General features: G+C 40.3%; 3 protein-coding genes across 7 annotated transcripts; all 3 read left to right on the top strand.

The window, feature by feature from the left end:
* The first annotated feature begins 4066 nt into the window (after window positions 1-4066).
* ldhd (lactate dehydrogenase D) lies at window positions 4067-27873 on the top strand. 4 transcript variants are annotated; one of them, XR_003841828.1, is made up of 11 exons: window positions 4068-4168; window positions 14555-14664; window positions 14748-14889; window positions 15062-15203; window positions 19202-19361; window positions 19486-19685; window positions 20541-20669; window positions 21247-21374; window positions 21748-21838; window positions 22382-22512; window positions 25827-25938. XR_003841828.1 is itself a non-coding variant. In XM_029523593.1 (11 exons), the coding sequence occupies exons 1-11, from the start codon at window positions 4085-4087 to the stop codon at window positions 27028-27030; spliced, it is 1467 nt and encodes a 488-aa protein (XP_029379453.1). In that variant the 5' UTR covers window positions 4068-4084; the 3' UTR covers window positions 27031-27873. The 4 variants fall into 4 exon arrangements, 3 of the variants coding, with proteins under 3 accessions (XP_029379455.1, XP_029379453.1, XP_029379454.1); XM_029523593.1 differs by lacking the exon at window positions 22382-22512 and adding an exon at window positions 26862-27873; XM_029523594.1 differs by lacking the exons at window positions 4068-4168; window positions 22382-22512 and adding exons at window positions 12034-12940; window positions 26862-27872 and having other exon boundaries at window positions 14555-14889.
* Window positions 27874-32891: 5018 nt separating this feature from the next.
* znrf1 (zinc and ring finger 1) lies at window positions 32892-79334 on the top strand. The gene is made up of 5 exons (XM_029523146.1): window positions 32892-33795; window positions 69789-69884; window positions 73873-73978; window positions 75876-75967; window positions 77268-79334. The coding sequence occupies exons 1-4, from the start codon at window positions 33402-33404 to the stop codon at window positions 75931-75933; spliced, it is 654 nt and encodes a 217-aa protein (XP_029379006.1). The 5' UTR covers window positions 32892-33401; the 3' UTR covers window positions 75934-75967; window positions 77268-79334.
* A 3801-nt stretch (window positions 79335-83135) lies between these two features.
* Window positions 83136-86185, top strand: gins3 (GINS complex subunit 3). 2 transcript variants are annotated; one of them, XM_029523542.1, is made up of 3 exons: window positions 83136-83382; window positions 83863-84096; window positions 85353-86185. In XM_029523542.1, the coding sequence occupies exons 1-3, from the start codon at window positions 83212-83214 to the stop codon at window positions 85581-85583; spliced, it is 636 nt and encodes a 211-aa protein (XP_029379402.1). In that variant the 5' UTR covers window positions 83136-83211; the 3' UTR covers window positions 85584-86185. The 2 variants fall into 2 exon arrangements, with proteins under 2 accessions (XP_029379402.1, XP_029379404.1); XM_029523544.1 differs by lacking the exon at window positions 83863-84096.
* Window positions 86186-102450: the final 16265 nt, after the last annotated feature.

The raw sequence follows: 102450 nt of genomic DNA, 5'->3' as shown, positions 1-102450 counted from the left end.
ATAGGAATGTTAGGACTGGTCAGTTGCCTTAATACACATGCTATGTAGGAACTGCCTTAACACTCTGACCACATGATGCCGAGCATTGACCTGCACCAGAAGGAACCCAGGACTGACAATCACAAGGTCTCTGTGATCCTCCAAAGATATCCCTCATTTCACCATCACTGGCCCACTGCCTAACTGCTCCATCAGTTCCTCTGATGGTTCTGTTGTTCTTTGGTAAATGGCAACTGAGCTGCACAGTGTTGGATTGTGAACAGAGACCTGACTCTCAGAAGGTATTGTTGAGTGAGGAGCATCTGAGCCCAGGCGTTTCCTCCTCTCAGCTGCCCAAAAACAGGCAGCAGATCACAGGGACTGATCCGCAGATATCCCACAAGCTAACTGAATATAACAGATGGAAATATAAAGAGGGACAAAATAATAATTCATGTCTCTGAAAATAAAAATGGCAATATGAATTATCAAATTAAATAAAAAAAATATCTTTAACATAAAAGCAATACTTTTTATGGCTATCTATTAAAAAAAATTATATAATCATATTTATTTTGATATTTCTACATTTATTACACTGGGTTTTGTTCCAAAGCTGCATTTATAATGTGTGAATTTATTTTTTCAGTTTAAATTTAGATCAGATTAGTTACTTTCCACTCTAATCCTCCAGGTAGCAAAGAGAAGCTGCCTCCTCCTTGCTGAGTCATCTCAGAAGTTTGCAACTCTGCAGGAATACAGCGGGAGCAGCACCTCCTCTAGTCAATAACAACATGCTCACTTACAAAGTTCTTCAACTTAGATAAAGACAGTAGTCTATCCCCTAAAATTTTGGTAACTCGATTGTGGATCATGTTGATAATTGGTATATCAGGCCTCTTATGTGTACAGCAGAGGTAACCTGAACAAGCAATGCTAATCGCTGTTGCACTGTGCCACCATTTTACACTGTAAATCACAATTTGAAAGTGTGCATCTTACCATTGGAAGTTACCATTGAGAGTTTAATCAGACCACCTTCAGTATAACCACCTATGAAGAAAAGTGAAACAGGCCAATCTAGCCTTTTGTCCCAATATATCAGCGCTCTGATCTATTTATTACTATGTTGTAGTGATGCACACCAAGCCACATCTCGCTTTGCTGGCTATTGGATGTTATATGTTGTAGTGATGCTGACCTATAAAGAGATGTGCAAACAAACAGTTACCAACACCAAGCCACATCTGGATTTGCTGGATGTTCGATGTGGTCCACACAACACGACTGTTTAATGCTAGCTTAACCCTAATTCTATAAAGAATTTGGCCAAGCCTGCTTGATGTCTAATGTGAGTGGTGAGTGCATGTATGTGTGTAACCTTGTGTTTGGAACATAAGGAGCACCACTCATAAAAAGGAGTTATGGTACCTTTGATGTCTGTGATAATTCCAACAAATCATTTTTGTCACTAGGTCTTGGCTCTGAAGCAGAGCGTGACTTTCAGATGTAAATGTCAGAGCACTGTCATCCATGTCTGGAAAGTCTACATGGTACAGGGCCTCTCACAGCTTTTTAAGGAGTAGTTACACATTTACAAACATTCAATACATCAATGAAGACCAAATCATATTCTTGACTCTATGGATTTGATGTTTGTAGTGCTCCACATGGGACTGGCTGAAATTCAAGTTGATTTTATATTCTTTGACCTATAGCGCTATCTTGTGGTAGAAAAGAGGTGCAATTGCCTCCTGTCCTGTCAGATCTGTCAAATTCATCAGAATAGTCGGAAGGGTTAGGAGGAAAGCATGCACTTCATAATAAAAGCATTGGCTTGGCCATTAGAAATAATCCAGCCATCTTTATCCATTTATCTGGGGTCGGGTCTCAGGGTTAGAAATAATCAACTATACAAAAATCCCAACATACTAAGGTTGTACGTTCAAATTGTTTGGTAAAATAAAGAATAAATACAGGACAGGATGCTGTGAAATCCGAAATCAGTTCTATAATAGAAACGTGAAGGAAGCCATATTGTGGCTTTTAATTTTGCCAAAAACTACAATCGAATCAAAGTGAAAATTAAATAATGTTCATGCCATTACCATACAAATAATGTCTTAACCTTTCACAGTGTCCCTCTACACTTCCTGGATAACATGCCTGAAAGATTTGGGGCACTGAACACTAAGCAAATGCCACATGTGAGTGAGCCCAGAACTGGTTTGCCTTCACGGGCTTCCTTTAGGATTTTCTATGGGCAATCTGCATCAGTCCCACCCATAAAAGCCCACATACGTTCGCCAGACACTTTTTTAGGTACACCAATTCAACTGCTCCTTCACATAAATATCTAATTAGCCAGTCACATGGCAGCCACTCAGTGGATTTAGCTATGATATGGTCAGGATGTTCTGCTAAAGATCAAACCAAGCACAATAATTGGAAGAAAGGTGGGTTGAGGGATTCTGAATGTGGCATGGTTGTTGGGGTACATCACCTCGACAGAAAATAATCTGAGAAAGATAAAATTTCCAGTGAGCAGGCGCTCTCTGGGTGGAAATGCCTTATTGGTAGAGAGGCTAAAGGAGAATGGCCACATTGGTTTGAAATAATAGAAAGGCAGTTGAATGACCACTCAGTGTGACCAGGGTATGCAGAAGAGTTTCTCTGAATGGACAACGTATTATTCAGCCTTCAGGCAGATGGGCTAAGAGCAGGAAACTGAAAAACCCTAACCCACTGAACGATTGAACACTGGAAAAATTTTGCCTGGTCTTTTAAGTCTTGATTTCTGCTGTAGATTTTAGGCCTGAATTTTACCCAGACTCCTAAAACATAAAAACACTGAACCAAACAAGCATAGATTAAAGGCCATAGCTCACGTAAGTATTTTTGCAGACAATGTGTTTCCCCTTTGTGGCCACAGTATGCCCATTTTCTGATGGCAAGAGGATAATACACAATGTATGCTCAAATAATCACTGTGATGAAACAGAGATGCTACCATATCAACATAAATTAAAATCTTTGTAGAATGTTTCCAAGACCTTGTAGAAACTGTACCACAAAGAATGAAGGTAGCTCTATCAGTCAAAAGGGGTCTAACCAGGTACTAGCACGGTGAGTATCCTTACTGTGAACAGGGTTACCACGTGTCAGGGTATCATAGTTATGTATAGAAAGCTGAAATGCCATACGTTTCAGCTCTGAACTGAAACTGTCACTAAGTGTCTCAGTTTCCAGAGCACTGGACGCACTGTAGATGTTATATTAAACCCCACCACACATTTTTACAATGTGCATTAAAAAATGCATAAAATATAAAAGTACATAAATAATAGAATAACATCAGGGTCCATGTTTGGGATTCCCCGGGCTTGATTTACGTGGTTGGCCCTTATTCTTCACTGCTTCAATGCTAACTATTCAAATGTATTGGCTGTGAAAATCACAGTGTGGAGTTGATGCCAATATCTCTGATGACACCCAGAGACGTGTGATGAATTGACGCTAGATACCATCTGGTGATTATTCACATCATGTAGCGCCAGTCGCTTATTTAATACAACATCTACAGTAATAGCAGTAACAATAATATAGTGAATGAGGCTTGAAACTAAAACCCATGAACTCATCTGGAAAAAAAATTACGAGTCAATAAATAGAGTAAGAACTTCCACCCTAACTTCTTACATCCAGTGCAGTTGCCTCATGATGGTCATTAGATAGATGCAGATTTAAGGCTCTTTGGCACTGACGTGTCTTTATAGCCTGTAGCCTTTTTATATACAGACCATGATGGGACTATATACAGTTAACCTGCTCATATCCACACTATTAATCTGACAGGTGAGTCTCACCCCTCATGTCAGCTCCCACAGACACTGAAAATCTTCACGTTTTTGAGCATAGCTGAAAAATGAACTAGAAAGAAAATGCTTAATAATAAACAGCTGTCGCAATGTAGCAATCTTGAATTACCACTTGTGGTTATTCTTTAACGTCTTCAGTTTAATCTTTTATTGTGAAAATAGCTCAGCGGAAGTATTTTGGTCCGGTACAGCCCTTCTTTCTGGTTTCAGCGTGTTTGGACTTGGCTATGATTATGAATCTTTTGCTGAGAGGCCGGTCGGCCGTGCACTCCCACCGTCTCCTACAGCGTAGCAGCAGTCATTCAGCCAGAGTAAGTGTATTTATTATTACTATTAGCCTATTCAATCTTGTTATGAAACGTCACGTGTTGAGCCAACGTCATATGAAAATGTCGCAGATTGAAGATTTGCATGTGTCGGCTGGTTAATGTTGAGTTCCCAAAGTGAACTCGTGCATTTGTTCGATGAAGGATACAGGAGACGTCCAAATCAATTTCATATATGTATTTTTTTTTTTAACACAAACTGTAAAATATACTATAAAAAATAGATCGTTTGCAGAGCTCTGGACCAGACTATGCTCTCAAAGAGGCTAATACACGTCCACCATTTCTCCCTCATTGAAATAAAAAATAAATAAAAAAAAAAGAAAATCCTGGTTTTATGAATATTCATGAGTATGCAAATGCGTCAGCCTTGCGCCCGCCCACCGCCGTTACTCGGTAATAGTGGTGCGCTGTCCAACCCCAGAAAAAAGGCTGGAAAAGCATCATGCTTTTCATGCATCATGCGGAGCTTCGTGGCTCCAGGTTCAAGAAGCAGCTGTCCTCAAAATGCTTGCTGCAGACCAGCGTTTTAGCTGGAATGTTTTCGGGGACATTATCGTTCCAAATAAATTGCAACCATTTCTCCCGTGTGGTACGATCCTTTGGTAAAAGATGAAGGCTGGTATCAGGGTCAAGATGGCGCGGAAGGACGCTGTGAGTTGCTTATAAAATAACACCTAAAAACACACAAGAATTGGAAATTAAAAAGAAACAAACGCCAAACACAATGGCACATGGTGAGGAGGGAAAAGGCCTTGATAGTCTCATGTTGAGCGTTAAAGCAGATCTCTCTGATCAAGCAAATCAAGGAAATTTAGAGCGGAGTTTCAACAACGGCACGACGAAACAAAATATTTCTAAACTGCGATCGGAAGTGAGAGGATGCATGGAAAAATAACGGGCACAAAAGAGAAAGTTTCGGCCACACAACAACAAATTAATGAGTTGGAAGATAAGGAATCAACTAATGCCGAAGCACTGATTCACCTGTTGCAGCAACCCCAAATAAAATCTGATAAACTGGAATATTTGGAAATCAAATCAAGGCAAAACAATGTCAGGATTTATCAGTGGAAGGGCACAATATGGCGAGCTTTATAAAGTGATTTCTGTCAGAGAAATTAGAGATACCAGAAGAGGAAATTGTTATTGTGGCTGCACATCGATCACCTCAGAAGAAATCTACACGGAGTAGAGCAACACCATGTTCAATTGTTGTTCGTTTACTAACTTGGGAAATTCACCAAAAAGTGCTCCACGCTGCATCCTAAGAGAAAAATAAAATATGGTGACAGACGGAAACAAAAACAAACTTTGACCAAGACGATTCCTTTAAAGTGCAAAAAGAGAGAAGCCAATATGTTCAACTGCGAAAGGAGCTCCGCGAGAAAGGAGTGAAATCACATTTGATCCATCCAGCCAAGTTACTTGGTGCCGGTGGATGGCAGGTGGATGGCAGGTAGCAGCAGTGCAGCTCTACACCCGCCGGAACGCTTACATATATTCCTGGTGTATTTAATTATTTATTTACTGACTCACTTATGTATTTATTTTCTTCTCTCTTGGTGCATGTTTAACTAAGAACTGATGAATTTTATATTACAAAGTAAATTGCTAATAGCACATAATGTTAATTGTTAATTGTTCAGGTGAGTTTGGTTGCTGAATCTGCTGGTGTGCTAGCGTAGCTTGTAGTGCCTCCACTTCCTGCACACTCTATACTCTCATGCCCCCTACCCGAACCAGGGTCTGAATCCCATCCCTACTTTTCTCTCTCTTCTATTTCTCCCCCCTACCCAAACCAGGGTCTGTATCCCCACCCCGCTTTCACTGGTGCAATTGGTGAGAGGTTAGAGTAGTTGACAGTGGTGTTTGAGATTTGTGTTTGTGCCTCTTTGACATCATGCAGTTAGTACAGGTGAGCTGGCCTGTGTTGGAGTGTTGTTTGAGTATAAGACCATTTAGGTGAGTTTAGTTGCTGAATCTATTAATGCAGCTTGTATTGCCTCCACCTCCTGCGCCCTCTATACTTTCATGCCCCCTACCCGAACCAGGGTCTGTATCCCATCCCTACTTTTATCTCCACCTCTTCTATTTCTCCCCCCTACCCGAACCAGGGTCTGTATCCCATCCCTACTTTTATCTCCACCTCTTCTATTTCTCCCCCCTACCCGAACCAGGGTCTGTATCCCCACCCCGCTTTCACTGGTGCAGTTGGTGAGAGGTCAGAGTAGGTGATAGCAGTGCTGTTTGAGATAGTTGTCTTTGTGTGAGGAGCGGTGATGGCTGGCATTAGGGGGGTGACGCTGGGACGCCAGTGTTCACTGTCTAGCCTTCTGGAGGTGTTGTGGGCCTAACTAGACGAAACACCGGTGAAAGGAGGTTCCCACCTGATGACCCCGAAGACATGATAGCTACCACCGCTCACTGGCCTAGTTGGATATCATCTCTAGGTAGCATAGAGCAGTGTGAAAATTTGTTGGTAGGAGGGTGTTCACTGAGTCTGGTCCATTTTTTTGTCGCACAAGTTTCTTGTGTTTCTCTAAAAAGTGAATAGAGGAATAATGAATTAGGTTATCGTGGCGAGATGGGGAGAGGGACTATAAATTAAAAAAAAAAAAAAAGGTTCACAAAAAAAAGGCTGGTATCACAATTAGCCTCTCCACATCCAGACACAGAGCAAGCGTTCGCCATCGCTGTCTGTTTTAGGTTGCTCCCGCATTCCATTCTTTGCATATATTATGTAAGTGAACTGGGAAAGAAAATCCACGGGATTGGTTGCTAGGATTTGTGATGTATGAAATCCAACTGAGGAGCTGAAAAACTGAATCCAACTTTTTCAGATCTGGTTTTGAAACTGCATTTTCAAATCTAAAATGCTCAGTTACAGCGTGCACTAGAGACTTCGCAGCTGAAATGTCTTGTAGCAGAACACAAACACTACATAGACATGTTAATAATTTGAAAAACTACATTTTTGGGTTAGGGGGTCTTTAAGAAATCAGTGAATGAAACTGGGACATGAGCTTTGGAATAGTTTTTCTGTACCAAGCACTCATCATGTGAGCACCAGGAAATGTCTGAGTTTTCTCGGGTTACTGTCCAGTGAACAGCCAACACTTCATGACGCACAGCATGCAACACCTGAGCTGAAAATATAACCTAATGACGTGGGTTAGTTTCTATGAACGACAAAGGACACTCATTCCTTGTCTTTCCTATTCATAACAGTTGTGTTATCTTCACCATAGCGGAGGAGCTGCAGCTGTCCAACCAGCTAAATTCTTACTTGAGTCGTAATACGTTTCCAGTAGCATGTTGTTATGTAGTCTGAATCAGGAAAGACCACTTTGGGTGGAGCTGCCTCAGACTGGAGGAGCTCCCCACTGTGGTCAGTGTGCCCCGCAGGGGGTGAGAGTTGTTCAGCAACATGGATGAAAGGTTGGTTCTCATCCTCCTCTCACCCACCACTCCAGGGTGAGACCATCACCAAGGCCCAAAGTTGGGTCACAGTGGCCGCCAGGGAGCCGCCATGGACCCATCACCACACAGCGTTAGGAGACAAAGCCTAGCCATGGGGCCCCAGAAGAGCCTGGGCACCCAACCAAACTGTCTGTCGTAGGGCCCCCAGCTTTGTCCAGGTGGCCCAATGCGCCACTCAACCACAGAGTTTGCATGTTCTCCCCGTGCCTGCATTGGGTTTCCTCCCACCGTCTAAAGACACGTGTGCTTAGGTTGACTGGTGACTCTAAATTGTCCGTAGGTCTGAGTGGTTGTTCGTTTCTGTGACCCTGTGATAGACTTGTGACCCCGCAATCACCCAATGTGAGCTGGAATTGGCTCCAGCCAAAAAACGGCCTCAGACAAAACATCGTCAGGAAAAAAACAGGCAGAAATTGCCCAACAGAGGGGGCTTGTGGGGCTCGCAAATGATCAAGCGTGTTAGGAAGAACTTCGAGGACAATCAACAGGTACTGTGTAAATTTGAACTTTTTCTTACTTTAATAAGCAGTTTGATAGTAATGTGTGCACATGACTAGTGCTAACCATTTTAAGTTCCAGCCTGGTAGTAAAGGGCTGGCTTCATGGTTCATTCAGTTTCCTCTCTCCACATTAGTATTGCTGTATAAACTGGTGACCTGACATCCCTGATTAGGGTGCCCTGTCCCTGGTTAAATCTGTCTCCAAAAATGTCCCCAATTTGAATGGGAGAGAAAAAAATCTCCAGATTTTATGGTAACCACGTAGCGATATCCAGAAACAGAATGCGTAGCAGAATTGTTTACTTTGTGTCTTCAGATATCTGAGTTGTTAGCATGGAGGCCTCTCATGTGGTAGATCCTGGTTCAAATCCAGATTGGAGGTCTTTTGCTGCAAGTCTCCTCTCCTCTTTCTCCCTATTTCCCTTTCTTTTAACTGTCAAATAAAGGTGCATGAAAAAAAAAAAACATCTGGATGCACGGAGTTTTGATAGATAGCCTTGAAAGAGCTTTTGCATTTAAAAAGTGCAAATATTCCCAAGATATAGTCATAAAATCATCATAAAATCAGCTAAATAATGCATGAGTTAAAAAAGGTAAGGCTCTGTTTTGTTATTTTTATTTTTCACAGCTCTAATGTTAAACGCTGGAGACATATGAATAAACAGCTCATGCAGCTAACAGAGGTGGCTTTTGACTACCATGCTGAAAATGTCCCCAATTTTCATTTCAGAAATCTGGTCCACATTTATATGCATATATGTTGAACATTGCTGAGGGTTTGCCTTTAAGCCCAGGGTACAACAACAAATAAGTAGGCTAACAGATATTTGTAAATGTACCGACAGAATTGTGAGACCTATTACCCACAAAGCATTTCCCAGGGGCAGTTGACTTGTTATTGTGCCATCGGAGCTCTAAAACCTCTGCACCAGTATGTTGTTGTCATGCAAGTTGGAATTTACCTAAACAATATTAAAATATTGTTTGTTGTCAAGAGTGCATACCTGTCATCCACTCTAATACAGTCACATTTAGTCTTTGTGTTTTTATCAAGACCCCAGAATGGTTTGTAATATTATGTATTAAGTTTATTTTGTTTTTCAGAGGTATTGTCAAGATGCCACTAAATCTGGATGAAAGAAGTATCCTTACCCAACAAAAAAATTGCATTTCTTATGACCAAATAGAGTTGTTCAAAGACAACTACTGTATAGCCCAGATCTTTTAACTATGTTAATGCTGTGTATCAGTTTTCATCCAGGGCTGAATATATGCCATCATCAAGCTACATTTCTCTGAAACTGTAAATTAAGGAAGATGGTTTTCAATTAGTGGCCTATTCACACTCTGGGAATATACATCGGGGTATTGAGCGTCAGTGCCAAGGAGGTTTGTGGATCAGTCATCTTGTGTTTTCCTTAAGTTGTATAGATGAACTGATAAAGTTACTCTTAGGCAATGGCTTCAAGCAGAGGGAAATCTGCTCCACACTCTCTTCATTTGGATGCAAAATAACGTGTGTGTGTGTTTGTGTGTGGGTGTTGTTTCCTCAGATCCTAAAGTATTTTTCTGCCGTTACACAGGAATATTTGCGCTTATGAAATATTTTGTTTGGATAGTGAAAGGCACCTCAGAAGACTGCTAAGTCTACTTGGGTTGAGGCGGAGAAGTCAGCAGAGGCCATTGGCAGAAGTCTGTGAAGCTTAAAAGTCTTAAAAGTACTTTAAATCAAACATTGCCATTAGAGACGGGATTCAACAGGAAGCACGATCTTGGCTAACTATCACAGTAGCTATACAAATAGGCTACAGTGCGTTATCATCTGGCAGTAGTCATATTGCATTCATGATTGTACGGCGACTGTTATATACACTGCTTAACATTTGGCTTTCCCAAACATGCAGAACAGTTTGAAATAAGAATCTCATCAGGGAGGATTAAATAACATGTTGCCAGCTGAAACCAAATCATCCGTGCAATCTATATACAGTATTTTTCTTTTCTCAATTCAAACACTCTATATCTCTGAGAAGATTGTATACAATATGTTGCATGTTGACTTAGAGAGTGAGCTGAGACACTGGTCTCCTGAACAAGGAGAAACAACTGTTATGTGGGGCCATTCTTGGAAATGACAGGTTTCCACAAACAGTTGATGGCTGCCTACATCAACTTGGTGGAGGAGCTGATGCAGTGGATTCAAATGCATGATGTGCCAACACCTACAACATTTTCTGAAGCAAATGCAATGTACGAAGCAATGCTTCGGAAAAGACAGTAGGGCTAGAGACTATACCGAAACCGACATTTAGATCCTCTAATCCTCTAATCTTACTCATGTCAATTATTTCAATTATTCCTTTCAAGTTGTTGCTTTGTACTTTTTTGTAATTTGCTTTTTAAAAATTACCTCACAAGGCGTTTTCATGTCAAGTTTTTGATTTCATTGTTGGAAATGTTCAATAAATATCCATAAATTGTTAATCCGTGTGTATCCTTAAATTATTTTAAAATCACATAACCATGCCAGCTTTAATAGTTGAGCATAAAAAAAGAATCATTAATCATAATCAAGGTAAAAGCTTCAATTAATCGTGACATTGTTGTTAAGTAATATTGGCCAGTCCTAAAAGACAGTGAATATATTATTTTCTGAACTATTCATTGTTAAATAAAATGATTGACTTAATGTATACTGCAATCAAGCACTAAAACACAACATTTAACACATTTAAAGTTACATGAAATCAAAATTAAAAGATATGCATACATTTGTAAACAAAAAACAAAAAACAGCATTCACCATTTGTATCTATACCGGCCCTCTAAATCAAGCGCCAGTCCCGACTTCAGGAAATGGACAACATCCAATAGGAGGCTTCCTCAAAGTGCAGGATGCACTCAGGTGCCATGTACAGGTAAGTTCCTCCTATTGTGCTTGCAGTCTGCTTCCTTGACGAAGCTGGACTGTCTCCGATGTTTGCCAGACGCCAGTCTGTGAAGACTGCCCTCTTTGCTCGCAAGTGGAGCTGACAATTACAGAAACAAAGATATTCATGTTGATAGCAACAACAGTAAAACCGTGTAAGGAATATTTAAACAGTGTTCTATTACCAAGGGTGAAGAATCATGCACTTTCATAAAAGTGCCAAGCTTCCCCCAATTTTTGCTTTAAATCAGCTTAAAGTTTGATTATGTAGAATAGCTATAATTTTTAAAAAAATACATCCACAGTGCTTTTAGAGGGGTGCTGAATAAGAGTGTAACATTTCCATGAAAAATTCTATTTTGTTTGAATTAAATCATTTTCTAAATTTTGACGGGTTCGACAATGATGTCATGTTTACATCGTACTGGCCAAACAGCGGCCCGTATTGCGGGCTGCCAAATACACGTATGTGAGCAGGGGGGCAGCATTTCGATTTCATAATTATGCTAACATTATTAAGCCTGGAAAAATATGTCTAAGGCAGTGTTATCCAAGTTGGTTTGGCTAAAAGTTATGCGCGATACAATGAAAGGAAATCATACTTTGTTTTCAAATTGTAATCCTGCTAAATAATCACAATTTTTTCTAAATGTACCTGTAATCCAAGTATGTCTTCTTTCCTTGTACGTACCTTTTCTTTTTTGTATCTTTTTACATAATGCTGTTCCATATATTTCCTTATTCCCCAAGCCATATCTAATTGAAAATGAAGACCTCTACAACTTACCACTTTCAAGCTGTCCCTTGAGACGATCATATTCTTTCACTTGGTCCATTGCCTGGGAATACATGTGGAAAAAAAAAACAAACAAATAGGTGAATTATTGTTTTTTATCTTTTAACCACTAGCTGCCCCAAAGCTCCAAAAACAGGATGCCTCTGGATCATACTTTAGGCTGGAAGACTTATAGATATGTTTAAATTTACCCTCCATCAGACTTGAGATACCCATCATATGAGCATACCTCATTGTTATACACTAGACCATCAACATTACATAAGTGTACACCAATGTCATGTTTTTAAATGTCAACACGAATCAAATTTCTACCCTCCAAAACAACAACATCGCTGACAATCAGTGCTGATTTAGAAAGTTAATCGAAGCATACTTAAATAAAATTCACCGTATTCCTACAGGAACAATACATGGAACTGGCTCAATCTTCAGTTTTAACTACGACTGAGCCACGAAGTCAACCCTCTGATTGTATGATGCATTTAAAAACACAAAACTTTAACTGGTTAGCGTTTGAAAGCATTCAAATGTACACGTTACCTGTTACACGTGGCAGAGCAGGTCTCCCACGTGCATACAGCAATACTAACGTGGACAGAGGAAACTGAATGGATTTTCCTGAAATGTGATGCATTTTTTGTCAGACTTGACGACTTTTCGCCTGACGTCTGAGGATGTCCTAAAATGAACACCGTAATACGGGCGCTCCGGAAAGCGCTGTCTGATCACGTGCCTCAATGAGCCAATCAGAGCTGTTCCCTGCACCCCCGCGAAGCTTCGTTTCCAGACAGAGCCGGAGCCACAGCGAACATGGGGGAGCTCCACAGGAGATGGCAGTCACCGGCCAGAGGGCGATAAACTATCTTAACAAAGAAAATCTCTGTCTAACAAATGTCTAACGTAGCAGACGGCGATAAACTATCTTAACAAAGAAGATCTCTGTCTAGCAAATGTCTAACGTAGCAGAGGGCGAAGGAGGAGAGGCGAGCTGGATTAGCAGGGACGCCGGTTAGCAATTTAGCTCCAAGAGTCAGCAGACAGAAGCGGTAATTTCCACACAGCAGTTTTTCTGCAATATTCAATATCGACCCTACAAAGCCAGGCCTCCACGGCGCTACATTCACTAACCATGCATGGGTTGTAAGACGACAGCACAACCATCACCAACTTGTTACTGATATTTGGAAGAGACCATGCGATTGTCCACAGTGCAGGAAAGTGGCGATATTCGGTATTGCAGTAATAACAAAAAAGTGACACAAAACAAGAACAAGTGCAGTTTTCTATGTTTTTATTAATCCTTAAGGAGAAGCGCTGAATTTTGATTAATAAGAAGACCCATTTTATTTTGATGCCCATATTTGTACATTAGCAGTAATGTAGCACCATATGGATGTGAAAGCAGTTATAACAAGCATACTGTATGTGACAATAACATTTGTTTTGGTTAAAACTAAACAAATAATTGTGATTAATTAATTGTGATCTCGATAGTGATGAAAATAATCGTGAGTATCATTTTGGTCATAATCATGCAGCCCTACCAGACTCCCATTTCTCCAGTGTTCTACACAGAAACCCTCTGGACTCTGTTAATCCTGAGTGAGGTGGCAGGAAAAGCACCGGATCCTTCCCTCCACCTGCCTCCCTTCCCCTGTCCATCCTTCTGCACCTTTTCCGTCCTTTGTTCCCCCCTGCATTCACTGAGGTGTACCACTGCCGTCCCTGCCACAGAGGTCATTCACTCAATAAAGATCCACAGACTAGCTTCCCGAGAGGGCTGGTGATGGTCACACACACACTGAAATAATCAATTATTTAGCTGCAACATTTTAAGTGCATCAGTCTTGTAAAAAGTTTACACAGCCTGTGGTGTTAAACTATTCAGACAAAAAAATTGTATTCTCTCTTTCAATTAATATTTATAAAAATGTAAAACATGATTAGTTTTAGTCTGTTTAACAAATGTTCATCCTCTTTCATGACCTAAAGTGATTGAGTGTGATTGAGTCAACACCCCTGCTGTAATAGAGAGATGGTTAGCCCTGCTTTTTTTGTTCACTGTATGGAACTGTTGAAGTCTAGAGGGCTTTCTGTCTTTCAACTGTTGAGCATTTGGGGCTTCAAATTAGGAAAGTACAGCAACATCTGGTGGTTTACAAAATCAACAGCAGTCCCTCGTGACTGGAATTGAAGCCATTGAACAACAACACTGATGATTTTAGTTTAAAAAAAATAAAAAACCCACGCGTGCGCGCACACACACACATATATATATATGGTTATAATACAATTGTTACACTAAAATAATTAATACATTGTCCACACAGCTAAGATTCAGAATATTTTTCAACAGTTCATTTATATAATTTTTGCTCAGTAGCATCATGGTCTGTGTTTTAACATCATGGTTGATGTTTATATGATATCTATTATGCCTGGAGAAAGATAGTTGTCCAGTTTCCTTTTACATTTACCACTGATGTCCATCATATTGGATACATGTTGAACTGAGGTTCACATGTTGTTCTCTCTAAATTGGAGAACAGAACATTTCAGGGCCAGTATTCACGTCAAGTGCAGAATTTTATATTTTATTATGATCACCCACTTGCTTGTGATGACTCACTGTCCTTCACTGTGTGTGTGTGTTCCAAAAGAGTGCTGTGGACAGTGTGCTCTCTACATTCAGGTCTATATGTGGCGAGGATGGCATCTCATTGGGTGAAGCTGTCAGAGAGCAACACGGAAAAGATGAGTCTGTGCATCGGTTAGTCTATTTCATTACATGACACAGACAGATGACAAATATACAACAATGGTGCGGGAGAGCATTGTATTGCTGCTGTCCAGGTGTTGTCCTCCAGATGTGGTGGTATTTCCACGTTGTGTGGAGGAGGTTAGTGCCCTGGCCAAGGTTTGCCACCAACATCACCTTCCCATCATCCCTTTTGGAACTGGTACTGGCCTAGAAGGAGGGGTCTGTGCAGTGAAGGTGAGAAAAAGCAGGCTTGTGCATATGTTTGAACGTACTTTGAACTAAAGGCATTAAAATAGTCAGAGAAGTCAATACAAGTAGAAAATTAGGATTTGCAATTGACAATGTCCACAGTATAAAATACATTTCAGTCACCCTGTGTCTTCATGGTTCTTCCCTCTGCTCTTAGGGCGGTGTGTGCTTCAGTCTGAGGAACATGGACCAGGTCCTCGATCTCCACCAGGAGGACTTTGACGTGACAGTGGAACCTGGTGTGACTCGGAAGGCCTTGAATGCCTACCTGCGAGACACAGGCCTGTGGTTTCCAGTAGGTCAGTCTTCCTGTCCCCCAGATTTTTCTTTAGCTCAGTGGGAAAATTGATCATTGTTTTTATTGACATAAAATAAATCTTTCTCAATACTTGCTGTTAAAAGTCATTTTTATTGTCATCATGTTCTGTAGTGGAATACCACTCCTTCCATTTTATATGTATTTTACAATGAAAAATATTACATAGTAGGTAGTGCTGCAGCTACCGATTATTTTATAATAAGAATTTTATCAATTATTTAATTGATTACTGCAGTAATCAAAGAAATTCTCTTGCATTCTCTTGGTCGGAAAGAAAATATAATTAAGATGTTTAAATTATGTTTCATTGAATTTGAAATGATCCTGCACCTTTGACATTTTCTGTCTTTTGTGTCATTTCTTGACTTTGCGCCATCTCACCACCATTGCAACACTGAATTAGGAAACATTGTGCATCGATAACTATCACATAACTAACACATAACTATGTGAAATGCAAGCATTGTATAGTGTATATTGTATAATGCGAATGCAAATTACTAAATGAAGCTTTGATGCACGACACATTGTCTCAGTCGTAATAGCAGGCTCACTGCTGCAAGCTGCTATGTTCTCTGCAACTATGCTTGTCTGTATATCAATGAGGCTTGGATGCTGGGTAGGTCCAGTGACCACTCATTGGAAACAGCTTGTGAGCAGCTATCCTGAGGCTCGAGAATTAATTTGCTTAAGTATTCCATTCTATTCAGATGATGGATTGAAACTCAGTCGGTTCTTCCTTCAGGTTTTTGTTGGACTCAGTCACTTCTTCTTTGTGGATGAATATGAAAGTGCATTTCCAGGCTTGAAGCTAAGGTCCTGATTTAAAGCCCTTTAAAGCAATTTGATACAGAAAAACAAAACGTAGAGCAAAATAGTCATGGCTATAAAATGTTCAGCTGAGTCAGATTCCTCAATTGACTTGAACAGTTTTTGATATAAAAACATATATAATTATTTCACTATTTAATTAATTATTAACGAGTCCGGCAATCTATAAACTGTAAGCTCATGAATTTAGTGTAAATACCTCAGACCGCTTTATTGCATGCACCTCCTGATAGCCTTTGTTGAAACTCTGAATAGCTGGTTTCTGGTTTAACAGAAAGAAGTCAGTGCTCCAGAGCTGCAGTCGGTATGTTAAACGCAAAATGTCCCGGTCCTTGTGTGTGTTGTTGTGTCTGAAGCAGTAGAGTACTTCTTCTAAATTTGCAGTCATTATCTTGGTCAGAAAGTGCAGAAATAGCGGCAACAACTTCAGTAAATTCCTCTGCTCTGGGTCAGCAGGTCCCGCTTCCTAAAATGTCTTTCACCAACTCCAGAGAACGTTGAAGCACATCCTGTGTAACTTCAATGTTTTGAAAGACTTCAGGCCTCAGTCCAAAGTAATCAATTAGACTAGATTTGCGTTAGCCCCGCCCACTGACTTTGATGGGTGAGTTTGGCAGATTAAATAAATTCATGAAGCACTTCACAAGGTTCTCAGTTGGCTTTCTGGGGGACAGCCTGGGGGAAGAAACTGTCTGGTGGTTTTGCTGAACAGAGCTATGTAAGCACCTACCAGGAAGCAGTCTGAACAGTTCGTGTCCAGGGTTTGAGGGGTCTGCAGCGATGTTACCACCTTGTAAAGGCCCAGGATGGAGGGCAGGTCGGCCCCAGTGATCTTCTCTGCAGACATTATAGTCTGTTTCAGTCTGTTCCTGTGCTGCTTGGTGGCTGATCCAAACCAGACAGTGACGGAAGCGCAGAGAACAGACTGTATGACGGCAGTGTAGAAGATGACAGGCAGCTCCCGAGGCAGGCAGAACTTTTCTCAGCTGACGCAGAAAGCACAAACTCTATGGAGATTATAAAGCGAGATGATAGATGAGGTTAAGAAAGGCAAGGAAGAGTTAGTTCTAGGTTTGAAGGGGGCTGAAATATGAAAATGGCATAATGCAAGGAGTGACTTGATGCCAGTGGGCTTCCAGAAGCAGGCAGATGATGGTACACTGAGGCTGCTGTAGGAAGAACATATTTCTAAGCTCTTTTCTCATGTGGACTGGTAGTCGAGTACATGATATGTTCAGTGGCATGGATGTGGGCTGCTTTTTATGACTAACAACTAACCAGACTGTGGGACAACTAAGCAGACAGCCTCAAAAACTAAAGTAATTGCCAAACATAGTTCCAATAAACCATCAAACTCATATTTTGTGTGGCTTGTTTTAGTGTGTTTCGTTTGCTTTGATCTGGTGTGCAATACAGTAATGGACTCATTATTGTTTCCTAATAGGTTTGATTTTGAAAGAAAAAACACTCAGAGTGGACAACTGTTTCTGTTTCTGTATTTTAACTGAGCAGGGGGTGACATGTCAAGGATCCATAAATGGACACAAACCAGAGCATAGACCTCCACTTGATGCAATTTGTGTCCCATTTCCCTTCATATCTGATATGTCTGTGGTGAATCAATCAACTTCCAGGCTTCCCTCACTAAAACTGCACAAGAACATGTGTCTAGTGCAGCTGTTGAAATGTGTGTACATCCATGTCTTGTATGTGCTGAGGGAACTGTCTGCAGGAGGACTTTGATACAAATGTCAGCCAAGTTTTTGATAAACACCACAGAGAGAAGTTCAAAGTCTAATGCTTATCTGTAGTCCCACTGGACTTGTGGGTTGCATGTTGACTTAAATTGCTTAGTTTCCAGACATTCAGTTGAATGGTGTCTCTGAACTCAGGCTTACCAGTAAATAATCATAACTGCTGTCACCCAAAGCTTAATATTTTCTGAGAGAACAGACTCTGCCAAACACAGTGATGTTTAAAGAATCTCCTGCTTCCTATTTTCTTCTTGATTTTAAGATTTCTTTTAACTTATATTTGAATGAATGCGATGGTATACTTTTTTCTATGCAGTGGAGAAAAAAACTGCATGCTATAAGAAAAGTTTGTCCATAAAGACAGCACCTTGTCTTGCTCTACATGTTATGACATCCTCCTACCACAGACACCTGTTAAAAACTCAATAATGGTCACACAATCAGAAATAATAGGATAAATGAACTTGGATGGCTTTAAACTGAACTTTCAGACAATTAGACAGAGGCATTAATTTAAGGTAACCATGTTATCACAGATTTGAGGATAAAATTATGATGATGATTTCTGGTACCAAACTATTTCTGCTAGACCAGAATTGCTGACTTGGAAACAGCTATAAGAGTTGGTGTCTGTTGCATACTTACCTGTCAACCCAATGATATGGAAAGCTGGGATCTAAATTTAAAATTATAGCATTGATGTTCCATTTTTGTAAAAAAAAAAAAAAAAAAACCGACACAAGAAATCAGCTGATAAGAAATGTAAGGCTGAGAGTGAAAGGAGTTTCATCTCAGTTTGATTATCAGTTTGACATATAGTTGCAGCCAGCTTGTTAATCCACTGATGTCCAGCTGTGAACTGCAGTTTTTCATCTAAGCCTGCTCAGTCATGTTTAAAGGCATCATAATTCCTTGTGGATATCTTTCACTTGTCAATTTCACTGTTGGTCAATCACATAAAAAGTATTTTACAGGATGAATCTGTTATGATGCAACAAAATTTTGTCATCTTGCAGAGCTGTCCAGTAATGCCAGTTTGTTGCCAGCTAGTTTGAGTTGTTGTATGTATATATATGTTGTGCATATATATGTATACGTATACATATACATATGTAAAGGGACTGTCAGTGTTAACACGTGTTAGCAGAATGCATATTGAGCAACACTGAATTCCTACTTCCAGAGGAACCCCGACCCCCCTACCGCAATTAGAATTTAAAGTTTAGTAGTTATCAGCTTAATTACTGTTTAGAAAATGCTTTGCTAATGTCAGTGTTACAGGATGACATTTCGATTCCCAATGGTTCTTAATGTTATTAAATATTATTATACAAATGTTATTGAAGTTTATCATATAACTGAGGAAACAAGTGATCTGCTGTTTACATTTTAGATCCTGGAGCTGATGCATCTCTGTGTGGTATGGCTGCCACCAATGCGTCTGGTACCAATGCAGTGCGTTACGGAACTATGAGAGAAAATGTCATAAACCTTGAAGTGGTTCTGGCTAATGGGACCATCATGCACACAGCTGGGAAAGGAAGACGGCCCAGGTAACTTCGGTACAGTACCTTTGTCACCTTTACTACATGTTTTCATAACAAGTACAAATATGCACCAGCTTAAAGCGTCTTATTCGTGTCGTCCTTTGTGGTCTCCGTTATTATCAATGATCAGGAAGACTTCAGCAGGTTACAATCTGACAAACCTGTTTGTGGGGTCGGAGGGGCACTTGGGAATTATCACCAAGGCTACATTGAGACTCTACGGAATCCCAGAGGCCATGGTGTCAGCCGTTTGCTCTTTCCCCTCCGTCCAGGATGCTGTGGACAGCACCGTGCAAATACTCCAAGCTGGAGTAGCGATCGCTCGCATTGGTAAGAAGATGATGCATACCATGCATATAATCCATGACGACACTTGACAGTCAATATATCATATCTGAGAGCATTTGTTAATCTGCTGCCCCCCTATAAAAGATATCTGATAAATCTGTATGTATGTTGTAGAGGAGAGGCAGAAGCAGCAATGTGTAGTGAGATGCACAAAACAGGGCTAAAAAATGATGTTAGAAAGTGAAAAACAGAAAGAAAAGCAAATTTAATTGAAGGGAAGTGTGGAGCATGGAAACACATCTTTACCTCCAGGTTCAAGTGGAGCATCACTTCAGCATGTACTGTCAGGGTTTTAAACAAGCCCAGGGTGATTTACCTGGAGGTAAAATCTATCAGCAATCAAAGAAAATTAATTGACTGAAAAAAGGAAACATCATGGGAATTAGTTTGTTTAGGAATGCACGATTTGAACAGCTATGGTGCATGGAAGCTCCAGGGAGGGAGGGCTGGCAACTGGGGGTATATTTAGGAAAACAGCTCACAGCCCCCCAGAAAATAGATCCCAATAATCTTAGACCAAATCTCTTCTAGTGGAGGTGGGTAGCAGCAGTTCTACAGACAGAAAGGCTACCATGCTCAGATGACCAGTCAGTGATGCAGATCATGCTCACATTGAGAATCTTGGCTCATAGTGACTCTCCAGACGCCAACTTACTTTCCTGCAGCAGATGGATAATAATATCTAGCAGAGAGAAATGTATATTAATATATATAATATTAGTTTTTAATCAGTTGGAAAAATATGTTTATAGCCATCAACCAAAAAATGGCAGAAGAATAACCTATTTAGAAGCATCACACTAATGTTGGTCCTTTTGGTGACTTTGTTTTCTCCAGAGTTTCTGGATGACGTCATGATTGATGCGTGCAACAGGTTCAGCTGTCTGTCCTATCCTGTGAGCCCGACACTGTTCCTGGAGTTCCATGGTTCCGAGCAAAGCCTCAAGGAACAAGTCAACACAACGGGTGTGTGAATATATTAATTACAAACACATTTGCCACACATTTCTGACCATGGACGCACATGTCATTAGATGAAAAACAAAATACAGCAACCTCAATATTATATCAGTAATTAATTTTGACAAAACACATTTTAGAAATCTTTGCCAGAGATTGTTATTCATTTTATGATCCCAGTTGATTAAGTGTAGATTGATCCAAAAATGGTTACTGGAAGTTGGTTTCATGGCTGTGATGTATGCATGCAAGTGAGCAACCTTAATAGGAATAAACAAGATGCCATCTGTGAGCATGGTCTTCTGCTTTCCTCAATACATCCATGATGACCATGCTAAGGTTCTAACTGTATATAAAAACTGTATATAAAATCTGAATAATATATAAAATCTATAAAATCAACTTCACTCCTGACATTATTTACTATTACTATTATGTCACTATCTCATGAAAAATCCTCAATGGTCACCCGCTGACCAACATCTATTCTTTAGTCAATGAAGACATGTTTAACAATGAAATCATGAAAGGGCACCAGGAAAAAATCATTCAAAACATCTTTGGTCTGTGCATGTCTCTGCAGAGGACATCACCAAAAGTAACAGAGGGTCAGATTTTCAGTGGGCTCAAGATGCAGAAACAAGGAACCAGCTGTGGAAAGCACGTCATGATGCCTGGTACGCTGCTTTGGCTCTAAGACCTGGTTGCAAGGTAAAAAAAAAAAAAACGAGATTTGCCACTTCTCCCTCGCTCATTATGTATTAGGGTAATTGCTGTCCCTCCCCTCACATTACAATCTACATGGTACAGCTGGAAGCATCTTATATTAAATACCTACCACAGTATAATTTTCCACTTTGTCCATTGTCACTATAGCCTAAGGTACTGGGCTGCTAATGAACAAGGGATAGTTAATTACTCGTCTGACCAAAAGACCAAGGATTTGAGCCTCGTACTATGACAGGCATTAGTGTGAGGCACTTGTATCGCTCACTTTATTGACTGTTTCAATCCAAGTTGCTGTAAATGACACACACTTGATCCAACTCCAAATCTGTCAACACTATGTGCGTGATGTGTGCAGGCCTATGCTACAGATGTGTGTGTCCCTCTATCTCGACTGCCTGATATCATCGTTGAGACAAAAAAGGACCTGATTGAAAACAGACTTACAGGTGAGTACTTTGTGTTTTACTGAAGTGGGCGGTGTTATTGATGTTAATAAGGATCAGTGTGATTCATTATAAGTCCAATGTCAGCACCTACATTGTAGCCAACCCATGAATGTGTCTTGATTCTTACAGTCAAAACATTTACATAAAGTGCAGGAAAATAAAAGAACATGATCTAGTGCTGTGATTGCAGACTGATCACAGTAATTCAAACATATTCCTAGAGGTTCAAAATCAAATCAAGCACAATGCGAGATGAATGCTGCCAGTTTTGATAGGTTTTGATAAACACTGTGTACATATTTCTGGATTAATTATATATTCATTTTTTGAACCCTCTCCTCAAGTACCTTTTCATTTCTGTGTATGTATTGGTACATGTACAGTACAGGCCAAAAGTTTGGACACACTTTCCTATTCATTTGAATGAGAAGGTGTGTCCAACAACAAAACAAAAACAACTAAAGTAGATACTACTCATAAGTCCATTGGCAATTTCCAGCTTTTCCACAGATTGAGTAATTGTATAAAAGCCCTGTTTTACAGGCTGGCCCTGAGGGCTCAACACACTGCATCTTTGGAAAATGCAGACAAACACCTTAATTTCTGGATTTTACGACATCTCACCATCAGAGTAAGCTTCAGTGAACGGCTGGTGAACGTCCTGTCTGCACCAGGTAGTGCGACCGACCATAAATATTGTGTGCAGATGGCACTTCATTATTCAAAAATGTCTTCATTTTGCATCAAGGTTACCTATCTTAACTTTCACAGACAAGTCTTACTCAGTGTCTCTCACCAGGCGCTTGCTTACTTTTGGCTTTTCTGCTGTCCAATTATACCAGATCAAATGTAGCTATTTTTGTCTTTGCTACTGCATCCAAATCAAATCAAATCAAATCAGATTTATATGTATAGCGCCAAATCATAACAAAGTTGCATCGAGGCAATTCACATACAGACACGCATCACGCTACCTCTCCTTGAGGTAGCCTGCAGAGCTGACAGTTAGCATTGCAGCAATTGCAATTCATAAGCATAGCTCCTTCCACACCAGTCTCCCCACAAGGAATGGAAACAAAAACCTATCATACTAGACTCCAGGGTTTGTCTCTGTCACTATTGAAATAAACTTTTGAGCACATAGACACATCAGGTCTACAGGTTCGGGATACTTATGGCACCGGGACATTGGTACATGACATCTCGCTAACATGCTGTTGAGCCCACAGATGAGGAGTAAGTCATGGTTAAAGGAGTACCAATGTGGGCTTCAGCTAGGGCTTCCAGGCTGAGCTACTGCTGGGCTCCTTGTGCAGTGTGGTGGAGAAGCTCGACATTTCCTAGACTGCTGTCAAAATGGAGACCGCTAAGCCCACTTGTGAGGAAAAGAAATTACCCCCCAGCTAAGAACCTGACCGAACAACACTGCCTTCCAAGTCTGATCGGTTTCAGGCCAGAGCACTTAACACCCTAACATTCCTCACCACATAACAAACGGAGTCAGACAGCGAAAAAAGATAGTATCATTCCTGTCCCAGTCATCCCACAGGGTATGTGCCTCTCTGCATTGGCCAATGCAGGGATTATGTGAGGCCAAAAGGAGAGAAGAGTAAGCACTCCAGCTGTTTTCCCTCGTACAGTTGTGGTTCTTGTGAAACTTTTAATGTGGGAAACTTTCACCTAGGCTGCTTTAGGTGCAACAATTTTAAATGTGCCAAAACATTACTCAGCGCTGCCCCCTATCTGCAAGCAGGGAAATGCACACAACTGGCTGGGGTAAAATTTGGCCTGACTCAGTTGTGGCAAATTGCCCTTGAGAGTGGGAGGTTAAAGAACAGGTGGTAATGCCTGATCGCCAAAGATTGTGCAAGGATAAGCCTGTCACATGCTGTGGGGCCAGGCCATGAGTGGCTTAATTTTGCCTGCTGCAGAGCTTCCATGGAGCGTAATTGCCAATCTCCAAAACACCAGCGTGTCCTAACTGGAAAGTCATACAACTGTAAGTGGAGTTGGTTTGAGGAATCGTACCATACAGGCGGACACATCCCTATCAGTGTCCAGTGACGGTAGCTTTGTCATTCTTGCAGGACCATGGAAAGCATTTTCTACAATTATGGCTGTGCCAGTGTGTGTTTGTGTGTGGCTGCTGTGCTCTCTCTCTCCCTCTGTCTCCCAAGGTGGATGGCTCCACCCTGTATACAGGTGAAGTAGCGTGGGGAGTATAAAGAGGGAAGAGCAGCCAGTGTGCCACTGTGTGTCAGTGTGTGTTTCCCCTAGGTGGGTGTGTGTTGGTGCTTCTGTGGAAAGGTGGCTTTCATAGTTACCTGCATTTGTTGTTGTCCCGGTCGTTTTTAGGTTGTACATGGATCAGTGTTTTCAGCTTTTCCTACTTATAGAGAATCCTGGTGAGACCAGTGAGTTTTGGTTTATTTGGTTCCTGTTTTCATAGTAAAACTTGAACAGCTGCACTCAGCTCCACCGCTTTTCTATTGTGGTGTTTGGTATTTCTCTTAAATCTCGATTTCTTATCTTTTGTTACCCTCCCTCCATACCCCTGGACAAATTTGGGAGGTGACAAAGGTGTATGGTTGAATAAGCCATATGCCCATTTTCTTTTGAAGAAAAAATCAGCAGCGCCTGCTGGTGTGTTGTTTTATTAAGGGGGCTTCTAGGCTTTTCACTGACTACAGACTGCGCACCCGTGCAATTTGGCTGTTGTCCTCCATTTCAGCCAATGGAGGCACTGGATTTGACTCACAAGACAGCTTTGGTTAAATTGGTAAGCATTATGTATGCACTTCAACGAGCCTGTCAAAAAGCGACGCCTTTTTCCAAAGGCTGGTGGAAGCTATTGCTTTAGTAGGTTTGCATGTACACACCATGTGTTCTCAATCTTGGACCCTGTTCAGGGGTGTTTTATTGCAGCAGTCTGTTGGACACCTCCGCCCTGCTTGGCTCACATGGTCTTTGGTGGAAACAGTAATGTTACCCCACAAGTTGGTGGACACAAGATGATCTTGACTGGCAACATTGAAGCTAGCACCTCCCATAATAACACATTGAATGGAATATAACTTGAGCTTTTACAAGGCTATTGGAGCATAGTGAAACATAACTCCTAAAAAAAACAAAAACTATTATGTACATGTTAGGGTTAGTTTTAATTAGACTTTATTTGAATGTGTTTTCGTCATTTGCATTGTGTTTAGTTCTCAAGGCCACAGTTCTCGTACCTATGTGGAACCTACCTATGTGGTTGTAAAGAATGTATTTGCATCCATAACAGTATAAATGCAATATTTTACAGAATATTACATTTTCAAATATTAGATTTTTCTTAAACTGTATTTTATTAAAAAATTTAAAGGAAAAACAATCCTTATGGGCTGCAGCTTTGCTAAGTCATTTTATTTTTCAATCAATTTTTATGGCTGTGAAATATAATTTCTCTGGGCCACATACATATATACACATTTCGATAACTTGTCATGCTAGCATATATGCAAAAAGAATAGAGGGTAAAGAATCAACTCTAACCACTTCAGCTGTGTCTATGTTCTTAGACTAATTGTATTAATGGATGATTCTTTGTTAGAAGACAACTTATGGACATGAACTGGGTCAAGAAATTAAAGGAATAAAACGGAAGAGACAAGATCATATCAAGCAATAACAAGTTAAAGCTAATCCATTTTAGACAAAGTCAACATAGTCACACAAGCACAAGTTTCTTGTGTTTACTTTGAAGGAATGAAAGAACAGTGCAGAACAGTGAAGCTGCACCACTAAAAGTAAAGCTGTAGCTTTACAGGAAATCTTGCATTGCAGAAATTGTAGTATTTCCATTTGTTCCTAAGAGAGTGGATTCTATTTGTTATTTATTATATTTATTAACAGGAAAATCTCATTAACTATTATATCCTTATTACAATCCTGTATGTTTCAATGTAAAATTAAGCAAATGAATGAGAGCACTATCTCCCTTCAGGGCCCATAGCCGGTCATGTAGGTGACGGCAACTTTCATTGTCTGATCGTGGTGGACCCCAAGGACCCAGAGGAGCTCCACCGGGTCCACCTGTTCACTGAGAGACTGGGCAGGTAAACCTCTCCTTCTCCTCCAATGTCCCTTACTTTTGGACAAATACACACAACAAAACACTTTTCTCACTGCAGACGAAAGACAAAGTCATGCTTTGTACTGAGTATTGTCATCGATATATGACACATTGACTTACCATAAAATCACAGCTGACAATAACAGGATCAGCACAAAAACTCAAATTTTTGTAGTGAATGTTCAGTTCTGAGATCAAATAGATAGCCCTAACTTCTAATATTGGAACTTGAAATGTTTGAAATTACTGCCTTGCTAATATTTTGATTATTATTTTTGGGTGTTAGATTAGGGCTGGATAGAGTTGCATACAAATTCTATATATTGCATTATATTACATGTAAATAAAAACCCCCTGCTGCAAACAAACATTAACAATCATCCTTTAAGCAACTTTCAAACTTCCTTCCAGACATGTTTTCAGCAGTGTTAAGAGCTTTTGCTCGGTTCATCTTTGATTGGAGAATGGTATTCAGGATAATATATAAGTTTATTTGCTCATTCTGTTTGCATTACCTGGCTTCATTTACTTCCACTACTCCAGTAAAATTGGAAGTTTTCCAATTTCTCAGTTGCTTCATCCCTGTAAAAGACCTGTTCTCTATATTTACGTTTTGTTGAACTAAACATTGTTATTAAAAGTTAAATTGGTTGCATTTTGCATGATTTTGCAGTTAAGGTCAAATACACATTGTTATAGTTCATATTAGCCACAGACATACAGAAACAAACACTCAAGTCAACTTAATGTCATCAATTAATCTAACCTGCATGTGTGGGAGGAAACTACCAGAGGGATAATATACAAACTCTGCATTTTTAAGAAAAATCAGTGGCGGTTGGATCAATGAGTGCACAACTTGTGCACTGTGCCTTAAGGAAAAACTTTTTTTTTTTTTCCCTGCAGACGAGCTCTGGCCATGGACGGCACCTGTACTGGGGAACATGGAGTGGGCTTAGGGAAGAAAGTTCTGCTGCATGACGAGCTGGGACCCAAGGCTGTCCAGGTCATGTGGGACATTAAGAATGCCCTTGACCCAAATAACCTGATGAATCCTGGGAAAATTCTACAATAAAACTGTAGCTATAAGCAGTATTTTAGTCATTAAACTTGCAAAATGTGATTTTGATCTGCTCACTACTTCATCAGAGGCTTTCACAATGACATAGAATTTTTTTCAGCCACATTTAAATGCTCCTGTTACAACAGGACATCTAGATATAACTCAGCATAGAAGGATCAGTCAAAAGTGTAAAGCAATGGGATATCAGTGGGAAGACACTGTTATTTAATGAGGGGGATGTGAGATTGTACTTGAACCTGTGTTGATTTTAATAACGATGGTATTTCTGCTGTCAGGTCGAGTGTTGCTCAATAAGATGATGTAAAATTATTCATATTATCGAATAAAGAAAATGAAAAAATAGGTTTATTTGGAATTTGAAGTAGATCTTGGCATCACCACATGGGATTATGAAGCAATGCATTAAAAGTATAACACTTAAAATGATATTTGGCTCTGAGATTTGTTTTGTTTTGTTTATTTTTCACCAACAATAACAGCAATTTCTTACCTTCATACTGAAAGTCACTGTGACACATGTAGCAATCGGAGATCTAAAATATGCCTTATTTCCCATTTGAATTGAACAGAGTAACACCCTTTGAACCACAACAGACCCCTGCATTTAATCTGCCACGTGGTGTAAATCAGGTATGCTGCTTGTATTCCAGACTAGTTGTTTCTTCTCATGATTAAAAGGTAACTGTGACTAACGAGCTGTTCTCACAGCAGTTTGGTTAATGATTCAATTTCATCCATTTAAAGACAATTTTTCATCTACTGACCGATTGTGTGGGTAGATCCTGAGCAAGTTAATCCCCTGCTATCCACAATTATTAATATTTAATATTTAATGAAAGTGTAAAGCATGCAGTAATTTTTAGTTACTCTGGCATCAGTGCAATCCCAATAAATGTTATATTTTTATTTAATAAATGTTTGTAAGTGAACTTTGTTTCTTTTCTCTTTTTTTAGGTCATCTTCATAGAGAACTTACACAGCATCTTGAACAGCTCTAATAGTGTTCTTGGCATCTATTCCGCCACAGCCCAGACAGTTGAAGGTGACACAGCGGTGTATTGTGACACTTGATTAATATGAGAGACTATCTTGGCATTAGAGGGCAATGGCACTACATTATGTGGATTTTCACCACTACAAAGAAGTTAAAATATAGAGCTGCTGGTGGGGCATTTATTTATTCATTTATTTATTTAGTGTGTGTGAAGTACATTAGAAGGCAAAATAAAACACTTTTAACTAATTTCTGCCTCACTGGACCCATAAATACTGTCGTCTCAGCCCATAGCCCTTACCTGAACATTAAGAATGAAATAAACTATCTATGCATGGCTGATGTGGTACGATAAAGAGTCCATTTCTTTCCCAGGCACAGTTAGTAACTGGTTTATTTCATTTTAAATGAGCTGACATCTCTTTATTCATCACTTGAAAGGGGCTTTGAGCTGTTCGCAGACAACCTGAAGTAAGAATAGAATTTCAAATAATTTTCATCTGTTGGTTTTAGCTCAATCCTTCAACATTTTCCTCAAACTCTTCAATGTGGTTTGATTGACTCAGTTCAACTTCCCAGTCAGTGTCAATGAGTTGACTTAATTACACATAAAAAGAAACATTTACGGTGAGTTTCTGAACCTTAATTGATGTCATGTCAATACAATTATGACTTGAGGCCAAACCTAAACAAAAGAAAATACCAGAACAAACTAATAAATGTGGTATTTTTGCCTTTCTTAAATATAAAAACAAATAAAAATTTAGCTTTTTTTTCCAACACCTTTAAGAGTTAGCCAGTATCTTCATTAAAGTGAATCATGATCCATTAATAAGTGTGTATATGCTTAATTAAGTTTATAGAAGCTGTTATAGCACAGTGTTTTTGCACTGGAAATGCTCTTTAGACCAACTGAACAAATAAAGCAGTGTTAAGCTTACCAACGATTTATCAACCTTGACTGAAGGCTGACTTATTGGTTTTCTTCAGGCTGAATTAAGAACCCGATGTTGCTGCTCTGCTTTGTTGTGGGCTCAATTGTGGATGAATTACCATTGAAAAATGTGAAAAAGTGTCCAGTTCCTTTTGAAGCCAGAGCCTTTTGGGCACTTTTAGATAAAGTGACTTAAACTCCCACACATTGGGTGATGAACATGCTCAAAATGAAGTGCCAAAATGACTTGGCACTTTAATGTAGTATCTGTTCTTTTGTCCTTTTATCTATTCTTCTTTAGCCCAGAGAGAAGAACAAATGCGTATGAATGTACCTTGAAATATTCCTAGGATAGCCTAGAGACAGTTCTAACATGGGAAAATTGGAACACATTGATTGTCTTCTTGCTAACAAAAAAAAGGAGCCACATTTGAAGCTACCTGAGATAGTTAAAATATTTTTTTTTTATATTGTCCTGAAATCAAATGTCTCAGAATTAAAAACAATTATTATCAGAATCACTGTTCTGTGGGCTGAAATTACAAGTCCCAAGCTGGCAGTCAAGCTAGTTCTCATGTGGTGAAAACATGGTTATACAAGTCCATCTAGTCAATTACTTTCATTTTAATCCTCAATCGCTGAATCATCTTCTACTGCTGGAGCCAATCCCAGCTCACACTGGATGAGGGCGGGCCACACCCTGGACAGGTCGCCAGTCCATCACAGGGCCAACACACAGACCAACAACCACTCATACTCACGCTCAGACCTACGGACAATGACTTTGGACTGTGGAAACCGGAGGACCGGGAAGAAGCCCATGCAGGCAAAGGGGGGGGACCTTCAATCTCCATACAGAAAGGCCCCAGGCCAGGAACCGAATCCACAACCTTTTTGTTGTGGGGCAAAAGCACTAACCACTATTCCACTGCGCTGCCCTTCTTTCAATCTTTCTTCAAAAATGTTATTCCCTTGCTTGATCACCTATGAATGTGAGTGGTTGTTGGTCTCTGTTCTCAGTTCTTCTTCACTATTATATGAAAAAAACAAACATAAAAACAATTAGGACAATGTTAGATAATAAAATCATGTAAAATAATGTTTTGTATTAGGTCTCCTAGATTAGATATGAAGTTAATGATAATCAGTTGCATCCGAATAGTCAGTGGAAACGTGTGCCAAATGTCAGAAAGGGGAAGACAGACAGGGGAGCTGGACAGAGCTTCAGATGAAATAAAATAGAGCAAATCAGTCAGGGCGGGGCCAAATCATATGTCAACAGTCGCAATAACATGAGTGATGAATAATCTGTTTAATTGTGAGTATTTGATTTATAAATAATGTGTATTTCAGATATGTTCCACTAATATTGTAGTAAATTTTTAAATCAATTTTGCAACCTGTAGATATCTCACAAAACTGCAGAAATATATTGCTTCAGTAGTTGGCATACTGAGGTTTATAGTATAGCAAATTGGCCATTCTGCCATAAATAGTTTATCCTCTTTTGGAAAAATCCCAGAAAGTGTTACATCTGCTCCTGGTCTGGTAAACCTTCAGAATCTCTTTATTTTGTGATCACCACATTTCTCCTGTGCAATGCAGGCTTATGTATAGAATGTTCTCCCTGTGGTCTAATATTTATAGATGTTAAAACTCAAGCAACAACTGCATCTTACAGGACAACTAACGACACGTTTAGGATTGGGGCCTTCAACAGAGTCATCGAGTCTTATATTAATATACTGACTTTATTTGCTACAATTATATTTGTATTTTAGAACCAGTTTATTTGTGTGTGAATGCCTGAGGAGTTGAGAGGGGACCATTTATAGACCTGCTGTCATAATAGCAGGATAGATGAATACCTATTGAAGTGAGAGTTTACCTTATTGGGCAGTAAGGCTTCGGAGAATATACAAGGAGACTGACTGTTTGTTGTTATGAAGAAACAAAGGACCAAAGACAATAAAACCAGCCTAATGACACACAAATGCACACACAGGATTAGACCAAGTAATCCTAAACTAAATATGTGAGTGCTTGTAATCCCAACATTAGCACATATGGTTGAAAAGTCTGTGCATAGCTCACTAATGGCAATAATATGATATCTGGGCTGACAGCCAGAAACCCAAAATAAACAAGTTACTGTTCATAACTGCTCTCCTCTGACAGGTAAGTTTAAATTTTATAAGAAACTCAAAGGGTAGTATAGTAGATACTGCACTCAGGCACAACCATGGGAGAACTATTTTTTATTGCCCATCTTTGATTTACTTCTTTTTGAAGAAAAAAGGGAATATAAGGACTTTATGTGTTTATTGAAGCCTCGTATGAAAGCATGGCTTTGTTTATCTTGATGCCCATATGTTTAGATGTCTAAGTAAAACTAGAAAAGCCACAGCAGTGTTTTGAGAGTTAGCTGGAGTCCTAAGCAAGAAACAATCAGCATTCACCACAGTATGACAATATTAATAATAACGACAAAGTTCATTTGTATAGTAAAAATATAGTTACAGAGTGCTTCACAGGTCAAAGATATGACACATAAAATTATCAGAAAAACAAGCCAAAGAAATTAACAAAATACTTAAAACAAGAAAACCTGGAAAATATGACACAATTACAAAAATGCCAACCTATACAATGTTTTGGAGAGATTTAAAAGACGGACGAGACTTTGCAGATCTTAGTACAGACATAGTTTTCCAAAGCTGTAGAGCTCCTGCCTTTTACGTGCTGATGGAACAGTAATACGAGTCTGCTAAGCCAAGGCAGCAACAAGATCTAAGTAAATCTCTAATGTAGGCAGGGCCAAGGCCATGTAAAGCTTTAAAAATAATCATGAAAGTTTAAAATTAAGTTGCAAGTATGAGGCTAATATGATCGTTTCTACAAATTAAGAGCCTTGCAGCTGAAGACAAGACATGGCCTTGTGACTGAGTCCTGAACAATAATTTAGACGTGACGTGATAGATGCACGAATCACACACGGGAAGGGGAAACATTTTAGAAATATTGCTCTAGAGTTTGTTGGTTTATGGGGACCCCTTAACAGTCCTGAGCCCCAAGCAGCTGCCAGCCTGAGAGACAGACCCTGTTCCCTTTATTGTTTGTGCACTGTTCAAGAAATGTGAGTCGCATGCCCATGGTGAATATTCAGGTCAATTCACTTATCCCCAAAGGACAATTTAAGGCAAATGGAACAGCTGGTGGTGAATGCGTGAACACAAAACACAAAACACACAATAGCTAGGCACCCAATAAAGGCAAAGTATTTATGTCATTAAAAATCCTGTCCAGTTATTATAACAGTGAAGACTGTTTATCTTCTGTTCTGTGGTGGCTTGCTGTGCTGCTCTTGCAAGCATTTTGTCCTTTCCCTTCTGGTGCCATGGAGGACCGTGCCCTGCATCATTTTCCTGATGACTAGCTGTTTGAGGGATGCCTGTTCTTGTTCCTCCTGACCAGCTGGTACAGGTCAACAGCCTGCTGACACTCAGTCGTCTTCTAACCTTGTTGAAGGTGTAATGAGTCTTAATCTGCGCTCACCCGGGTGGTCAGACAGTACTCCATTTGGGGGCCTCAAGCTCTGTTTTTATTTACAACACCAAAAAAAGAAAAAGATAATCAATCTTGAAATATGAGCGATATCGCAGAGGGGTCCATTCAGTTTTGTGGTGTACTGTAGGTGTCTCCTCCCAGCACCGTTTCCCGTCTGAGCTTGCGCATTGAGCCTCTCCATTGTCTGGCCCGGAGCGGCAGCAGCACCAGCGGCGGCGGCGAAGCGGAGAGGATCGGCGCGCCAATGTGAGCGCAGGGGAGCGGCATCACTGTGACCCCAACGTCCGGGGAAACCCGCCGGCTGGAGAGCATCACCTCAGACATACAGTGACGTCATCACCTGTTTTTTTTTTCTCCTCTCTCTTTTTTTAAATCAAAGACAGACCGTCGTTTTGGCGGTCAGACAGACAGCAACAGTTGTCACGATGTCCGAGATCAGATGAGGCCAGAGCGGCTGAGCGAACATTGCGGCGCTGCTGTGATCCGGCCCCGGCGGCTTGAACGTGTTGCTGCCGCGTCCCGCCTGCGATGATAGCACCGTGTTGATCACCTGGGACGGCCAAAGGGAGCGTACATCTGTCTGTCAGTCTGCTCGTCAGCCGCCCCCTCCCCCTCGGTTGTGTCTGAGAGTGAGGTGAATCCAGACGTCAGGGGAGGCTCATGTTACGCTCAGCGGGGAAACGGGCTGTTGCATCTGCGGAGAGTCAGAGCTGACGAGCCAGCGGAGCCACACGGACGGACAGGCGGGCAGGAAGGCCGAGAGACAGACAGGAGCGAGGGGAGGGGGCGACAGCCTGCTTCGGCTCTCTCGACCGAGCCCCCTCCTGATACCACCCAGAGCCCCCACCCGTTTGTCTCCATCTTTGGATGGGTGGAAAGCAGAGCACGGCGGGGCGGCCCCGGGGTACTTTTCCCGGTGTCTCTACTGATGACAGCGCGGTGCCTCCCTCGGCCCACTTCGGCCACTACCGGCCGAGCGGCACCATGGGCCTGCGGAGCCGCTCGGTGAGCTCTGTTGCCGGAATGGGCATCGATCACAGTCCCGCCATGCCCTTCGGCTTCTATACCCCCAGAGGGACGGACCCGGATCGCGCTGGAGGTGGGTCAGGGGGAACACCAGCCGCCCCCCACGGTACCGGTTACCAGGACACAGGGGGCGGAGCGCACCACACGGACGGGGTGCTGTATCTGGGGTCCCGGGGGTCGCTGGCTGACACCTTGCCCCTGCACATCGCACCCCGCTGGTTCAGCTCGCACAGCGGTAAGGGCGATCTACAAGCGCACGTGCGCGTGCACACACACACGCACAAACACACACACGCCTCAGGCATAAACAGAAGGATTAATCATCAGAGAAAACCACATACAAATCCGTTCCCACGGACAACCGACAAAGAGACACCTACCGTCACGCACACCTTGTTTACCTGCAGGGAGGGATGACACCAATGCGGTGCCATTAAATTTCACCGCTGCGAAGGGACCTTCAGCCTTACCCGAGGATGCACTGAGGAAGAATCAGACAGAATTCACAAAAAGGCAGCTTTGGACATCAGACAAACGCAGTGTGTAAAACTACATGTTTTCTCAGGTTCTTGCCCTGTGTTGGCTGAGGTGGGTATGATGCACAGCAGCAGCAGAAAACAGCAGGGCCTTGGGCAAATGTCAGCTCCTACACAGTTAATACTTGAAATTTCCCTGAAGGAAAATGTCTTAAATTGAAAACACTGATCTCTGCAGCACCACTTTGATAAAATCCGAGCACTTTAAAACGTTCATTTGTTCAAAGACTCACATGAAATTGTTGTTCACAAGCTATTTTCTCAATGAGATAAAATACTTTGGAGTGTGTGTGTGTGTGTGTGTGTGTGTGTGAATTTGGGTTGGTGGATAATGGGTTGCGAGACGTGCTCTGTCTGGACTGTCGCTGCTGTGCTGTTTGGATAGGTCACTCCTTGTGTGACATGACAGTAATAAGCCTGTTGCCAAATCTGGCTGAGTCAATTAGCTCTGCGATTAGAAAGGGAGGAAGGGGGGGGGGGGGGGGGGGCGAAGAAAGGAAATAAGAGAAATGGTGGAAAATGAGGGAGGAATCATGAGAAAAAGGCATGGAGCAGGGTAGATTCAAGGAACTGCTGAGGGAGGTGTCTGTGGGATGATGATGGTGATGATGATTCTGAGAGTGACTGATAATCAGAGATGTGCTTCACTTGGCCCAGAGGAAAATTTGGGACACCGTCATGCACACTAGAGCTGCACACTCACATGGACGCACATATGCAAACCAATAACCCCATGGCTACAGTTGGTTCCATTCCAACTGCATTCACAGAAACACTCAGCAACAAAGTCATGGCACCAGATTCAGGACACTCCCCCCTCTCTCTCTTTCCCTCTCTCAGCCTTAGCTAGATCCCCAAGGTATCATTACCAAAGCCCTGACCGGCTCACAGCAGAATAGTTGGACATCAACATCTCGGCTGTTTTTCCTTGCCTACATTGCCTTGTATTTTCATATCAGAGGGAGGAGATAACAGGATGGGGGGAAGGACACGTCTCAGAAATACAAACAGAACATCTTCAGTCAAAGTACTGGTGATGGAAACAGCAGTAAGTTTATTGGTGCAGTGAAGTTCAAGAGAGTTCTTGTTCTCGGTTGCTGTGTGGTTGTCATGTGGGTGTGTCAGGCGTATAGCTTTCTGTGCCTAAAAAAGTGATCCTAAGTTAAGAAAAGAAAAGAGACCCTCCCCCCACCGCCCCCCAAAAAGAATCAGAAACAGCCAATACCGTGCTTAAGAGGTTCAAGTGGTCAATGTTGCACATCTCAGCCTCAGGCAGGATCACATTAAAATGACCCACAAGCCCATCAAGATGACTGGTAAGAGCTCGGGTGAGTTGGACTTTCTGAGGAAAGGGCACGCTTGACAATAATCTTGTCCATGTGAGAGAACTTATATTTTCAAACTCTTCTTCTCTTTGTCAGTGTATAGCTGAAGGTATGACAGACAACCTTACAAAATATGGCCTCAAGTATTTGATGAACTTGGCCAACATATCATAGCTTTAATATTGTAATTGTGGGGATTCATTCCCTCTTTTATCCATCCACTTGCTTAGCATGACCTTTTATTTAACTTGTACCTGCAGCAGAAATGTTCCTGTCACTGGAGTGTTCTGGCGGTGGATTTTTTTGATGCCTTAGGCTATGTTCAGAATGACAACAGTATTGGGAGAAAAAAAATGTCAGGGTCCCCATATGCTTATTTCTTCGAGACCACTGCTTCCACTGCTGCAAGGGGCTTTTGTGAAAAATGCTTAGCATTTTGTCAAAATAGTTTATTGTGGTTTAAATCAGTCTGTTGGTCAATCCAGTGAATAAAAGGGTACAATTTACATTTATGTAAAAAGATTTTTTTGAACTGTATGCAGCCAGCCTCTGCTCTCACTAGCAGTAGTAGATACTGGGTGATAGAGCCATGTACATCTCCAACAATAAGTCAATTAATTAAATAAACTAAACTAAATGCATGTACTGCATGTAAACGAATGTACATACATGTAAATTACAAGATTGCTACTTTATAATCATATACATAGCTAATACTCACTGTTTACAAATGAACTCATTTATAACATATTCATCAACATTAACATGAAACAAAATGGCTGAACCATTACCTCCTTTTAGGAAGTGTGTGAAGTGTGGGTAACACAACCTAAAATCTTCAGACAAACAATTTGTTTTAGTACAATATATAGGAATTAATGGCTCGCTAATCTGTAGTTACTACTGCAATTATGACACTTAAGTTTACCCACCAGAGAATCAACTTTCATACACTCATACACTCCCACATCAAGAAGAACACACTAAGACCCCGGTCAGTGTAGGTTTTGATTTCTTTTTGAAGACATGGGGACATGGGAGTTTAGCAACATCTAATTTAGCACAGCTCACATGGCTAACACTGCAGCTTAAGCTAGCTGAATGGCTGCTAAGTAACTCGACTCACGTTTTCTCTCGTCTGTGTTGTGGCTGAAACCCCGGCAAAAAACAAACAAACAAACAAAAACAACCCCAAAACAACTTGTCCTATCTGCTCCGCCAATAACAGTGAAGGTAAAACCAAAGATGTTTTGTTCTCTCGCGCACAACTAACAATATTTCCAGTGAAAGTTTAGCCTGCAACAACAGCATGCAGCCTGCCGGGTCAGATGGGCTGTGCTACATTATATCACGCCAACTGCCACCTGAACCTTCAGTGCATCTTGTGAAATTAGTCCCACTTACAGTGAAATAAAATACACATTTTTATAGAAATATTAATTAACTATTAACTATTCCGCATTAAAATTGTAATCATAAACCCTATTTATTGCTCTGTCAAATCAAAATGTGAATTTCTTTTTTATTTTTTTCCCAAATTGGTAAACTGAACTAATAATAAAGACCATACTATCCAGGGTTACATGTACCTCTTCCAAAGTTATGTTGGTGATCATTCAGGTGTAGTCCAACTGTAAGCATGCTACAGTAAGTTTGGGCCTTACATAACAATTGTTTCAATTCATCATTGGTTTCTCGGAAGCAGCATCATTTTACTCCTCTCATTCATTCATCTTCTACCGATTATCTGTTTCCGACTTGCAGGGGGAATCCCAGCTCACACTGGGTGAAGGCAAGGTACACCCTGGACAGGTCGCCAGTCCATCACAGGGCCAACACACAGAGACAGACAGAGACCAACAACCACTCACACTCACACTCAGGCCTACAGACAATGGTGTCTTTGGACGGTGGGAGGAAACTGGAATACCTGGAGAAAACCCATTCAGGGGGCAACAGCACCTACCACTATGCTGCTGTGCTACTGACTTTACTTCAGTAATAGATAAATGAATAACAACAGAAAATCTAAAAAAAAAAAAAAAAAAAGGTTTTTACCTCTGAGAAATTTAGTTTTATTGTCCCTCTCCATGCCTTTTTTAGCACCAACCTATACAGCAGTGACAGTGGGGAAAATCTTTAGACTCACTTTTTGAATCATTGACTGTACATAAAAATGAAAATAAAATACAGGGGCTCCAAAATGGTCTGTCTAATGAACAACAAGGGGTGAATCCATTGGTAGCAAGAAACAACTCTAGGACAACTCTGATAGATACAAGTTCTCTTTAATACACCACAAGGTCAATTATTTAAATTATAGTCCCATTCAGGAGAGAGCAGAGTATAAAGCAGGGTATGCATTAGGGTGTGGCCACCATATGATTGACAGACTGTAACACAGGGTCACCTACCAGAGAAAGCGGTTTAAATTCACAAAATTTACATGGCAACAGCCAATTTACAAACCGGAGTGTTCAAAAGTTCACAAACTGGTGGGTGACACTGGTTTGATTTATAATAGGTTATAATTTTAATCATAATTAGGTATAACCATTAAGTTCCCTTAACTCCCATACCTCAACTGACTGCTGATCAACAGCTTAAAAACGAATCAAAAATTAAACTTAAAGTGGGATAGTGTTTCCTGCATTTACTTTTTGTGAGATGAGTCTTCAGATGCTTTATAAGAGCTACTGTTGACAACGCTAGTTCCAGTTTCTAATTTTGCATATTATACCTTCAGTGGGACCTTCCACAATGAAGAACTGTCAGGTTAATGATGTTTTTGTTGACAGCTAAGCTTTTGTCTGTCCACAATGGATTTAGGGGCCCCCGATAGCCCCTTACATTGGCAGATATGGCAATGAAACCCCAACGGTGCATCCTGTGGCTAGCGTCTGCCAATCACAAGTGGTGCAGTGGTTTCCGTCTTCGATGGGCTTTCACCCAGAGTTTAGATTTACTTTGAAAACTACACACACGCACTTCTCAACAAAGACTGCAGACTCCTCTGTAAAATGGAGATTAATCAGCCAGCCTTCAAGTGACTTGCCTCCTGTATGCCCTTGGGAGGATTGTGTATGTGTGTGTACAGTATGTGTGTATGTGTGTTTTAAGGAAAGACTAAAGGCTAAAGTTGATTATGACATGGAACAGCAAGCAACTGTTTATATTGTAAAGCAACCACATGTAGTGCATTCTGCACACTGTGCACACACACACACACACACACACATACAAAACCAACAGGTCTCAGGTATGTGTATATGTTTGAAGACTTACCTTGCATTTAAGTTGTTGCAACAGCTTCATTTTGTTTCCCATCTCCCTTTGCTCTGCTACTGCTCACAGAACACACGATGGTCTGCATGTGTGTCAATCAGACATTACAGCAAGCAACCGTTGTGCAGTGTTGTGTCTGGAGTATTCATTCATTAGTAGTATAGTTGGGATTCAATTAACCTTTTGTTATTGAAGTTTCCTGACAACATTTAGCAAGTTCTAACATTCATGGGTTTATTTACATGTGTTGTGGTGCAGACAGTATATATAATGCTTTCTTCACTGGTTTTGGTAGTTTTTATATATTTTTCCACAATATTATGAAACATTTTTGCTCATACTACAACTTTTTTTTTTTTTAAGAAATTACATTTTTGCGTGACATATTGTATACACATTATAAAACACATGTATATAACACCCTGATGTAAACACAAGTGTCATATGATAGTTGTTTACTATTGGTATGACCATGTTGTACCATGTACCATGTGTTAAACGGGTATTTTGTGTTTTAATTTAAGAGTATTATTGTGGTGGCATGGAAACTAGCCAGTAGATGAATATCAGTAGGAACATGACAGTATTGGAAAATTATTAAAAATTGTATTTTGCATATTACTTTTTTTTACTGAGTTGGCAGTTGAATACTAGCTACAGTGTTAATGTTGCCACAGCTAGGTGCTAATGAAGAAGCATCAATAAGCATCTTTAAGCTGCATGAGCTGATTGAGCTGATTGTTGCTATTGCTATTAAATTTTCATGGCAGACTTTATATATTCATAACACATATATATATACGTTATAAAAGTTTTAGATATACGTTAGTTTTGGGGACTTTTTGCTTTTATTATAGTGTCTGTGAGAGTCATATATGAGTGAGAGAGCCTGGATCATAGTTATTAAACTGCAACAGTTCAGACTTGAGCATGTATTTGCTTTCCAGTCCTGCAACACAATAGCCACATGCAATGAGAGCAGCATCTTCAATAATTTTTTTATGGCCTGTGTTTGGACACTGAGACAAGACCAGCGTCTGGTTAAACAAAGGAGAAGTTCACAGTGACTTTGTACACAATGTGCCTTTTTACATGAAGACAGGATCTTTCATAAACATTATCACCTGAAGATTCTGCGTCTAAATCCCACCACAGTGAACGTCTGGATATGAGCCCCATTTTCTACTGAAATCCATAAATTTAGTGCTTCATCTTCAAAAACAAATTCAAACAAGCAACATTTAGCAAAATTAATTTTAATCTGTTTTGACATGACTGTTTATCTGATGTATGAGATGGATGTTTCCAGAAGAAAGAAAACAGGGAGAGTTTGTGACAAGTTTTCACCGTTCGATCGTCAGTTTCACATCAAAGCTGAAGTAACACTTTTATTGATCCCTGTCAGGATCGGCAAAGCAATGCTTATGCTTGGTAGAGTTCCCCTATCTCAGGAATTAGCAGCATGGATGAATTGTACATTTAGCAAATCTTTGCTTGGCACATAAATCATACAGTTGTGCAGAAGTTTTACCTTAGAAGGCAATTCTTGTTTTTTAACTTAGCTTTTCACTTCCTCTGGTATTGCATTCTCAAGTTTTTGGAATTCTAAATTGCTTTGATTTGTCACAATACTACAGTAGAGCCATGAGGAATTTTGAAAAGTTGAACAATATGTCAAAAAATAGGCAGGCATCATAGATTTAAGAAGCTGGAAAAAAGATGAGAAAGAAAGACAGACAGGAAGGTTGATTCATTAAAGGAAAGAGAAAACAATAATTCTACTCATTTTGTCTGAAGGGCAACAGATGACCCTAATGCTAACCCTGTGACATTCATTAAAAAGTTAGATAAAAAAGCCAAATCTCTTGGCATTTATAAAATTAATCATTTATTTCACAGAGCTATTATATTTTAAAAAGACTAAACAGGCATGTCTAAAGTCATAGTCATAGAATATGACGACTTGTACTTGTCAGAGTTGCCACAATGGTCTTTGTCATGTGGGTTAGGCTAGGGCTGATTGTGAAGTGTGAATGAATAGGACAGTAACATGAAAATTGGTGCTGACCTATCCAAAAAATGAGAGTGGATTTCAAAGCAGAACGTAATGATGGAGAGACGATTAATGGGCAGGATTTGAAGAGGAATTTTTTTTTACCTGTTTCCACAGTTGACTGACCCTTATTTCAACACATAATGGAAAAACTATCTGTGAAGACCATTGTTAAGCTGCCACACATGCAGGCATTAGTTGGTTAGCTTTAGAAAGGGTGATGGAATCTCATGTGAAGGCCACAGACAGAGAGGTAAACTTTGTTTTTCCAGCACAGGTGATTCAGACTACCAAATGCACAAGCCTTCAAGATGCAACCAACCAGTGAACCAGCAGTACACATTTGATGTCAGAGCGATACAACACATTTGTCGATCATACGGTTTCATATGGCGTCAAAAGTGGAGTCACTGTGACAGACAATACATCAGATTTAGCCAAATCTTTTTTAAAAGAGATCACCCCCTCAATTCTGAGTCTGCCTCAGAAAGGGAAGAAGACAATAAAGAGGATGTCATCTTTACAGCAGTCAGTTTACTTTTCTTTAATTAACCTCATTTCCACCAGTGGTGATGAGCAACAGTTGACTTCCAATGCAGACCCAAGCCTGTGTAAATGGGTTGTATTGTGAAAGTGCACAGTACAAACCAAGTCGATCTACAGCTTACACAGACTAATTCCTACTCACTGATGAAAGACAAACCTTAAAGGCTAACACCTGGCCTACATCATTACATTGACTACAATCATCATATTGATTTTGTATAATGATATTCATCACAGCAACAAGATATTAAAAGATATTAAATAGTATACAGAAGTAGAGAAGTAAGGTGATTTGGGTTTACAACTCATGTTCAGTTTAAATGGGTTTCAATTACATTTTAAATATTAGTAGTGATTTGCAAAGATGCATTTCTTGCAGCCACTACGTGTCTGTTTAAACTGAGAAATGACAAAAAGAGAGAGCTTGTCCTCCTGCAGGGTGATGAAATAGACTTTTTTGAATTTGTGACAGAGCCTGAGGATGGCTCCTTGGCAGAACAAGAAGTAATGGACTGTCTGAGGTCATGAGTTGTATCAGGTTGAGACTCCAAACCAGTGCTCAAATGTCACAAACATTTAGATGAAATCAAATTCCTTATAGGCAAGTTTCAAAACTTGGCAGCCATCTGCTCTGAGGCAGTTATTTCAGACTTACAATATCAGGCCCAGTACTAAATGAAGAGGGAGCGAGCCATAACAGCACTCTGCATGGTCAGTGGGAAAAACAGAAGGTGCATGTAAAGATTCATGGTTCAGTCTCTTTGCCTTAAAATAAAGTTTAAGGTTTCATGACCCCAGCTTTTGTCTGTAGTTGGACATGTGTCATACAACTGTAACCTTTTCTTTCTGCCGAATGTCTCTGATAAAGTAAAAACACTGCAACCCAATCTCTAATAGGTCTCTGACCTGTCTGTGCTCAAAGTTATGTCACAGGAATTCAGAACTTTGCTAACTATGTTCAAGAGTCCAGCCAGATAGTAATCAGCATGCTTAACTGGCGAGCACAGTCAAAGTACAGAGCTTAACAGGACTCTCCAGAAAGGGAGTCCAGGCAGGTGGCAGGCAGCGGACAGGAAGCGGATAAATGCAAAGTCCAAAGGCAGAACCAGGAGATCCATCCAGAAAAAAGTGCTGGGGAGTAGTGCATGACGCAACGACAGTCTGGCAAACAGTGAGTGTGGAGGAGCTGGTTAAGGGGACCATCAGAATCAGCTGGGAGGAACATCTAAGTCTGATGATCTTCATTAGGAGAGGTAGACAGGCAGGCAGGTAGAGCAGGTTAAGCTAATGGCAGCTTTTTGTGTAGCTGTGTGAAATAGCATTGTTCACATTTAGGCTCAAACTTATAATGCGTTATGATGCGTTATTGCTTGGTTCATTTCTGGGGATACATCACACTTCACATTAGAATGTCTGTTTTGCACAATTTTATTGTGTTTTTTGAACTTGCTGAATGTGGAAGAAACTGAAATTTCTGGCAAAAATTCCGAGAATTGCCACATTTGTGTTTAACTGATGTAACTGAATCACGAAAAACTGCATCAAAATGGAATGAAATGAAATCAGTCGTCTAGCCCCCTTACGCAGAATTTGAAAGAGCATGCCTTAGTCACAGTCACATCTCTCTCCCCATGCAAATGTGACAGACTTTTCTTTCAGATTTCATTCTCGCCAGCAGCAAGAAAATAACACAATTATCATTGCAGTGTAAAGGTAGCAGTGCCCCTTTAGTGTTAAACCTGTAAACTGGTGAGAATTCACAGAGCACAAAAACTTCTTTTTTCAGTCCTTCAACATGACTTTCTACCTGTGTAATGTTTATTCACTTATCAGAATCTTTTGTTTGTTGCAGCGAGACAGTCCAAGTTGGCCAACTAAATAATGATTATAATTCATCTCAATAATAAGTGGCTTAAAAAATATCGGTATGAAGCACTAGTCTAATGAAGCCTAATAACAGTTACTGCAACTGTCCCACTGTCATAGCTCTAATATTGCTCATATTGACTGTAGACTTGGGTGACATCCAATATGTAAGATCTCACTCCAGCTTAGCCCAAATATTGCAATTCATAATACTTTCACAGATGGGGATCTAACATATATAATTATTGTAACTTTTAATAGCACACAATACCATTATTGCATTTTAGGTTTCTCTTCAGGCATTATTTTTATTATTATATTATGGTCAGAGGTCAGAGGGTGAGTCAGACGCTTTTTCACTACACTGCATGGAATCTCCTGTCTCTGAGTTCCCTCACCTGATCTCCTGATCTAATGGACAAAACAATTCCTCAGCTCATTACCCTTTTCTCATGTCCCCCACCTCATACTTTCTCAGTCAGATGTTTCGATGCTAGTTTTCTCATATTCAGAAAAATAGAAACCTCCATATTATCTCCATTTGCATGTAAATGGTCATAAGAAACATCATGCTGTCACACACACTCAACATACCCAAAACATTGACTCTTAAATTGATATGACAAGTATTGAGAGATGTGCCAATATTTGCATGCATAACATGAAGGGTACAGTGAAGAATCATCAGATTGTTCCTTTGTAGTTTCTATCAGTTTGAGCAAAGTCTGACAAACAATGTCTAAGGGGAAAAATTGCTGCCTTAATTTATATTTAGTGAAGTATCCTGTCACAGCAAATTCCTAAACAATGATGCCATTGAAAAATTGTCCTCACAGTCATTCCCTTCCAATTCAGGCATCTAACTGTGAAGAATTTTATACAGTTGTATATATGTCTTCTATGTTTTTTCTGACTTCTTGCTGAGAAAGATTGACAGACAGATATCTCAATATGCAAGCAAATAAAGCCAAAATGGTTGAGATAAATCAGATGTGAAGTGGGTTAGAAGTAGAACTGACACTTTTCAGAAAGGCATTTTTGTCTGATTTTGAAGTAACACATAATTCAGTGCATTCTATACATTTTCCCATGCGCTGTTAAAAACTGCACTGATATTGGGGTATGAATTGTCATTTATATTTTATGTTTCGGCTCCAGTTCTCTCTTATTATGAAGCCCACCTAGTTGTCACACACAGTAGCCTTCCATCTTGGAGTAAAGACCTTTCTATGGAGGTAGATAGAAAGCAACATTAGAACAAGGCAACTTGTGTACATACAAGAAGTCTCACTTTAGTATAAACTGTGTTGGTGTGTCTGTGTCTGGTATGTAAGGACAGGGCTGTTCATCCACTTCAGCTTCAACAATGAAGACAGTTGCTTTTGCCAATATTCATTTCTTTCGCATTCCCATTCTACTGCATGTGAGTATGCGTCGCAATGCCGCTACAGTTTGTGTGTGGCTTAGGGCTACGTCTGATTTGCCAAATGGGCTCATGTGATTGTTGTCACTATGTCCGACATGTGGTTGATCCACTGGCCGCATCTGTTGAAATTGAAGCATAGCTAATGTGTGGAATAAAAGTAAAAAAAAAATAAAAATAAAAAATAAGGAGTTGAGTGTAGCCCATTTTAGGAGCAGCATTTCTTTTCCACAAATCTATTTAAAAAAGCATGGTGCAGTAGAACTACTCTTAGAAGTAGTTTTTCTTTTTTTCATAAAGTTACTCAAGTAAATGTTATGGAGTGAATTTAGCTTGTTTCCACCCACCTCTCTCAGGTATCATCTGCATCATAAAGGATCCCTACTTTTCCTCCAGCACTCTTTATGTTTCAGTTTATGAAAGTTTAGACAGAAAATGAACAGGACTAAAAAAAAAAACAGTCTCCTAGTTCAGTATGGTGCAGAGAATGATTCGAGGTCTGAGGCCCAAAGTAGATAGATAGATGGATAGATAAATACTTTATTCATCCCAGAGGGACATTTTAGACATCCAGTAGCTTATATATCCAGATACACACGTATGTCACACGCATAAAAAGTAATCTAAACACTCACAGGTACATACAATTAAAGGTAAGGAGTACAGAGCATGTGGAGGGATTAGGACTGCTAAAGACTGCTTCTTTGATACACTGGCCATGATAAGTGGCTATGGTAGAGAAGTATGTGCAGTGGTCGTAGTGCATATGAATGCAAATGCGGTGAGAACAGGAGTAGGAACATGAGTTGCTTGACAGAATTATACTTTAGGAACTATGATAATATAAGTAAGTCTTCGTCGCTGCTGCTCCGCCTGTGCTTACGTCTTCAGCTTTGGGATAAAAGAAGTCTCCCTACCAGATACAGATTATTGACAATTGTGTAATAATGTGCATAGGCAGGTTAAAATTAGTGAGGAAATTCTTATAGCACAAATAATTCTGGGCTGATCCTCCCACATGAACTTCACCAGTGCAAACAACATAATATTGATGCATAGCACGTGGGACATTCAGGAACACCCAGGCATAATTACAGCAAGTTCCGTCCACGCACTCGGGTGCTGTGGCTGGATTTAACAGGCGAAGGTTTCAGGAGAGTGGGGATTGGGGGGAACATCTGTGCTGCTGAACTGTCTGGTTGCAGGATTCGAGAATATAGGTCAGCTCTGCAATTTATTTCTGTTTCCTCTGCCTCTCGATCTGTCTCTGTCTCTCCTCCTCGCTCTCTCTCTCTCTTTCTCACACACACACACACACATCTACATACGCATTCTTCCCTTCTTTCCTTGTCTCATACTTGCCTGCTGCTGTAACTCAGTGCAACAAATACGCACAGGATCATGTAAGGTCAACCACAGACATATCTACATTCTGCAGGGGGGCAGTGAGATGATGGAGAATGATGGAGAGATTCAAGGTTTGAAAATGTGTTTTTGTTGCTGTGGCAACCACATAGCTTCCTATCACTGCTAAGTTTTTTTTTTTTTTTTTGTTTTTTTTTACATGCACAGGCCCCAGTGTGCATGCTCTCACACAAAGACAGGCATACACACCCATACGCACAAACCCACAGATATATTCGCACACACAGATGCACATACACACCCCGTCACTTTTGCAGTTCTCACCACTTAATTCCCATCCTGGCAGGCTTACTTCTGGTGCACACACACACACCTATGGGTGGAAAAAGAAGCAAAGCTTGGTATCAGTAGATAATTCACTTCTTATATGACCTTCTTTGAAATTGCAATGAGCTTTCGTAACTGAAGAGTAAAACTTGGAGGTTGCATCAGTCCCGTGGCTGAATGTCGAAAACATACAGTAAAGTGTAATTGCCAGCGGCCAGTGGTTACTGGGCTATGGCCAGCACATAAATGGCATCAAGACCGAGCAGACAGGCCTAATTACTGTTCTATATCTGACATCTGTCTGTAGAGGAAAATACTCTCATGACTCCTCATTATTTTCTGATTGAATTTTTCTTTTCTGTCTTGTTGTTCCCACTCTTCCTTTGTTTCTAAAAATGATTCACCTGAATTCACCGGAATGTCCAAAAGAGAGGAAACATCCATTCAATCATTCATTCAATTCATGATTCTTTATTTGACTTGAATTGACTGCCAAATCAATAAGTCATTTTCTATCTCCAGCTTTTTCAATGAATGGAGTCGCTTCTCACGTTATGAAACAGGATTTCCCAATTACTTGGTTACTTTATGGTCCAGCTTCTATTCTTCATACTGACTGTAGACATCACTTGTAATTTTTCATTATTTTCTGACATTTCATCAGTCAAATGATTCCCTAAGAAGATAATACATTGTCAACAATGGAATGAGCATGAGAATAATGGTGAGTTTTAACCTTGGGCCAGACATTTTGTTGTTTGTTTTGAGAATTACTGCAATATGATGATATATTCTTCTTGTGAAGATAAATGTTTTGTTTCCTAACAGTGCGCTGTTTGGGTGATTTACAGACTACTGCAGAGCATGTGAGATCGACCCCTCACTCCTCTTCAGCTCCACCTTTTTCTCCAATTGTGGTTTTTTTTTTTTTTCTGGCTAAAAAAAAGAAGTAAATAAGTAAATAAAAATCAAAGTGGTGATGTCCAAATCACAAAGTCAAGGCAGTTCACCAACCAATGGGTGAGTTAATTGTGGGTCCCAAGCCTGAACATATGGTTTAGCATATCACCTTAAAGAGCAGAGTAAACAAGGGCGATTCTGTTCAATTCTGTGGTGAGTTTATATGTTTTCCCCGTGCCTGCGTGGGTTTCCTCCCACCATCCAAAGACATCATGTTTTGGTTAACTGGTGAATCTAAACTGTCCGTAGGTCTGAGTGTGAGTCTGAGTGGTTGTTTGCCTCTGTATGTTGGCCCAGCGATGGACAGGTGACCTGTCCAGGGTGTCCCCGCCCTCGCCTGGAGCATTGGCTGTGATTGGCTCCAGTCCCCCCGCTGACCCTGTTGGATAAGCGGTAGAAAATGAGTGAGAGAGGGAGTGAGCAGGGTAAACAAGTCCCCTGGCTCTGCCCAAAGATAAAATAAAAGCAAAAAACAGCAATCTAGCAGCACCTATAAAGTTCACTAACATTAAATCTTGGGTTTTGTAGGGATCAAACAGACATGACACCGTTTTTCTGATAATTTTGCACATTTTAGAGATGCAATATGCAACAGCTCCTCCGGCCAGAACAACCATCCTGGGAAAGGAGTCTATCGGACGGTCTCCTGAAACAGTGCCTCTATGATGAGAGCTACACAACTTTCGTTATCATGGTACCAATGGTAAATATGTGGACTGTACCTAGAACAGTGCACCTTAATTGTCTTTTCCAGCTTTGACATGGGAATCAAACACAACTCTCCTGTCTCATCCATCCTACTTATGATTTTTTTGCTTTTTAGACATATCCTCTGTCACAATTATGATGAGTTAGCAATAAAATATAGCAGGTGCCAGAGGAAAAGTTTTGAACGTATGATGTCATTACCTAATGGGCGCTGAGAGACGACCATGCTGTGTGTGACATTGTACTGTGCTGTTCAGACTGAGTTATAATGGCAATGTTGTTCACTAATTCCTGTCAGGCCCTTTGTGCTCTCTGGAGAGAAGGGCTCTGAGGGGTTGACACAGCATATAGAGACATTCTCCATGGCAAACACACTAATTTAATCCCCGGTGTTGCTTTGAGGCAGAGCCCTCACTGACTTCAAGCGGTATCTCTGTGCCTTCTTTTCCTCTCTAAGTAGTCATACATTTCTCTTCCCTACCCATCCTGGTTTATCTCCCTCCAACTTTCATCAAAGGTCACATTAACTTTCCATGTGACAAATGAAGCAAAAGACAATTTTCTGTTCTGCTTCTGTATGTTCTCTTCTCTCTACACCCCCAGTATCCCTCCTCTTGTCAGTCTCTTGTCTGTTTTCCTCCCTCTCTTGTTCTGTCCTGTTCCCATGGAAACTGCTGGTCCTTCCAGTAAGGTAAGGAGTTTGTTGGCGAGTTGCCTTAGTTGTAAGTTGTGATGTAATTGAACCAACAGTTCCCAGGGCTGCTGTTTATGAGGTGTTGATGATGATCAGGCTTCCTCCTGCATGACTGTGGCACAGAGGCTCTCTGAGGTGGAAGGTGTGTGTGTGTCTTTGTGAGAGAAGGGTGTACTACAAATACTGAAATCACAGTAGAGGTATTGCTGCATTTGTAGAGCTCTGAGAAACAAGACAAGTACAACAAAACACTGGCTTCATGAGAATAAACCAAGTGGCAGCCCACCTTGAAATCAAATTTTTTTGCGAAATGCTGTTGAAGCCACTGGTATGTAATCTGGACGTTGGCATGTTGACTGGTTTTTCCTTGCCACTGTCGCCAAGTGCTTGCTCATCGGGGATCTGTTGGGTCTCCTTAAAACATTTTATAAAGAGTTTGGTCTAGACCTGCTCTATATGTAAAGTGCCTTGATATAACTTTGTTATGATTTAGTGAACTCATGCCATGTTCAAGATTCCAGTTTTAGACAAATGGAGCTTTATGACATGGCATCTTACCTCCCACAATAGCCATCAGAAAATGGGTATATGTGGCCGTAAAGGGATGTATATGGTCAGCAACAATACTCAGGTGGTATGTAGAGTTTTAATGATTCTCTAATGTGCCAACGGTTTGCCTAGAAAATATGCCCCACACCATAACACCACTGATACCTGACACCTGCTATCCAGTCCTTTACTCTCCTAAGACCCAAACTCTTGCATGGCACGCATTTTTAATTTCTCTTTCTGGTGTGTTGTTGGTCATCTTGAATGTAACCTGTAATGTATTATATTCTTCTGCCATCACTTAGTGGAAGTATAATGGCCTCAAAAGTGGACACCAGGCCTTTTAGAGAAAATTTTCGTATTGTGGTCTAGACGCCAGGTCCAAAGAGGGTAACCTCCAATTTGACCCTACTATCCAAATGGCACAGTGACACTCATCAGACCAGACAATGTTTTTCCTCGTTCTATTATCCAATTTTAAAGACCACGTTTGTAGCCTCAGTTTTCTTTTCTTAGCTAACAGGAGTGGCACCTGGCTATAGCCACATCAAGCTTGGACATGCTGTTGTGTGTTCAGAGATGCTCTTCCACATTAAAGCAACCACTGCTTGGTGAGTGGTTATTTGAGATACAGTTGCCTCTCTATGAGCTTTAGCCAGTGTGGAATTTTTCATTTTTGGGCCTCTCTGTTAACCTTTGAGATGGTTGTGGATCCCAGAAGAGCACCAAAAACCGTGGCATGTTAAAAGCCACCTAAATCACCTTGCTTACCCATTCAGAACTTCAGCAGGTAATTTTGACCACACCTGGATGACTAAATGAGTTGCTGTCATCTGATTGTTTGATTAGATATTTGTGTAAATGATCAGTTGAACAAATAAGTCTATATACATTTTTGCCATCATTCAAGTTTAAGTACACACCAAATTCTCTGAAGACTATATTGTGTATTTGGATAAACAAAAATGTAAGGGACTGAAATCTAGCTTAATGTAGACAACAATAACATTCTATATCATTTTTATATCTGCTGTACAGTTGTCATCATAGTTCCTCTGCTTTTTGTGACACAAGTTTCACTACTAAACATCAGGAATTCAGCTTTCACCCTCTTTGCTTCCTATACTCCTATCCATCCCTGAGCCTGGCTGGCTGTGCACGGCGACTGGAGTTTGTCTCAGACTTTCCATCTGTAGTAATTAATTATGTCTTCACTTTTCTCCTTCCCGATCTGTCGGGGGTGCCTGTGTGTGCTAAATCTCCTCCTTCAGTCCATCATGCCACAGAACTAAACTCCTAGTGTGGCTTTGTTGTGTTTCTGCAGCAGAATCTTTGCCTTTCAGCCTGTCTGCCATTGAACTAAATCGAATGATGGCTTTGTGTGCATGTGTGAGTGTGTGTGTCTGTGTGTGTTGCATCAGTTTTCAGCTTCCATGCCTTAAATACCTGAGTTCTGGTTCTCCCTGAATTAGAACAAAATATACAAAGACACGTGGAGCATGCGGCGCTGATTGAGCCTCTAGCTCACCTTGAGTGGAGTTAAATGACACTGCATTTGCTGCTCAGCTATTCTTGTTCTTGCACTTAAAAGTTGCGCTTTAATTATAGACATAAATACTCAGACAGTCGTGATTTTGATTTGTTACATACGTCGATTGACAAATAATAGATCCAATCTATTTTGCTCTTCTATTGGTTCACCTGAATTTCACTAAATAGTCTTTTTTTTTTGTTTGGTCTTCATGGTAATATGTTCTGCCCACTTATACGATGAACCCCTCTAATAGGGGGAACATTTTGAAATTAAAGTAGATTTTCTCTTTCTGTCAAATTTAACAGTTTATACTGACTGGACAGTTGTTAGCTTAAGAACGTGAGGACTTTATGTGCTTGTGTTTAACTAAAGCTAAATTCCACAAGTCTGTAAACATGTTAACAGGAAATTGCACTTTGTTTTTAATAAGTAAATTAATTAATTGTTAGTAAAAAATATTATAATAAATGAAGAAAATTTTTCATATTTTTGAAAACATTATTTAGTTAGCACTTTTGGCTGGTATAATGTTTACCACCTTCAACAGTTAGAGTGTTAGCATTTGATTGTCTGAGCTCATGGGAATGCCACTGACTTTCATGATGATTATCCGTCCATCCATCCATCTTCTACCGCTTTTCCGTTTCCAGGTCATGGGGCTGCTGGGCTACTTAAAAAAGCCAAAGTCAGCCATGTTATTGAGGTTCACTTCTTAAAGATGAAGCCTTTACTGACACCGCCATCTCCCTTGTTTGAAATCTGTTAGTGTGGCTACAAAAAGGTTTATTTGAAACTGGAGAACAGCTGGACTTTTGCTTATTCTTTTTAGACGCGTTAAGAAGTCATAAATACATATAAGCGAATTAAGCAGTGGATAAAAGCGGATGAAGATGAGTGAGTGAGTGAGTGAGTGGTAAGCTTAGCTTAGTTGGAAACAGTGGAAACAGCTAGCTTGACTTTGTCCAAAGGTATGAAAATCATAAAAAAATCACAAAGTCATATTACTCTCGGCAGCTTCCTGTAATCCCAGATTCATGACTATGCCCTTCTGTGGATATGATGTTCAAAGAGGGCAGTCAGTTAACCCAGCAGTTGTTTGGGCCAAATGCCAAGAGGAAGCAAACGCTCCGAGTAAGGTATGTCACCATCCCGAGTCCTGGCCAGATCGTCTGTTCCTGCTTCATTTCCTGTTTTCCCACATCGTCCTATCAAATTCCAAAGGCATAAAATGGTAAAAGAACAAGTTAAAACAAAAGATGTCAGCCCACGCTTCTACAGTCTTCCTTACGCTTTTAGATGCTGCAGCCCTTCTTCAGGTGAACTGCTTTAGGGCGAAACACACAAACACACACAGGAAGCAATTGTTCATAGACAATATGTTCTTTTAAAAACTTCTCGCTTTGTTTCAGTGATACAAAGGTGCACTCAGGAGCCCTTGACATTACTGTGAGCTCTGATTACAGGCGGAATGAAAAACACACACATCAGAGATGAAACGTTAAATCAGACAGAGCAGTGATAAGCTCAATGTACAGTAGGATCCTCTGCTGTCAAATGTAACGCCGTCACAGTGGTACTACGCAGCTCAGGAGATAAGAGTCGCTTATAGCTGCTCTCATCATTATGAAACATACTCACTTCGCTGCTCCGCGACTATGAAAGTCAGGAACTGTTTATAAACTAAACCACGTTTGATTATTTTCTTTCCCTACATTTATACTCTCATTTTCTTTGTTTCCATTTTCTTATTTCTCTCCTCTCACCTCTTAATCCCTCCCCACTCAATCCCATGATTCAGCTTCATACCTTCTATTTATTCTTCCTTTTAGTATTCTCATTTCTTCCTGTTTATTGCACCCTTGAGAACTCCCTTTTTCACCAATTCCCCCTTCGACTTTATATATCGTTGCCTTCTTCTATCTGCTTTACTGCCCCCTTTATTTCCCTCCCCCTGCCCTCTCCTCCTCCTCACTTCTGCACCATAAAGTAGATGGCTGGGTGATTCATCTCTTGCTCTGCCCCCAGACTGTTGTGATCCTTATTTTACTGCACAGTTAAACCAGACTGCCCTTTCATCCTCCTCCGATGTCTGTCTGTCCTCTGCAGCTTTTGACACTTATCAACTACACCGCCGATACAGGTAACAGCCTGGACTGAAAACAATAACTGAGCCTTCATCTTCTCAGTAACTGACATTTTGCGGCTACTTTATGTGAGGTTTGAACATAGTCAGGATTTTACAGTGCTATTGATGGGATCTTGGAGAGTTGTTTGTGCAGCCATTATACTCAGAGGCATGGGTTTGATTGAAACTGGCTCCTCTTGATTACTGTGGCTATCTACAGTCCAGCCGTCCCTTCCTAGATATAATTCATCATTATGAGACAGGCTGATCCATGTTTTAATTATATTGTCTGCTGCGGTATTGCTATGTCTCACAGTCTTTCATTGGTCACAGGCTCCCTTTGCTCAACAGTGGTTGAGGTGTTGCTCCATATCACTGGTGATGTGAAATCAGTCAATGAGAACTTTAATGAATGAACCAGCATATGCTGACTGATGGCTTTCCTGCTGATTTGAAACTATGCTGTATCTGTGCCAGAAGACATTGATGCAGAGTTCAGGTTCCACTTGAACTATAGCAGCATAATTCTGGTTGAGTCGACTCCTCTGTTTACTCTGACGGGGGATAAGTGCCAGCAAAGTGACTTGAGATTGTCTTTATAATCCCCTACAGGATATTCTGCCATTGGATTTGAGTTTTTTCAGTTTCCCTCAGAGATATTGGGCTGATCTTGAAAGTTGGGGCACAAAACATAGTGCTGCTCAGTGGTGTCCTGCCAGAGGCTGGGAGTTAAAAGATCCATTAATATTGTGATGACCACTGAGTACTCATGGAGTGTACACCATGGTTGCTGTGTTCCCATTGTGAATTGAACTGATCGAAAAACAAGGACTCATCATCTTGTGCTCCACCGTGTGATTTACTAGCTCCGGCGCCCCTTGTACTCTGGGTTTTGACCTTTAGGTAATTAAAAATTGTTAAGTAAGGAAAGAAGCACAGTGAGCCAACAGAACATGCCCCGACAAGGTGAGCCTAGACCTGTGACGGGATTTGTTACATGCCATAGCAACCAAAAACCTACTACAACTACAGACGCTAACCTTTCTCTTCATGAAATGTCAGAGGCTGATTCCAAATATATTTTCTATGACTATAACTTAATTTACCTTACTTCACAACTAACTCGGCAATATGTCTTTGATGAAAATTTGTGCTCATTCTATGGCAATTCAGTTAACTGGTTGCCATAGAATGAGCAAAATTTTTATATTTTTTTTAATTATTAAGTCCCATGTTTCAAACATGGGAGTTAATACATTTTCTTATATCAATATTAACTCCAACTGACAAATTTGAAAGAGCACTATCTGTTTAATTTTTTTTTTACTTTTTTCAGGACTTTACATCAATATTACCAACATAGCAACATAGCAACCAACATATATTACCAATATTACATCCTATTTTTTTTTCTTTGTCTGCTGAACGAGAAAAATTCCATTGAATACTGTGCTGTTGATCGTAACAATATTACTCATTCACTCATTCATTCATCTTCTACCATTTGTGGGGAGAGCTGGAGCCAATCCCAGCTCACACCAGGTGAGAGGCGGGGTACACTCTGGACAGGTCACCAGTCCATCACAGGGCCAACACACAGAGACAGCGACAAACAACCACTCAAACTCACACTTATGCACAATTTGGAGTCACCAGTTAACCGAAACATGATGTCTTTGGACAGTTGTAGGAAACCGGAGTACCAGGAGGAAACCCACGCAGACACAGGGAGAAAATGCAAACTCCACACAAAAAGTGAAAACCATGTGCGCTACACACTATGCTGCTGTGCTGCCTGCTTGACAGGCAGCATATGTTAAAAGATGTTAAAATGTTTCTGGCTTTACAGAACGTAAATTTGGCCATGTGCTATATAGCATTTGCTCTGTTTTGGTGTAGCTTGCGTAAATCAAGAAACAATGCTGTGTTGGTGTCCCAGACAGATCATCTTTCACTGTTAGGCCCAGCTAACTTGTGACTGAAGATGGGCAGCACATCCTAACCGTTGATGCAGAGTGGGTTAGGGTCAGGCTCTGCTCCTCATGCAAGGTTGTCTGTCCCCACTGTACACAGACTTGTTGTTGTTTGCCACGAGGCACTGTGGAGGGAGGGACAGCCATGATGTGTTTAGAGTGTGTGGTGTTGGCCAGTGCTAACTCTAATCCTGACCCTGGGTGGAGAGAGCATTTTGTGTTTTCACTTAGCCCCCTTTTTTTATATATATATCTTGATGGTCATTGGATATCTTTTTTATCTAACATACACATTGTTTGCTTGCACTCTGTATACGTGCAGCAGGTCTATAACTAGATTCCTTCTTTGGCCTGCTTATTTTTGGAAGCATGTTGTGGCCACAAATGTTTTGGAAGAATAATAATAATAATAATAGTCAAAAATAGTCAAAAATTTAGGGTGGAAACATACAGAGAAAACTGTTGGTGTGTTGGTCTGTGTAATGATCTCTTGCTTTTCCCTCTCCATAGTCCTTTATAGTCCATGTGTGCCGATAAAGGTTGATTACAGCATGTCTCCACAGTCTGGTCTCTTTTCATGCAATCAAAATGCACCACTCTCACAAAATATGTTTACATTCATTTATTCCTTAACCAGTCAGATGGCAAATGTGGGTTCATTTAAAGAATGGTACCAAAGTATGTCTGACTAAACCATTAGCCTAGCCACTGTTAACTATACATCAGAGATGGGATTATTTCTTGATGTATAGACTGCAGGTCCTACTGTAATTGTACTAACTAACATGTTGAAACACCATATACAATATCTTTTACAACATATTTATTTTACTCTATTTTATATAGATTTTTTTGGTTTATATAAATATTTTTTCTCTATTCTATTGTATTTATCACAATATACATAGAATGAGAAGTGTTGCTCCCAGATGAAAATTGGTTGCATGGCATATAATGATAATAAAGGATCTTATCTCTTATCATTAGAACTGTTGGAAGGTGTTTTTTTTATTTAAGCTTTTGTATTGAACGAAAGCATCTGCTAGATGCATCCAGGAGATTAAATTCATAAGAGACGTCCTCTGACTTTGATAAAAGTCAGTGAACAACAAATTGGAATTGAATCTCTCAAAACAAACATAAACAGCTTTTAGCTGGAAAGGCACGTTCACAAAGTCTCCGCAGCCACAGTGTCTCTGCAAATGTTTCATAGCTGGTGTAAGTGTTGTGTTTATCTGTGGCTCAGACCCGTCATGATGTTGCCCTGGCTCAGCTGTCTTTGCTAGACAGGGGTTATTTGGGAGCTGAGTCAGGGTCCTGGGCTCAGCCAGACTGCCCGCTGCTGAAATATGCATTGGCCAGAGACTGAGTTGTGTGACCTCACCTGTAACGTGTACATCTGTGCAGAGGTTGACAAGAATAAGTTACCATGGGACAATTTAATAGCACTTGAGCTCAGAGTGTGCAACAGCCTCTTTCACAGTTTTTTATTATTATTTTGTTTTTGCATAGTCACGCAAGGTGTGTAATCAGGAAAACAAAATGTTGTGCAGTGTTTCTGGTGGGCTTTTACAGCCATTTTACCAGGAAAATAACACAAACAACACCGCAACAACTTCAGTGCTCAGTGGGCTAACTTCTTGACGATTATGACATCCATTTTAAAGCCGAGTCTAGCTTGAGCTGGTGCAAGCACAAACATAAATCTAAAAGTGAAAGTATTTTTTCGAATACAATCATTTAACACTACAGAGAGGGCAGAAAGAGAGGGATCACTCAGGGTTGGTCAATAAATGTTTCAAATCAGCTAGAACAAGCTAAGAGATGAATCGAGTGAAAACATTTACTGCAAAACATGCAGTGTTACCATGCTCCATAAATAAACGGCTCTTTTGTGAGGCATATTGTGTCAAAAACAACCAAAAAGAGAATTGGAATGCACTTCAAATTTAGCTATTAAGGCCATAAATTTGCTGACTCTGTTTGGCTTGAAAACTCCAGGGTGGTGATGTAGTTTTGACCAGCAGAACTTTAGGAAAGATGATCCAGACAACTATTTGCCTCATGATTTGTTCATATCGTCATGACAACAAGTGGCAAATGGAACATGGATAGTAAAGTGCTGCTGACCTTGTTGTCTTTTTTAGCAGCTGCTGTACAGTTTAAGTCTACATTTTAATGCTCCAGCCTGAACAGAACTTCGAATGGAAATGAATTCATGCTTGACTAAATTAATGAAAGAAAAGTGTATGTATAGTCATGTATAGATTCATGCAGACATTCCAAATATTTTTTCCCCAATATGTATATCCGTGATGAGGTGTGAGGGCTAATGGTCTTTCTCTGGCCCAGCAATCCTCAGAACTTCTTTGTATTCATCCGGTATTGTATTATATAATCGCTCATATGATTTCAATTTGATTATTATCAGTGCCTCTCTCTTCTTTTGTTCATTGGGCATCATGATGCTTGTTGTAAACTGTAACAATTTTTTCTCTTCCTCCCAGTTAGATCCGTCTGTTGTGAAATGAATAGAAGTTTATTTGAGGCTGATCTATTAATATCTATCAGTCAGTTATCATGGCCATGGTTTCAAACAATTTTAACAGGATTGTGACTAATACAATTATGTGATAATGAATCGTTGTCAGTCACAAATCAGTTTTAATGATTTTAGCCATAATTGTCTGTATGTGCTGTTATAATTAATGGGCAGCTTTAGTTAACAGTAAAGTGTAGCATTTCTGAACTTGTTTTTGATGAATTTAAGAGTCTGATGGTTCCAACCTAAAAGAGAAGTTCTCAAAAATCCTACCTGCGCTTGGACCAATCCAAGAGCAAATGATAAAAATAAATGCAAAATTTTTATTATGCAATTGCTTTTTGCTTATTTCCTTTGGTGCCTATAGAGCCAGTTTGGTGATAAAATATATATATATATATATATATATATATATATATATATATATTAAATTAAAAATAAATGAGCTGCAAAACTATACTATATGTTTTATAAGCTGTTATTTACATTTCACTTGAAACATCAATATATTTTTATATTTTAGCATCAGATAAATTCAAAATTGAACAATATTAAAAGAAACAAAAATATCGACAACTATTTTCCCATCATAAAACTGTAGGTATCCAGTCCAGTTATCTGTTACTAAATGCAGCCTGTTAGGTGCAGGCACTTACCTCACGATGGTTCCGCCTGACAAATGATTTGATTTAGAGAGACTCCCTCCTCCCAGTGATGAGCCAGCTGGAGGAAAATCCAGACAGGAAGCCTCATGACTGATTTAGCATTTGAATTATTATCCAGCTTTGATCCCCACCACTCACTGAATGTTAATTATCGCATCACAGCATAGCACTGCCCGTTTCTGCAACTTTGATTTGCTGATGTGTTTCATCACTAAAACATCACAGTGTCGAACGACAATATTCAGTTTAGTTTGAGTGTCTGCTGAAATAAATGGAGCACCTGCAGCTGCTACTATGGCGAGAAAGAATGAAATAAATGTCATTTTCCATTGAAAATGTAAAAACAGTTACGTAGGAGTTTCACGATTGTTTGATGTGTTTGGTGCATACCTTTGCCTTTTTTTCTTAATTTAATGTATGATTATGTTACAGTTTTAGTAAATTGGCCCAAAAGTGTACTTAAACCAGAGATGTGAAGCAGTTTAAAGGGATTTATTGAAGCTTCACTTGGGACTTGGAAGATTTTTGTGGTGTGGTCTAGCAGGGTTTGCTGAAAGTCTTGAATGAATTGGATCCAGAGCAGACTGGGAACTGAGTGAGGCCGTCGAGTGAACTGGGGAGATACCTGAGCAGAGGGAACTGGATTAAAGACAAAAGGACTTTAAAGATGGACAGCCTAGTTGTGTAACCGCTCTGTGAAACGGATGGTCTGGCAGTGAGTATAGAGCAGAGCTGCTAGATGTAATGCTGGAGGTGATTAGTGGAAGGCAATCAGCTGAGCTGGAGAGGGAAGGCAGCCGACCTGCTGATCTGCAAGTAGGCACACCAACGCAGACAAACCAGGAACACAAGGGAAGGAGAAAATATGAGCTAATAGAAGGGGAGATAGGGGAAAAAGGTAGCATCCTGACTGATTATTATTTACAGTACACAACATATCCGTAACATCAAAAGTTATGACATCTCATCTTCATTTTAATAGGTTCATTTAAATTCAACAAAAGCAGATGCTTCATTACTGAGATTCCATTGTTCCATTGATACTCTAGGAACAGTTTATTTTTGATGGCAGATCAACCTGAGCATGATAGCAGTCTGACACAAATCTGTGCAAGGATGTTCTGCAATTTGTTGCTATAAAACACTGCAAAGGTTTTACATTGGGCTAAGACCAGACCAAGTCTTACGGTTTATTTTTAAAAAGCTGTTTAGTGACTTTTCACTGTACTGTCACATTTATCCCTTACAGAGTTTGGTCAAACTGTGGCTGATCTTTGCATACAGAGCACTGTCTTTAAATCCCATCTTCTGTGCTCCTTTTGCTCTCCTCCATGTGTCACAGCTGACATGGAGTCACCGGAGTGGTCCTGTCATGGTCCGCATAACATAACATGCTGAACAACATCTGATCCAAACAAATTTATTTTTGGTTTTCTGTGACCAATGAACATTCAACAGGCCTCTCATCACGGTTTTCGGCAAAGTTCAATCTTGCACTGGTGTGTAACTTTGTGAGCAAAGGTTTTCCCCCAGGAAGCCGTCGGTTTCATCCAGCTTCCTTCAAACTGTATGGTCAGGCACTGAAATAGTGAAACAAGTTAGAGGCACCTAACTGTTTGTTTTTCAGTGCATGGTTCCATAAATGAGAAATTGTGTCCGGCACAATCTCTTGAGAGGCTGCTATGCCTCATGTTAATGCTCAGCTCTTCCTATGTCTTCATTCTTCTTAAAGCAGCTGCTCGCCATGTGGAGCCTTTTTGCATTAGACACAACTCATATCAAGGCGCTGTAGTTTTCACATTTCATCAAATTTTTGTTTATGCAAGGTTAATTATTAATTAATGAAGGATGGCATTGGTTGCTGTGGTCACAGGTTAGGTTACTTGATTGTTGTTCAGTTATTTTCAGTGTTAATTCAATCTGTTGTTATGCAGGTTATCAAAAGTTCCGGCTGACGTAATGTGAGCCTGAATGGATTTCACTGATGCTGCAGCTGCAGTTCTGCTAATGGGCTGCTGATGATGCGCCTCCTGTGGATACACCATATAAGGCCTGAATATCCCCTGAAGGTCTTTATGACATAAAATTTCCATCACATTCCAGATGGAAATGTGATGCAGATAACAAAATTTTGTGAGAAAGGGATTAAATCAGAGTTGCAGGGGTTTTTTTTGGTCCTTCTCGCTGATGCAGAAAATGTCAGTTTGGGGATTTTAGTTTCAGTCAGAATTAAGAGCTCAATAGAGACTTAGACTAAGAGACTTACATAATGAGTATAGAACAATACTTGCATGACACATACATTATCATCAACACTCACAAGTTAAAGACTATTGTGCTGAATAGGCACATGAATCTGTTTCTGAGGGAAGATCTGGACCATCCCATAATGATTTGAAATATACATTTAATTTATTTCAAAGCATTGCAGTCATCTGAACTGTGGTCTGTGGTTAGTTTTCTGTAGCTTGAACTAAATACCTGTCAAAGAAGTTTATCGATACCTGGTTGTGACTGAAGGTTTGCTTGGCTACATGAAGAATGTTATTGTACTGTAGCACAACGGGTTTAAACTGTCTGCTGTTCAATAGAGAAATTAACATAGCACTGTTCGGAGAGGCAACAGTTTGCTTATTTGAAATTCCCTGCTGTTGCGTTTTGGGATCTTTCTTTGATTGATACTGCTTATCCGTTCATACTGGGTAAGGGCAGAGTACACCTTGGACAGGTCAGTCCATCGCAGGGCCAACACACAGAGACACACAACCACTCACACCTACGGACAACTTAGTCATCAATTAACCCAAACATGATGTACCCGGAGGAAACCCACACAGGCACAGGGAGGCAGCAGAGAGAATCAGGGAAGTCGCCAATGTGGAGTCGTCATTTGTACATGCTAACTCTGCACAGAAAGGCCCCAGGCCAACCCATGACCTTCCTGTTGTGAGACAACAGCCCTAACCACTATACCGCCATGCTGCTGGATCAATTTTTGTTTAGCCAAAAGATTTAGGAATCACCCACTGTTACCTGTTAGCTGACTGTTCTTCAAATACCTGCACGGGTGGCTGCAGGCTTCTCGTCTGTTCTACTTGTCCTCAGTTAAGCTGTTCATTCTATAGTTACTTTTCATATTAACAGCTTAAATTAAAAAACACAGACTCTTTCTCTACCAATAAATCTGTACTGTCAAAGCATTTAAGCTTGGGACCCTTTAGAAAATAGTTTAATTCACAGAAGTCCAAAGAGCCCCAAAAAAAGCACAAAAACAAGATTCCAATCTACCATCCATTTCCAAATTTAACTTTACAATCTGTCTCCTCAGCAGCCGTCAGTAAGAGCTGGGCCCACAGTCCCCTCAGTGTCAGTCGGTTTAAAGTGTCCCATGGCCATGAGGGTAAAAGTGCTGTGTGGCATATACTGACATCACCTGCAGGCCACAGTTAAGAGTGCTAAGAAAAATATCTGAGCGAAATGTAGCAATTTCACATAAAGCAACCTCAGAGTACCGTTGCTCACACATACCTGCCTGCTCGATCTAACATCACACACATCCAAATATACACGGCCTCTCACATCGGCACATAATTCATTTATGATCTAGTCCTGTGATTTATTTTTGTTCCTATTTGACCTCATGTGCTCCTTGAATATGAAATGTCCTTAAGGATTTGTGGTGCTTGGCTGAGCCAAAGGCAAACACACATATACACCGTTAGAGTCCTGGTGAACCACGAATCATAAACCTTCATTTCTCCTCAAATGGCTGAACCACCTCAACTTCCTCCTGCACATCTTTTTCACTCATTTCCTTCCCCTTGCTCTCTCTCTCTCTCTCTCTCTCACTCGTCCCTGTGGAGCATCTGAAAATAGCAGCCCAGGGAAAAGTGGGTCAGCTGCCATGCGGAAAGAGGAGGGGGGTCTGTGTGTTGTTGTTGAGTTTGTTTCTAACCAAACAACTTTACCTCTATATCTCAACCGGCAAGGCTTCCTCGAATGGCATGTTAACATTTGTGTAAACAGCTGGTTGTTTACAGTCACACACACTTGAATCATGATGCTTGTATAGAATGTGGAAATTTGTAGCATTTTCATTCATCTGTAATTTTTTCCATTTAACATGGAGAGTAGCAACAGACACAGCTTCAGAGTCAAAAACAGGGATAACAATTTTTACTTCTTATTAACTCTGTCTCCAACTTAACACTTGCCTGCCACTGAACTGACTATTCTAGAGTGGAATAAGTTCCCACACATACGCATGTTTTTACATCTTTACTTCACTTTACTTATCTCAAACTTATGTTTATTTTGCTTCTACTGGATGCCTGAATTTCCCTTGAGATCAACAAAGATTTTATTAGACCTATCTGGTTTAATAAATGCATTTTATTTTTTATGGTATCTAAAGGATCCATCAATGCATATTTGCCAAGTTTGCCAAGTGTATTTGCCAAGGTACAGTCAAGTGATGCTTAATCATTGCAGTTTTCTAGTAGGGAGGTCATGACCATTTCTTGATATAACATAAAAAAAATAAATAAAACAGCACAGACCATACAGATGTTTGACTGAAAAATTTAAGGGGAAAAAAAAAAAGAAATCGCAGAAAACCTGCCCACAAAAAAAAAAAAAAAAGTCTAGGAACAAAACTTCACAAGTTAAAGAAAACAGTGAAGAAATGCTATTGGACTATTGGCCTCCTTATACAACCATATATACATACTAATACACTCTTCTTTCTGTTCACAATCACAACCACCCTACCTTATACATAAGTATAAGTAAATATCTGCTGTTAAAGCAGCGTTAGCCTTCCTATCAGCCTGCCAGTTCCAATGACCTGAAGAACACAATTAACTTTGAAAAATGTCACAATAGCTGACTATAGTTACTTTCAGCACTGTCACCAAGTAGCATTCAAGGATGAACATAAATTCCAAATTGTTCAATTAATGGTTAGAACAAGAACAAAGAAAGATGATATATCTGGCAGCCTGGCATTTCATCATATTTTTGAATGCACGCCGACTCTCTGTAAAGACAGAACTGGCAGACATATTAGTTTTACCATTCACCAAATTTAATAACGCCATGTCTCAAAACACGTGCTTTTGTGCCTCACTCTCAAGTTTCCATGGAAAAATTGGATCACAATTGTGCTGCAAGCTATTTGCATTTGTCTATTGGAAATTGAGTGCTTTCAACTCTCAGGGCCACAATAATTAACCGCTCCCAAATCATCTTCAGTTTTACAATTTAAAACCAAAATGGCAAGTCTAAATGGACAATCGGAAGATAGAAGTTTAAAAACAAAGCTTGCACATTTTTTCCTTGTCTTAAAACTTGATTTGCATAATGAATGAACATTCAATTAGTTTGATAAACTCACAGCAACTGGGGCACTCAACCAAAATTAGTCAAAAATGCTGAAACATCAGGGTGGTCTGTTAAAGGTAAAGAATGAGGGCCGCTGTCCGTCACAGAGGAGTAAGGCCTGTTTCCAAACTCACTCGTGTGAGCTTGGTCCATGAGGCCCACTGGTTGATCTAACTATCTGTAATATATGTGTTAAATGAATAGATAGGCCTGTTGGGCTCATTGCAACCAATGGCTACCACATCATGAAACAACCATGAGACCAGATGTGAATGACAGTGTGTGAGGATAGAAGTGGGCAAACATGCACTCATGAATGAACAGGTTAATCCAAATACAGAAGTTATGGGCCATAAAATATGTGGATTTGCAAATATACGTACAATACATGAATATTTATGCATTGGAAAAAATGTATCACGGTCGTTTGATGTTAAATCTTTGTAGGCACTATGAAGAACGGGGACATTTTCTTTACAGTTATTGCTTGTTGAAAACAGGAAAGCAAAAGAATGAGATTGATGCTGCTGTACAATGCTGTGAGCTGTTACCTGCTTTTAGCACTTTCACTAACTTAACACAATAACCTGTCCAACATCAACATGTCCAGCTGAATGACTGATTCCAGCACAAGCTCATTTCTCTTTCATGTCTCTGTATTTTGGAATAAAATTAACAGTCTATTCCTTTGGAGATGGGTCTTAAAATTCATCCCACATGCATGACATATTAGCATTTCTTCACTGTTTGAATATTTACCTAACACAAACATGCCTTCTCTACAACTGATGTGTGGCCAGCGGCTGTATGCCTGTCCATTTGGACATCTGTCCAGCCCATTCTCATACACATCTCAGGAACACCTTGAGTCAACATTCACTCAATTTATCACCTGGCCTCATAATGTTCAGTAAACACTCCTAGCCATCCATCATTCAGTGCTGAAACTGGGGAAGGTAGGATTGTATTAACATTTCCTAAAACTGGAATGGCCAGCAGAGGCTTGCAATTCTCTTGAGGCTGAATGGCCCTTAGTGATCAGAGATATTTAAACACTTTAGCGGGTAAACTCAATTAAGTGCAACAAATCCTTGTGCAATTACCAGGACAGATTAATAACAACAGGAGTGAAATGAAGACAAAAAGTTTCGGGGGGAAAAAGGTCATTTATGGAAGAGGGCCAACTTCCAAACACAAACTAACACAAAAAGCAGAAGTAAGAAATAATCCAGAATCTGTGAACTGGTCATGGCCCTGATGTGACCCACATGTACAGAAGAACAACATGACCCCACATGCAGCATGGACATGGAGGCTACAGACTACATACTTCACTGCCTGTCCTCTGACAACTTCTGACGCTGTTGGCTGCCATTTTTGTTTTGTGACTCCCTCCTGTGCACAATTATGACGATTGTTGATCTAGAGTCCCATTGAAGTCCAATACGGGTCAGATGGCTGCTAGGACTGGAGGTTCAATTATAAAATCTGGGGCCTCATTTATAAAACTGTGCATAGGATTGTTACTAAAAGTGTACATATGCATGCAGTGCATGTAGTCATTCCGACGGCATGCACACATTCTCCCGTCAAGTCTGTTTTTTTTTTTAGAACACAACCTTTTCGTGGAAAGTGACATACGGCACATTTATAAATAAGGGCCCTGATATGTATCTGATTTACAACCACATATGAAAGTTGCCTAAATGACTCAAAGTCCAAATAAAGCCAAAAGCCATGAGAAAGACATAAACCACAGCTTTGGCTCAACAAGGACACACTGTCCATGAAAAAAAAAACAAACAAAAAAAAAAAAACAAAACAAAAAACAAAACACAAGAGACTACTAAATCACTGAGTCTCCACTGCACAACCAACAAAGTAGCCGCAAAAAAGATGTGACCGCCGTGAAGAGCAGTTATTTCCGCTCAAAAAGGAAGAACTTGTCACAGCTGCCTTATACAGTGTTTACATTATATCCCTAATGTTCATCTCAAATCACTGTGCTGACTTTTAGTTGAATGAAACCCTTTACTCCGTGTCAACTTTTATTAAATTGTTCATACTGGTTTTAATGTCTTTTCTTAGACAAATGAGTAGAGGTATAAAAATTATTTTATACATCAACGCACATTGGGCAAAGTATTTTTCTACAGACTGCAAGTTGATATCGTGGATTTTTCAAAAACATGTGAAGACAAAGGTGGACCTGTTTTTAAAGTCAGAGACATAATGAGGCAATGTTAAGCATTATATAGCTTTGAATCTCTGCACCTAAAATGAACATATATTGTGACGTAACGTAGGCGGGACCCAAGAGCAGCTGGCATGTACAGAACCAGGAGACACACAGGCAGAACTCAGTCAGAGGCAGAAGGCAGGTCAGATTTCCAGGGCAGAGACAAGGAGACGTGGTCAAGGCTAGGCAGAGTCGATATGAGGAGATTAGTCCGGAAAAGAGTTCCAGAAAGTAGTGCATGACGGAGGCAGGACCACCGGTGTAAGAGGACTCTGGTGGACTAGCTTGATCTTGGAGATGTGGAAGGTAGGGTGGATGCGCATGGTACCAGGGAGCTTCATTTTCACTGCTGTCAGGCTGATGATCTGCTGGATGGGATATGAGCCAATAAATCTGGGAGCCAGCTTCTTAGACTGTTTGAAGAGGCAGGTCCTGAGCAGAGGTCCACGCCCTCTGGCCAACCTGGTATTCAGGAGTGGGAGAATGCTGCTGGTTGGCTGAAATGGTGTAGCGCCCCACGGATTGTTGGAGTGGATCAAGCTTGGTCTCAGGTTTGACGACAGTGGCAGACGAAGGCTTGGGCAGTCATGCAGGCTGCCTCTCTCTTGGGTTGAGAAAAGTGGCAGCCGGTAACCATAGACACACTGGAATGGAGAGAGGCCTGTGGCAGAACTGGTAAGGGAGTTGTGAGTGTATTCCACCCGTAGAAGCTGCTGGGACGAGGAGTATGGATTCTTGGATGCCACACAGCGCAGGGTAGTCACTATCTGGACAGGCACTGGACCCTGGCTGACCGCAGTGGTGGTGCTCACTCTTTCCTTAAAAACCCAGAGCTGTGTGGCGATAACACATGAAGGAGGAAGGATGGTGGCCGGCTCTTCAGGGGGAGTCTCCCCCTTCTGGAGCTGCCGGGACAGGACATCTGGCTTGGCGTTGTAAAATTCTGGGTAGTAAGAGGGGATGAAGAGAGATTGGGTGAAGAATAGGAACTAGTGGGCTCAACAGAAGTTCAGTCTCTTAGCACAGCGGAGGTATTCGAGGTTCTTGTGGTCTGTCCAAACCAAGAATAGCTCCTTGGTGCCCTCCAACCAGTGCCACATCTCCTCCAAGGCCAACTTTGCTGCCAACTCTTTTCTATTGCTGATGTCTGCTGAGCTTGAAAGAGGTGCAGGATTGGAGCTTCTGATCTGCAGCAGACTTTTGAGACAGGACAACTCCAACCCCCACATCTGAATCATTGACCATGACCTGGTGGTTGAGATCAGGCACATGAAGGATGGGTGCAGAGGTGAACTGGGACTTGAGGGTTTTGCGGGCCCTGTTGGTAGTGGGATTCCAGTGGAAGAGTACCTTGGAAGCGACGAGAGGAGAAGCCACAGAGCTGTAGTTGTGGATGAATGTTGGCAAATCCCAGGAAACATTGCTGCTCTTTATGGGACTCAGGAACAGACCAGGAAATAACAGTTGAAATTTTAGATGGGTCCATCTGGAGGCTGCCCTTGTACCCCCAAATGACACAGGCAGCCATTGAACTAAAACTTCTCTGCCTTGACATACAAGGAGTTCTCAAGGAGGCACTGAAACACAGACTGGACAAGACAGACATGCTCATCTCAGTTCTTGGAGAAGATGAGGACATCGTCAAGATTACCAAAAACATAGTTGAGCATGTCCCGGAGTACATCGTTGACCATAGCTTCGAACACAGCAGGGGCTTTGGATGGTCCAAAGGGCATCACCAGGCATTTGTTGTGCCCAGATGTTTTGTTGAAGGCCGTCTTCCATTTGTCCCCCTCTCTAAAGAAGACCAAATGGTAACCGTGGTGAAGGTCCACTTTGGTAATTATGGTAGCCCCTGGATCACTCCTCCAAGGCAGTGGAGATGAGAGGCAAAGGATACTGATTCTGAGAAGTACCAGACAGGAGGTCAATGTCCAGCCATAAGACCAATGAGGGGGCAATGATGTGGCTTTGGCCTTGCTGAAGATTTGACGGAGGTCATGGTATTCTGGGGGTACCTCAGAGATGGCCAGAGAAAAGCGGGGAGGTGGTGAGTGGAGTGGCAGGGATGCTAGCTTCAGGCAGTGGAGGTGACAGGAAGGACCCACTCATGGATGGACCCGGTCTCACAGTTGTTGGTGGGGTTGTGTTGATGGAGCCTGGGGCATCCCAGGACAAGGGGCTGACACAGGGAGTTCAAGATGTGGAACTTCTCATGTTTATTGCCAGACATGAGCATGGGAACCAGGGCTGTCTGGTGCATGACAATACTCAGGACATCTCCATCAAAACTTTGAGCAGGAACTGAATTGGACAGAGGAAATCACTTGAGCCTCAGCTGCTGAACCAACTCCTCATCCTGATCATGATGCAAGGATCAGCACTAGAGTCTATAAGGGTAACCAGGGACCAGGGCCCAGCAGGATGACGAAACCGTGCTTGAAGCAGAGGTCTCTGAAGACGGGAGTTTTGTATCGTGGTTGGGCTCACTAGTATTCCCCAGACTACCAATGACCCTTGGCTTTTGGCTCAACAGGCGAAGTTGAAGTGGCCAACGTCCTACTCTGCAATACATACAGAGGTTGTTTCATCTGCAGTGCTCTCGTTCCTCTGCAGAAAGGGAAGCTCAGCCTAACTGCATCAGTTCAGGTTCCCCTGGCTGGTGTCTTGGTGTAGGAGTTGAGCTGCCAACACCCCATTTGGACTGGACAGTGGGCTGGCGATGAAAGGACACATGACTTGAAGGGACATCAGGACATCATGGGAATCCAGCTCATCCATGATGTAGTCAGCAAAACCATAGAGGAAAGGGTCCACCAGAATTCCACTTGCAGAGGCTGGATTCTGTGCATAAGTCTATTGAATAACCTGCCACGATTCAGTCCCCCTGCTGCTACCCCAGGAGCTCCTGAGGAGTCTCTGGTCTGAAGGAGCCTATGCAAAAACTTTGAGCAGCTCCTCTGCAAACATTTCAAAAGAAGACCATGCTGGAGACTATTGCTTACCTCTGCCTGTGAGGTGGTGTATGGTAAAGGCTACCTTTGCCTGCTCAGAAACAAAAGGAGAAAAACAAGGAAGAGTTTGTTAGAAAGCAGCCACAAGTCCTTGGGTCTCCATCAGAGCATTAAGGGGTTCAGGGGCATCACAGGACTGGGGGATAGGCAGAGCAGGTGCTTGAGGAGCTGACACGGCCAGAGTATGACGATTAAGAGATGATGGCTGTTAACTGCTGCATCTGATTAGCTAGTATACCCAACACCTGTCCGTTGCAGGAAGCTGCTTGCCTGGCTTCAGCAGCAGTTGCTGACATAACGGCCTCATGCTGTTGGAGGACCTTCTCAATCTGCTCCAGTTGGCTCAAGGGTGGTGGATTGTGTGCTGGGTCCATTACTGGCCAGATTGTACTGTCACGGGTTTAGGCAGAACCCAAGAGCAGCACAACAGCTGGTGTGTCCAGCGCCAGGAGACACGCAGGCAGGGGCAGAAGACAGGTCAGATTTCCAGGGCTGAGATGAGGTAGACAGAGGCAGGCAGTCAATACCAGGACATCAGTCTGGAGAGTAGTGCATGACACAACAGCAACCAGGCAGTGTCTGTGAGGATCTGGGCTGTTAAAATACTGGCTGGCTGATGAGTGGAGAGGAGCTTCAGCTGGGGAGACCAGGTGAAGGAGATTGTGAGTGATGAGGTGGTGAGGCAGGAGGTGAGTGAGTGTGGGCTGAGTGTGACAAGTCTGACTTTATGTCACAGAGAGATGTCATTAGACAGGAACCAGGGACCATGGAGAAAAACAACATTTTAGTGCTGATGGGTAATTTACCATCAAGGCTCCTACCATTTATCTTTATCTTTCTGCTATTATTGCACATATTAACTTCATTCCCTCAGAACATAAACGTGTGTCACCATTAAAAGTGATACATATTTTCACCTTTACTTTTACTGAAAGGCAACTTTCCATTAAAAAATAACACCTTCCTACCTTGAGAATATGCTTTCTAAATGTGACTGTCCAAAGGGCTAAAAGTGCTGCACAGATAAGATCATGGCCAAGTGCTACCTGTATGTATGTATATGTATGTATATTTCAATTTTCCACTCTCATGTTATCTACTGCTCTTCCTACTTTAGGATTCAAATGTCCGGTCTGCTCCAAGTCTGTGGCGTCCAACGAGATGGAAGTTCACTTCATCATGTGTCTAAGCAAACCTCGCCTCTCCTACAATGGTAAGCAGCACTGCAGCTATCTTTTTCTTTGGCTTGCAGAAGGCCTGGTCTGGTATATGTAAGGAAAGGCAAGCCCACTGGTGTGCTATAAATATTGAATTGAATTTGGCTCTGGCCCTGGTTATATTTATTGGTTTTCCCAATATTGTGCCAAGTCTCCTGTGTCTGCTGATAAATATTCATGACAAGATAGGTGGCTGTACAGAATGACGTGTGTTGTTGCACTAGTCCTTCCAAAACATGATAAATATGAATGAGTGGAATGAGAAAAATCATGAAAATGCATTGAATGAGCTGGTAAAACCCGACATGTGCATTCTGAATATACAAACACAGTTGAGGCTGCTATGATCGCTAATGGCGACCAACACTTGATATAACATATACCGTCTTTTTTCTTTTTTTTTTTTAAAGACATCACTGATTCCATCTCTCACCATTTCATGCCGTTCTGCAGCAGTAATGAATACAGACTGAACTCTGAAAGTAGCCAGCGGGACAGTAGAAAGAACAGTGTCTCAAATAGGGACAGAAGCAGCTTCATTTACTTAGGGAGCTTTTGCCCTTTTGAAATTTGAACCGTTTATCAAAATTCATATGAACTCTGATGAGAATCTCCATATGGTGTGGCCCTCTTGAGGTGGTGTGAAAGTTGTCAGTTAACTCTTGTGCACTATAGGTTAAAATTTTGTTAAGCTCTAAGTGGAGGATGGGTAAAACTGATTAAATGTACTATTCACTCAGGAATTAAGGAACTACTGTTCAATTAAACAGCAGTGAACTTTACAAAGCCAGAGCGCTGGATATACTAACTAGCTACAAAGATAGCGCTCCAAGAACAATTTTTGATCATCACCAGTAACTTCCATAATGCAAATTTGAAAATATTCAGGACCTTTTTTTACATCAAGTAAGATTTAGTTTTTTGAAGATGAAAACCAACAATTTGTTTTCTTGTATGAAAATTAAAGTTATAATGCTAGTTTAACAGGAAGTTCTCTTCTGAAAGCACTGCTACAACATTGCATTGTTGTGTATTCCAGATGAGAAGTCATTGTATGTTGCATTTTTCCAACATAATCACTTTAATTCGGAGAACTTTAAAAAAAAAAAAAAAGAAAAACTAATTTGCTGACCTTTCTCCTTCTGAACATTTTTCTTGTCAGAAAAATGCCAAGCCAGATAAAAATGTGTATAGCTCCAATTAAGGAAACCTGACCAAAACAGGGAACCACAATCTCTGTGCCACTTTGAAAACAATGATTACTTAGGAAATGTACAGATTCCATAATAACCCCAGTTTTTTCTTTTAGCCTTCTACCTGACTTGTGTAGCTACAATACATTGGAACGCATTCATTTGCAGAATCCTGATAATAATAATATTAATAATATAGTGCAGTCGCTTATGGACATTATTTGATCCATTATTTACATCAAGTTAGTAATTTGGGCAGCCCCATTTACATTTTTGAAACCCAAGAAAACATATTTGAAGGAGAAGGTAGAGCATAGGAGCAGTAGGAGTGTTCTGATTGTCAACCATCCCCTTTGATAGATGGTCTAAGACTCCTCCACACAATATGAGGTTACCTGTGAGGTAGCAGGCCCCCCCTACTGAATGAGGAACAGTTGCAGGAATCCTACTTTTAAATTTGTACATGCTGGGCAATAAAGTAAACCCAAGAAATCTTTTTGATTTCAATCTGATTTGTGTCAGTGTCACAAAAACAGCATACATCACCTGAAGTGACCAACGTTACCACAGTCATCTCCACTCTTCCAATGTTCAGATCATCTCCCTGAGCAACATAGATAGACCAATGCATGCTTTTATAATCAACAGGCCAGAATATTATGACACTATCCTTTGCAACAAAGACAAAGACACGATAAAGACAGAGACAACTTTTCACACTCAGATCTGCAGGAAATTTACAGGTTCCAGTAACTTATCCTGACTACTGTACCTACACACCACCAAACCATCACATTTATCAAGTTTGGAAATGCTGGAAGACATACCCATAACAAATAGGTCAAATAACTAAACTATGACACAGCTTGCTCAGAGTTACAGATCACAGCTTTCAGTACTTGCATAAATCTAACTTTACTAAATGAATGGAAGAACAGAAAGCAAATATCCTTTTTGTGTTTATGTGCTTCCCTGCTTTTCTGTGCATGCGCTGTGCATGGAGTTGGTCTAATACAGGTGAGGGTAGCACAAGAAGTCCAAATAGGCTGACTAAGGGAATTTTTTCTGTGCTTTGACATTTCACGATGATGTTTAAATAGCATTAATTCCGGCCCCTTGCACAGAAGGAGTGAGAGACACAGAGTGAAGAGTCCAGATACAGACAGAAGTTAGTAGGGCGGGTTAGAGACACAACAGTACGGTTTACTTCCTGCAGCTCAGGTCATTGAATGATATAAAAAGAGACAAAAAAGCAAAAACATCTTGACATCTTGGAGTTCCTGGCTATTTCTGTCGGTAAATTCTAGTTTAAGCCAGTATTTGCTACTATTGCCTCCTTTTCCAAGCTAATGCAAATATTTGTCAGAAACATGTAATATTTCCCATTCAAGTTTCAAATATTTTTTGATACATCAAGAGGACAAATCCATTAAGCTGATTTTGCTAATATTTAAAAGGTCATATAAAGGTGAACATTTTATTTCTTTCCCACGTGCAAATAAAAGTTTGAGTAAAAAGTCACAACCATGCATTAAACTGCTCTTGTTGAATTGAGGTGATTTTTAGCACAATGTTGACGCAAAACAAGGGGATTTGCAGTCAAAGGGAAACTGAGGTATTAATGTTATACTCAGTGCAGTTCACCATTTACTTGCTATGCTAGCAGCCTAAGGATGGCTGTGGTCATGGTCAACAGAAGACAAACTCTAATGTCAAACTCTTCTGTTTGATTCTGGTGTGACTCATTCAAGTCTGACAGAAGGTGAAACTTTTTCATGTTTCCTGATCCCTATGCACATTTACAGATTTGAATTCTAGCTTTTCAATTCACTTCTGTTGACTCTCACTAAAGCTGGAATAGGATTTTATTTTTAAATTGTGGCTCCATGACAGGACATGCAGGTTTAGTCTGTTCTGGAGTGTAGGGCAGTATGTTACTATCTTCTGAACTGCAGTGACCTTGTTTCAACTTTGGCAAACTGAATTCCAGATCATATGAACTTCTGCAATGTATGTGATAAATCATGAAAGGTCTTTTAAAATTAACAGTTAAATCTTAAAAGATTAACTGGATGACCTCATCTTTTTAAATATATTACAGGTGAATAGAATAAGATTGAACAACCCTCTTCACTTGATTATTAAAGCTTGGATCAGCTGGAGACAGCTGGGCAAATGATGCAGACTTTTTTAGGCTAAGGCTAAACGCTAAGGAGCGACAGAGAATGGGTGCATTGGATGTTCTACGGTGAACATTAAAAATAGAAAGGAAGAGCAGGTCAGGAGAAGAGGATGTATCTATCTCTCAGCCAATCTATCTATCTATCTATCTGTCCAGCTGTCCCAACGTACTTTCCAAAGATCACTGTATCTCCTCCGTCTGTGTGAGACTGTGTGTCGGCTGTTAAACCCTAAACCCAACCCTAACTCTAACCCTTACGTAAAAAGGAAAGAAAGAAAGAGTGCACATTCATTTCTAGTGTGGAAATAAGGCCAGAAATAAAAATATTCAGCATTCAATTTCCATTTGATAGAGGTGGTTGTTTTTTTATGCTGGAAACACACTCTAACAGACCTGCAATTCTTGAAACTCTTTCGTGTGTCTTTCCCTTGGTGCAAGTAGGAACTAACCATTTTATCCATGTGTAATGGATCTAACCACTCTCCCTCCTGCCCTCTGCTACGTTTCACATGCTGTCAGTTTAAAGTTGCCTCTGTTCTTCATACATTCTGAAACATGTTCTGTTGTGTGTGTGCCTGTGTGTGTGCGTGCATGTGCCTGCCACCATAGACGATGTGTTGGCGAGGGATGCTGGTGAGTGTGTGATCTGTCTCGAGGAACTGCAGCAAGGGGACACCATAGCCAGACTGCCGTGCCTCTGCATCTACCACAAAAGGTGACACACAGACACATGCACTTTCACACACAAACTTGAATCACTGCCTGTTATATAATTTTGCACCTCTTCAAATCAAACCCACTTACTAAATGAAGAGATAAGATGAACAAAGCTTGTTAGCGTAAAGAAACATGCATAGAGATTCTATACAGCTGCTGGTGTTTTTCTTCGATATTTTCTACATTAACCAACCCCAGTTGTTATCCTAGTACTAGTGTTGTCACCCATTAGACTTAAACTTAAACCGTTTGGTTCACGGGGAAAAGTCTTGGAAAATATGAAATAGCAGGACGAGATGTCAACCAGTCAAACCACTGCCAAGTACAGCTCAACAAATTAAAAATCACACTCTCCAAAAAATTATATTATTCTAAAGTGGCTCAGTGTGAATACACAACATGCTGTATTTCTAACTGTCAATTAAAGGAAGTAGATCCTGCAGAAACTGGTGAATCCATTTACACTCAGTGAGCACATTTATAGGAACACCACAGAAATACTAGGTCGTTCAAACCCCTTTTCTCAAACAGCTTTTATATCCTGGATGCACCAGATATTGGAGACTTTCCTTTTACATTCTAAGTCATGTTGACATCACACACGTTCTCTAGGTTTATCAGACACACTTTTAATACCGTCAATCACCTGTTCTAACACAGCTCAAAGTTGTCATGTTGGACCTGCTGTATCTCATTCACATCAAGGTTGCTTACCATAATATTCAATGGTGAACATCTCATTCACTGTATCTTTTCAGTCAGATACAGTGAAGAATCAAACCAGCCTATCTGACACAAGAAACAGTGATCCTCATTCAATCCTCATTCAGGTGTTTAATGTGAACAATAGCTGAAGCTCCTGGCCTATGTCTGTAGGATTTTATAAACCGTATATTTGCGGCATCATTGGCCCTGCATGATATAAGATGGTCTACAGGTATTCCTCATAAAGTGCTAAGTGAGTGTATGATGGCATCAGTCCTTCAATCACTGCTTTTACTTCTGCCTCATGTTTTAAATTGTCTTAATGAGCTGCAAAATGTGATGTAATATTATTTCTATTGCAAGGCATTTGAAGAAAAAAAAATGTTAACTGCTAAAAACATACCTGAACTTGGAAAAAAAAAGGGAAACAATACAAATAATAAATGTCTGCCATACAGTAATATCAAAGTGAAACAGATTGAATAGTTAGGGCTCAGCGCTTCCCATTACAGTGGCTGTAGATCTATCGACATATTCATTGTGCTGCCTTCAAAGGGCTGCATGGATTTAATAAAATAAACTACAAGCTTTGCATATCCAGAATTATACGGCTCTCAAAAACATATGCTGGCACACTTTATCAATATTTCATTTATAAATTGGCCCTACTTTAAAACCGAACACAATTTCTAATGTCAATTTAAGTGCTGAAACTGATTGGAAAGTATTTGATGAAATTTTTTTTTTTGCATAATTCTATTAGTCATTCTGTATAATTTATTATTTCAAAACATTTAGTGTTTTACATAAAACCAGCAGTACACAATAATAACAGTTCTTCAAAAACTCAACAACAACATAATAATAATATTAATAATAATAAGAAAAAAAATTAAGTTACAATTTTAAAGTAATGCGGTGAGCTGTGTGAATGTCATCTATATGTTAGGGGGTCTTCCAGCATACCTATATTGTTACTTCGACAACCATCCGACAATATAAATCTGTTGTTCCTTGAATAATTATTGTGCTGACTTTTGATCTTATCTTTAAATTAATCATTACTCTCAGCTTGAACTATTTCAAATATTTGAAAAATGTGTTCTAATATTTTTTCTAAGTGAAATATAATGTTAATATATAAATAATATACAAATCCAAAGTATTTGTGTGTCTGTGTGTCTCTGCAGCTGTATAGACTCATGGTTTGAGATTAATCGGTCCTGCCCTGAACATCCCTCTGACTGATTTACCACCAGGCCCACTACGAATACTGTTGAAGGTGAGAATGCCTATTTTTCACCAGTAAGAATGTGCATGTGAATTAATTAGTCTTTTTTTCAAAACTATTGATTATTGTTATTATTATTTGAATTACCCTCAGGATCTATCTATCTATCTATTTTCTTCAATTGATGTGGTGGATTTGATGGAATTTGACTGATTTACCTGGGCTTCATTTTAAAAAACCGGCATTGAATAAGAAGCCTTTAAAATCAAAAAGTTATTTGGTCAGATTTTGTGAATGTTTATATTTGACTTAATGACTTTACTATTATCATTACTATTAGAATTATTTTTACCAGCCATGCAGAGATAGACAAATTTCTGCTCTGACATAAATGCTAATATTAAACTGCTACTTGTGACAAGAGAGATTAATATGATCTCATTACCATTAAAAGGAAAGTGCACATGCAGTCAATGGTAATGCAATTAGTTGTAAAGATGAAAGTTGATAATCTGGACAAATGTTATTTTTGACTTGATAGTGGCACTAGATGAGGATTTATCCTGAGGGGAGTAAATGTCCGTACAAATTCTCATTGCAATCCATCTAATAGCTGTTAAGACAAACAAAAAATAAAAAGCTCTTGACGGTTTCAAGCTGACAAACAGGAATTTTGTTGTTCAGGAATGTGCAAAGACAGTAAGGAATCGATTTATTTATCGGTGGGCACAAGTCAGGGGACTGTAGTAACAAAGATAGAACATCTAGCAACCATAAGTAGTTACAAAATCTGGTAAACCAGTTAGTGCATGTTCACATACTAAGCTGGTTAGGAGAAAATTTTGACATAGAAAAAAGTCAGAGATAAATCAAAGTCGTGAAGATTGTCTAGGCGTCATGAATGAATTTAGAAAGTTAGATTGTAATCCATCCAGTGGCTGCTCAGTGGGATTTAGTGCCCATTATGCTAAAACCTATTAAAGTAAATCTCATGGGGTCTGTAGATAAAAGGTCAGGGGATCGAATCAGCAAACTTCATTAGTCTGACCCGAATTTCATGATAATCTGCTAATCTTTATCTCAGTTTGTGCCCATGTGGTGGCTGAACAATGCACATTGACAATGAGTTATGATACTAACATTGCTCTTAATATCAGGATTTATGATACTAAAAACGCAGGTAAAATATTTGATAGCATTTTCTTAACACCAAGTCAGTCTGTGCAAGCCCTCTGATTTTCTATGTATACTTATGTACAAGACAAATACTCCCCCATTTATACGTTAAACCATGTTGAACTAAAAGACCCCCTGTCTTTCTCTCTGTCTCCATCCTCCTCTATGTCTCCAGAACATCTTGTGGTCCTGCCATGGATATCTGGACACAGACGCAACCAAATCCAAGGAAACAATCAAAGAGTTCAACACATACCTATCCTGACAGAATCCAGCATCCTAAGAAAGATTATTATTGACTGAACCAAAAAAGAAAAAGTGACTGTCAAACCATTGTACATTACAGGGCCCCTCCCATGCCCACCATTTTAGATCTGCTGAGATGACTGCTCACAAAGTCCCTGTTCCTTCCTTCCCTTCTCACATGTCCAGGCTAACAGAGTCCCTGAAAGGGCTTCATCAGGCCTCAAATCCCTTCCCAAATAAGCTGTGGCCAGTTGCTACTCTGAAGTGCTCAGGTCCTTACAGGTCTCTAGCAAACTGGCCTTCCATCTTGTATCTGGATCTTCTATCTGTCAGTCATTTGTGTCCAACTCCCATGGCCTTAACGGGGAGAGGCGAGGAAACAGAGCAGAGGGGCAGGAGGGGAGAAGATGCAAAGGAAGACAAAGATCAAGAAGCAAGACATTGACAAATGGAGGATTGTTGAGTTGCAGAAACTTGCTATGAGAAGCAGTCTTGTACAATATTCAGTGGGCCTCTCATTTCACAACAGGACTCCAACTCGGTAACATCTGCACATAAAAGACTCTGTCCCGGTGTGCTTCTCTCTTAGTTTCTGCCTCAGTTCTGGGCCCTTCTGCGCAATTTGACTCATGAAATAATGTCAAATATTAGATCTGGTTTATGCACACCTGAGCACGCATGGGAGGTTAGCGTAAAAACACAAAAATAAAAAACAACTGGGATGTCAGCTTGCCTTGTAAGTATAAAATAGAGGGAGGGACCTGAAGATGTACAGGGTGTAGAAGAGTAGTACCTTGGTTCTGACTGGGAGGAATGAAGAATCCAGCAATGTTGTTTACGGTCCTGCTATGGAACATGTACATTTGGGATGCTCCAGTGTCAGGCTTCATCCTGTTTGTATATGTGTGGCCGAAAGCTCGGAATGGTGATAAAATAGCTTTTGCAGAAACCCTAATGATTGTGTGTGTGTGCTTGTGTGTGTGTGAGATAGCATGGAAGGTCAGTGTAGAGGCCCATCTGGGACAGTGCTGTATGTCTATGTATTGAAATGTTTACAGACTAGATGTCCATGTTACCTGTGTGTGTGACTGGCAGTCCTCCCTTTACTTTGCTGATGTTTACAGCTACAGAGAAGCAACATGACATATTGTAAATTATACATGTAACCTCTCTCAGTTCTTTCTTTTTAGATCTGCCAGATTTTCCATGTGACCATCACTGGTTATTTTCTAGTGAGAGCCTTCACTAAGAGCATATGTGTGTGTGTGTGTGTGTGTGTGTGTGTGTGTGTGTGTGTGTGTGCGTGTGCGTGCGCGCTTATGTGTGTGCACATCACTGTGCATTTGTGTTTGGGTTTGAGACTCTGCAACTGTTGTCAGTTCCCCAAATTGTGTTTCTGCTAGAGTAGGTCTGGTTAACTTCAACTGGAGATGTGAGCCACTCAGACCTGAAAATTGAAAATTGTACTCCAACTGTGGATCCACTGAACGGGGCTTTATTTATTCATTTGTTCATATTTAAAAATATTTGTTTATTATTCCAGTCATGTGCGGTGTTTCGCACTTTTCAGAATGCCAGAGCTGATTTATGAAGACTACCACAAACCAAATCATACAAACTGCATTTACAAAAAGCTACTGTAAACAAATGGTGGAATAAATTGTGCTAGATGACACTCTAGTTTGAATTTTCATTCTGTGATCCAGATACAGCTTACACAACAAAGCAGGACTGGGCTTCCTATCTTAGTCCTGAGGTCACTGTTGGCCTATAACGTACAGTTACCTGTATATTAATGGGACATAAAGCTCAGGTTGGTTTTTACCAAAAAAGAAAAAAAAAAAAACAAAAAAAACAACCCCTGAATTATTCATACATCATTCAAAAATGATGAGTTACTTAAGGATCAAGAGTGATTTATCCACTTTTTCAAAACTTTGCTTTATCCTGTTTCATTCAGTCCGACACTTTAGAGAAGTGTAATGAGCTGCCAGGTCTCCCAGGACTTTTTGAACTGTCCATTGCTGTCATTTTGGCATTGTGGATCCAAACACTACAGTACCCACAGCTCTTCGTTACCGATGCCTTGTCGGAGAACCCAGAGGAAGTTAAAATAAGAGCTGCAGTCAATTCAAAATGTTTTGTTACAAAAGTACACATTTGCTCATATAATCTCAATTCAACCTGAATTTGGACTTTGAGCTGCTGAATGTTTTATGCATTCCTTCTAAAGCCAAACTTCACCTGTTGATACTCACTGCGTTGCACATCACAGGTCTGAATATATGATTTAAGATACCTCAAGAGTCATGACTTGTTATTGAAGATTTCTATGCCCTAACAAATCTTTCCACATTGTAACACTTACTCAGGCTATTATAGTTTTTTGTGGCTGCTGAATATTCTGGTTTTTGGGGCTACCAACGCTGGTAAAAACTAATCATTTACTGACCAATGATTAATGACTGAATATTAATAGATGTCAAGGTACATGTCTGCGCTTACTTGCTGAAACATTCAAGTGCAATAGCTTTTTTCCTGAAATACTTCCTCTTTGCACTCTTTGACAGACTAAAAACAGATGATAACATCAACTCATACACCTTTTGCTCATGTTCCACTACTGAAAGTTGCATAACAGTTGGACTTACCTCTACAAGGAAACCCAGCCTTCAGGAACATTTTTAGACCATTAACTGATGAATGTCAGCGGGAAATATTCGATCAAAGCTTCTAATAGTTTCAGAACCCTATAAGATGTTATTTATGATATGTTTGGGGTGAATCTTCCAAATGTAATAGCTGATACACTTTGAAGTGGGTAATTTTATTTTCATAATTTTCATCTATCATCTAATTTTTGAAGTATAACTTTGCACTAAACTATAATGTCAATGGGGGCTGCAGTTGTAACCCCTTGTTTTTGTTCCTGGGATTTATTGCTCCGTAAATACCTTCATAGATTTTCATAACAGAACATGAAATTGAACACAACTGATTACACTGCATTCACAAAGGCACCTGCATTGCTCAAAGGCCACAGGAAAACTGCCTAAAATGTGCTAAGTAGGGAAAGTAACCATTTCGACAATATGATCTGCTTTGCACTCTCGTCTTAGGAGGTCAATTCCTGTAAAATCTCAATGTTGAAGTCAGCACAGTCCATTTTTAGGACCTTTGTTTTAGGAGTTGTTTTTTTTTTTTTTTTCAGTGTATACATCGCTGTTAGCTTAAAGCTGCACTAGTCCAAATTACCCAATTAACAATTAAATAAATCACAAAGTGACATGGAAGGGGTCGCTCATTGTATCACATCGAGAGCAAAGCAATACAAAACTTTGCTTTTCTCCTCAGCTCTACACTGTTTTAGCCGCTTAACGCTTTCCTTGTAAGACTTTCAGTCTAGAGAGCTTTGATAAAATAGCTGCACAATGTCTGCCTCACTTCACACAACAGCCCTGCTGAGTTAGTAAGAAACTTGTGATCATGTAATAGTATTCAGTGACTAAGGAGCCAGGCATTTAATCTGCAACTTATATTTAAATTTTTACTATTGAAAATTTGTCAAATGACAGCATGTAATATGAAAAGTATCAGTTTTAGTTTTAACTGTCAATTTTCTTTCTACTCTACATCACTTTAAAGGTTCTTTCAGCTCAATGTGTTCAGTTCACTTCTAACATCATCCTTGTCTGCAGTGGCAGCAGGCTCCTGCTTTTGAGCAGAAATCATTGTAAACCTGCTGTTCAAAGTGGCCCAAGACTTAAAGAAAAGTAATTTTAGACTGCAGAGATATTTCAATCTAAATTAAGTGGAAAACTGACAACTGTTGTCAAAAACAAACAAAATGGCTCTAATGAAGGCTACTGTTACATTGCTGTGTAAATAGAAAACTTGCTTGTTAACAATTTAACTATAAAAACTTTCCAGTGGCATTAAGAGGTCAAAGCAGTGATTAATAGTTCCATGTAGAAAGCAATTGATATATAATATATGAGACCATACTCAAAAATAAAGTTTTATTTTGCATGTTAAAATACTACTTTTTATGCGGCAAAATTGTGCATTGGGTGAAAATTTGAGAAAAATGTTCAGTCAACAGTGATGACAAAAAACTAATTCAATTCCTGTGTCAGTAAATAATTACATCTCTGCACAAAGTGCACTAATAAGCTGACTGAAGGATTAAAAGTAAACATTATTGAGTGTGTTTTAAGTGTGTTTCCTGCTTTTGTTTTGCCATCCTTCATGAGGCATTGGAAACTGTTTTTGGCAAACATCAGCATAATTTTTGATGTGACTTAGAGAAATTGCAGGATTTCAATTTCTGTTTTGCCTTGCTGCCATTTGGAGCAGTGACCATGTGACTATGTCTAATGTAGCTTCAGTGAAGTTTGAATGTGGTATGAAACTGTTTCCTGTTGTAAATATTCACTCCCAGTAGAGTGTTTTCCTTATCATGTCACATCTAATAATCAAAAACGTGTGCTCATTATATGGTTATGATACCACATGAGCACTGTTTCAAATGAGGTATAACAATCCTCTTAGTGCTGAGGTTAGCCCTGTTCCTTATTAAGGCTGTGACTTAAGGAGGGTTTGTGATTAGAGAGCAGAGTTAACTTCAGCAGGGCTGGGGTCAGTATCATGGTGCACAATAGGAGGCCATAAGAAGCCAAATAACAATGGTAACTGCTTACCTCATTACCTGTTTGTGTGGCACACAATGTTCTAAGGGTATCATGGCCGAGAACTAACACAAAGGGTTTCCTCTTCAGGAAACAGTGTATGCTTTAGTTTATATCTTTTCAGCCTTCTACAGTTGACAGTAAGTCCACTGTACTGTTGTTTTGCTTGCCTTTTTTTCCCCTGGAAAATTTAGATTTAGTATGGCTTTATTTCATTTCACCACTTTTAGTTGAGGACTTACTTTACTTTCTGAGACTGTGAATGGCTGCCTACTTTTTCGTGGCTCTGACAAAGATATCTGATGACCTTTGTGTGCAACCTTTGTGACCGGTAACAATAATGACATACAATAATCTATTATATTAAAAATCTATAATAAGAAAGATGACTACTCTCTTCTTCCTGTTTTCTAGATTTATAAACTGACAGGTTGCAATTTTTCATTCATCAACTGATTAATGAGAGAAAGGGAGCAAGAGAGTGAGACTGATGGAGCAAAAGGGAAGCATACAGGGTTCTAATTAACTTCCACTTTTCCATTTTAAATTAAAGGGTATTCAAGGTTGACTTTGAAGTGCTGGAGTACTTCACATTATTAACTAATCACTCAATACTACGACTTCTTCTGATTATGATGATAATAATAATAATAATAATAATAATAATAATAATAATAAATGACTGTTTAACACTCTCTAATGACCTCTAATGGCTAAATTCATAATTGCGAATCACATTTAATGGGTAAAGGGAATTAAGATGAATTTTAACTAATTCACTATTGCTTAATTGATTGTAATATAGTTTAAGTATTGTCTGTAATACAGGTGTGTTTCATATTAATTTCAACACCATGTTTTTGCCTAAAAAATAAGAGATCAGTCAATCCAGAACATTTCATTCACAATGTAATAAGTAACAATGAAGTAATAAATAGAATAGGAAGATAAATAAATAAATAAATAAATAAATAAAGCAACGTCACGCGTGAGACCAGTGGATTGAATCGATTGCTTTGGCCTGGACGGAAAAGCTCCCAGCGGTGTTGTGATTGGTCCACAGGTCCTGGCGCCAAAAGCGGATATAGGCGGAGAAAGACAGCAGGGAGACTTTTCTTCCCGGCAGTAGAACTCGTCTTTTTTGTTGTATTAATGCTGTTGGTCTAATTTTTTTTTTTAGCAGAAATGAATATGCAGTCTTATTTTCCCGTGCCGCCCGGAGTCGGGATGGAGGAGAACTTCCTGTCTCTTGACGATATTTTACTTTCTCACGAGAGACTTCCTGTCCGGTCGGATTGCGCTTTCCCCCGGCTGGGATTCCTGGAGAAGTCCGCTGACACGCAGGATATAGCGGAGGTCGGTCACCGTACTGAGGAGACACAGTGACGGTTAAAATGTTATAAACGTGTTTGTCTGCCAGACTTCCGCCATCCAGATATCGATGTTTTCCTTTGAAAACATCGATATCCTCCTACGAGCAGGTTTCTTTCCAAACACTGCTCCCTGTTTCTGCTTGTACCGCACCGCAGATTAACAGAGGCTTTCCTTGTTAATCTCATTTGAAATAATTAATATTCAAATACACTGAATGAAAACAGCAAGTCTACATTAAAGGTAAACACTTCACAATATTTTAGATATGATTAAACAGACTCAGACAACTTTATTTACCCCAAAAGGGAAATTCAGTTTAGCAGTGTAGGCGTATCATGATATGGCAGAGAAGTAGTCAGTACATGGACTCATACGTCGTGGCACAGTCACTGTCAGGATCCTGGTATTGTACATGCTGGCTAAGCACACCTGCAATTCTTAAATATTCTTCCTTCACATCAGGGCACAAAGATGGAGCTTCCTCTGTGGCTAACCAAAGGTCTATATGAGAAGAAGAGGAAAGTGGTGTCTGTGGAACTTCCTAAGGTGTATAGAGAAGGCTGGAGGACTGTGTTCAACGCCGACCCCAATGTAGTGGACTTGCATAAGATGGGACCGTACTACTACAGCCTTGGATCCCAGTTGCTGCACTTTGACAGTCCAGAGAACCCGGATATTGCACAAACACTGCTGCAGGTGAACACCACAGCATATGCAAAACAAAAACACAAAGGGGTTATTTACATGTGAGACGATACAAAAAGAAAAAACAGTGACTCAGTGTGTGCATACATGTACATACGTGTCCATATGCACCCACGAGCCATCTATTCATCAAGGAGCATCCCTCCACAAATACCTCAATGGAGTTACAAAAACAGCGTGTACTGTACTTGCTACCTCTTAAAGGTGAGGCACACCCACAGGAGAATTATTGAGTGAGCTTTGACTGTATGTGAAAGACAATGCATGTTAAAATGAACAAAGCAGGGTAATTTTACAGGGTAATACAACTGTCCAAGACAGCTGAATCCATTTGTAACAGTCAGATGATGATTTGAGAGAGACCCCAGACAGTCCGATTTGTTTCTTTGAACGCTATCATACATGAGTTAAACCTTATAAATAAATAGATAAGAATTCTCAAATTCTTAACCACACATGTTCATTGATCAACAGATATCAATGTTGTAAGAATTACAGATGTGCCATTGCATATATTACAACTAGGGGGTGCACTCTGATCAGGGAATGTTTAAGAGTACCGTTTGTTTTTTCACAACTTACACACCAAAGGATTCTCACACATGCACAAACACTTCAAGAGGTACATTTCTTCGATTTTGTTGGCATCATTAGAAAATCTTTGATTATGGGTGTCATCCATACAACTAGTGTGTCTATTTAGTTTTAACTGTAGCAAGGATCAAGAGTGAAAACTGGAGTGTGGCTGTATGCTGCCTGTGTTTATCATGTGGGCAGTGTTTCCTACTGAGTTAGAATCTATTTGTGGCTGTGCCACAGACAAGTCTGCTGTCACTGTGTTGATGAAAACGAGAGTGGTTGAGTGAATCACTGGGCTGCGCAATGAAATAGGCCTTAACCACTTTCTAATCTAAAAATAAATTAGAATGCCAATATTGATATCATGTCTAAGTTTACACTGCATGTTAACAATGCTCAGACTAAAGACCAAACATTCTAATCTTTAGGTAACCTGAAATGTGACATAAAAACTGTATTAGTTAAATTTAGAAAGTTCTGTCAAATGACATGAAATTATACATATGTCAAGTTTAACACATTTCATATCTATGGACAAAGTGTTCCACTGATTATTATTGGTTTTTTTTTTTTTTTTTTCTAACTATGTGATGTCTTTAAAAGAATATTCCTATACCATGCTTTAATTGCAGTTTTATATTATAGCTGTTCATTTTGTTTTTTGTCAGACATTTATTGGACGGTTCAGACGTACCATGGACTCTTCCCAGAATGCTTACAACGAGGACACGTCTGCTGTGGTGGAGCGCCTGGACTCTCTGGAGAAAGGGCTGTTTAGGTCTGGACAAATTGGACTCAATGGTTTCCAGAGTTGGGAGAAAGGTCAAGCCACACAGCTCACGGCATCCAGTCTGGTTCTTAATTACCGCAAGAGGAAGATCACTGACATACAGCCCTAATCCAAATCTGCAATGAACAGAAGCTGAATGGTGCAAAATCTTCAGTACACCTGAGCAATAGACTTTTTTGCCATTGGATGACTCTGTGCATCATAAATGTCTTTCATACATATTTTGTGATATTACTTCCAATGATTTGTACATAACTTGGATTTATGATGTAATTTGTAATTAACATGTAGTTGATCTAGGAATATGAAATTTGTTTGTGTTTTTCTATTTTTTTAATCACATAACAAGTAAAGATTCCAAACATCTGTTGATGTCAGCTTTATCTTTGAAAGTAATAGTTTGTCTTTCCTAACTTTCTTTTATTCTTTTTATAATAATTTCAGGCTTTTTATGCCTTTATTTTGATTGGTAATTGGCAAGGAGGCCAGCAGAAGACAAGGAGAGGGGGGATTTATGGACACCATTGGTCTTTAACCTTTTCTGTGCTGTGAACTGGTTTCATATCAAACAATATTTTAACTGACTGACAGAGAAAAAAAATAAAAACTAAGTGTTTTAAAATACAACTCCCCAATGAGCTGAATGTATGAAGGGTGACTTCATAGCCTAAATTGCGAGCCTGTTGCCACATATTATGCAGAGTCGGCTTGGTGCGTGAGAATCACCTGTAGCGTTAAATCTATTTTAAGTAGGACTCCTGATATTGTCAAAAGACTTTTGTTTTTTTTTTTTTAACTAATTTTTGCTAGCTTGAGGGCTTCGTGTTTGATGTAACGTATTACGTGACCGAGACGAATGTCTTGCCATGTTCAGAGGCACAGATGAATGTGTGTGGTCATTTTTTAAAACATTTTTCAGACTCTGATAATAAATGAAATATATTTTATTCAGTCTTTTCATGCAGCCCGGAACCAAATGGCCCACGGACCAGTATTAGTCCGTAGCCAGGTGGTTGGGCACCTCTGAAGAACATGACAGGATCTATCCATCTATACTGCCTTTTTCCCGTCTTAAGATATGCAGGCAAGTTTTGCCTTGTACACACTACATGGTTGTCACAATCCTGTTGTGATCAGAGTGGGTGTTGTTTCTCCAGAGAATGAACCCTAAAGAGTCTGTTCAAACTCCCAACTACACCTAGGCACAAAAACAAGTGACACAGGAAATGACGCCGTGTGCTGGAGAGTTTTTGCTGTTTCTTTGGGACACAAGCAATGTTCCCTCTAAGATGCACAATTTATTCTGTACCATTTTACAATGCAACTTAGTGACTGGTGACATTAAGCGGTAAAACAAACTACAGTGAAACAATGACGAACAATGTTCAGCCAATGATATGACACGGTTCACTCGTGTTTACTTATGCATACAAAAATGTCATTAACTGCATGCTATGAGTACTTACCGCTGTTTTGCAGCTTTATAGCTAATGGTGTGGCAGAGTTAACTCCCAAACAAGCAGTAGAGGACAAACAAACGAACATGAATCAAATTTGATCTCTGAAAAGTGTACACACTGTCTAAATTCTTCCAGAGCTGGAGGAATTTAGACACAGCTATACAACAGCTATACAACAGCTTACAGAGCTCATGAAAAACAAGATTTTTTTTTCTTTTTCATTGGAAGTGGGCCAAATCACTTATATTAAAAGTAATCTAACAGAAATTACTGCTGTAATTTGAGTCTTTTTTTTTTTAATAAGCCATGAAACTTGTTCATATCCCAGGTTTTGGACAGATGCGATACGGGTGTGGCCACCGCATATCGATGCTGCTGATGTTGCTCAGGGAGTTAGTGCGTTTGCTCAGACACATGAAAAATTAGGGGGAACATTGGACACAAGTGATCTAAGTAGTTCGTTCACTGATATATAACAGAACACTAAGAATAAAGGAAGAAAGAGAAAAAAATTGATTGGTAGCGGTTGACAGGAGGGACTGGATGTTTCACCATATTTTACTCCCAATGATTACTGCTCAGTGCCAGCTGAATTACAGCTTGTCACAGCAATGGCCCTGAACAGGTTCAGGGATTCATTCTGATAGCTAGTCTCCTGTCCTGTCCAATTGTCTTTGAACAGTAATGAAATAGCAGTTGATAATTTTAGGTTATGTCTAAAATCATGTAGTTTAAACTTAGTATCAGTTGAGTATTAGAATTAGGGCTGTTTGATGGATAAAGTCTAAATTAAAACTGCGATGAAACAGGTCAAGTCAGCAATTTCTGCATTGGCCCTTAGGCCTTACTAAGAGGGCAGAAATATTAAAGAGATTTAATAGAGATTTCAAAGGCAGCATGGTGGCATAGTGGTTAGCGCTGTTGCCCCACAATAAGAATGTCACGGGTGCGGTTTCTGGCCTTACTGTTTGAATGTTCTCTCCGTGTCTGCATGGGTTTCCTCCCACCATCCAAAGACATACATGTTTTTGACTGTAAATTGAGTGTGAGTGGTTGTTTTTCTTTGGCTGTCTCTGGATGTTGTGATGGACTGGCGACCTGTCCAGAGTGACCCCACCCCCTCCCAGTATGAGCTGGGATTGGCTCCAGCACCCTCCTGGACCTGGAAACTGATAGGTAGAAGATGAATGAATGAATGAATTACCAAAGGCAGTTGAGCCTGAAGATATAGCTCAGTGGTAGAGCTGGCCCTGAGTTCAATATCCAGCCACAATGCAAACGGGTGGTAGGACTGTGCCGTTCCCAAGCCCAGATAAATGGGGAGGGTTGCGGCAGGAAGGGCTGTAAGACTGCAGCCAAATGAAACATGCAAATCAGAGCTGCCCAAATAAAGAAAGGCTAAGAGTTTGTTGGCTTCGCTGCCATAGGGTGAATGATACAGCCATCTTTATTAATGATCATATGAGTGACATTATTTTATGAGATAGACTTGGAAAATGTCATTCAAAATGCTAATGAGAAAACAGCTATCTCTTGCTCTTGTCAACTGTCATCACTATGTAGTCACAAATTTGCAGTCACTTCCGAATGCCAGCTGGTGGGCACAGTGAGCAAAATATAACATATGGATGATGAAGCAGGAACCACATGCTAGAAAATGTAAAATATAGTGGATAAAGTGAACCACCATGCTGTTATTAAGACAGCATAATTTAGACATTTATATATAACCCTCAGTTTAAACTCTTCTGTACAACACCCACTTTCCCTGAGCTGACCACTTACTGGACACCACTGTAAAATAAACTTTTTATAGGTTATACCTTTCATACAAGTATTATCGCACCAGGTGCTTTACTACAAAACTGCATCATCTTAATTACACTGGGAACCTAAAAACATAACATCCATGCAAAATTGATGAAGAAGTTAGAATACTGAAACCATAAATAAAAATAATGAAGCATGCTGACAGCTACCTTGGAAGCTTGCTGTAAACAAGTAGTTGTAGCTTTTACACTTACGGTTTGAACCAGAGCTTGATACTCTTCATACAAAAGAGATGAAAGGCCTGATCTACCTTCACAAGCTGTACTGGAGGAGGAAAAGATGTAAACCCACTGCCAAACAGGAAGGAGATTACTTATAGACCAAAGGGATAGAAATGTCAAAGGAGTAAAGACAAACATTATTATAATAAGTAAGGAAGTGTCCAATGTCTTGGTCATGATGATGGTAAATCTGAATGAATTATACTTCTTTGGTCATAGTTACTGAAGAATGAAGTGGTTGATTATGAATAATATATGCAAGCATACATGATGTAGCATGTTAATGCTAACAAAGGTTTAAGCATTAGAATGCTCAATAACATCACCAGGTTGCTAGTGAAACAGTTAAAGACCACAGATGCACAATAATAATACAGATTGACAGGCTGTGAGTGTGAATTTCCCATCAGGCCATGTGTGAGCTTCCGCATATTTCAGAAATAACTTGTGAAAATAAAGCCTCTAACAGTGCAAGGTGAAGCAGGTGTCTGTTTTCAGCTTGCAGTATAATTTAGCTGTGGACAAGCCTGTTATCAGTGAAGTGGGTTTTCTCCAGGCATCTTTTTAAGAGTTACAGTAAATCGTTGTGTGCTGTGTGTTGTATGGGGATGTGCAGAGCTTGCACAGGATATCAATGGAGGTTACCGTTGCTATGACGTATAGTGACCTCTGGTGTGACTCAGTTAAAATAAATAAATATAAAAATAATAATATAAAAAAATGTCAGAGGAGATGCTGCAAAAACTATCATAAAGTGTCTCAGTAAGGTTTTGATGACAGAACCACTAAACTGAGATTGATAACGTAATATTATCTCTCCATGACGTGGCTGACAATAGCTTCTAATTTTAGTACAAAATGCAGTTCTGTGTTATACAGTTATACAGCTATTCATACTGTGCCACATCTTACCTGTCAATGATCCCTGCCTGAGTCACAGCAGAATCAAACACTTAGCGTTGCACTACTGAACAATGAGTAAAAGACCCTCAGAAGTATTTCTTTACCACAGCTACATAATCACTTCTGGAAGTTTAAGAAACAAAACAAAACCCAGTGATCTTTGCCATGTGGGTTTCTCTGCTAGTCTATCTTATTGGAAAGTTTTGGTGGTGTTTTGTCCTCATCTGTCAACTCACGGTGTGCAGAATGTGTGAAAATGTTTTGGCCTCTAGCTGCTGATCTACTTAGCTTATTTTTTTCTCTCTGTGTGTAATCCTGCCTAATCAAGACTTTTACCGAGCTCTCGCTCTTGCTGTCTCTCTCGCTCTCTCTCAAATTGTTGTTTTTATCAATAAAATCATGAATTGTTCTCTTGCAGTAAAATCTGAAAGTTTACAGATAACAAACAAAATTCTATAATAGTTACCAATGCATTTCTGTGGAAAAAGCATTAGTATAATGGTGGAAAGTGGAAAGTGTGGCCCATTCTTTGTCGTTTGCTGTAGTGTATAACAGGCATTCCCAAACTTTTCCATGTCATGGCCCCCAAACAGCATTAGCTTCTGGCTGGGGACCCCCTTTGCAAACCCACCGACAAAATATGTAAAGAAACATCAACTTTTAGAATGAGTTCCTTAATTTTATTCAAAATTCAATAATAATTGAATGAAGCAGCAGCCCCTCGAAACGGGTGCCCATCTCATTACAGAGCAGGGTAAACAGTCTGTGTTTCATGGGGCTGGATTTAATGATATTCACTACTTGTATAACCTCCTGTAGTACCTGATTCAACTTGTCATCCATCCTTTCTGCGACAAGTGCCTCGCGGTGGAGCATGCAGTGTGCAGCCACTACATGCCGGGCTTTCTCCACTGATCTTCCCTGTCATTGCAGCGGCTCCGTCCGAACACACTCCCACACAACGGGTCCAGTCCAATCCGTTTGACTGGATGTAAACATCCAAAACCTGAAAAATGTCTTTCAAGTGCTTTACAAGCTAAAAATGATGTCTTCATGGCCCGCTCGGGAACGGTATCTTGCTGTGCAAATGCAGCACATTGCCTGACCAAATGCTCTTCTTTACGTCTGAAGAAGTCTACCGTTTTTTCGGCCTTCGCTGGTTGTTTTTGTATTAGGTGACGCTGAAGTTTCGAAGGTTTTAAACACTCGTTTGAAACAGTCATGGCCAGTGTCCCCCACAGCAGGGCTGCTGGTCTGTTTCTTGTCAAAAACCTGTCCATTTTGCGCTAGCTATGCTAACTTGAGGAGCAAAGCAGCTTGATAGGGCGCCAACCGCCGGGTCAGCCGTCAACACACGACGTCATGAACGAAGTTTTGACTGGCAGGCAATCAGAAAGATGAGGATGGCAAATAACATATAATTTATATTATTATAAATGATATTTTATAATGATGATTTAAAAAAGAATTGCATTTTTTTAGTTTTGCCTTTTTCCTGAGGGCCCCACTGAAAACCACTGGTGTATAATGTGGGTCAGATGATTGCCAGAGTGATAGGAGATAGGAGAAAATATTGATAGTGCCTCAGGGCTGTAACTATTGATCCAAATATGGGATTGGCCTGACAAATGTAGAAAGTATTCATTTTTTTCTGCTGTGCTATAAAGATCCAGCTTGCTCAAAGTCAACCTGCTAAACATGAATAGCTTTTGTATGTCTGTAGGTATAAAGGGTGCTCCATGCCATTCTGCTACATACCAGCACTACAATAAAACCTGCCACAGCTTTTAGGTCATACTTATACTGATGGCAAAACAAAGTACGGAACTTCAAGTTGTAGCTATAACCCCAGTTCCCTGATCAGCATTGGTGATTGTCTATGGGAACTCCTCCTGCCTGACCACATCACAAGGTCAAATAACATTTTGCCAGCCCTAACTGGCTGGGATTAGCACCTTCTGCATCAGGAGGCGATGGGACCCACCTCCTATTAATGGGGCTTACTGCAGTTGTCGTTCAAAAGAAGCTCACCCCTTCCCTACTTCCAAAATAACAAGGGTTGTGTGGTGAGACACTCATTCTAATCAGAGAACTGGGTGCATATCTTTTTCATACCATTTGTTTTGTGTCTCACTATGGGAAAATACTGACTCCTGAGTTTCCAAAAACTTTGTATCTGCATGATGCACAGATATGCATGGATTTCTCCAACAGACTTAGCTGAGGCTAAAGCCAGCAATGAGTCTGTCTTAAAGGACAATATCTTCAGCTCTTCTTGCCCCAAGGGCTCGAACAGGGAATAGCTGTCACAGTCAGCCTGTCTCTCACCCTGGACTCAGCACCTTTCCACGACTCACACCACACCTGCAGCCCATCAACCCAATCAACCCAGGTATATATTCACCAGCTCCACACTCCCTCCTTGCCAGATTCTTCTTTGCCATGTTAGACTTTCCAGCGGTTTCCTGCCAGGTCTCTCGCTGCTGGCTCTGCCTGTTCCTGACCTGCTCTCGACCTGCTCTTGACGTCTGCTCCCTGGTGTACCTACCTGCCTTTCGTTCCTGACCACGAGTTCTGCCTCAGCGTCCTCGGCTTCTGTCTGCTCTCTCAACTCATCTGCCTGCTCCCTGTCGGTACCTCCACCTCCTCGGACTGCTCTCCCGGCTTCGACCGCTCCTCTGCTCTCTCCTCATCTGCACTTCAGCACTGGTGATCGGCTCTGCAGGTTCTACTCCTTACCTGTCCCTGGCAATAAAAGTCATTACTGACTGTCTACCGCTCTCCTGTGTTCTGCTTTTGGGTCCTAACCACCCCAGTGTCAAGACCACTTAATGCAGTAAGAAGATCCCATCGATGGAGCCGGTGGATGAAGGAACTATGTGCTTGCCCTCTACAGTTGTGGTCAGGTGTTTGCATACACTCATCACGGGAATGAATATTAATTCTGGGCTTTTAACAATATTATTTGATATATTAACCCTAACCCAAATAAAGTCCATAATGTCATTCATGCCCATGATGAGTGTATGTAAACTTCTGACCAGACCTGTAAATGAACTTACGAAATAACTTTGTCCCACTGTCTTCTCATCAAAACCAATATGGCAGGCTCTTCCTGTGCAGAATTGTTGATGGAAGGATACCCTTGTTGTGTATGAAGGCTGGGATCTGCACTGTTGGTGCCGAGACTCTCCATCTTTCTTCCGTTGGCTGACCAGCTTGTTTCAGTTGTTTAGCTCTTGTGGCTTTTCGTTTCAAGTAAAGGGGAGCTTGCACTCCCGTCTCTTCTGCCTGTCAGCTGTTGATTTAAGCAGCCAGCTGCTTTTGGACAAGGTAGGTCTCTTGCAGTTCTTCTGAAGTATAACGTGGTAGCTGTGCCAGGTGCACCCCAACGCCAGTGACGTGCCGCTGGATCTGGCGCCATGCTGAAGCTGTTACCATCAGAGTGCAGTGCTCTAGCCATTGATTGATTGAAAGAGGCATCATCTTGGGTGTGCTCCTTTTTAAGGGCGAGTAAATGCATAATAAGCTCTTTAATTTCTTCCACACAGGCTGGGAAAGATCTGCCCACACAACCCCAGAACATGCTAAAACATAATTTTCTACAGGTTTTTGAAAGTGCCCTTGCAGGGTTATACATGCGCTTGTGTAACAATATTGGCTTTGCTTCCATTTGGCAGGTATATGAACATGAATACCAACCTGGTTTCTACGCTTTGTAAGGAACAATTCCTGTTGAGCTGGCTCTGGAAAGGAGCTGAACGTGGAGAGTGGCCCATACAGGGGGTGTGCATGGCCTGCTCTCCATGAGAGGGTTTATCTGGCCAGCTGCTTCTTCTTCCTCCTCGCCATTGCTTTGGCTAGAGGAGGAGGAAACACTGGCCAGAGTAGAGATGGCATCCTCCTCCATGGGTTAATAACACCCCAGGAAACCTGTGCCTTGGGGACCTCAGTGATCCTGAAAGCAGGAGCCAGGCTATAGCCAGTGCCATATCAGGGCTCAGAATTAAGTTGAAGTACATTAAGTTACATGAATTATAAGACTCACTTAAACCACTTAGAAGGCCATAGATCCCACGAAAAAAGTGGTACAGATGACGGTCAAATAATGGTCCATTCCAAAGAGCTTCCCCAAAGATAACAAACTCTTAAATAAATCAAACCTAACCAATATGATACAGGCGGGGGCACTACAGGGGAGGGGAGGGACAGTGAAGGGGACAAAGCACTCACCACGCTCCATGCCCGACACATGCACGTGCGCACACACACATGTACAATAAAATAGGCCAATCAAGGCCCCAGAGGGCTAACACAACTTCTTAATATAATAAACTGAAAATAATACTGAAATAATTCAAAAATAGAATGACCAGTGCAACAACAATCCCAAACTAGATGAGTAAACAACAGAATAAAATGTACAAAACAGCAGGGCAGTCTGTCTCTTTTGGACACAAAACCCTACATGGGATTTGACGTGAAGGAGCAGGAGGGTGGCCAGGGAACATTAGGGTGGGTAAAGTAGGGTAAAAAAGGGTATTGCTAAATTCTGTAGTTTTGCTACCTGACATGTTGTATTGCTACTGGTTTTGAGGTATTGCTACCTCTTTTTTGGCAAAAATATTCCAACTTTCAAGTGGAAAAGTGAAGTATTGCTACCTTACATTTGAAAATAGCCGTTGAGAAGCATTGCTAATGTTGTTCCTAATGAGTGAAGCACCTGATGAACGAGTCTGTGGCACAGTTGTCATCAGGCTTCTGTGAGAAGAGGTTTGCAAACTTTGACACACACAATGTCAGCCCAACATAAAGGAGGAGGGTCCCATCCCCTCCTGACATGGACTTCGTTAGTGCCAGAGTTTCTAATGAGGTTACACAGGATGAGTTCCTATAGTCATTTTTATCTCCTTGAAAAGACCGCCCAGAGAACAACACTGCTTCCCCAGCAACTTCCTACAGTATATGCAAGCAACCCTTTGGGCATAATTGATTGGGCATAATTGATTTTAATTGCAATGTGGATCATACCCATGTACTGTATATTTATCAATAAACCTTGCACCACAATTTTGTTATTTATTATGTATCACAAATTTTATCTTGTTTGATAGTTGTGTGATTTTTCACTCTGCTTTAAAATGTGCTATTAAACAAGGTGTTATTATTAGTGTTGGGGCAATCAGTCTTACCCACAAGGTAACATTTTATTTTCAAAAATCTGGACAGTGTAATGTGTTTGTTGTTGGATCTAACCATTACAGTCTGATCACACAACTCTGCAGGCACCTCTATTAACGCCTTTCATTGCATTTGTCTGTGGATCCTGGTGAGTGGACTTGGCCAAGGTTTAGCTGAAGCAAAGGGCAGACTGGGGGAAGGCATCCAGCAAACTGACATACAAGACTCTAATGCTACCTCTGGCTTTTGTCTACTCTAAGGGCCTCTGACATTTGGTATTTGTCGGGGGACCATTTGTGTACACGATAAAATGCTTAGAAGAGCCCGAGGCTTATTCTGTCTCCCTCTGTTGTACCCTCTCACTCTCCGTCTCTCATTTTCTATGTGTAAGTAACTAAATTGTAATGACATTTGCATTCTATTCTGCCTTTTCACATTTTAGCCCTGAATTTGAGTCACCACTACAATTTTTGAAATCACTTTCAATCAATTTGACATTGTGCAGGCAGGTGTTCTAATCTGAGCAGGGGTACCAGTAGACAACTGCAATTAACATTTCATCATCTTCACTCAACCACAGCCTGAACCAGTGGCTTTTTTGACCAAACTCATTTGGAAGAATAAATCAATAGTTGCACACAGCTGAAAATTTAAACTTAACTGCTGTACTTGTGTTGAAGTTGTTGGCACCTTGTAGATACAAGTGCTGTTGTTTTTAAATTTCTTTATTAAAATTATTATATTTTGAATGTACAGATTAACAATGAATTAACTTATTGATTTATGAGTTCCAGTATGAAGTAAAGGGTGCCAAGATTTATTTTTTTTTTTCAAGATCAATCAAGACATTGGAGTTGGAGGCACTTAGTGTCCAATAAGCCCCAGTGACTGAACAGTTTTTAGACACACTCCAGCTCTAATTTTATCAGGCTTATCAGCAAATGTTTACTTCATGTGGGCATGTGGGACAAAACACAAAGCACAGCCTTTCGTGTTGCTGCACTGTATCCGGTCTCTTGTCTTATTTTCTTGCTAAATGTTTTATGTTCTATCAACATTACTAGATCTAAATTGCCTCTAGCTTATGGAGTGAGTGTACATCACATAAATGCAGAAAAGAAGCCAAAACCTTTAAATAGAGTTGTATTTAATGTACATGTACATTAAATGTACATGTACATTAAATGGGTAACAACAGCCGCATTGTCAGGAGAGACGGCACCGACTCAAATCCTGACTGTTCCTTCTGGGCAACAGGTGTGAATGGTTTGATCCCAGCTCAGTCATGGTGGTGCTCCAGATGAGGTCATTGATAACATAGTTACCACACTTTCTCTTCTGAATTCATAATAATCCAACAATTGCTATCCTACACACTCAACTCTCAGTCTCAGTGTGTGTAATAACCCTGGGGATACCTTCTCACTGACTAAGAGCGAAGTCAGTGAGAAGTTATCCTCAGGGTTATTACACACACTCTGTCCACACTCTGTCTCTTGTCCATGCTGCTGTCAGACCACAAAGCCACTCCTTCCAACTATACCAACGACCTGCAGCTAGCTAGCATGGTGCTTACTACTGGAATTTATATTGACCTGAAGGACATTATAGGAAATATAATCATATCCCATTTTTTCATAATTGGTTAAATTATGGTTAAATTGGTTAAATTTCACATTTCTTTTTTCAGCTTTCCCTAATTCTGATTAAAATGTATCATTTTGTCCAAATATTCTCAATGTATATCAGAGCTATTGTCCACACATTCATGCTCCAGCACCAAACAGAATCAATGGCATTAGGCATTAGGGTTTTGTCAAACATTTCACTTCATTTTGGAGTGGGTTAGGCTTTAGAGACTTTATCTTGCATTAAACCTGGAAAGGGACAAGGGGCTACAGAGACCTACAATCTGAAGCGGCAAGATGATTTTTTTTTCCAGTTAAATCTTTTTTTAGAAACAAATCCTGACTACTATGAGCAAGCCTTCATTTTACTATATCATCTCTGGTCAGAACATCGCTGGTCAACGTTTAAAGCTGCTGCTTAGCAACTGGCTATTTTTCATCCCATCTCATCTTGATGAGGTATTTTTGGTAACCATTTCGATTATCATTGAAATGAACAAAAACATATTTTATTTTTAAAAAAGCGCACTTCACCCAATCTGCGCTGGTTGGTGCTGTGGAATCTGTTGTGGAATCAGTTTTGTTTTCAGTTTTGTGTGAACATCATTGCAAGAGTTAGTGCAAATTAGTGCATTGCAAGGTTTGTGCTCGTATTTCATGATGTTGAATTTTATCTCCCTTTTAATGCATTTTAAACCGTAGAACACTAACCTCAGGTGATTTTCACCCATGCAATTGTGGTTGCATGATTTTCTTTGTGTTTCTGCTGTCTGAGTTCCATGGGACCTTGGGTAGCTTCAGCCTGCTCACTGACGTCATTGAAGGTAGGTGTTGATGACCTCCTAATTTTTCACAAATTTTGGTGCGTTTTTATAGGCTCGCCCCATTAATTGTTTTTTTTTATTATTCTGTGAGACATTGTATAGTGGAAAATAAAAGAGGAGTACTTCAATTTGCCATATATTGTTGTATTTTAGTAAATTTTGTTGAGAAGTATTTTTTGGGGGTATATTACATTGGATAAAAAATACCCGATGTTAGTGATGTGACGTTAGTGTTCTAGGGTTAAGAGAGATTAAAAAAAAGACACCTTTTTTCCAACTCTTATGTATAAAAGGACAGCTTGTAGAATAAATACATGCCAGGGCATCTTTTCCTTGCTTTACAGAACACTAATTAAATCTAGACTCACCGTTTACTGCTACAACAAGCAAAACTCAAATTCAACTAATCTGCAAAGTGACTGGTTCACCTCAAGCTCCTTTATATGAACTGTATATCCATTCAGCCATTGGGTCAGTAATCATCAAAGTCACTCTGATCAAGCTGCAGCTCTTGCATCAGCTCTAGCACTCCTTCCAGTTGCCATCAACCCGAGGCTACTTAAGTCCCACTGGAAAAACATCTACAAAAAATATTTTATTCCCTCTGCGATCATCATCCTGAACATCTTAAAAATAGGTAGCCTACTGGAGTCTGACCTGTTTAACACTGTTCTTGTTGAGTTTGAATAGTTGTAAGTTCGATTCCGACTATGTGTGTGTGCTATAATTGGACTCTGCACTATTGTGATTGTGCTACTGTTAAAATTTCTTTTACTCTTCGACCGAGAGCAAAATCATCTGGAATCTTAAAAACGCATGTAATTGCAATTTCAGTCATTTTTAACTGCATTTCATTCAGACTACACATTGGCTTCCAAGGACAAAGCTTGCGAAAAGAAGAACAAACTTTAGGTTAACTAGTGATGCAAAATGTATCTTATAACAGGTGTGGCCATGACACCAAAATCACTTCACAGTCCAACATTATTTCTGGTGGCTCAACTATGTCTCTATGACCCCCCTATATGTTAGATCATCTGAACCTCTCTTTTAATCAGACTCTCATACCTTTTAAGTCCTCTATTATTTTCTCTCAACAACTTGCCTAGTCTTTTCTCCCCCTTTGATCATCCCCCAGAAGAGAGTATAAAATACAGAGACAAATAAAGGGAGAGGAGACCGAAAGAAAAAAGAGGAGGAGCTGCAAGCTCTGCAGCAACCAGCCACGTCTTGGTGATGAGGTGTGAGGATTAGCTGTATCTGAAGCAACGCCCCCGCTATGCTCTCCAAATCAGTATTATCTCCCTCTCAACCCCTCCTGCATTGGCACCAGAGCAGCAGCTCATACAAAGCCATGTTGTCAGGGTCGGTGAGAGGAGGGAGTAATATGCGTAATATGTGGAGGGTGGCAGGACAGCGCGAGGAAAAAATAGGCAGCAATTTGGTAGATGATGATGTGTGTGTCTAACTGTGCACTATGGTGATACAAGTGAGAAGAAAGGGTGTTGTGGTTGTTGTGGACTAATTACTACAATGTGGAATTAGCACATACAGCCTTGTTTGTCTTCTGGTCAGCAGGAACACTAACAACTGCTTTAGTTTTATTATTGCAGCCACACAGTACACTGCTGTTTTCAGTAAAAACGCTCAGATAAACTCTCTTGATGCAACCTAACCACATAATGTGGAAGTAAACACTATATTGGGGCATTTAGAAATTCAGCAGTCAGCTTTCCCCTCAGGAGTGAATGAGGAACAAGAGAATGCTAAAGGAGAATGAACTTTTTGCAATAAACTCCAGTAGGTTGTCAAGTCCATTGAAAGATGTTTGTCCTGGACAGAAAGATTTCAGGAACACATATACAATACAATGAAGGAAACTTTAAACTCAGTCTAACGGAACTTTTTGATGGATTTTTCACAAAATTGTGAAGACTTTGGGCTGTTTTGTTCATAGAAAGTTTGGATTGTTTTGTGAGACAAAAGAACATTTTGTTTAACTGTTAGGTGACATTGGATGAGCATATCAGTCATTAACATCATTAACAGGCTGATCAGAAAACTCAATTCAGTGATGAATATCATGTAATATGGTTGCAAGCTCCAGAATACTAGTGGGTGTGTTAGATGCTTTTAGGGCATATAGAAAGAATAAAAAAGATAAGACAATATTTCCCTATTAAATATCCTATCAGCCTATAAAATGCTTCATTTGCAAATGACTTTGTTCGTCTTAAGATAAAAATATAAAAAATCTCAAATTCCATTTAGCGCGTAATAACAATAATTTAATACGTTTATGATAAATTAATAAACCATATGAACTGGGATTTTTGGGGTCAGTTTAAATAACTCTGTAACACTTGCTCTATAGTTGCTTCTAACCTTGTTATTTGCCGCTATATAAATTGATTTAAATAATTGATTTGTGTATTCTCCCTGTGCCTGTGTGGGTTTCCTTTGGGAACTCTGGTTTTGCACAACGGATGGTTCGTGGACCAAAGAGACAAATGCTGAATGACAATCAACAAAAGCGGCTTTATTGTATTGCTGGGGGAAAATAAGAGGGAAATGCTGGGGATCCGATGAGGCTGGGCTGGGGTAGGGGAGGGCCAGGAGGAAGCAACAAGCAAGAGGTCCGGGATAGGAGCAGGTCCAAAAAGGCAGAGAGCGGGACAAGAACCGGGGATTGACTGGTGAATTGCAAAGATCTGGTGATGTGTGACTGGAAAGCCAGAGTATTTAAGATGGGGACTGATGAGTGTATGAGACCCACGTGCCGCTGCTGCCTGCGTCTGGGACCTGCCCCTAGGAAAAAAGAAGAGACACGCAGGGAAGGATGGGGGGAGCAACCTGAACCTCACAGTGGTGGATGTGACAGGTTTCCTCCCACCGTCCAAAGACATCATGTTTGGGTTAACTGGTTGTAGGTCTGAGTGTGAGTGGTTGTTGGTTTCTGTCTGACTCTGTGTGTTGGCCCTGTGATGCACTGGTGACCTGTCCAGGATGTACCCCGCCCCTTACCCAGTTTGATCTGGGATTGGCTCCAGCACCCTCCGTGACCTGGAAACGGAAAATTGGTAGAAGATGAATGAATGGATGGACTTTCAAGTCAAAGTCTTTTTCAGCCACATGATATATAAGTAAATGTGATTCATTACACCAGGCGACTTTCTTCCATTGCTTCGTGGTCCAGTTCTGATGGTCACGTGCTCACTGTAGGCACCCTGGTGCTTGGATCAGCTTGGCTATGCAGCCATATACCCAAAACATTGTGATGAAATTTGTATTCTGATGACTTTTTGTCAGAACCAGCATGAAGTTTCATATCAATTTCAGTACAGTAGCTCTTCTGTTGTACTGTATCTCACAGACCATCAAATGGCTGCCATTATAACAAGATAATCCACATTTTTGACTTCACCTGGCAGTGGTCACATTATTACCACTGATCACTCTGCGTAATTTCTCTGTACCACAGGAAAAAAGTCATCTATAACCATAACTGTGAAAAGTTGACTAATACAGCTTAAAGTAAACATATCATGTCAACAAGAGGTTTAAATTAAAAATTAAATTTCATCAGCTGATACCTGCAGAGACACCCTGGGGTGCACGAAAAGAGCTTCAGCATTCATACTGAGGTTTCAGCAAAGGTTAAGCAATTCAGTATTATACACAGTAAAACCATTTGGCTCATTACAATTCAGTTCACTTACTCTCAAAATTACACAGTTTAGACCAGTTTTCATGTGACATTTTCAAAGAATTGATGGTCTGAAAAATGCCAATCAGAAATGAGAAATTCTAAAATAAATGCACTGAGGATAGAGATCATTGCAGGACAATATATGTAATGGTGCAAGAAGAGCAAGAAACTACGAACACAGTGCCAAGCCAAAGTGCAAGTTTACACTGAATACTAAAGTTTACCATAGAATCAAATAATCTACTAATGATTTTACTTGCACTCATCTCCCACAGTTACCATGAGTCTGACCACCATGTTTCAACATATGAGCAGTTCAGGAAGTTTTTTTTAAAAAGTCTTATTTCAGGCAAATGCTATAATTCAACTATTTTTCATTAAAATGTAAACATTAAAAAACAACATAAAATATATATATATAGGGCACCAGAATGTGCAGAGATGACCCTGGCATGTTGGCAGTCAACACAACTTGTAGCTGCTGTGGTACTGCTACACACAGTGAATGCTTTTGAGATTGAACTAATGAAAGAGGATGTAGGAGACGGACATTCCTGCCATGGGGGATGGCTTTGTGACTGGGTCATGCTGAGTTTCAGCCTCTTTCTGTGTTTTTACAAACAGATATAAATTGATGGCCCTGTGATGGACTGGTGATCTCACCAGGGTGAACCCTGCCCTTGCCCAGAGTGAGCTGGGATTGGCTCCAGCACCCCCCATGACCCGGAAACTGGTTAACTGGTGACTCTAAATTGTCCGTAGGTCTGAGTGTGAGTGTGAATGGTTATTGGTCTCTGTCTGTCTCTGTGTGTTGACCCTGTGATGGACTGGTGACCTGTCCAGGGTGTACCCCGCCCTCGCCTGGAATGTTGGCTGGGATTGGCTCCAGCACCTGTAAAAGCTGTAGATGAACCAACAATGTCAAAATCATGGTTTTGTCATATGACCAAGCAACCTGCAGACATCCCCATTTCATCCAAACCAAAACCAAAAGTGAAACCAGAAACATAAAATATGTTCACAGTTATGAAGGGGTAAATTTCATTTAATTTACGAAGCCCAATATCACTAACTCCAAATTTGCTTCTACAGTCTATCAAATGACCCCTCATTGGAGTGACAGACCCTGGCGGAAGATTGAAAAGATTTGTAAAGGATGACTGTTAGATAAGTGGATTTTGAGAGGGGGACATCAGACTTTCAGCTGATATCCACAAACA

This window comes from Echeneis naucrates, chromosome 16 (genome assembly GCF_900963305.1).
Source record: "Echeneis naucrates chromosome 16, fEcheNa1.1, whole genome shotgun sequence".
Classification (NCBI taxonomy): Eukaryota; Metazoa; Chordata; class Actinopteri; order Carangiformes; family Echeneidae; genus Echeneis; species Echeneis naucrates.
This window is presented reverse-complemented; position numbering and strand designations above follow the sequence as displayed.

Coding starts and splice junctions, on each gene's coding strand:
- ldhd (XM_029523593.1), top strand. CDS start 4,085: ATGATTATGAATCTTTTGCTGAGAGGCCGGTCGGCCGTGCACTCCCAC. Junction 19,362..19,485: donor GGGAAAGGAAGACGGCCCAG/GTAACTTCGGTA, acceptor ATCAATGATCAG/GAAGACTTCAGCAGGTTACA. Junction 20,670..21,246: donor GGAACAAGTCAACACAACGG/GTGTGTGAATAT, acceptor ATGTCTCTGCAG/AGGACATCACCAAAAGTAAC.
- znrf1 (XM_029523146.1), top strand. CDS start 33,402: ATGGGTGGAAAGCAGAGCACGGCGGGGCGGCCCCGGGGTACTTTTCCC. Junction 33,796..69,788: donor CTGGTTCAGCTCGCACAGCG/GTAAGGGCGATC, acceptor TTCCTACTTTAG/GATTCAAATGTCCGGTCTGC. Junction 73,979..75,875: donor CTCTGCATCTACCACAAAAG/GTGACACACAGA, acceptor GTGTCTCTGCAG/CTGTATAGACTCATGGTTTG.
- gins3 (XM_029523542.1), top strand. CDS start 83,212: ATGAATATGCAGTCTTATTTTCCCGTGCCGCCCGGAGTCGGGATGGAG. Junction 83,383..83,862: donor ACACGCAGGATATAGCGGAG/GTCGGTCACCGT, acceptor CCTTCACATCAG/GGCACAAAGATGGAGCTTCC. Junction 84,097..85,352: donor TTGCACAAACACTGCTGCAG/GTGAACACCACA, acceptor GTTTTTTGTCAG/ACATTTATTGGACGGTTCAG.